The following is a 121896-nucleotide window of genomic DNA, read 5'->3' as shown; positions in this document are numbered from 1 at the left end:
CTCAATAATGAAAAAAAAAAAAAAGCCGTAAGTTTCTTTTTACCTTTATCTTTTTTTCCCAAAACAGTGAAAAGCCAAAGTGATGCAATTATTCAAAATAATTTCCTAACCATTATGCGTCACAACCGTTAAATGTGATCCATTCTATGCGTACAGAAACTTTTGAAGCATAGACAAATCCTAAACCAAGTCATCAAGACAAACCCCTCCACGTGGCGCAATAGGGCATTCATTCAAAGTTTTTTCTCCTTCAGATTATTGAAAATACAACTGGCCACATATAGATAAGCAGACATTATTGTCAAGAAAGTGTTCACTCTTAATAACCAATACTAGCACTTAACATTTCTCCAACACACGCACACACCACAAGGTGAACAGTCACTGAATGTCAGCAGCATGTTGTCAAGAGATAAAAAAAAAAAAAAAATTAAAATAAAAAAACGGGTGCAGATAATCTGTTACTCATTTTATGAAGGAACGTGGCGACGTTATGGGAACGTCTCCTGCCGTCTTCTCCAGAGTGAGACGAGACGATGAGATACCACTTTCCTCTCCATGCGTTCAGTTGGAAGCCATCCAGCTGCACCATAGCACAGCACGACGAATGGAAGTAGATAGTATGGGTAGTCTAGGCGTTGGCCAACTAACGCTCCTCCCGAAGTTTAAGCTAGGCTACCGGTACTGTCCTGTCTTACATGAACTATGAACACTGCTGGGTTTCCAGAACTGAGGACTCGGGACTGCCCGAGGGGGCGGAATTTGCCCCAAACACCACGTGCAGAGGCCAGGCCACCAGGATTTCTGGTGGATTTCTGGAGGATTTCGGGCCACTCCACCGCCCTCCCCTCCTCCTACCCCTCCCCCCTCTCCCTCTCCCCCTTCGACTCCCCCCTGGCCGTGGGCTCCTGCCCCTCCTCTGGGACCCAGACCCAGAGGAGCCCCCAGCTCCAGCCTCTCTCCACCGCCCTCCCCTCCTCCTCCCCCTCCCCCCTGGCCGTGGGCTCCTGCCCCTCCTCTGGGACCCAGACCCAGAGGAGCCCCCAGCTCCAGCCTCTCTCCACCGCCATCCCCTCCTCCTCCCCCCTCTCCCCCTTCGACTAACCCTAACTAACCGTACTGTCATGCACTTGTCCTAATAAACTAACCTACACTGTAGCACTCAACACTTTGATGTACATTGTTACTCAGCTGATAGAGTTGTGCCCTTCCTGATGGCTTGTCGTACAGAACTTGTAAGTCGCTTTGGATAAAAGCGTCAGCTAAATGACTAAATGTAAAATGTAAATGTCCGCTTCTATTCATTTGTGCTAAGCTAGGAGCAGCCGGATAGCTTTCAACTGAACGCAGAGAGGAAATTGGTATCCATCTTCTTGTCAGACTCTGGCATTTCCCATAATGTTGGCGTGTTCCTTTAAATAATGTGAGTTTGGGGAAAGCAAATAAAAGGTCGAAAAAGTTGTTTTTTTTTTCAAAAAAAAAAATACAGAAGAAAGAAAATTAAAACAATGAAGCAATTTGATTGGTGGAACTGGCTTCATCCCTGCACGCACATCTTGTAGACTGGGAACCAGGAGAGCAAGTGGCTTAAAGTTTGACATGGGCCAAAGTCACCAAAATTAAATAGAAAAAAATATTAGTTTCCAATTTATTTATGTCCTCTTATCTTCTTTTTTTCCTCAAATCTAAATTTCATTATGTCCATCCAAGCACAACCGTTGATAGAGCTTTATTAAGAAGCAGTCTCCTATTGTTTACTCCGATTCTGGCGATCCTGAAAAAGGAACAGAATATAGACAAATTAGAAACATTGCTGATCGACAATATCACATCATCAACGTACACTAGAATTGCATGTCATTAGGGGGGAGTATCCATCTATCCACATCTGGATATATCTATCCACATCTGTCTGTACATACCTGCATATAATCCTTTTTATATGTAGATACTAGATCTATATCTGTACATATCCTACCTACTATTACAAGTTACGTAGCTGGCCAGTATGACCTACTGCCAGTGTCTTTATACCAGTATCACTGTACATATTAATACTACAACTCTGTACATCTGATTAGGACCATTACTCAGTAGTACTAATTTATATAGCTTATACCCAGCTTAATCACCTGTACATTGTATATTACTATTGCACTTTACTGTTACATTTGCACTTTGGTTGGATGCCAAACTTCTTTTCATCGTACTGTACTTGTGCTGTATAATGACAACACATTTGAATTTAATCTAATCTAATAGTTGAGGCTGTACCAGTCTTAATACACAGCTCAAACTTAACTCGAGTATGGGTTCTTTACCTGATCAAGTCGGGACCGGTTCTGTATTGGAGCGGGCTCATAGCTCTGTCATGAAGAAACATTCATAACCCCATTAGAATATCACAAAGCGAAAAACACATCTAACAAATCAACTCTCAAAAATACAAGAAAATATCCAAATCTTCCACCAGTAAAACCAGACATTTCAGTAATTTCAAAGATGAATAAAGACGCACCAAAAAAAAAATATACAAAAACATCGTCATCCTTTATTCTTTAAGAAAATGGGGACATGTTATGGAAAATGGGTTTTAGTATAAAACTTAGTATCTGAAATGTTATTTATGCGCTGGGGAAAAGATGAGATAGGTACTTGTTGCCGTTTGACCAGGGTCTAAAGTAGGGATGCACCGATCTGACATTTTCAGTCCCGATACCGATACCTGGGCTTTGGGTATCGGCTGATACCGAGTACCGATCAGACACCCATTGTTCCATTAATAAACTGTATGCCTCACTGTGTGGAAGAGACTGGGCTCATTCTTTTGTGCAAGGCAACATCAGGCTTGACTTAAAACATTACTTTCCTAACTTAGTGAAACAAAATGTAACAAATGAACACAGATATAAATGTACTGAATTGTTATTTATTATAAAGAAATATATATATAATATATATATTTAAAATAGTCCCCGATACCCGATCTAGCTATTTTAGTCATATCGGGCAGATATCTGATATCAATAGTCTTCAGATTAATCAGCCGAAACAAGCTGTTCAGAATTATTGTCCTTTGTGTGATGTCACAGGGAGACACGTGCAATTAATTGATTTTAACGTATCAATTAACAATGCTTTTTGGAGCCAGGAACACTGCCTACCTAATAACTGCCTAGTTTGTAAACTATTTTTAACTCTTGGGTGTGAGGTAGCCAGACAGGGAAGGAAATAATTATCGCTAAGATTTTTTTTTTATACAGCCATCAAAAACATAATCAAGAAAAGAAAACTGTTGGAATATAAACCTATATAACTCTGTAATGACAGCATGTACAATAATGCTGTATACTATATATATACGTTTCTTCTTACCATATATATATATATATATATATATATAACATACATATCTGTAGATACTATATCTATATCTGTACATATACCTTCCCTACTCTTACTAGTTACGCTGCTGGCCAATATATAGTGTCTTTATACCTGTATCACTAGTGTACATAGTGTCTTTAAACCTGCATCACTCACTACTACATATTAATACTACAACTCTGTACATACATCTGATTAGCACTATACTCCTAATTTACACATTTTATACCCAGTTTAATCACCGGTACATTGGATATTACTGTTGCACTTTACTGATACATTTGCACTCTGGTTGGACGCCAACATTCTTTTTCTTGTACTGTACTTTCGCTGTATAACGGAAATACATTTGAATCTAAATCAACTATTCAAAATTCGATTTAAATTCATTTCTCTGGGGAAAAAAAAATCACGTTAAGGAAAGTAGTATACAATACAATTTGTTCAAAAGATAAATAATATGTCTGTTCTATGCGTTTCGGGTCAAAGTAAATAATCACCTTTCTCACCACCTCCTCCTCCTCCTGCCTCTTCTCGTAGTGAGTGAAGTCGTCGAAGATGGAGGTGGTGTGTTTGTAGGTGGCGATGATCTTGAGCACCTGCTTGGCCTTCTCCAGCGGGACCTCCTGGGTGTCGCGCGAGTTGGTGACCGGCTTGTTGTCGTTGTTCTCCAAGCGGATGTGCCGCAGTTGGCTGTTGGGCACGTCCTTGACGAACAGCCAGTCCACGTCGAACTTGCCCTTCCACTTGTCCTGCGCCCAAACGCCGGCGCTGGTGCCGTAGTCCACGGGCGAGCGCATCTCCGCCACGCCGCAGAAGTGCCCGCTGCCGTTGACGCTGTACAGCAGGTACACGGGCCCTTTGGAGTTCATGGCCCGGAAGGCCGAGTCCAGCCGCTTGTTGCCGTGCTCCGTGCTGCACCAGATGGAGTACTTGATGGAGCGGTGGATGTCGTCCTCAGAGTAGCTCTTGATGATGAACACGCGGCCGTTCTTCAGGCTCCAGTCGAACTCCTTGGGGTTGTAGCTGTGGGCGGCGCGCAGCTTCTCCAGCACGGGGTGAGACTCCAGCCCGACGCCTGACCCAGGAGGCGCGCCCGCGCCGCCGCCGCCTCCGACGCCCCCCCCCCCGCAGGAGGAGCCGCCGCCGTCCATGCCGCCGCCGCCGTAGCCCGGGTTCCGGTTGCGCGGCGCGACCCAGCGGGTCTGGGGTGGCGGGACAGAGTTGTGGTTCTGGTACGACTGGGGAGGAGGGCCCTGCATGGTCATCTGCTGCACCAGGGACTGGGCCGACTGAAGGGACTGCTGGGGGGGAGGGGGGAGGCCGTGGGGGAGGTGAGCGTGAGAGTGGAGCTGCTGGTGCTGCTGCTGGTGCTGCTGCTGGTGGTGGTGCTGCTGCTGCTGGTGGTGGTGGGGGGGCAGAGGAGGGGCCACCTTGGTAATGGGGCCCTTGTTGTCCCACGTACCAATGTCCATGTTGTGTTTGATGGGCGGTGGAGGCAGGGCTCCCCCAGCCATGGGCATCCCGGGCTTCGCCTTGGTCTTAAGCTGCTGCAGCTTGGCGGGTTTGCTGGCGATGGCAGCCCAGGATGTGGGCTTGGGAGGGGGCATTCCGATCGGCGTCCCGCCGTTGCCCGTAGCGACGGTCGTGGCCACGTTGCCACCGCCGATCACGGAGCCCACGCTCTTCACGGCCGAGCCGCTGCCCGCCACGTCCCCGCCTAGCTTTAGGCCCAGCATGCCCTGGTCCAGGCTGTTCATGCCGGGAGCCTTGCTCAGGGTGTCGCTGTGGAAGCCCGTCTGGCCGTCGGGGACCAGCGTGCCTCCCAGAGAGCTGGGCGGGTAGCTGTAGCTTCCCCCATAGGCGGAGCTCTGAGTCTGCTGGCCCTGAGACCCGCTGGTTCCCCAGGCAGAGAAGGCGGGGTTCTCGGGGAAAAAGTTAAACCTGTGCGGGTAGATGCTGCTGCCGAGCCCGCCGGGCTGACCGAACACCGTGTCGTGCATGAAGTGGTGGTCGCCATTGCTGAGGGGGGCGTAGGGCGTAAGGTAGGGGATGGGCGGGTCACCTCCTGTGGACCACGGGGCCTCACTGAGAGGGTAGGGGAATCCAATCGAGGGGGCATAGTAGCTGGACAGGTATGGGTCAGTCATGGATTGATAGCTGTTATTCTGAAAATGTTTATGAAAAAAGGAGGTTGTATAAGAACACTGTGCGTAATTAACTCATTGGGCGCCATACCCGAGATAAGTCGGGTTATCTCGCCAACCGTTGAGTGCCAAAACCCGAGAATTCTCGGGTGTTGATCCTTTGATCTTTTTTCTTTGATCCCCGTGCTATACACTCTGCCGGAGATCTCTGGGCCTCCCTGGCTCATCTGCCTACGTTACAATTGTAATGACGATTGAATCCTGCCAGGTGGCAGTATCGCCTACATTTTTAACTGGAATAGCTTGGTGTGGAGACAGATTTTTTTTGCAAGGACTCCTCCTCAGAGACAGAGCGATCGCTCTGAGATTTTATCGCCTGAAGCCTATTTCCTGTATACACGAGTATAGACATAACATGAGTAATCACAATGGGATCCCTGGGGATTATTCTTTTAGGAGTACCTTCTGGCTCCAATAAAATGTATTATTAAGGTAAGGTATATTATATGTCTATTTTACCGATCAGTGTCATATTTTACCGGACCTAAAACTTGCGACGATCACAGTTTTGAGTTAAAACGAACCCCCCTCCCCCCTTGATGATTTTGTGAAGACACAATTATGTACATGGTATATACCTTTGATTTGGAGAACGATTTGGGCATATTGCATATTGTGTTGCATGCATGCATGCATTTATTATTTATTTTGAGTTCATGGACCTTATGGTATTCTTGTCTTAGTGTTTTTTTCTTCTTGACTTGTTTAAAGAAGACGTCTCTGTTAAGCACTTTTGAGTTGCACTCCGTGTATGAAAGGTGCTATATAAATGAAGATTATTATTATATAACGCACCATATCTCGCAATCTATGAAAAAAGACTGGATTATTTTGGAAAGGGGCAATGTTTAGGGTGTAATAGTGCACAAACTACAGTATGTCGAAATTTACTTTTTAGTGATGTCAGTGATGGACTATGAACTTACTTACTTTACTTATCCTCTTCGTCCCGGTTGGGGCATAAGGCCGCAATCATACACTGCCACTGAATCCTGTCTCGTGCTTTGGACTATGAACAATGCCTGTCAAATGAGCCATACTATGGTCTCCATAGCTATAATACAGAACACACGATGGGTCTGTAAACATCGCTTGTCAATAACGCTGGCGCCAGGTAGTACAGATGGGGCAAGAGGGTGGCGCCCAATGAGTTAACAGAGCTACAAATCAAGTTCCAACATTATATTCAACATCAATGTGGAGTTCCTTTTTTAATTGTAAACACAGCATAGGAGTGGAATGAACAGGCCGTTTCCTACCTGATTGGACTGGCCAGTGAGATATGGCTCAAAGTCACTGTCATGGACTGTATCCTTCTGATGGAGGGAGCCATTCTGCACCGACACCGGAAAGGCTGTAACAGTACGGTTACCGTAAATCACTATCAAATAAACACAAAAAAGTTCACATAAATCATGCATGAAGAAAACAAGTTTATCTCCAGTCCAACAGCATTCATTAGTATTTATATGTAATGTATATTTGTGGTGGTGGCGTGGCTGGGGCGGGTTGAGATGCACGCGGAGGAAATAGCGTTATGCGCGCAACGCATGAAACGCTGATGAGGCGCACTGGGTTTATGGAATCCATTTACGGTGGGCGTGACACAGAGAACCATGTATATACACATGATGGGGGGAAACCCAGATCTGCATTCCAAAAAGGCCTAACAAAATTAATATTTGGTTTCAGGTTGGTTGTCAGTTTGGCCATGGGTAGGTAGGGAATTTATTTTATTTTATTTTTTTATTTTATTCTTTCCCACGGCGACTATGGATAGGGAATTTCTTTATTTAATTAAAATGTTCACAACAACATGGATGCATGTACTCTGCCAGCATGTTTAATATCCATAATACTAAATGTTTGACTAAGATTTCTATGAAACTTTATAAAAAAAAAAAAAAAAAAAAAAAACGTTTTTTTTTTTTATAATTTTTTCTAAAAACTCATAAAATATATTGGGTCGCACCTAAATCGGCAGGGTCGGTCGGCAACCTGAAACCAACTATTAATTTTGTTAGGCCAAAGGCTGGTTCACACTGGCAGAGAGCAGATTTTTTTTTCTCTCTTAACCTTCTGTATTGTCGCAGTGAAAGGGTTAACCCTTTGGTAGAGTGGTAGTGAACGGGTTAAGTGCAACAGCACACACTGCCTTAGTGCTCAATTCTGATTTATTGCTCAGATCAGATTTCGTTTGGCCAAGATCTGATTCCAGTGTGAACTGGTTACGCTCCTGAACTGACCCGCATGCACAAATTAACCCATTCACTGCAGCACTACCAAACGGTTAACCCTTTCACTGCCACACAACAGCCGGTTAAACCCTTTCACTGCCAACCGTCGGTAGTGTGATAGTAAAGGCAGGGTTAACCTTCTGTAGTGTGGCAGTGAAAGGGATAATGTGACTCAGATGTGATTCTTTCATGACAGTGTGAACAGCTCAGATCACATGGAGGAATCTGATCTTTTCAATTCTGATTTGAGATGTGTGGTCCTAAATCAGATACAGGTCTGATCTTTTGCGTTTGCGACCTCAGTCTGAACAAGTCATACAACGTTTACGTCATTCTAGATTGACATTTGTTACAATTATTTTTTTATGTCCCATCTTCTTTATTGTTAATGTGTGCATGCGGGTCAGTTCAGGAGCGTAACAAGTTCACACTGGAATCTGATCTTGGCCAAACAAAATCTGATCTGAGCAATAAATCAGAATTGAGCACTAAGGCTTGCAGTGTGTGCTGTTGCACTTAACCCGTTCACTACCACTCTACCAAAGGGTTAACCCTTTCACTGCGACAATACAGAAGGTTAACCCTTTCACTGCCACATGACAAAGGGTTAACCATTTCACAACCACAGGCAGGTTTTTGCAACAAAAAAAAAACGGTTACTATTTGCAACCATTTTATACAATAAAAGAGAATGTAACTTAAGTAGCCTACATTTTATTGATTCAGTGAAACACTTGTGTTGTTAGAGATATTATGCAGTGAATTGATGAAAAAAAGAACTAAGAAATCACAATGTATATAAAGAATAGTCATGCTTCATCTGTTAATTTTATCGTAGCCCTAATGATCATGAGGTAATCACGAGGTCCCTGCTGATAGACATTTTGGCAGATAACCAATAACACATTCTCTGCTATGACCAATATCAATATAATGTGGTCTGTATATATATATATATATATATATATATATTTTTTTTTAAAGACATGAAAACAGTCAAATGGAAAATAATATAGCCCATGTATATTTCTGTTTCTGTAGTCTATTTCAATGCTGTTGTGCACGGCATCGTGCAAGTACCAAAACAAAAACACACAACCTCCACGGCTAGATACGGGGAATCATCATTGATTGTTCACATCTGCAGAGTTCTGAGTGATCATCGAACCAATGCAGATAACTTCAAAAAATTACTATCATCAGTCAATACAATGTTCACTGATATACATCTGTTTTGCTCATCGGACAATGTCAATTAAAAATAAATAAATACATATATATATCATTATGTATGTACTGGTTGATGAGATACTGATTGTTATAAGACTTTTAGTCCAATGCAGGTACAACACTTTAAAACCACATGCCCATCTTCAGATTATAAGACAGGTGGTATCTTGAGTGTAGGAGTTTACAGACATAAAGTATACAACCACGAAAATGTTAAAAACGGGAAATTAACTGAAATGTATTTGCTCTTTAAAACACAAAAGTGTTGTTATTGGCAATTATATTGAGCAACAGACGGCCAGTCAAAAGAACAAATTGTAAAACAATTACAGCCAAGACATACAGCAAATACAACTGAACACGGATATTTAACCTACTTGTTGTCTAGTGGTAAACCTCGCATTGAGAGCTCAGTAAATCGACGAGAACAAAAAACATGTCTCCATTCCCATTTTATTTGTTTACATTTCTATCACTGATTAGACCTTTATTAATGTTGAATTTGAACAGAATCACATGGTTTGGGGGGATAGTGCAAACTGGTGCGGGGCCAGTAGATCGCTGACCCATACTGGGGGTCAGTGAGGAAAAAGGTTGATGTTAGACCCTGCACATGCAAAGAAGAAAACACTAAATATTTAACACCAACACATGTATGCTAGTCTGTCAAGTAGGCTGTAGATGAGTTTATTATGCAGGGAAAACTCCAGAGGAGCCCCCCTCCCCCTCCTATGAGTAAGCAAACATGAATTCCCTACTTTGGGCTGTAAACATCTATTCCAATCTTGGACTCTATGAATGCTGGTGGTATAATAAAAAACCTTAACTGTTGCATTTCCAGACCACATCTGCATGAAATGCAAATATCACTTCATCGCTGGTGGACTGGAGTAATAATGTAGATGACTAAGACCATGCATATGTCCACTCCACAGGTGTGATGTTGAGTATAGTTGTTTTTTTGTGTGCATTTTCTTACTACTAAAATTCTGGATTCAGACATTGGTCTGAAACGTTGATCTGCTAAATAAAAGGACTAGAAATAAACAGTCAGTGGTCAATGATAAGGGCCTTGAAGAGTCAGCGTATGCTTTTAAAGTGCCTATGGTGGCGGCTTTTTTTAAATGGTGTAACACTGCACAAAACAGTTCACTTATTCATTTGTAGTCATGTCGCCCTAGAACCACACTAGTGGTGTCACAGCCCAAACTCCTTTATCTGAACCTCTTGACTTATGGAATTTACCAAACAGGCATATACATCAAATGATCAAAATAGTCCTATGACTATGTCGTGATGTGAAATATTTATATAGGCCAGTCTTTGTCTATTAAATGTACACAATGGTTGTACTTCACTGGCTGTTGATGCATAACAGTGACCACCTGACAGTGACTGAAACTAAATAAAAGGATCCTGGTATTATAGACTTGGGTTTGCTGCTATGCAATCTGCACTTTGATGAGACGATATTGTGTAAACTACATGATCTCTCCATGTTGTCTGGAATTATTGACGATAATGCATGCGTGATAACCAAACAGGCAAACTCATTTTCTTACCTTTACTAGCGTCTTGTCCTTTCGATGTCTTGATGCAGATATCCGGGTAAACATGTGAAAGACGGAGAAGAGACCTTTAATTAACAATCTTTGGTTATGCTTACGTGTTTCACTGCAGAATGCAGGTGGCGTGAGTCAAATAACCATCTCGCAAGGAACACATGATCGGCCCTACCTCATTTAGGCATTTAAAAAAAGCAGCATTTTGTACTTTTTGTGCTAGACTAGTTTGTCTATTGTATATTTTGTATAGTGTTTAGTCTTTATTCTTTTTACAGTATGAAGCACAATCTCAGGGGGCTCATACAGAACCCAGCATGTCACTGTAATGTACATGTACCTTATATGTGAAATAAAACTAAAACGTGACATGATCAGATCAGGTAACTCGTCTAACAGACAGAGCAACGATACTCGTTTAACGTTACACTCAAACTGTTGGCTTAACTTTCTAGATAAACTAACGTCACATAAAAAAAGAAAACAAGCATCTCTGCGAGACGTGTCTTGTCAACGACTGTCAAGTTAAACAACCAAAACAATAACACGCCCCCCCCCCCCCGTGGTGAATGTGAGCCAGGCCTGGGATCTCTAAGCGAGGGTTTACCAATTGATTGATTGAAAACTTTATTAACAGATTGCAGAATGGGTACAGTACAGCTCAATACACACAATTGTTAAGGGGATGCAGACCAGAGAAATACTTTCGTCTTGTTTACATCAGGGTCCCCCATTTTCAATTCACCATAAGACATATGACATACAGATAGACAGTACTGCTACATCTAGACATTTATGACATACCAGATTCAGAATCAGGTTGTGCATCCCATAATGAGAAGGATGCGATGCCATCGATGCCAGGCTAATAGCTCGCTATAGCTGCATAATAAAGCTGCTCGTTAGCCTGGCATCGATGGCATCGCATCCTTCTCATTCTGGGATGCACAACCCCCCCCCCCCCTTTCCCTGGCCTCCCGCCCGTCTAACCTCCCCTCTCTAGACTATCCATCTCAACTGCTTACTTACCTGAGGGTCAATGCTTGTGGCAGACATCATTCATCAAGCAAAACGCGTTAAATTGGGACTGAAGCCTCGATAAAGACGTGTTCGCACCGAACCCGCGGTCTTCTTGAGGTTTCTCCGGAGGTGCCTGGCCGGCTAGCTGCTCGCTGGAGCCCGTTCCTCGCTGCGCCGTGTTTAACTAGGTAACGTTAGCTGTGCAGTTAGCACCACTAGTTAGCTCGCTGGCTAGCTCCCGTTTCACTGTTCGATTCTTCCGACAGTACCCTCGCCGTTGCACGGATCCAATTAAGGTGTTGTCGTCGCCCTAATGTCGCTGAAGGCGCCACTGTCGGCATTTAATCCAATGGGATTACTATCGTTGTTTCCCCCACACCATTAAATTCCAGCTTTGGTGGCCCTTTTCACTTCCCCCAATGGCAGCCTCACATCCGGGGTCTGGGAGAAGGAATTTTACGTCAGTGACGCAGGAGGCGCGGCGGCGCGTCAACGGCCTTCTAGCGTCGGAAGTTATTTATTGAGGGGGTATCTGCAGAGCCGCAGAGCCAGGCTGGACGGGTTGGAGGCGGTCTGGACAAGTATTAGTGGTCTGGACAAGTATTTGCACTACTGCGCACCATTTTCAACTTCACTTTCGTCTCGTTTACATAGGTACATAGACAGTAATGTTACCTAGACATTTATGACATGTAATAATAGAGTAAACTTGTAAATAGACAGTAATGTTACATCTAGACATACCAGATCTAGTAATAATAATAATAATAGTCCCTCAAACTGCAGGACATGTAAACAGTCAAGTTGCAGAACAACTGTTTGCACAAATGAGAAAGAACAATTACTTTTTAACACAGCAACTACCATCGACCCATCTGTTCCTGATGAGAAACATCCTAGAACACTTCAACAACAACAAAAACAAGAAGACTCACTACTTCAACCATTAAAAATAAAAAAAATCGAACCCTAACTAACCTTACTGTCATGCACTTGTCCTAATAAACTAACCTACACTGTAGCACTCAACACTTTATGAACATTGTTACTGAGACGAAAGTTACGTTTACTCTATTATTACTAGATCTGGTATGTCATAAATGTCTAGATGTACACTTTATGAACATTGTTACTGAGACGAAAGTTAAGTTTACTCTATTATTACTAGATCTGGTATGTCTAGAGATGTAACATTACTGTCTATGTACACATCATGTCTAGATGTACACTTTATGAACATTGTTACTGAGACGAAAGTTAAGTTTACTCTATTATTACTAGATCTGGTATGTCTAGATGTAACATTACTGTCTATTTACAAGTTTACTCTATTATTACATGTCATAAATGTCTAGATGTAACATTACTGTCTATGTACCTATGTAAACGAGACGAAAGTGAAGTTGAAAATGGTGCGCAGTAGTGCAAATACTTGTCCAGACCACTAATACTTGTCCAGACCGCCTCCAACCCGTCCAGCCTGGCTCTGCGGCTCTGCAGATACCCCCTATTTCAATGGGAGGCGCGCGGCGAAAAGAAAATGTGCAAAGAGGCCGCGCGTTTCGCGCCGCCTTCACGACGTGTCGACATGTAGCACGAGTTTGATTGAAAATTGTATTAACAGATTGCAGAATGGGTACAATACAGTACGGCTCAATACACACAATTGTTAAGGGGATGCAGACCAGAGAAATACTTTTGTCTTGTTTACATCAGGGTCCCCCATTTTCAATTCACCATAACATAAATGACATACAGGTAGACATGTTGCATAGACATTTATGACATACCAGATCTACAAATATACAGAACGGTGTTCAGCAAGGTAATATTGTTTCCATGGTAGGATAAGGAGGGACAACAAAAATTATTTTTTTGGAGTGAAAAATAAATAATATTTCCTTCAAATGAATAGCCTATAAAATAACAAATGGCACTTATCCATGGAGTATTTTATTTATATTTATTTCACAAAATCACAGACAAATCACAGTTTATTTTAATGTTGACTTTTTCCAACTCAAACCACTAGACGGGACACTCCCAGTAACATTTGACCAGATAATGGAAACAAACATTTAATTATTTACATTTACATTTGCTTCCAAATGCCAACTGGTGTATTTAGAATTTAGGCTTAAAATGTTTCTCCAGTGATCTCTCTCTCTCGTATGTGCATGTGCACACACAAACACACACACATTCACGCACACACGCACGCACGCACACACACACACACACACACACACACACACACACACACACACACACACACACACACACACACACACACACACACACACACACACACACACACACACACACACACACACACAGAGGTAGATGTGTTTCCCCCAAAATAATCTACCACATAGATATATAGAAATAAAATGCATAATGGTGCTTGAAAATCCAATGACTTGTCTTAGAGTATATATATTATATACAGCATAATTAGTTTCAGTTTATGGAAGATACTGGAACATTGACTATAATTTGTCCTCAGTGGAGAAGCAGCGAGATCTTCCAAGGTGTTTCACCTGCTTCCTCCGTCTCATTCATCTCTCCGTTTTTCCTCATCCGTTGCTTACCTTCCGTTGGTTACTTGTAATCTGGGGGGAATATACGTATAAATATATATTTTTATTTAAACATTTTAATATACCTATATATATCTCAAATGTTTGTCATAACACTGCAGTGTACCATACTAGGGATGCACAAATATCAAGCTTTAAAGCCCCAATCTGTGATTTCTGGATCAAATCAATATTCACATTTTATGTTTGAAGAATTTGATCTGAAGATGGGGGGAAATACAATTTGGATCTTGTTTTAAAACAATTGTAAATAAAAATAAAAATAAATCCAGTGTTTACAAACATTATCAATGTAAACAAACTGTTTACAGCCACAAAATATAATGAACATAATTGAAAAAATCATATACCTGTGGTCTACTATTAGTCTTGTGTGTATCAAGAGCTCATTCAATTGAAATAGAGAATGAAAACTTTCATTCTTATTTTTGGTGGTGTTTGTTTACATTTGAATCACAGATTGGGCCTTTACAGTGTCTGTCACTGCTTACTACCAGTCTCATACACTGAACTGTATAGACTTAAGACCATTTGTTTAGGGACACTTGGAAAAAAGAAAAAAAAGATTGAGATATAATGAACAGACTACATTAGAGAGTAATCCTTCTATGTATTAATAAGTCTCTCTGCTCTGATGTTTGAAGATGAGTCATATTACAGAAAATATCATATGTTTCATCCTATTACAATTCTTTGTACAAAATGAGTGTACTATATATCCCTCTACTGCTTGTACGTACGATAAACCAGCTTACTGGGCCTAAATTCTCTAGCGTACAGACAGCATGTTTTGTCTGAAACCCTTTTAACGACCAATTATCTCACAACAAAATGTCTTAGATTCTGCCTAGGCCCAGATGCAGCATATCTTCCCATACTGCACAGGAGAACTTGTTGTGTTTTTGTCTTTTTCCCTATGCCAACCTTGTGTATAAACCAATTTCTATAAGCTCACTGGACTTGATAATAGGAATTCTCCACAACACGCACCACATGTGAAAATGGTGACTGGCTGGACAGGTCCATTTATATTTCAATATGTACTGTATAGCTAGCTACTGTAGTTTCATACATATACAGAGCAATAATCTAAAACAACTACAAAATGGTTCACTTCCCTCCTAATTTAAATTGTAGATAAAGCCACCAAATTTGACATGGTACTTCTTTTTTCTTTCATGTACTATCGTTAGGTTATGACTATAACCAAGTTCTGTTAACACTAGTGGACGCTCTGCGTCTCTATGCATATATCTCGCTTCAGCATATATACACTGAATAAATTTCAAAATGTACCTTTAAATGCCAGCATTCATCTGGCCACACCCCCATCCGCTTACCTATATAAGCAGGGGTGGTGCCACACACTCATCTCCTTCCCAACAAATTTCACCACAATGAAAAATCAAGGGCCGCAGTGGCGTCTAGACGCAGAGCGTCCACTAGTGTTAACAGAACTTGGTTATAGTCATAATCTAACATTCTGTATCACTCTAGCTCCCGCTCTGCGTCTCTATGCATAATAGGAGCTGAGCGGGAGCTAGAAGCTCGACAAATACACCCCGCTGAAGGCCCCCCACAACCATCAGAACAGGGAGGGCCGAGCCCCCCCGACCCCCCCTAATGGAGGGCACCCCCCCTATTGGTGGCTTCACGGGAGGGCGACGGACCCGACCGTGCGAAGAGGCACTTAAGCAACTCAACCGTGGCTTGACCCCACGACTACACACACGCACAACCCGCATGCCACCCGGGAACGAACGGAGGAAACAACCTCGTTACTGCCCCCAGAATCACGGGGTCAAGGGCAAACCCAACCCCGTGGCAAGGCCGTAGCAGCGGAGCGCGAAGGAAGACCCAGACCCACCAAAGGGACTGGACCCCCTGGAACGGGGGCCCGGAGAAGTCCATGATGCCAGCATCAAGACCCCACCAGGTGGGCACTTAGTGACCCCGCCCCCCACATCGCCAGCGTATTCGGACAAAGGCCCCTCAGCCGAGCGGGCCCTGTCCCCCCAATAGTACACCGCCTGGCACACTGACCCTGCAGAACAGGCAGTCAGCATGGCCGTAAGCACACAAAAAAGGTTAACCAACGGAAGCAGGCAGCGCACCGGGGAAAAACCAGGCAACAGGCTATTAACCCTAGCCTGGAGACTGCGGACGAGACAGGCGCCAGAGGGGACAGCTGAACACAGCCGCACCGGCGGAAGGGGCGTAAGCTGGCGGTGTTGCATGACCAAGCCTCCATTTAAAAAAAAACCCACCCAGAGGGGTTGAGGCAGAGAAGGCTGACACGATTGGCAGACGTCATGAACGTGCAGGGGCACCCTCAAACGGTGAACCCGGGAGTTGACACTGCTCCAACACACCAGGGAATCAACCACCTTGGTGTTACCCAATGCGGTGGTTGTTCCTATAACCCCTCAAGAAAAAACTCCAAAACACACCTGCGGGTATACACCGGCTATACTGCAGTACAAGTGTTTCAGTTTTTCAAAAAAGGGTTAACCCAGGCCTACGGGTCGACGAAACATTACTTCGGACCGGGCCCGGCGATACGGGAAGCACAGGGTCACCAGAGGAGGTCAAAGACCACCCCAACAGGCCCCTCTTCGCCATGCGTGAGAGAGGAGCGAAAAAGAATGGAGAACCAGCCCCTAAGCACACCGTACTTGGTATTCCCAGGCGGTCTCCCAACCAAGTACTAACCAGGACCAACCTGTGTAGCGGCCGAGATCTGCCGAGATCGAGCGTGTACAGGTTGGCATGGCCGTAAGCCATTACGACAGTGCTGAGTAAAAAACGTACCCAACCAGGGTCTCCATAGTGCTTAACCCTGTGACACCCGGACCAACCTGGCATTTTTCCCCCTGAAAAAAGCCCAAGTCCCTCAGGGCACCAGAACAGCAGATCTGCATCCCCGGCGGACAACGGGTTCAACTGATCCGGACCAGCGTGACCAGAACCAGTCCCGTGCCCTAACCACGCCGACATGCCTACTCCAGGAGAAGGGGCAGATATGCGTGTTGATCTTAAACATGAAAAGAAGGCGCCACCCAGACGTTCGGGCGAACCGCGCCTGGTGGCCCACCCCCAGGGCGTGAGACCCCTCTACATATGTTCAGATCCATTCCGTCATCATCCCCCAGACATGAACGAGAATCCGTCAATGACAAAAACCAGGTCGTTGGATTTGGTCGTCGGAAGAGGAAAAACCTCCATCCCAGTTGCTTTATAAAAACGCCGTTTTAACCTCAAGCAACCAAGGCGTGCCAGTCAGTCGCCTGTTTACAGAACACCCCGAGCTAGCACTATACGTGCGTCGGGACACACCCACATCAATGAACAGGCTATTTAGACCTGTCATTGAATCCCCAAGGCGCCATGGGGAACGACAAGAGGGGCGTGACACTTCCTAACTCCAACTCTTTTTAGTAGAAAAGAAGGAAGCACCAACAGTATGTATCCCAGTCTACACAGCCAGGGGTAAAAAAATTTCACATTTTTACATCCCACCACCCTCCCATAGGAAGGAGACGGGAATCCCCAGAGAGACTTCCCACGCGAGCTGTACAGATTGAAAAGAATATATTGCACCTTGAGCCATGTAAAAAATTGGATTTAGGGCTCTCCGGGGAGGAGGCACTGAACCCATACACACTCAATAATCAAATTGAATCGAATACATACACAATAGAGTAGGACTCCTTCTTGAGGGTCCACTCACCTTGACAATCTGAGGAGGAGGCTCTGTACTCTGAAGGAGGCTCCCTCACATGGAAGGAGGAGTCCCAACTCACAGAAGGCCCGAATAGGAGCTTGGTGAGGGATACCGGAGTCTCAAGGCGAGCACAGAAAGACTCAGAAGAAGCTTCTATCCCCAGGCCATCAGGCTGCTTAACGAACAATGAACACTACACAACAACAACCATCAAACGCACATAGCACACACATCCACACGCACACACTCACTTTAAACAAACACACTGTAGCACCCACTCCCCACACTTTATAGCACACACTCACTTTAAACAAACACACTGTAGCACCCACTCCCCACACTTTATATTTATTGATGAAGGATTGCACTACAACTCGTACACCTTACTGTAAATTGTACCTAAATTGTACCTCATCCCATTTCTGCATTTCTGCTTTGCACTATATAATATTGTACATTAGTACACTGCATAGTATTGTATATTATATGGTAACTCAGTTACGTCTATTCTGCATCGAACATTGTACATATGTCTATACTGAACACTGTGACCTCATTTTCGACTTCTAATTTACATGCTATACTATGTTATTTGATACTATCTTGTCTAGCACAGTCTCTGGAGCGTAACAGTAAGAAGCATTTTGTATGAAAGTATTCTGTACTTCTGTATGACAACTATTAAAGAAACTTGAAACTAATACGGCCAGTTAAAACAGGAAAACCTGTTAATATGTGAACACACTGTTCATTGTCATTACAGGCTGAGAAAAGAACATTCTTTACTCATTTGTCACTAAGCATAGTAGGGCTGCAACGATTAGTCGACATAATCGACGACGTCGATTATAAAAAATCGTCGACGAGAAATTGTTGCGTCGATTAGTAATTTTTTTTTTTTTTTTTTTTGTGCACTACCTATCTTTGTGAGAGTGGCTTCTCAGGGTTCCAGACAACATCATAACATGATGATCCCATAGCAAATTTTGGACATTGAAAACATTGTTCCCCTGCAGGAGATGATGATCAGACTAGACACACAATACATTACTCACTCACACACAGCGATCAGAGTAAGACACACACATACACACTCCTCTCACTCACACACAGCGATCAGAGTAAGACACACACACATACACACTCCTCTCACTCACACACAGCGATCAGAGTAAGACACACACACATTCACACTCCTCTCTCTCACACACAGCGATCAGAGTAAGACACACACACATTCACACTCCTCTCACTCACACACAGCGATCAGAGTAAGACACACACACATACACAAATTACACAGTACACACCTCTCACTCACACAGCGATCAGAGTAAGACACACACAAATTACACAGTACACACACTCCTCTCACTCACACAGCGATCAGAGTAAGACACACACACATACACACACACGGACTCCTCTCACACACAGCAAACAAAAGTTATTTAAAGTACACTTCCACTTTAATTTGTATTATTTAATTTATTTATCTTGTTATGAGTGATTGCTGTATTGTTCTTCAAATACATTTTCATTTAAAGTGGCTTAAAGATCCAAATTCAAATGTTTCATGAGTCATTATTTTAATTTGCTATGGGATCATCATGTTATGATGTTGTTGTTTGGGCCTGACAAGAGTCTCAAAGTCTGGGGTGATGGTAGACAAGCAACTCTGAGGTCATGCTCAATGTCCAATCTGTTCCTCTGCTCTGTCTTCAGCTGGACCAGAGCTGAGAAGCCACTTTCACAAAGATAGGTCATTAAAAAAAATCCTTTTTTTTTTTTTTTTTTTTTTTTACATTGGTTTTCGATTAGTCGACTAATCGAAAAAATAATCGGCAGATTAGTCGACTACCAAATTAGTCATTAGTTGCAGCCCTAAAGCATAGCTTTATAGGTTAGTTAACCCCCTTAATTGTGAGTACACGGTACATATAAACACACATGATGTTTCTCAACACAACAAACCAGATCATTTTCACATCTGAAACAACAACCCGATTTGCACGGAGAAGCTAAATACCTAGTGACAAGACAATTCACACACAACTCGCGTCGTATCCTAAATGTAGTGCAGTAACACTCGTTTTGGAAAACATCGTTATTTACAAAACATTTAGAAGGGAAAGCCAGAAGAAGTGTACAAGGTCTGGTCAGACCTGGCCTACCCGGAGCGTAGATCAACGAAGTGCAGTCTCAAGACACCGTAGAAAACACAGCCGTCCTGTGTTGTTCGATCTGGGCAGCGTCGCCGCTCCAACCCGTCGCTACGGTCCCCTTTGTTGACGCAGGCTTTGCCGTCCTGGCCCAGGGCAGGTTCGACGAACATCCTCTGTCAAAGATGACGTCGTAGTCAAGAGTGTTTAAAACATGTTATAATCAAAGCACGTTCAACAGAGTAGCATTAAGCTAACGGCCGCTCCAACCGTCGGTCGCTACTGCCCCTGCCCGCGAGACGGCGAGCGAACGCCGCACGCGACCAGAGGGGAGCTTGCGGCGGCGCGCGAGGAGCCGGAACCACCCCGCGCTGGCCTTGGCCGATAGCAGCAAGCTAACGTTTCCTAGTGATCACAGCAGGCTAGCGCCGCAGCTAATAGCTGACTGGCTAACAGTAGGCCCAACCTAGTAGGCCACGCAGTGATCACAGCAGGCTAACGCCACAGCTAACAGCTGACTGGCTAACCGTAAGCTAAGCAGCTATCACCTGAACTTGTACACAATGATATAACACTCACCCAGACAGGCCGCCGTTCTGAAACCCTCCTCACTTTTTAAGAGAAAAGAGAAACAAGATGTTAACACAGTTTTACAACGGTGATTTTATCAACACCCGACGGAGCCAGCACAATACCCAACTGGCCTGTGTAGCTGACTTTGAACACAGATCTTCCGCTAAAGAACATCTATGCCCATATCTCCTCGTGAGGGAATACTCTCATTTGGCTATGAAAGATGGGGCCTTAACACGGTGACAGAGAGATATCCACTCGTCCAGAAAACACAGGGATCACCAGTGTTAATGGTCATGGCCCACTAGTCAAACTATAATGGGCTTCAGATCAAGGTCTTCCGCTGCTGCCCAAGAGGCTGAACCAAAAAACCTTAAACTGGGGCCGGTGTTCGTAAACATTGTCAGTTAGCCCCCATAGCACTAACAGACAAGTGGAGCCGCAAGCAAACAGTACTCACCCAACCTGAAACCCACCGCTTCTCACAACAGCGGCGCGTCCAACAGTTCAGCTGTGTCCTGAAAGGTTTCACCCCAACCAACACAGCAAGGAACTGCAGTTGAGAGGCATGCAGCGGCGTGCTCCCAATACGAAAACCGGTGGAGGATTTTTAGAATGATCACCATCTTCCAGACACTCCAGTACGAAGACAATATCGCCGTATTTTCTCGAAAATAGTGAGAGAGAAAATAAAGATATGATGTCAACGTATCTCCTTGTTCTTCCTTTCCCCGTAAACATTGCTTTTCCAGCCAATATTTTTCTCTACGTCAAGTGGGCATATAGCAACACGTTGCTTGTGATGAAATTTGAGAAGGAGATGAGTGTGTGGCACCACCCCTGCTTATATAGGTAAGCGGATGGGGGTGTGGCCAGATGAATGCTGGCATTTAAAGGTACATTTTGAAATGTATTCAGTGTATATATGCTGAAGCGAGATATATGCATAGAGACGCAGAGCGGGAGCTAGAGTGATACAGAACTTACCTTATCTTAAAAAAAGATTTAATTCCACAAATAAACTGGGTTTTGACAAACCCCTTTGTAAATGACTAACTATTGAAATGACCAACACACTGAAATCCATGTTAGTTATTCATCACATTGAAATAGAAAAATAAATTCTGACTCTGAAAATCTGATTTAATGAAGATTATTATGCTAATGATTTAATGTGTGCTTCTTTAATTAAATATTAGCTAATTTGAACAACAAAATATAGAGCAATCACAATACCAACAAAAAAAACACTTGTGTCCATATTCAACATGGAAAATGTTACTACTGTGACTGGATGAAAGTGATTGTTCCCCCCTATTCAGCTGTGGTACCTTCTCTTAAAGAGGCTTTTGGTATCAGATGTGTATCATCACCAGTATTATTGGTACATCTCTAATACATACTGTAAAGAACCAACAATTGTATGTGCATACATCTTTTTGTCTGACTCTGGAAATTAGCTAATTTCCCAAGAAGTTGGCGTGTTTCTTTAAGCCGAATACCAAAGAGACAAGGCCCTAGCGATGACACCCAGAGACAAATCTTGGAGCTGCTTCATAGATGGTGAACAGAACAACTCCTAGGACACTATGGCAGTAGTAGTACCCACTACCCATGGTGACTTTACTGGGATATGACTGAGGACACTGACCGTACCCATGGTGACTTTACTGGGATATGACTGAGGACACTGACAGTACCCATGGTGACTTTACTGGGATATGAGGACACTATGACAGTAACCATGGTGACTTTACTGGGATATGAGGACACTGACAGCACCCATGGTGACTTTACTGGGATATGAGGACACTATGACAGTAACCATGGTGACTTTACAGGGATATGAGGAGACTATGACAGTACCCATGGTGACTTTACTGGGATATGAGGAGACTATGACAGTACCCATGGTGACAGGGTATCAGGAATCAGGAACATTGTCTGATTCAGAGCTGGAAGCCTTACATATAAATGAAAGTAATTTAGATGTATTAGCTCAAACATAAATTATATGAGCCAACAAAGTCAGTCACTAATTCATTGTCAGTGGGCAAAACAGTTACTGGATCACATCACAAACTCTTGATGATCCGGTTTCTAGTTTAGGGAGATTCATTGGAATATCACAATGTAGATGCACTTGTATTAGATTAAAAATTAAATAGTGTGGATTGTTTGTTAATGGTTGAGTTTTAAAACACAGTTTTATGATCTCGGAGACCCAAAAACTCTCTATGTTCCACAGTAAGATTACTATTGCTAGTATTCATTTTCACCAGAGGCTAGTATCGACATAAGCGAAACCTACCAGAACCAGAATGGAGGCAGACACTGCAAAGCTCTATTACTGTATGATACTTACCCACCAAATCTGTGAACCTACACTAGAAGAGCAACTGAGATGGTTTGGAGGGATGATGAAATTCACCAATGAAATCAACTGCAAAAAGAAAAGATGGCAAAAACATAAAAACCAGATGCAGCACAACAGCATGTCACCACAACTTAAATGAAGAAGAACTGATTGGAAAGACTCAGCATGTCATGCTGCTGATGTGGGGTCATCCTTGATCAAAATGGAACAGAAGTAACATATAGGCACATACGCCTAACCCTTTCACTACCACACTACAGAAGGTTAACCCTTTCACTACCACACTACAGAAGGCTAACCCTTTCACTACCACACTATAGGTTAACCCTTTCCCTACCACACTACAGAAGGTTAACCTTTCACTACCACACTATAGAAGGTTGACCCTTTCACTACCACACTACAGAAGGTTAACCTTTCACTACCACACTACAGTTAACCATCTGTAGTGTGGTAGTGAAAGGGTTAACCTTCTATAGTGTGGCAGTGGAAGGGCTAAAAGCAGATCTCGATCATGATCGTGATAAACGAAGGGTGCTCGACGCATTAACGCCAAAGAAAGCATAAACATCTATATTCTGACTATGACTGTTGTTTTTCCTGTCTTTTAAAGTGATACGCTGTGCGTTTATAGTCGTTCGGGGATGCACAGTACTTACAGCTGTCTTCCTCGTCGTTGAAAGTGCTGACTACGTAACAAGCGTAGACAAATCCCAGGAGCTGCAGGAAACAACACAGAGGCCATGAATACAAAACATCTTTCTTTCTTTCTACAATCCATAGTTTCCATCCATCATATTTAACGGACCTTCTTCTATCAACGTATACTGTATGAACTCTGAACTCAACTGTTGCCTATACTCAATGTATACCTGCCTACTGCCTTCACTGTCTACAACTGCCCTACACTGTAATCATAACTACCAACCTCAAACTAGTCTACCCATATACTGTAACTGTATGTTAGCATGTACAATAATGCTGTATACACCATATTTATATATTTATATTTACTGTATATATATTTATCCCCATCTGTCTGAATATACCTGCATATAATCCTTTTTATATACCTGCATATAATAACCCATATAACTCTGTATGATAGTATGTACAATAATGCTGTATATACCGTGTAACTGAGGGGTACAATTCCCTGACTGTATTACTAGATATGATACTTACTACCACTACCTTTGTACTTAATATTCGGCCACCCAGTACACGGCATAAATATATTATCATGAACACTCTCACGTAGATGAAACGGATCCAACACAAATGTACGAATTTAGAAACAGGTCTTTATTGCCTACACAGCGATGGTGTGTAGACTAAACACTTAATCACTTAATTACATTTATGAATTGAAATAGTATGCACTTTTATGGCAAGGAGTATTCGTCGGTATATCAATAGATAATGTCCAATCTCTGAAGGCGCAGGTGGTAAATATACGACCTGGAATAGTTAAGGAATAACAGCAATGATACTTTAATGATTATAGGCTGGATACACTAGAGGGGGTTAATCCGGTCGCTTGTAAGCCGACAGGAGTAGGAGGGGGGGGGGGTAGAATCCAGCTGCCTCGTCCGGCCAAGGGTATCCCAGGAGAACCCACTGTAGTGCCGTTCAATGCGCCGGCGATCCTTGGACCACAGATGAAAGCAGGTGGACTCTTTGTGGGCCGGCTCTCTCCGGTCCACGGGGGAGAGATGTGGAGAGACCTCGTCTTGCAGAGCGTCTCCTCACCTTGCGACCTCTCCAGGGGGGGGGGTTCCAACACACGGTAGTGTCGGGGGTCTTTATCCATAGAATAATCAAAGTATCCAAAGCATAATCCGTGCCTGGGAAGGCGGGCTGTCGTCGGTAGAATAATCCGGTATACAGGTCCACTCGCTCGTCGGCTCTGGGGCTCCTCGGGTGCAGCTTCACATAGGGTCAACCACCCTGGGTAAGCAGCCAGTTCTCTGCCCGAAACGATGGGGTACTGACTACGGTAGTATTCTCACCGCACGAAGCACTATATATTAACAGACTATTATTAGCTTAATAGACTACGTCCAACTCGACGATATAGTGCCAAATATGACTATTCAAATATTAATATACACGATGTCTCAATACCGATGGTAGGCGAACTTGGCCTTACTCCCACACGTGGCATCGCGGGGAGGCTTTACGTCTGTGACTCTATTGGAGGGTAAGAAACTGGACTGAAAAGAAAGTCCTACTTTAGTAGCGCAGTATATATACGCACTATGAACAAATAGTCCCATTAGTGGTGCGGTAGCCAGATTCCTACGCGGAACTAGGACTTGTTCGTACATGTCGAGCGGTACGTTTGAACTGGGTCTGAGGGGTATGGCAGCCTGGCACCAAGGTCTCGACCAATAGTAGAATGGAGACTATTATGGGATGTTCAGTAGGCTAGAATGGATATTCAATGCATATTGTACAAGGAATATACAAGGGATATCAGGGAATATTAGAGAATATACAAATACAATTAAATATATATATATAGATAAATATATATATTCGGTTTAATCTGGCCCTTCACAACAGCCACCCCCTGAATAGGTCCCGGACCTAATCAGTTAAACAGAGACAGATTAATCGCGTTGTCTATTTACACATAAGGGTTTGCTGTAGGGGTCAGTCAACTTCACACAGTCATAGGGTTGTAGGGTCATGGTCATCATCGATTGTGTCTGGGAGTCGAGGCAGTTCTATGAGCCTTGCCACGGGACGGGTGTAAGTGCGACCCTGGACGAGCACTTCAGCTGCTCGGACCTTGCCGTCGGCACCGGTGATCACTTTGCTTACGCGGCCGGCCGGCCACATAGCTCTGGGCAGTGATTGATCAATAATCATGACGACTGTTCCTTCTGTCAAATTGTCTCTCTCCTTTACCCACTTCTGGCGGGTCTGTAGAGACAGTAGGTAGTGTTTAATGTCATCCGGTAGATTGGGGGCTCTGCGTAGGCGACCACCCACTCTGATGAGGGTGTGAGCGTCGCTCTCGGGGGCCAGGTGAATTAATCTGCTGTCGGATGGGACGGGCTTTCCTCCCTGTAGACAGGCCAATTCATCGGGGAACGAGTCTCTCTGGGCTCGCTGCAGTAGAAGCAATTCTGCTTCCTCGTAGTTAGCCGCTGACATATCAGCGGGGGACTTGCACTCCGGGTGGTACCGCCGGAATGTTCTTTGTTGTGCACTCTCTATGGACGTGCAATCGTTTATGTTAGGGTCGGTGGAGGCTACGGTGCTCAATCCACAGAACACAGACTTCTTAATTTCCACCTCCTCTGGACTTGCTTCCCTCGGGATCGGCATGGGCCACTGTCCTTCCGGGAGTCTTAGGAATGCGGGGCCGTCACTGTAGACATTGCGACGGGTGAGGTCATCCAGGGGCATCCCCCGGGTGATGACGTCAGCTGGGTTCTGTTTTGTATCAACGTAGCGCCACTCTGTTTCTCCGGTTAACTCTTCGGTTAAGTCTTGAATCTCGGTGACTCTGACTCCCACGAAGACTTTGTACTTGCATGAGTCCGATTTGATCCAGGCGAGTACCGTCGTGGAATCTGACCACAGGATTGTTCTAGACACCGGTATGGTGAGCTCACGTTGGATGAGCGTGGCTAGGTGCGCTCCGGCTAGGGCTGCGCAGAGCTCTAGACGTGGGATAGATTGTTGCTTGCGTGGGGCTACTCTCGAGCGGGCGAGGACAAATGCTGTGTAGATCTCTCCCCCTTGGTCTTGGGCCCGCAAGTAGGCTACTGATCCGTATGCGACCTCTGAGGCGTCACTGAAGACGTGCAAGTCCATTTTACATGTCTCTGGCCTCACCGTGGGTGGGAAGTAGCTTCGGCGCATATTAACGCCTGGGAGTGAGTGGAGCTCCATCTCCCACTCTCTCCAGGTGGATGCAAGGTGTGCGGGAATGGGGTCGTCCCAGCCCTGGTCCTTGTCCCACAATGCTCGTACAATCATTTTTGCCCTGGTGGTGTACGGTAGAATACATCCTAGCGGGTCATATTGTCGGGCGAGTGTTGTGTACACACTCCGTCTGGTGGTCGGCGCCGCCGCCGGCCTTCCCTGCTCCGTAGTCAGGGGCTTGTGTCTGTAGTGAAGCGAATCTGTTTTGAATCGCCACACCAATCCCAGGGTCATCTCCTGGGCTTCTCCCGGGATTGTAGCCATCCAGGTCTCGCTGCTGGCTGCCTTGTCCTCGGAGGAGAGGCTGCGCAGTACTTGCGGATCGCTGCTGGCCCACTGCCTGAGATCAAAGCCGCCTTTGATCAATGAGGCGCGGAGTTTAATCAGGAGAGCCTCGGCTTCTTCCTGGGTTGAAAGGCTTTGTAGACAGTTGTCTACGTAGAAGCTGTTCTTTACGCTGTGTCGGACCTCTTCGTCCGCTGCTGGGTCCTCTGCTACATGTTTCTGTAGTGCAAATGTCGCACAGCAGGGGCTGCACGTCGTTCCGAAGGGGAGGACTTCCCATTGGTAGATGGCTGGGTGCTCATCTCCTGGCTTCTCTCTCCATAGGAACCGTAACAGGGGCTTGTCCGCCTCTACTAATCTCACCTGCAGGAACATTCCTTTAATGTCCCCGCTGATGGCCACCTTTTCCTGGCGGAAGCGGAGTAGAACGCCGAGTAGGGAGGGGCCGAGTGTGGGACCGGGCAGTAACTCTTTATTCAGATTTTGGGATCCGATCTGGTAGCTGCAGTTAAATACTATGCGGTCTTTACCGTTGTGATGGACCTTGTGGTGGGGCACGTACCACGATTCAGTGGTCTGGTCAGCCTCTTTAATGTCCATCTTTGTGACGTGTCCCGCTGTGATGAGCTTCTCAATCTCAGCGCGGTATACACTCTCTTGGGCGGGGTTCTTGGCTAAGCGCCGCTCCGTGTTCAGCAGGTACCGTTCTATGGCGTCTGTCTTGGCGTGGAAAGTAGGCATTCCTTCTCGCCGCAGGAGTGGCGTGGCGTATCTCAACACGCCGTTGACCGGGACTCTCTTGGTCCCTGTCTCGAGGAGGTGAATGGCGTAAATGTCATCTTTAGAGCGAATGTCTTTCTTTCCATTCTTAAAGGGCATTTGTTCCAAGCTCCATAGCCGCTCTACGTGTTGCAGGAGTGCGGTTTCTCCCTCTGTGACTCGGGAGTGGAGACATCTAGTGGCTGTACTTCGGTTGAGAGATTTGGCGAGCGGGCCTTGGAGAGTCCATCCCAAACGGGTCTCGACTGCTGCAGGACAGCCTCGGGGTCCGGTATGAACCCGGTCTATCGGGACAATGAGGTCTGCATGGTCGGAGCCTATCAACAGGGTCGGCATAGCATTGTCTATGAGCGGGATCGGTAACTTGCGCAGATGTGCATATTTCTCCATCAGCTTGGCGACGGGGTATGTGTACCGCAACAGTCCTATTTCTTGGCTGGTGAAAGCGTCTGCAATCTGGTACCGTCGCTCAGGCTGGCCGCTTGCTGCGATAGAGAATGAGACATTCTCGCCCTTTATCGTCTTCAAATCTCGTCTTATTGTCCGAATTGTCATTTGGGTTTCGCTTCCCCGCAGCCCTAACTGGGCCGCAGCGGAGGCGAGCAGCAGGGTCTTCTCTGACCCGTCATCGAGGACGGCGTAAGTGTCCAGGACTTTATTCTGGTAGCTTAGTGTCACACGCACTACTTTTAGGAGTACTCGGGCTCCACTGCTGCTGGCGGGATCGATGTACATGACGCTCGCTTTGCGGCTGGATGGTGCAGGTGAAGGGCGCCGTCTGTTACTGTCGTGAAGTATGTCCAGATGGGCTCCATCGCACTTGGTGCACCTTTTCTTTAAGCGGCATTCGGCTGCCATGTGTGAGCGCGCACAGCGAAAACAGCGCTTGTTGGACTTTATCCATTGACCTGCTTCCTCCGCGTTCAGCTTGGGGAAGGAGTCACATTGCGCTAGCCAGTGTTCTTTCTCACAGTAGGGGCACACCATCTTCCACTTCTCCGTTCTGGAGGGGGCACTGTGGCTCCTGCTGCTCGGCACTGACTCCGATTGGTGCATCACAGTCACCGATCTTCTTCCATCATTTAGTCGTCTGGTTCCTTCTCTGGAGCCAGGGGTGCTCCGTCCGAATGTATCTAGCCGTAGGCTGCTGACTTCTCTCGCCAGGAAGTCTGCTAGATCGAGGAGGTTCGGTTCGGGGCCATTCGGGTCTCTGTGGTCCCTCTGCCGCCTAAAGCGCTCCTGACGAGCGGGCGGCAGCTTCTCCAGGATCCTTTCCACATTTGAGTTGGCGTAAAGTTCATACTTCCCCTTCTCTCTTTGCGCTCCCAACATCCCTACCAGGGACTGCACTCTGATGGACAGGTCGTCCAGTGCTCGATTGTCTATTGCTGGGGGTAAGCGGTCGATGTGTCGGATCTCCTGGATCACGTAATCCCATATGCGCCCATACCTCTGGTCCAATGCTACCAGCGCTGCTGTGTATGGGGTGGTGGAAGTCGCGTAGGCGAGCGCTATATTATGTGCGCGGGGCACCTTTAAGTGCTGCAGTAGGATGGCGTATTTGTGGCGTTCATCCAATACATCCACCAACATGGTCTCCAGACACATGCGGAGTTCTGTATACTGGGCCCGGTTCTCTTGGGTGAAGTCGGGTACCATAGGCGTGCCAATGTATGACGCTGACTGTGGATACATCGGCGAGCGTTGGGGGAGAGGCCTCCTAGGCGAGTCTCCTCCCGCTCCTTGGTATGGGCTGGTACCGGCAGTGTACCATGGCCCGCTTGTCCAGGTGCTGTTCCTCGGTGCGGGTCGTGCGTCTTGCTCACCCGTGTATAGAGTCGGGGGTCTGTAGCGCAGCTCCGCGGGAGTATAGCCTGGGCTGTACCGGACCTCCTGGTCCGGTAGAGTACTGTGCTGTCTTCGGGCGCGGTTCTCCTCCTCTTCCTCTTCGTCTTCAGTTAGGTCATCCAGTGCTTGTAGTCTCTGGTTTAGCCTCTCCACAGGATATGCTGCTCCTTCCCGGTTGCTAGGTCTCGCTTGGACCGGTGGGGGGAGGTGGTCTGTGGGGGGTATAGACCTCGTCTGTTGGTCAAGTTCAGGGTTGTTTACTCGGCTAGGGGATGCCGCCCTGGAGGTGTGTCTAGACGAGTTCCTGGAGCCTCTGGCGGAGGGAGAGGGTGTTGTCCGTCTGATCAGCTGTTCTATTAGTTGCGCTTGCTGTCTGTCGCGCTCTGCGTCCCGTAGAGCACCAGCAGCTGCTCGCTGGCTGTCTGCTCGGTCTCGGGCCACATTCTCTTCCATCTGAATGCGTCTTATTTCCAGGCGTATGTGCTCTTCTTCGCTCCGTTGCTGTATCTGCAATCGATCGCGTTCACCCTGGAGTCTATCGCGTTCAGTAGAGGCTTTCAGGCTGACGAGGAATGCCTGCTGTAGGGTCCTCTCTGCCTCGCTGGGAGAAGGCGGTTGTATAGGGGAGCCTTCCCTCGGGGTACTCCTTGCGGAGCCTTGGAGTTCTATCTCCACGGTGCTCTCCCCGTCTTCTTCCGTGCCGAGTTCTCTCTCGGTAGCGTTGTATTCCTCCCGGGACTCATCGGGGACTACTTCTTCAGTACTGGCGGGGTGTGAAGTCATGTCTGGTTCCCACTGGTCCCCACCGTGAACTTGGTCAGTTACATTAGAGCCCGTAGGGGCCTCTATGGTCGGGGTAGTCTGGGCGTTGGGGTTAGACATACTTTTACTTTCTAGTTTTACCGCGTTTACTGTTAGTAGAAGACTAGGTTGTTGACTGACAGCGTAAGCCTCTAAGTACTGAGGGAGCCGTCGTTCGCGCTGCGGGCGTTGGTTAGGAGGATCGTTTCGTGGAGTGTTCATCATAGGCCATTTCAATATTAATAACACTATATTAATATTACACTAATTACCATCCGGCTCGAAGGACCAATTGTAACTGAGGGGTACAATTCCCTGACTGTATTACTAGATATGATACTTACTACCACTACCTTTGTACTTAATATTCGGCCACTCAGTACACGGCATAAATATATTATCATGAACACTCTCACGTAGATGAAACGGATCCAACACAAATGTACGAATTTAGAAACAGGTCTTTATTGCCTACACAGCGATGGTGTGTAGACTAAACACTTAATCACTTAATTACATTTATGAATTGAAATAGTATGCACTTTTATGGCAAGGAGTATTCGTCGGTATATCAATAGATAATGTCCAATCTCTGAAGGCGCAGGTGGTAAATATACGACCTGGAATAGTTAAGGAATAACAGCAATGATACTTTAATGATTATAGGCTGGATACACTAGAGGGGGTTAATCCGGTCGCTTGTAAGCCGACAGGAGTAGGAGGGGGGGGGGGGTAGAATCCAGCTGCCTCGTCCGGCCAAGGGTATCCCAGGAGAACCCACTGTAGTGCCGTTCAATGCGCCGGCGATCCTTGGACCACAGATGAAAGCAGGTGGACTCTTTGTGGGCCGGCTCTCTCCGGTCCACGGGGGAGAGATGTGGAGAGACCTCGTCTTGCAAAGCGTCTCCTCACCTTGCGACCTCTCCAGGGGGGGGGGTTCCAACACACGGTAGTGTCGGGGGTCTTTATCCATAGAATAATCAAAGTATCCAAAGCATAATCCGTGCCTGGGAAGGCGGGCTGTCGTCAGTAGAATAATCCGGTATACAGGTCCACTCGCTCGTCGGCTCTGGGGCTCCTCGGGTGCAGCTTCACATAGGGTCAACCACCCTGGGTAAGCAGCCAGTTCTCTGCCCGAAACGATGGGGTACTGACTACGGTAGTATTCTCACCGCACAAAGCACTATATATTAACAGACTATTATTAGCTTAATAGACTACGTCCAACTCGACGATATAGTGCCAAATATGACTATTCAAATATTAATATACACAATGTCTCAATACCGATGGTAGGCGAACTTGGCCTTACTCCCACACGTGGCATCGCGGGGAGGCTTTACGTCTGTGACTCTATTGGAGGGTAAGAAACTGGACTGAAAAGAAAGTCCTACTTTAGTAGCGCAGTATATATACGCACTATGAACAAATAGTCCCATTAGTGGTGCGGTAGCCAGATTCCTACGCGGAACTAGGACTTGTTCGTACATGTCGAGCGGTACGTTTGAACTGGGTCTGAGGGGTATGGCAGCCTGGCACCAAGGTCTCGACCAATAGTAGAATGGAGACTATTATGGGATGTTCAGTAGGCTAGAATGGATATTCAATGCATATTGTACAAGGAATATACAAGGGATATCAGGGAATATTAGAGAATATACAAATACAATTAAATATATATATAGATAAATATATATATTCGGTTTAATCTGGCCCTTCACAACATACCGTATATATATTAATATTTATCCACATCTGTCTGTATATACCTCCATATAATCCTTTTAACTGTAGATACTATATCTATATCTGTACATATTCCTTACCTACTCTTACTAGTTATACCGCTGGCCAGTATGGCTTACCATAGGGTCTTTATACCTGTATCACTGTGTACATACATCTGAATCGCATTATTACTCAGAAGTACTGTTACATTTGCACTCTGGTTAGACTTATTTTAAAATAAGTTAACTTATTTTCATTGTACTCCATAATAACAATACCATTAGATAAAAAGAAAATGGTTCTTTCTTTCTTTAGAAAGTTATTAATAAAAGACACTGGAAAACAACACGTATTCCTACTTGAAAGTGACAGCCTGAAAGTAATATTTAATGATTGATTATATTCTCTTTAATATATCAAAGAGATACATGAAAGAGGGTAGCTAAAGAGAGAACACAGGCAGGAAGAGGCGATGACCTCAACGCCACGCCATTAGCGAAACTGACACGTGCGATAGCAACCAACCGCTTAAATACCAGGGAATGTCAATTTCAATATTGTAAATAAAATCTTTTCTAATTTTCATGTCAAAACAACACAAATTGTTTAACCTAACCTAAAAAGATCTGCTGAATGGCATTCCGAGTTTAAAATGTCAATATAATTTACATTTACATTTAGTCATCTAGTATATTGCTGTTGCACTTTACTGTTACATTTACATTTATTACCTGTATTATGTCTTCTACTATTACCATGTACCTGTACCCCCCCCCCCTTACCCCATGCTGCTATGATGCCTGAATTTCCCCAAGGGGATCAATAAAGGAATATCTTAACTATATATATATATATATTTTTTTTAAATCCTCTTTTTCTCCGCCTGATTTTCCGTGCTTTTCCTCGCGTCCCAATTTAGTCGTCATTGTCAATTACCCCCTCCCCTACCTGGTCGTTGTGCGCATGTGCCCTCTACTGGTCGGTCAAGGGAGCCCTGAGGTCTACCACATGCTTCCTCCGACACATGCGGAGACAGCCAGCGGCTCTCTTTTCACCTGACAGCGCGGACTCTCATTGGTGAAGTGTAACGCGTGGGAGGTCACGCTGCCTTCACCATTTCCTGTCTTTTGCTGTGCAGGCGCCCTGACCTGACCTGTAGGAGTCGCTGTCCACAACGCCAGATTACCACCCCATCGACTTCCCTCCCGCTAACTCAGCCAAACGAGTTAGTATGACGGCTGGCCCAAGCCGGAGGCAATGCGGACACCCGGATTCGAGACCGGAGTCTCTCGTGTTGGTGACGAGCGCAATCTCCGCTGTGCCACCCAGCCGCTCTAGGAATATCTTATCTTAAACTTATTTTCGTTGTACTGTACTTGTACTGTATAATGACAATACATTTTAATCTAATCTAATCTAATCAAATTTTACGTCTCACCCCATTAATTTGGTGTAAATCCCAGGTCTGCTAATTTCTCCCAGAGCTGGTGACGGAATTAACCAGCGAGAATGGCGTCTCGGTTCCTCAATGTCTCTGCTTATATATGGAGAGTGCACTCACCGATATGAGGACCTGGACAATGCAGTGCAGGACTTCTATGTATTGGTATTCCAGCCGGCACACCAGAGCGGTGATGAGTTCTCTGTGTTCCAGACTCTCCCACCCAGTGGATGGGAGGCCCTTGCTCTCACACCCTGGACCGTTGTCTTTCCACCAGGAGTGATGGGAAGACATTCCCAGGGACAGCACATCACTGTCCTACAGTTACAAAATATAGGGAAGGATATGGTGATTTTTTTTGGATAAACATATAAAAAAAAATGTACCATGCTGCTATGATGCAGGGGCGTTTTTAGGGTTAGAAAACATTGGGGGCTTCAGCCCAGGGGGGTGGAGGGGGGGGGGGGGTATTTATTTATTTAGCCAGATTAAACATTGATCTGGTCCAAGAAGCCCCTACATGATTACAAATATACATACATACACATATACACCAATAACAAAATAAAAACACAGTTAAGAATCATACACATAAGCAAATAAACAAACAAACAAACATATGCACAGCCTATGTACAAAATAAATAAACAGTTCATCTCTAGTCTTTACAGTTTTCTTCAATTGCATAAACACTCAAATCAAAAGTATTACACAATTATCAAAACCTTACACTCAAGGAGCAAAATATAGGCCCAGATTTGCACCCCTACAATGTCAGCCTCACTTTTTGCAAAACAATACACACAGTGATTTGCAAAACACTAAACACACTTGCATTACATTAGACACAGAATGTCAAATTACCACACATATGAGCCAATTGGTTAACACAGCCATCAGATGCACAAACACACCATTGCTTAATTGTAGATACACAATCAGGTTTAAGCACTATAAAAATGCAGCAGGTGAGTTCACCTGTCTTCAACCAAAATGGAAGGAGAGTGAAGTACTGTACACAGAGAACGTGAAAATATACAATACATTCACCAAACACTACACAAGACAACCAATGATGCAGACTGATGAAAATATAAATGTTCTCCCATTTTCCCAAATCAGTCAACATGTCAACATGGAGAATCACAACAAAAAATTATCTTGCCAGATCCAGCTAGGCAAAGAGATAATGTCTAGTATTTTCTGTTTAGATTTTTTCAAAAAGAAATTGTATTACTGTAATTTTAACCTGTACTGGATACAGTATTTTATGTTTGTCTGATATTTGCTGAGCTTACAGTGTTATGCACATAGTAGCATGAAAACTGGGACATGTATTGTTGTGATTCTCCATGTTGAAATGTTGACTGATTTGGTTATATGGAGAGAACATTTATATTTTCATCAGTCTGCATCATTGATTTGGGTATATGGAGAGAAAATGTTATTTTTTTCATCAGTCTGCATCATTGATTTGGGTATATGTAGATAAATAAATTATATTTTCATCAGTCTACAGCATTGGTCTTGTGTAGTGTTTGGTGAATTTATTGTATATTTGCACATTCTCTGCGTACTTCACTTACAGTACTCTAATCACTGAGAAGTAGAATTGCTAAATGTGTTTTAGGTTAAGCACAGCAGTGTGTGTAACTGGTTCAAACAGAATTAAGTCATTATGAAATGTGTGTTTCATATGGTAACAAAATTAGTGTATGGTTTTGACAAGTGTTTAATTTAGCAAAGGATCTGAGGTGTTCTGATAATTGTGTGTGTGGTTGTGCTAATTGTGTGTTTTGAAACACCGGGCCCCGTTTTCAAAATCATGCTTAGGCAATCGAAAAAAACTATTGTGTGTTTCATTATATACATATGTTTCAGTCTTCTCATAAAAAAAAGATTCGATTTTTGGGTCTTTTCCTGCCTTTGGTCCGCTTTGCATTCACATCTCAAATGAACCGCAGCAGGGTTCACTTGCAAGAGTGAATGAGCTTTCACACCACCCCAAACCAACCGGACTATCCGAGGTTCGATTAAAGCTTATTATAGGACACTGGACATGGGTATGGATGGCTCCAGGTGCTGCTGCGTTAAAGTGCACATCTTCAATATCTGTACTATTTAAAAGCACAGTGCAGGACACACTCAAAGGTTATCGCACCTCAGAGATGGCAGTGGACATGTATGACAGGACAAAGGCCATATGTAATGGCCTTTGGATTGAGGAACATACTACCAGCCAAAGGAGGAAGCAGAAAAGGATGGGCGAGTATGTAGTTGAGTCATCTTGTGGCACAAGCTCAGACCTCAGCTCAGGAGATCAGCTGAGACAGAGACTGTTCTATCCAGTCGTCGACAGAATACTGCAAGAGCTTGAGAGCAGGTTCTCATGAGTTGGATAACAACTTATGAGAGGCATACAGGCATGTTATCCAGCCTCAAACCAGTTTCTCTCAGTGGAATTGCTGCAACCCCTCGCCACACATTACAATATCCAACTATTTGCCAGAGGAGATCACAGTTGCAAAGTGTTTCCTGGTCAGGACAGGCAGAGATGCAGTCCCTACTATCCAAAGTGTCTTTTCCCTCCTGGATGATAATAATAATAATAATAATGCATTTGATTTATAAGGCGCCTTTCAGGACACTAAAAAAAAAGTCCACAAATCGGTGAATGAAAGAATTATAGGATCAAATGAAAACTACTTACTAAAAATGTTTAAAAGTACTAAAAACAAAACAAAAATACCAAACACTAACAAACATTCAGCACAGACAATGGGGATGCTGACAAAAAAAAAAAAAGTAAAAAAAAAAAATGTAAACAATTTTTTTTTTTTTTTTTTTTTTTTAGATCCGGGGCTAGGAGAAAAACATCCGGGGCTAAAGCCCCGGAAGCCCAGGGCTAACGACGCCACTGCTATGATGCCCGAATTTCCCCAAGGGGATCACTAAAGGAATTTCTTATCTTAAATCATTATCATAATAACCATCTGGGCAAGAAGGAAAGTTGAATGCAGTCATTATAATGTTTAAGCCATTCGAGTGAACTAATATCACATCTTAACATTCTAACTAGAACAACGCAATCAGTAGAACACAGAACTCCACCACGGCCTGACAATCTCCCCACTTTGCCGTTACTTTCACACTCAATATTTTACCGGGTAGATGACAGAAACAAGTCAAGTCAAGTCAAGTCAAGAGTTTTAATTGTCACGGCATACAAGTATACAATGAAATGCGGGTGGTCTTGCCCGCAACGATGTGCAATACAGTTTCAAGTTCAAGTTTCAAGTTTCTTTAATAGTTGTCATACAGGTACAGAATACTTTTATACAAAATGCTTCTTACTGTTGCGCTCCAGAGACTGTGCAAGACAAGATAAGTATGAAATAAAATAACATAGTAAAATTAGAAGTAAAAAAAATTAGGTCACAGTGTTCAGTTTAGACATATGTACAATGTTCGATGCAGAATAGACGTAGTTACCATACAATATACAATACTGTGCAGTGTACTAATATACAATACTATATAGTGCAAGGCAGAAATGGAGAAATGGGACGAGGTGCAATTTAGGTACAATTCACAGTAGGTGTACGAGTTGTAGTGCAAATCCTTTATCAATAAATATAAAGTGTAAGTGTGTTTGTGTGATCTAAAGTGTGGAGAGTGGGTGCTGCAGTGTGTTGTTTGTTTGAGTGAGTGTGTGCGTGTGGGTGTGTGTGCTGTGTGCATTTGATGGTTGTTGCATAGTGATTATTGTTCGTTTAGCAGCCTGATGGCCTGGGGATAGAAGCTTCTTCTGAGTCTTTCTGTGCTCGCCTTAAGACTCCGGTATCGCTTGCCTGACCGCAGCAGTTCAAAGAGGCAGTTGTTCGGGTGGCTCGAGTCCTTAATAATTCTCTTAGCCTTCCCCTTGCACCGCTTGTTGTAAATGTTCTGGAGGGTGGGAAGCCCCCCTCCAATTGTGCGTTCGGCTGAACGTGTCACTCTTTGTAGTCTGCTACGGTCTTGTGCAGTGCTATTCCCAAACCAGGAGGTGATGTTGCCGGTCAGGATGCTCTCTATTGTACATGAGTAGAAGTTCCTAAGGATCTTCTGACTGACTTGGAACTTCCTTAGGCGCCTGAGGAAGTAGAGGCGTTGTCGTGCCTTCTTCACAACACTGTCAATGTGTGTGGTCCATGTCAAGTCCTCGGATATGTGGTACAACATATAATAGAATCCAATAAAAAAAAAACATTGTGCAATAAACAGGTAACAGGTAACATGGTGTGACATCTCGGTATCTGTACATAGTTATTTACAGAGCATATAGGACATGCTAGGTAGCTTTGGTAGTGCAATACACTGTTCCTGTTATTCTAATTTAAAGTGGCCTTTCCTTTTGGCCATAAGTGTGCGGCATGAGTGTGTGCCCGCTCATGTTAAAGTGTTAAGTGGCTGCTAGTGTGTGAGCGTGCACAGCGTGTGTGTCGTGTGTGTGTTCATGTGTGCTTGTGTGTGGATAGTTCAGTGTTCTGTGGCACTCAATGTTCATTGTTCAGGGCTCTGATGGCCTGGGGGAAGAAGCTGAGCCTAAGCTGCTCTGTCCTAGTAGCTGGGGTTCGCAGGCGTCTGCCTGACCTAAGCAGCTGGAACAGGCTGTTATTGGGGTGGTGAGGGTTTTTCATTATCCTGCAGGCTCTGGATTTGCACCTCTTGTTGTATAGAACCTGCAGGGGAGGTAGTGCAATACCCGTGGTACGCTCGGCTGAGCGCACCACTCTCTGTAGGGCCTTCTTGTCTTGTGCCGTGCTGTTTCCATACCAGGCAGTGATGTTTCCGGTCAAGATGCTCTCTACAGCTCCTGAGTAGAAGGACTGGAGTATCTTCCCCGATACTCTGAACTTCCTTAACTGTCTCAGGTGGTAGAGGCGCTGTTTCGCCTTCTTTACTACTGTGTCTATGTGTGTTGACCATGTCAGATCCTCTGAGATGTGGACCCCCAGGTACTTAAAGCTGCTCACCCTGTCCACGGTAGCCCTGTTAATCATCAGTGGTGTGTGTGTCTCCTGCTGTCCTCTCCTATAATCCACGATCAGCTCCTTGGTTTTACCAATGTTCAGGAGCAGGCTGTTGTCCTGGCACCAGCGTTCCAGTACCTCAACCTCCTCCCGGTAGGCCTTCTCGTCGTTGTCCGAGATCAGCCCCACCACCACTGTGTCGTCTGCGAACTTCACTATGGAGTTGGAGCTGAACTTGGCCACACAGTCGTGTGTGTAGAGTGAGTACAGCAGGGGGCTTAGAACACAGCCCTGGGGTGACCCGATGCTCAGGGTGATGGTGTTGGAGGTCTGACCCCCCACCCTGACCGCCTGGGGTCTTTCACTCAGAAAGTCCAGTACCCAGGCGCTCAGGGCGGAGCTCAGACCCAGCTCGATCAGCTTGTCCACCAGTCTGGTGGGGACTATGGTGTTGAACGCTGAGCTGTAGTCAATGAACAACAGTCTCACATAGCCCCCCTTCTGACGGTCAAGGTGGGAGAGGGTGCTGTGCAGTACCTGGGAGACCGCGTCGTCAGTGGACCTGTTTGTCCTGTATGCAAATTGCATAGGGTCCATATCACTGGGGAGGGAGGCACAAATGTGGTCCTTGACCAGCCTCTCAAAACATTTCATGACCACAGAGGTGAGTGCCACCGGTCTGTAGTCATTTGGACATGTTGGGGAGGGTTTCTTCGGTACAGGGATGATGGTAGACATCTTGAAGCAGGCAGGGACCACTGACTCCGCCAGGGATTGATTAAATATGGCGGTGAACACCGGGGCAAGCTGGTTGGCACAGGACTTAAGTATGCGTCCTGTTATACCATCTGGGCCAGCAGCCTTCCTGGTGTTCACCTGCATAAATGCTCTTCTCACACTGTGTACCGTCAATGAGAGAGCGTCCCCGCCCCCCCGCGGATGCCCCCCCCCCCTCCACAACAGCCGGCGCACCAGTGACGTCACTAGCCGTTGGGCTAGCAGTGCCACTGTTTGCACCAAACCGCGCGTAGAAGGTGTTGAGCTGGTCCGCAAGGGAGGCGTCGTCGCTCCCCATTGAGGGGGCGCTGACTTTGTAGTCAGTTATAGCCCTCAGTCCCTGCCATAAGCCTCTTGTGTCATTCTGTGCCATTTGTGCCTCCATCTTGTCGGCATACGTCCTCTTAGCAAGTTTGACAGCCTTGCGCAGAGTGTAGACTGTTGTCTTGTACTCTTCCATGTTTCCTGACTCTCTGCCCCGGTTATAAGCAGTGGTGCGAGAGTTCAGGGCTGCTCTGATGGTACTGTCCACCCATGGTTTCTGGTTTGGGAACACCCTCGCCTTCTTGCCTATATTGCTAGTGTCAACAGACCTAGGCTGTGAATTCATATTTTATGTATCAACAATGGTGATACTACCACACATCAAACTGTTGTACAACTATCTGTGACTGTATGACTAACGGGCAGGCACATGCAGAGGGGGGGGGCTTTGGGTGCCCAAGCACTTGCCCATGTGCCCCTTGATGACCAAAGTGACTTTTTTGGCAAGACTTTTTTGAATAAAAAATAAAATCTGGAAAGAGCAATGCCCATGGTCCTCATCAAGAATAATTTTAATAATATTATAAATAAAAATAAATATTTGAATGCCTGTCTGTCTGAGGTGCATGGTTTTCTGTTATGTTGCGTGACGCGTCGCCCTCCCTCTTGGAATGACGGGCCCATTAGCCAATATAAATCTATAATACATTTTGATAAATCCCAAACTATTCGAAGGCATAATTATATAGTATGATGCAGTTTGTTGTAAGATTCCGTGTTACATTCTCTGAATATTGGTTGCTAATGCCATAGTTTGTCTGGTTACGTTGTCTGTAGTTGGTGTTCTAAGTACATTTTGATACATGTGCCCTTTTTTTTATTTGAGCACCTGCCCCTCTAAAGGTCTCTGCACGGGTCATGAGATGCACTCATTTGAAAATGTTACGTTTGGCCCGATGGTGGCACTACTAGAGGAAAGGTCACAAATCATGGTGTCATCCATGGGGTCATGAATGTTCACACAGCAAATTCTTATAAACGAAAATATACTCAGACCCCTGGCAGCCAGCAGCTTGATGTCTGACTCTTAACCACCAAAACCTGCACGGACTACAACATATGACGCACGTCATAATAAATCATGAATCATGCCAGTTAGGGCACCTTGTGTATAGTGCACCTTGTGTATACTGTTTACCTTTACTCTTACTCATAGTATATATTCAGATTCAAATTATTTATTGCCTATATTCATTGTAATGTATAATATAACCAATAGGGCATACAGACCCTCATATGCACCTTTGTTTACACTGTTTATTTATCTCATATCTTGATATTCAGAGTTAATTATATTATTTACACTGTACATTTTTTCTCATATTTCTATATCCTTATTGCCTATATTTATGTCTTTCTGCTATTACCCTGCCCATACCTGTATCTCCCCTCCCCCATGTTGCTATGATGCCCCGAATTCCTCCAAGGGGATCAATAAAGGAATATCTTATCTTATCTCATGGTGGCACTAAAGGAAAGTTCATGGGGTCACCAGAATCAATAGGTGTCGTTAACCTCCTCAGTGGGGGTAATAATGGTGTCGTATGCTAATAGTTACTGGCATTGAAAGCTGCAGAGTTCTAGAATTCTACGATGGAATTCTGTAAAGACATTCCCAAAAAAGCCTACACCTGAAATGGTTAACAAATGCGGTAAGTGACAGGACTTGGACAGTGACAGGAGTTGGTTTAGACCAGGGGTAATCAATCTTTTTGATACAAAGTGCCATTTTAAAATGCTCTTGTTAACCAGTGTGCCATCAACATTAAGGTTAACATTAAGTTTAATTATGACACCACATCAAAATGTAAATCTCCAACAGATCTGTAATTCTATTCCATCCATATAGGCAACATGCATAGCAATAGTTTTAATAATAATTTTCCTCTCATAATTATATAAGAGCGCTATACAAGAATGCCTGCCTCATCCTTTAAAGTTTTCTCATGTTTGGTCTCAAAATGGTGTTTAACACTCAATGTTCGGCAAACAACAGACTAACCCTTCTTGGATTGAAATATCCCTGATATATCAGTCAAACTACCATAAATAACAGGCCTTTCACTGCCAATGGCTGTGAAAGGGGTAACTCTGCATGGGGATGAGAGGACGCTTCAACATTTCCAAAAAGGTTCCTCTCTTACACACTTGCTTGTGTGCCATTGGTTAGATACCGTGTGCCAATGTTGGCACTCGTGCCTAAGGCTACTGACCCCTGGTTTAGACTATGATATGACTGATCTGCGAGCCAAACCAAGAACTAACTTCCTGAAAAGAACAGTGCTTTATTTATAGAGCCAGTATCATTTGGAATCATTTACCTCTTGATATACGCAAAGAAAAAAACTAAATATTGTTCAAAAAGAGACTGAAGATGCACTTAAGTGTTTGATGACAGGTTGTTTTCATTTTCTTTGTTTGTTTCGTTGGGTTGATTGGATGCTTATAGAGATGTTTGCTTTTGGTTCATGTTTGTATAGGATGACAATGACTCTTTGGGTTAAACTGGATTTGTTTTTATATTTTTACTGTATCAATAGTTGTATGTTCTTCTGTTCATTTGACTTATTTCTTAATTTTTTTTGTTAAATATATATATATATTTTTACTGTATTAATGTATTATTTGTTGTAATGTTGATAGTGGACCCCATGGAAGATTAGCAAACTGCTACGGCATAAGCTAATGGGGATCCTTTAAATAAACAAATAAACACAAAATATTGTCTCCCAATGAATATATTTCAAACAGAAACAAAAAGGAGTTTTAGCCTACTATATATCAGTAATTCAAGGCAAAGACTTGAGAACAGGAGCTTGGAGCATACAGTTGAACATAGTAGTTAGCTACTGTAGTTGAGTCTCTAATTACTGGACACAGACAACATGACCATTAAGCCTACCTTTGAAAGGCCTCCCAGATCCAGGTAGAGACAGCTAACAAAGACATTCCAGCCAACCCACAACATTGTCCAGCACAGGTACTGAAGAACAAATAAAAAATACAAGATGACATAAGGCACCATTAATGGCTTAAAATACAAACCAGTGATCCAAATGTAAACAACAGGGCAGCCCCAGCCACCAGAAATAAGAATGAAGACATGTTTACATTCTTTAGTTCATTGACTGAGCTCTCTCTTACAACCGGTGAATATGATATTAGAATTGTATTCACTGTATTTTATGTCTGTAAAGGTTTTGTTTATATAGATAATGTATATGAACACTGGAAAACTGATATTCCTATTTATGAGAGAGGAAAGTAAAAAAATATGTACTATAAGTAAGGGATAATGTATAGCTACGAGGTCATTGTCGCAAAATAATTGACCGACACAGCGTTCTGGAACACCGAGGCGCAGCCGAGGTGTTCTAAACGCAGTGAAGGTCAATTATTTTGCGACAATGACCGAGTATAGCTATACATTATCCCGCTTATTACAGGGCTAACTTACTAACAATATGCGTAATTCATTTTACACCATCGACAAGACGAGATCAAATGCAGACGCAGTTGTTCTGTTGCTCCTCTGTCATCGCCGGCAGGTGTGTGGACTTGATTGCACCTGATGTAGTGCAGCTGTGCATAATGGTAAAGCTTAGCTTTCGTGACTGCGATCAAAATGCTTGATTGTGATTGGTCAATAGCGCTCTGTTGCCCCTAACAGCGGTCATTATTGCGCGTTGCCCGTAGCAGCTGTGAATTATCGAGAAATAATTTACCGCTGTTAGGGGCAACCAAGCGCTATTGACCAATCACAATCAAGCATTTTGGCGAATGTTAAAACGCCATGTAATAATACAAAATAACTAAATGTACTATGAGAATACCTCAGATTCATATATGATTGAAAAAAAACACAGATGTGGGGCTTTAATAACTCTGATCAAACGAGAAACAGTGGTTTCACAAAATCCACAATACATTGTTGTTTTTTAGAAGAAAAATAAAAACATAATTCCATGTGACCATAATGTAACATTGTTGTTTTTCTATCGACTACAATATATTTAATCAAATCTGCAGGTTGAGTTAAAATTTCACACAGTCTTCACACAAAAGATTGCTGCGTCTATCAAGCTGCAGCTGAGTCAAACGCTGTTCCTCACCAAGACAACATAACGTGGCCTGTACTGGACGGCACCGAAGAGACCGAGGATGACCGTGATGATCTGCAGGAAGTTGACCATGATAGGCGCCCACTGGTAGCCAAGGAAGTCAAAGACCTGCCTCTCCAGTGCAGTCATCTGGGAATGACAACATGGGAAAAGGTAGAGAATGAGAGGTAGGGGTGCACAATATATCTGGATATGATATAGAGTGGGAGGTAGGGATGCACAATATATCTGGAAAAGGTATTGTGAGAGGTAGAGGTAGGGATGCACAATATATCTAGAAAGGGTATATGGTGAGAAGTAGCGATGCACAATATATCTGCAAAGGGTATAGTGAGAGGTAGGAAAGCACAATATATCTAGAAAAGGTATGTGGTGAGAAGTAGGGATGCACAATATATCTGGAAAAGGTATAGTGAGAGGTAGAGATACACAATATATCTGGAACAGGTATAGAGTGAGAGGTAGGGAAGCACAATATATCTAGAAAGGGTATAGAGTGAGAGGTAGGGATGCACAATATATCTGGAAAGGGTATAGTGAGAGGTAGGGATGCACAATATATCTGAAAAAGGCATAGAGTGAGAGGTAGGGATGCACAATATAACGTGGACCATATCAACCATACAATCTTTTTTTTCTTTATCAGCATTTTGTTCCATGAGCAAAACATGGCAGATATATTAGCAAACATGTTGATATTAGTCAATGATTGTGTTTTATTTAATTTAATTGTATTAGCACCGGGCCAACGAGCAGAACTGGGCAGATGTTAACAGGTGTTTTGTTTGTGTGGGTGCTTACTGCTTACACATGCACACCAGCATCGGAATAGACAACAGAAATATATTGACAGATTATTTTCCATTTCACAGTGTTTATCATGTTCAGTGTGTACAAAATTGGATTACCGTATAGGAACTTGTTCTTCATACAGACAAAATCACACCAATGGTCCTCATTCGCGAACATGTTCGTAAGTACATTTGTAAATATCTTGGTAAAAATGTTGTACTAACAAATTTACTAAAATCCTCCTCCGGATTCCTGTATGTGTAAAACGGTCTCCGTAAGTGGCTACAATCTTTGCAGCTGGGTTCCCATGAATGAAGAAACGTCACTCATTCTTAAACTGCAAAGCACGTTCTCATACACCTGAATTTGCATACAGTCACGCCCACCAGCTCCTTATAAGGCGAAGGAGGCGTGTGCAAAACGGCGGGGGCCGCTTCCTGACGCATTTATTTTGTTCTAGCAATAGCAATAGATCAAACCAACAATAAATAATATCATAGAGAAGAAGACAGTACTGTATATGGCATATTAATACAGTATATTCCACTATACAGTAGCTATATCCATGGCAATCGGTTTAGTTCTTATTTCTTTCGTTTGCAGTGTGTGTCTAATGCTCACGATGCCTCATTGAGTCAGGACTATAAATGCAAAACGTAATTGTTAATGATAAATATTGTCATATTTATTATTATAATTATTTAATTCCACGGATGTCTGTAGTATCGGCAATCCCCAATGACTTGTCCCAGAGGAAGCTGTTGAAAACACGGGCGCACACCGGTCTGTCCAACTTACGACTGCCTTTTTAAAAATCCTAACGAATTTACAATACGAAGCCATCTGAGAATGCCGAATAAGTACGTAAATCGAGTTACGAAGGAATTCCTTGGTAACTTTCACGTATGTCAGTTCGAGAATGAGGACCAATGTCTGTAAATATTGGTTATCGGCCATAACAGCAAATGTATTATAGTTTATCAGACAACTTTTTCCAAATGGGTGCATCCTTAGTGGGAGGGGTTCGAGCAGGGACCCGTCCAACAGGCGCAGGAGCCACAGATTCAGATGGACAAACAGTAGAGTCCAGTGGCGGCCGGTGTGAACTACATTTGGGTGGTCGCAATCAGTTGCTATTGCATGCACTCATCTGTGTTTCACTACACACTTGAGTGCATGCTTACCAACTGTTAGTCTGCAACACTACTATCACCGACATCTAAGAAGGGAGATCCCCCCTTGAATGGCCCTTCTAAGGTTTCTCTCCTCCACACTGCCTGTGGAGCATTTTTCCCTATTGTTAGGTTTTAGTGAGTTTTTCCTTACCTTCGCGTGGGGTATGTCTGGGAGTGCTTGCATTCTTTCATTTATTTGCATTTATTTTAAATTTGTTGGACCTTATGGTGTTCTTGTTCTGTTCTTGACTTATTGTTATGTTTTCTTCTTGACTTGTTTAAAGAAGACTTGTACGGCCCATGGGGACATTAACGTGTGTTGTCGGGCCTTATAAATAAATTTGATTTGATTTGATCTGACCAAGCTGGCCAAGCGAATACTGACTCATAACGTTACCAACATTAAGTCGAGTTAATTGATTCATACTACACTAGTACACGTATGATCATCAAATCAATAATGAACACATTATATAGGCCTATCTTGTCATTTTAAACAAGTTACCATTCATTCATTCAGCCATTATGAATGAAGAAACGTCACTCATTCTTAAACTGCAAAGCACGTTCTCATACACCTGAATTTGCATACAGTCACGCCCACCAGCTCCATATAAGGCCCACAGCGAAATTAACACGCTGTGTTGAGAGAGCGAGAGAGCGAGAGAGAGAGAGAGAGAGAGAGAGAGCGAGAGAGAGACAGACCGCATTAACTCATTAACTCACTGTAGTTAGTTGAAACGTGGTCCGGAGGGCTTGATAAAGTGTATAATGTCCACTGTCCCACAGTCCCAGACTGTTGTTGTCGATGTATATCCACTGTCCAGAGTGACTGCATCACAACACAACAGCATCGAGTAACTAACTACTATCTTCCTAACCAGAAACTGGCGTCTGCCAATCGGAGAGAGCGTCTCCGAGAAATGCGGCTACGGAAATACTGGCGTCGGCCAATCAGAGAGCGTCTCCGAGAAATGCGGCTACGGAAAGTCTCTGCGCTGCTTGCTTAGATGATAATAGATCGCTTGGAGAAGCGCCCGGCTTCCATCATAATACATCATATTTCAACACACAGCGCGTTACGCACTGATTGGCTGCGACGGATACAGTGATGAAACCAGTGCACGGCGTGCACGCCCACTGTAAGCGCTATTGCGTCTAGCCCGAGAGAAATGCGGCTACGGCTAGCCCGAGAGAAATGCGGCTACGGAACGTATTCTCTATCAGACAGTCACTTCCTGTTCATGAAAAAATTATTTATAGTAGGCGGCTACGTGGCGTAGTGGGCAAGGCGCTCGCCACGAAATGTGTAGACGCTGGGCTTGCCTGTTCGAGCCCAGCGCTCCACATTTGCTTTCAGTTTAGCTGGTCGTCCGTACTAATACACATTGGCCGTATTAGGGGGTGGGAAACTGATGGGTGGGGATCGGGCGTTGTGGACAGCGACTCCTACAGGTCGGTTGGTGCGCCTGCGCAGTAGAATCAGGAAGTGTCGGGGGCAGCGTGAGCCTCCCACGCGTTACTCCTCGCCACTGAGAGATCGAGCTGCGCAGGTGAAAAGATGCGACTGCTGTTACCTCAAGTACCGGAGGGGACTTGTGCTATGTATGACTTAGTCCACATTGCAGCCGGCTTGTGGGAGGCAAGAAACAGCATTCGTGACAGGGGAGGGTTGAATTGGATGATACAAAATTGGGATGGGAGAAAATATAGAAAATGGGAGAAAAAGTGGATAAAAAAAAAAGAAAACAATTATTTATATTTGATATATTAACGTTATATTGTGCATTGGAAACACAAACATACTTAAAATGAGTAAATATTATTCATTTTAAACATGTTTATATTATTTATAGGGCTATAAAAAAATAAAAATAAAAATCTTCTTCTTCTCTCTTTTAACCAGGGAGGGCGGTGCTCTAGCGCCCCCATTGACCAGCCGCCACTGGTAGAGTCCGCACACTTCTTGAACTCTCCCAGAGGGTGAATATCTTCCCCACACGTTTCCATCAAAACATTGATCTGGGGTTTAAAAAAAAAGCTATTTTTTTGTGAGTTTAAAAAAAAGGTGTTCTGTCTCTAGTCTACTATAAAGAGCAGAGGGTGGGTTCCCAATCAGAATCAGAAGAGTCCTCTTACCCAGGCATTTAAAACACATTGTTTTTTAAGGCAGGTTTTCATTTTCACATCAGATCTTATCAAGACATGGCCTGGTGGTGCGCCCACTCATATCATATGCCATAGCCTGCTAAAATAATATGTCAGTTTGACACAAATGGAATGTCGTCAAACTCTCGCGTAGGACTAAACACGTTTCGCAATTATGCCACAACAATGTGGAACGCCCTAGTATGTATACAATAAAGACCAAGCATGGCTTTGTCAGTATTCCAATGTACAGCCCCACCCAACCCCACCACACCTACCCAACCTCCTCCAATGTACAGTTTCCATGTCAAATGTATGTCAGTATTCCAATGTACAGTGCCCCCCCCCCCCCTACCAACCCCCCCCCCCCCCCCCCCCCCCCCACCTCCAATGTACAGCCCCACCCCACCTACCCAACCTCCCCCAATGCACAGTTTCTATGTCAAATGTATATACTCTTCTTCTGGATTTTTTTAGTATCACAAACAGTACTGTATTTGCAAATCTGGTATGTCATAAATGTATAGATGTAGCAGTACTGTCTATCTGTATGTCATGTGTGTCATATGATGAATTGAAAATGGGGGACCCTGATGGAAACAAGACGAAAGTCTTTCTCAGGTCTGTATCCTCTTAACAATTGTATGTATTGAGCTGTACTGTACTGTACCCATTCTGCAATATGTTAATAAACTTTTCAATCAAATCAATCAATCAATAAAGGAATGTGAATCCCTGCCCACATTCAAAACCGCTCTTAAAGAGCACCTACGGGAGGCTGCAATTCGAAACTGGCCACCGTAAATGCCCAAAACCCCCACCGCCTCCTAATAGACAGTCTCCTCCCCACCGCATGTATATATTCCCTCCCCGCCGTATGTATATTTCTCTCCCACCCACCCACCCCCTCCTAATGTACAGTCCCCTCCCCATCATATGTATATACTCTGTCCGGATCTAGGGGTAACAGTACTGTATATATGAATACCGTTTATGTCACAAATGTATCAGTACTAAATACCTATATGTCCCTATGCCATAAATGTCATGTATGTTGTGTATGTCATAAATGTCTATATGAATTGAAAATGGGGGACCCTGATGGAAACAAGACAAACGTCTTTCTCAGGTCTGCATCCCCTTAACAATTGTGTGTATTGAGCCGTACTGTATTGTACCCATTCTGCAATCTGTTAAATAAAGTTTTCATTCATTCATTCATTCATATGAGAGTTGAGCCCGGTGTATGGGGGTAGATTTCTACTTTTGCCTTTGTTTATTTTTGATAGAAATCTACCCCCATACGGTGTGTTGCCAATTTGATGGGCTGTGATCTGGCGATCTCCTCCCAGTGTATTCAAAGCATTGATCAAATATTGTTTCCACACGAGTTGTCAGGGTAACTAAGCCTGGGGGGGGGGGCTCAAAGCATGTCGCAGAGAGAGAGAGAGAGAGAGAGAGAGAGAGAGAGAGAGAGAGAGAGAGAGACGCTCGTGGATATGAGTGTTGTCCTCTGAGGTCACACACTTCAATCAGTCAAAAGGGGGGTAGGGTGGGAAAGACAGGGGAACAAAGTGGGTGCATGCCTTCATTGTAGGGGGTTCACTCAATTTCATGAGCACCTCACACTGTGGAAAGCTCAGTGTAAACACAGAGTTTGACTAGTTCTATGGGTAACTAAGGGGGAAAGGTGTTCTTTTGTTTTGTTTCTTGGTGGGAGAGATCTTAAAAAAGAACGATAAGAATGACATGATACATCAAAGGAACAATTGCCTCTATTGTTTTGATGATAAGACGTTTTAAGATTTGTTCAGAAATCAAAGGTCTAACATAAACATGAAAATAATCATCTAATATTTAAAATAAACATATTTTGTAACTTTATAGGGCGAATGAAAAAGTAGGCTAATAACGTACGAGAACCTCCATATATAAAGTTGCCTATCTTTATGCATGTATTCAAGGTGTGCTAATTTCATAGGCACTACAGTATAAAAAAAAAAAAAAAAAAGTAGAAATTTGTACATTTGAGCATTTAGCCTAAATCATTATGTCGAGAAATAATGAAAGGTGCGTGAGGCGCAAATATGATTCAGAATGTCAGAGCATCACGAGAAAATAAAAATAATAAAACACCTCACCAACTGCAGAGTACAGAGGAAAATCAGCATGCAGCGTCCCGAACAGCACCCCATCTTCTCCCTGTGTCCGCTGCGTCCAGGGGTGTCGGAATTAAGAACCGCGTCAAAGTGACTCAAATCAAAACGATGTAAAGAGGCGAAGCCTGGGAAACCTGGTTCCATGGTCTGGGGACGTGCCGTGCACTTCGCAACATCAATAGAGGGGGAGAAAAAAGACGTATGTAATAACCACTGGGGAGGGGGAGGGGAGGCCATAGTAGGCTGTAGTCTCCTACGCCCTGATAGGTGGACGTCTCACTACAATGCTCTAAAGACGCCGGTAGGTGGTAGTAGTGCTGACGGAGGTCTCAGCATGTTGGTGGAAAGTAACTGTTTTCACTCGAGTACTGTACTTGATTGATTGATTGATTGAAAACTTTATTAACAGATTGCAGAATGGGTACAATACAGTACAGCTCAATACACACAATTGTTCTTCACAAACGCTTCTTCCCCCAGGCCATCAGAGCCATGAACAATGTACATTGAGTGCTCAGAACATTGAACTGTCCACACACAAGCACACATGAACACACACACGACACGCACACTGTGCACGCTCACACACAAGCAGCCACTTAACACTTTAACATGAGCGGGCACACACTCATGTCGCACACACGCACACTTATGGCCAAAGGAAAGGACACTTTAAATTAGAATAACAGGAACAGTGTATTGCACTACCAAAGCTAACTAGCATGTCACACATGCGCTGTAAATAACTATGTACAGATACCGAGATGTCACTCCATGTTACCTGCTACCTGTTACTGCACAATGTTGTTTCTTCTTTTGATTCTATTATATGTACCACTGTATTGCACATTGTTGCGGGCAAGACCACCCGCATTTCATTGTATACCTGTATGCCGTGACAATTAAAACTCTTGACTTGACTTGACTTGATTGTTAAGGGGATGCAGACCAGAGAAAGACTTTCGTCTTGTTTACATCAGGGTCCCCCATTTTCAATTCATCAGGATATTATACTATATTATTACAGGATATTATACAGGCATGCGTTGTTCATGGGACGGGGTAGCACGGTGTGCTACCTCACTGAGTATTAAAGATTTGAGCAGAAGCGCGTGCACGCACATGCACGCGCTCGCGAGAACGCGCTGCTCGACTCGGCTCGTTGTGTTTACCTGCCTCCCGGGCCCCGGCGCTACCTCGCATTATCATAACAATAGCCACTATAGGCTGGTGTCTTCAACCACGCAGGACTCTTTGTGATGTAAATATGGAACATCCCAAGTTGCCGCTGCCCACAGAGTGCACCGCCGTCCAAAGGTGAACGACGGCGAACGAAGGGCCAAATCAAAACAGCCGTCAATTCCGAATTGACAACTGTTTTGATTCAACCCCCCACCCACCACCACTCACCCCCGGACAACAACACACTCTGCAAACAGCAGCAACCCGGGACATTCCATATCTACATCACAAACTTTGGGACTGAGTAGATAATTAATTAATCTTCTCTTTATTTTTATTATTTATATTAAAACTGAATCAAACCATAAACAAGGTTGCCTGTTGGGATGTTAGATCCTAATGTGAAAAACTGATTTTATATGTCTGCACTTTATGTGCTCATTTTATGCCTGTCTTAATTCTGTTGTGAAGCACTTTGAGCTGCAGTTTCTGTATGAAAGGCTATACAAACAAAGTGTATTATTGTGCGCGAGGGAACATATGCGCGTGCGCGCAGCGTCATTATCCTGCGTGCCGGCTCAGTCCATAATAACAACGCAACACTGATTATACTATACTATACTATACTTAATAAGTACGATCTTGAGTGTTTTCCCTTTAGGGAACTTTGTACCTTTACTCCACTACATTTAAAAGGAAATGTTGTCGTTTTTACTCCACTACATTTTATCTGAACCATTACTTTGAAGAACAAGATTTTGCAAAGAAAACATTTACTTTACATGTACGTTGTACTAAAATGTTATGCCTGCCCCAACTTCAAGAGGATGTAATCAGAGGCAGTGTAACTGGACCACACATACCACTTTAATTAACATGACATTTTGAGGCTTGAACACTCCCACGCTGTGGAATACACAAGCATTATGTAGAATATGTACTTTTACTTTTGATATAATACATTCAATATCAAATACTTTTGACTGTACTTTTTCCATCACAAGCCTAGATTACTGCAGCCTATTCCCACCAAAAAAAGTCCAGTTTACCTTAATAACAGAACATGGTTTTATAGCCCACCTTAATAACCACAGAACATGTTTTTAATGTTACGGTTGTGACAACGTCACCTCAAACTTTGATGCCCTGAGTGGGAGTTGAACCCCGGTCTCCCACACCGCAGGCAACAACACAGACCGCTATACCAAGAGGTGAATTCACTTCTAAGTAATGGGTTTATGCGTCTTTTGAGGATGTGAGAGTGAGTTTAACCCATAGCACCGCTACTCACCCCAGCCCTTCTTGACTGCGCTTCACGATACCATCCGTTACATATAGCCTACCTTAATAACCACAGAACATAGTTTTATATAGCCCACCTTAATAACCACATAACATGGTTTTATATAGCCTACTTTAATAACCACAGAACATGGTTTTATATATAGCCCACCTTAATAACCACAGAACATGGTTTTATATAAATAACCTACCTAATAATCACATAACATGGTTTTATATAGCCTACTTTATTAACCAGAGAACATGGTTTTATATAGCCTACTTTAATAACCACAGAACATGGTTTTATATATAGCCCACCTTAATAACCACAGAACATGGTTTTATATAAATAACCTACCTAATAATCACATAACATGGTTTTATATAGCCTACTTTATTAACCAGAGAACATGGTTTTATAGCCTACTTTAATAACCACAGAACATGGTTTTATATATAGCCCACCTTAATAACAACAGAACATGGTTTTATATAAATAACCTACCTTAATAATCACAGAACATGGTTTTATATAGCCTACTTTATTAACCACAGAGCATTTATATAGCCCCACCTTAATAACCACAGAGAGAGATTATCCCATTAGCAGACCTGTTATGGTTTGACACCGACCCCAAACGCAACGACACAAGAGAGTAGATTCAGAGTTGCCAAAAACAAGGGCTTGTTTATTTACACTAAATAAACAGCATAGACTTGGTAGAGAACAGACAAAGACTGGGATACAAGCATAGATGAATGTTGCTGCTCTGCAGCTTCTCCCGGGATGGTTAGTCTGGGGAAGCAGACAATGACGTCAGAGCCGCTCTGCAGACTTCTCTCGGCAGATCTCCGAGGTGGTAACGGGACCGAGAGGGAGAGAGGGAGCGGGTTAGCTCAGAGTACAGTTGGGAACAGAGCAGGTGACAGGGGAGGTGACTTGTACCAAAAAACAGAGTAATCCAAGTGACTGAATCTTCGGTGTATATACACACTGTGAGTAACGTCCCAAACACAAATCCACGTGATAGAAATCTTCGGTGCAAATAAACACTGTGAGCGAAGTCCCAAATACAAATCCAAGTGATTATATCTTCGGTGTGTGAACACACAGTGAGCGATGTTAAGGCCAAATATTATCCCAATGAACAATCCAAAAAAGCTGAACGCTGGGTGAGTGACTGTCTGACAAAAAGCAGGATATCTTCAGTGTCATTTAAACACACAAAAACGAATAGGATCAAAGACAGTCATAAAAACTCACCCAGGCGCTGTGCGTAAAGAGAGTAGGATCAAAACGGGGCGAGCGCGTCGCCACGGGAAACGGGTGTCCAAGCGGAATACTTCTTGAATATCCTGGAGGCAAAGCACAGGGAAAAACAGCAGGCAAGGCAGGAACGGCGAATGCTACTGAAATATCAAAACGATCCAACAAAACTTGAATGGGGAAACGGGGTATAAATAATCAGGGAATGCTTAATTGACAAGCAGTGACAGCTGAGGGATGTGATAGACAAGCGTGTGGTTGGGGGAGCACCAATCAACGACGTCTATGGGAAGAAGCGTGTGAATAGGGGAATGCAATGATTAACAGAAAACTAATTGTTATGGTTTGTAACCGACCCCAATCGCACAACACAAGACAGGTATGATGGTTTGCCAAGAAACAGATATTTATTGAACAACAGGGAAATACAGGGAAAAGGGCACTGTCCCTTTAAGGGAGAATCACAAATACAGGAATATAATATGAGGGGAAGGAAAGGTGCCTTTAAGAGGCGGGCAGGAAGAGGGAACACTAAGGGAAAGTAAGGGAACGCCTAAGGGAAGGTTAAGGGAACGCCTTGGGACAGAGGAACTAGAGACTAGGTAAACCAGGGACAAGGAGAAACTAGGGAGAGAGGACTAGGGACTAGGAGAGCTAGGGAACAGGAGAAACGGGGACTAGGGGAACTAGGGACAAGGAACTAGGTGGAACTAGAAGGGGAGAACTTGGGACCAGGAACTAGGTGGAACTAGAAAGGGGAGAACTAGGGAACAGGAACTAGGTGGAACTAGAAAGGGGAGAACTAGGGAACTGAGGGGACTGAGGCCCGCGGAGGCGGGCTGGGAAACAGGGAGGAACTGGGAGGACTGGTGGAAATCATCTGGGCCGCCCTGCAGGACAGAGGAGATAGTTAATGCACAAAAGGGGAAAAAACAGAGCAGGTGCAGAACAGTCCAAATAACAAAGTGAACAAAGTAATAATATCTTCGTGTGACAAACACACAGGGGGAGATGTAAAGTCCAAAAATACTATTCTAAGTGAGAACCAAAAACAGAGGCATTACGCTGGGAGATGAAATGTCCAAACTAACTAACAGAGGCAATACGCTGGGAGATGAAATGTCCAAACTAACTAACAGAGGCAATACGCTGGGAGAGTGACATCACAATCAAAACTCACCCAGTCATATGCGTAAAGGTACAGGGGCAGCAGCGGGAACGGGGGGCAAGGGCACTACGCTGAGTGAGTGACATCACAATCAAAACTCACCCAGGACGTATGCGTAAAGGTACGGGGACAGCAGCGGGAACGGGGGCAAGGGCACTACGCTGAGTGAGTGACATCACAATCAAAACTCACCCAGGACGTATGCGTAAAGGTACGGGGACAGCAGCGGGAACGGGGGCAAGGGCACTACGCTGGGTGAGTGACATCACAATCAAAACTCACCCAGGCGCATGCGTAATGGTACAGGGACAGCAACGGGAACGAAGGCATCGCCACCGGGGCGGCTGGCTGTCCGAGCCGAGGGAGAGAGTGCTGGAACAGTGGCGGTGACGAGGGCATCGTCCACCGGGTAGCCGCTGTCGGAGCCGAGGAACAGAGTGCTGGAACAGTGGCGGTGACGAGGGCATCGTCCACCGGGTAGCCGCTGTCGGAGCCGAGGAACAGAGTGCGCGCCACACCTTGGTGTGCGCGTCGGAACAGGGAGCTGGAACAGTGGCGGTGGCGAGGATGTCGTCCACCGGGTAGCCACTGTCGGAGCCGAGGAACAGAGTGCGCGCCACACCTTGGTGTGCGCGTCGGAACAGGGAGCTGGAACAGTGGCGGTGGCGAGGATGTCGTCCACCGGGTAGCCACTGTCGGAGCCGAGGAACAGAGTGCGCGCCACACCTTGGTGTGCGCGTCGGAACAGTGGCGGTGGCGAGGATGTCGTCCACCGGGTAGCCGCTGTCGGAGCCGAGGAACAGAGTGCGCGCCACACCTTGGTGTGCGCGTCGGAACAGAGAGACGCCTCGGGGTGCGTCTGCGAGGAGGAGTGCGCCAAGCACGAAGGTCTGGAAGATGCGCTCCAGCGCGCTGGTCTGGGGAGCGTGCCAAGCTCGAAGGTCTAGGAGATGCGCGTTGCGCGCCGGTCTGGAGAGCGTGCCAAGCTCGAGGGTTCTTGGAAGATGCGCGTTGCGCGCTGGTCTGGAGAGCGTGCCAAGCTCGAGCGTCCTTGGAAGATGCGCGTTGCGCGCTGAGGACTGGAGAGCGTCCAAGCTCGAGGGTTCTTGGAAGATGCGCGTTGCGCGCTGGTCTGGAGAGCGTGCCAAGCTCGAGCGTCCTTGGAAGATGCGCGTAGCGCGCTGAGGACTGGAGAGCGTCCAAGCTCGAGGGTTCTTGGAAGATGCGCGTTGCGCGCTGGTCTGGAGAGCGTGCCAAGCTCGAGCGTCCTTGGAAGATGCGCGTAGCGCGCTGAGGACTGGAGAGCGTCCAAGCTCGAGGGTTCTTGGAAGATGCGCGTTGCGCGCTGGTCTGGAGAGCGTGCCAAGCTCGAGCGTCCTTGGAAGATGCGCATAGCGCGCTGAGGACTGGAGAGCGTCTGCGCTGGTCTGGATGTGCGTCAGGACGACAGCTGCGCGGGGGGTCTGAAGTGGATGACTGGGATGCCTCCCGTGGAAGTCTAGGGAGCGCAGACCAGTCCCACTCTCAGGCAACGGCGACAGCAGGCGAAGGCTGGAGCAAAACATCTCGACGCAGGAGAATGGAACAGCATAGGCAGACGGAGGATCTCCCGAAAGAGTCTAGATGTTTAGAGAATATGACTCGGCAAGTATACAACACGACCCCACGCCAAAACGAGGGGAAGCGCCCTGGTATTTAAAGCCCACAGGGGGACTAATTAGCCTGCCACCACAGGTGCGAGAGATAATAGAATATCAAACAGGTGTGGCCACTAAGGGTAAAGAACGAGAGGGTGGGGGCTAGAGAGAGTGAGTAGGGAATTCCTAACAGTAGGCTTAAAGAAGACAGAGAATAGGGAATTCCTAACAGTAGGCTTAAAGAAGACAGAGAAAAGGTAGTGAGCAGCGGGCAAAACCTCACAGTATCCCCCCCTCCAACGGGAGCCACCCGGCGACCCAAAACAAATACAGACAGAGTGGCAGGGGCAAAACAAGACGGTACTGGCCAAGCCAGCAGGGGAAGCCACCACAAGAGTGGGGCTAGCAAAAGAAACAGGGTCGCCGAGGGGTAACTAGGGTAGCAGAGGGGCAACTGGGGGAACTGGTCTAGAGGAACTGGGTCTAGAGAACTGGTCTAGAGAACTGGTCTAGAGAACTGGGCTAGAGAACCGGGCTAGAGAACTGGTCTAGAGAACTGGTTTAGAGAACTGGTCTAGAGAACTGGTCTAGAGGAACTGGGTCTAGAGAACTGAGGGGCAAGCAGGGTAGCAAAAGGGGTAACCATGGTAGCACCGGGAAAAGGGCTAGCAGAGGGAAGGTTAGCTGCCAGGGCACTGACAGCTACAGGGCCTATGCTAGCTGTACTGCTACATCAACATAGAGGCTGCGCAAGCTGCCGGAGCTAGGCTAGCAGAGGGAAAGGGTAGCTGCCAGGGCACTGATAGCTACAGGGCCTATGCTAGCTGTAATGCTACATCAACATAGAGGCTGCGCTAGCTGCCGGAGCTAGGCTGGCAGACAGGGCTGGACCAGCATGAGAGAACAAGCTAGCTGGAAGGACAGTCCTAGCTGTGTGAGATAAACTACACAAAAAAGTGGAGGCCATGCAGAGGGACCAGGTTAGCTGCTTGGGCCTGGCTAGCTACAGGGCCCATGCCAGCTGCAAGGCTGCATTAACATAGAGGCTGTGCTAACAGCCGGGGCCAAGCTAGCAGGCCGGGGCCATGCAGAGGGAAACTGGGTTAGCCGCCAGGGCATGGCTAGCTACAGGGCCTATGCCAGCAGCAAGGGCTGCATAAACATAGAGGCTGTGCTAGCAGCCGGGGCTAAGCTAGCAGACAGGGGCTCTGCTGAGGGACTGGGTTAGCTGCCAGGGCATGGCTAGCTACAGGGGGGTCAAACAGGGCAAAACGGGAAGCAAACAGGGGAGCTAACCGGGGAGACTAACAAGCTAAACAGGGGAGTAACAGGCTAACAAGGGAGCTAAACAGGACTAACAAGGAAGCTAAACTGGGCTAACAGGGAAGCTAACAGGGCTAACAGGGGAGCTAGAGGGAACAAGAAAAAAAAAGGCAAACTCAACATACACAGTCTGTGCTGGCTGGGGTCGTAGACTTGGTGGGGTCGTACTGTTATGGTTTGTAACCGACCCCAATCGCACAACACAAGACAGGTATGATGGTTTGCCAAGAAACAGATATTTATTGAACAACAGGGAAATACAGGGAAAAGGGCACTGTCCCTTTAAGGGAGAATCACAAATACAGGAATATAATATGAGGGGAAGGAAAGGTGCCTTTAAGAGGCGGGCAGGAAGAGGGAACACTAAGGGAAAGTAAGGGAACGCCTAAGGGAAGGTTAAGGGAACGCCTTGGGACAGAGGAACTAGAGACTAGGTAAACCAGGGACAAGGAGAAACTAGGGAGAGAGGACTAGGGACTAGGAGAGCTAGGGAACAGGAGAAACGGGGACTAGGGGAACTAGGGACAAGGAACTAGGTGGAACTAGAAGGGGAGAACTTGGGACCAGGAACTAGGTGGAACTAGAAAGGGGAGAACTAGGGAACAGGAACTAGGTGGAACTAGAAAGGGGAGAACTAGGGAACTGAGGGGACTGAGGCCCGCGGAGGCGGGCTGGGAAACAGGGAGGAACTGGGAGGACTGGTGGAAATCATCTGGGCCGCTCTGCAGGACAGAGGAGATAGTTAATGCACAAAAGGGGAAAAAACAGAGCAGGTGCAGAACAGTCCAAATAACAAAGTGAACAAAGTAATAATATCTTCGTGTGACAAACACACAGGGGGAGATGTAAAGTCCAAAAATACTATTCTAAGTGAGAACCAAAAACAGAGGCATTACGCTGGGAGATGAAATGTCCAAACTAACTAACAGAGGCAATACGCTGGGAGATGAAATGTCCAAACTAACTAACAGAGGCAATACGCTGGGAGAGTGACATCACAATCAAAACTCACCCAGTCGTATGCGTAAAGGTACAGGGGCAGCAGCGGGAACGGGGGGCAAGGGCACTACGCTGAGTGAGTGACATCACAATCAAAACTCACCCAGGACGTATGCGTAAAGGTACGGGGACAGCAGCGGGAACGGGGGCAAGGGCACTACGCTGAGTGAGTGACATCACAATCAAAACTCACCCAGGACGTATGCGTAAAGGTACGGGGACAGCAGCGGGAACGGGGGCAAGGGCACTACGCTGGGTGAGTGACATCACAATCAAAACTCACCCAGGCGCATGCGTAATGGTACAGGGACAGCAACGGGAACGAAGGCATCGCCACCGGGGCGGCTGGCTGTCCGAGCCGAGGGAGAGAGTGCTGGAACAGTGGCGGTGACGAGGGCATCGTCCACCGGGTAGCCGCTGTCGGAGCCGAGGAACAGAGTGCTGGAACAGTGGCGGTGACGAGGGCATCGTCCACCGGGTAGCCGCTGTCGGAGCCGAGGAACAGAGTGCGCGCCACACCTTGGTGTGCGCGTCGGAACAGGGAGCTGGAACAGTGGCGGTGGCGAGGATGTCGTCCACCGGGTAGCCACTGTCGGAGCCGAGGAACAGAGTGCGCGCCACACCTTGGTGTGCGCGTCGGAACAGGGAGCTGGAACAGTGGCGGTGGCGAGGATGTCGTCCACCGGGTAGCCACTGTCGGAGCCGAGGAACAGAGTGCGCGCCACACCTTGGTGTGCGCGTCGGAACAGTGGCGGTGGCGAGGATGTCGTCCACCGGGTAGCCGCTGTCGGAGCCGAGGAACAGAGTGCGCGCCACACCTTGGTGTGCGCGTCGGAACAGAGAGACGCCTCGGGGTGCGTCTGCGAGGAGGAGTGCGCCAAGCACGAAGGTCTGGAAGATGCGCTCCAGCGCGCTGGTCTGGGGAGCGTGCCAAGCTCGAAGGTCTAGGAGATGCGCGTTGCGCGCCGGTCTGGAGAGCGTGCCAAGCTCGAGGGTTCTTGGAAGATGCGCGTTGCGCGCTGGTCTGGAGAGCGTGCCAAGCTCGAGCGTCCTTGGAAGATGCGCGTTGCGCGCTGAGGACTGGAGAGCGTCCAAGCTCGAGGGTTCTTGGAAGATGCGCGTTGCGCGCTGGTCTGGAGAGCGTGCCAAGCTCGAGCGTCCTTGGAAGATGCGCGTAGCGCGCTGAGGACTGGAGAGCATCCAAGCTCGAGGGTTCTTGGAAGATGCGCGTTGCGCGCTGGTCTGGAGAGCGTGCCAAGCTCGAGCGTCCTTGGAAGATGCGCGTAGCGCGCTGAGGACTGGAGAGCGTCCAAGCTCGAGGGTTCTTGGAAGATGCGCGTTGCGCGCTGGTCTGGAGAGCGTGCCAAGCTCGAGCGTCCTTGGAAGATGCGCGTAGCGCGCTGAGGACTGGAGAGCGTCTGCGCTGGTCTGGATGTGCGTCAGGACGACAGCTGCGCGGGGGGTCTGAAGTGGATGACTGGGATGCCTCCCGTGGAAGTCTAGGGAGCGCAGACCAGTCCCACTCTCAGGCAACGGCGACAGCAGGCGAAGGCTGGAGCAAAACATCTCGACGCAGGAGAATGGAACAGCATAGGCAGACGGAGGATCTCCCGAAAGAGTCTAGATGTTTAGAGAATATGACTCGGCAAGTATACAACACGACCCCACGCCAAAACGAGGGGAAGCGCCCTGGTATTTAAAGCCCACAGGGGGACTAATTAGCCTGCCACCACAGGTGCGAGAGATAATAGAATATCAAACAGGTGTGGCCACTAAGGGTAAAGAACGAGAGGGTGGGGGCTAGAGAGAGTGAGTAGGGAATTCCTAACAGTAGGCTTAAAGAAGACAGAGAATAGGGAATTCCTAACAGTAGGCTTAAAGAAGACAGAGAAAAGGTAGTGAGCAGCGGGCAAAACCTCACACTAATGGAAACAGAGCGAGTAGGCTTAAAGGAACAGAGCGAGTAAGTGAGCAATGGACAAAAACCTCACAAGACCAGGTTGTCCTATAATGCTACAGTAGCTAAATCCTGTCCTAATCTGATTGTTTGATTGAAAACTTTATTAACAGATTGCAGAATGGGTACAATACAGTACAGCTCAATACACACAATTTTCAATTCATAATGACATTAATGACATACGCAAGGTTTCTACTTTTAAATGTACTAAAAAGTTAAAATAAAAACTTTTTCTGATAGCAGGTGTTTAATCAAAGATCCCCGCTTTCTAGTCTTGCACAAGGACCAATCAGCATGGGTATGGGCGGGTTCATTTTCCATTGATGGGGATTTGATTGGCTGTTTTTAAATAAAGTGCGGCCGCAGGATTAATAACGTTAACGTTGGTTCGGCCAGAGAAACAAATATACTAATTAAAATGGTTGGACCTGCGAGATTTGTATACTTTGTAGGTCTGCATTTTAAATCTAAGGAGTAAAAAGTATGTTTTTTTCTCTGAAATGTAATTGAGTAAAAGTACAAGTATACAAACCTAATAATACTAGAGTAAAGTACAAATCCCACAAAACAGTAGTTAAGTATTGTAACAAAGTACAATTACTCAAGTACTTTACACCCCTGTATACCATAAGTCAGGCCTGTGCTATACCATTGGTCTGTATTTTATCCTCCCTTCTCCCTGCTGTACAATGACGACTGCACTTCCAGTGACCTCTCCAATAAACTGCATAATAAAGTATGCAGATAATTCTACTGTGGTCCGCCTCGTTCTTAGCAATGATAGGTCCGTTTACAGGAGAAAGTGTGACCTGTCTGGCCTCATGGTGTGCTAATGATTTGGAGTTCAACAGGGCAACCTGCCCTCCTCATCTCCCCCTGAATGGTTGAGTTATTCAAATTGGAGGGGCCACGCCCCAACACCCTTAATCCTCTCAGGTGCACGTTTTTTTTGGGGGGGGTTTGGAATTCCATATTGTAATTCTAGAACTCCAGATTTAACCCTTTCACTACCACACTACAAAATTATTAACCCTTTCACTGTGACAATACAGAAGGTTAACCCTTTCACAACCACAATACAGAAGGTTAACTCTGGGGGTGGCTGGGTGGCGCAGCGGACATTGCGCTCGTCACCAACGCAAGAGACACCGGGATCAAATCCGGCTGTCGGCGTTGCCTCCGGCTTGGGCCGGCCGTCATACTGGCTCAATTGGCAGAGTCAGCGGGTGGAAGTTGATGGGTGGTAATCTGGACGTTGTGGACAGCGACTCCTACAGGTCCTACAGCAGAGACAGGAAATAGCGGGGGTAGTGTGAGCCTCCCACACGTTACACGTCGCCAATGAGAGTCCGCGCTGGCAGGTGAAAAGATGTGACAGGCTGCCTCCTTGTGTATCGGAGGGGACACGTGATGCAAGGCTTCTATCCTCCCTACGACCGGCCTGTGGGGGGCATATGCGAGCAACGTTCAAGACAGGGGAGGGGAGAATTGGAATCAGCGAAATTGGGATGGGAGAAAAAATAGAAAAATAAGGAGAAAAAGTGGATAAAAAAAAAAGAAGGTTAACTCTGTAGTGTGGTAGTGAAAGGTTAACCTTCTGTAGTGTGGTAGTGAAAGGTTAACCTTCTGTAGTGTGGTAGTGAAAGGGTTAAATGACCAGTGGCCATTATTATGTGAAATTATTCAGTTCCGAAATATTCAGTTCTCAAAATTCAACCTCACACGGTGAGACGGTACACCTTGAAAGAGTTCAATAGGATGAGAGCACTGGAGCTCAACAACCCTGACAACACACCCAGGTCTAATTCTGTTGCTTGTGGGTTCTTTCAGAAATGTTCAACCAAGGACCCAAATTTTTTTTTAATCGTTGTGGCACAGTGGTGCAGTGCTCAGCACTGTTGCCTCAAAGCAAGAAGGTCCTGGGTTCGAACCCCGGTGAAAGGCCTTTGCTGTGATATTCAAGCAGATAGGGATAGGGAACAACGGGGTGAGCGCAGGGGCCCCTCTGCCTGTCCCCCTTGAGTTCTCCCTGTGTTTGTGTTTGTGTTTCCTTCGGGTACTCTGGTTTCCTCCCACGCCATAGAGACGCGCTACCCCGGGGGCAGGCCTGTGGCTGCCCACTGCTCCTAAATTGGGATGGGTTAAATGCAGAGGATGAATTTCAGATATATGTAAAAATGTGCTTGAAAGAAACCTCAAGGAAACTATAAAAGAAGGGTCATGACGTCAGAATACCAGCGTTCTATGCTCTGCTTGGTGCCAGTTCTATTGAAGCCATGTATTAAAATTCTAAATATATGCTATCTGAGGAAATATACATTAACCAATATATTAAACGCTAGTTAATATATTTGCTAGTTAACAATGCAACAAATTGCAGATGATTCTGACATCCAAGGTAATATAACCTGTTTGGTCATAAACAAGGAGATGGCTGATCCCATTCAACTCAACGTCGGGGACGAACTGAACGTTTCCACACGTGCTACACAGTGACGTGATGACCCTTCCTTCTTTTAAAGTTTCCTTGAAAAACCTCAGGGTGTTGTCTGCACCTTTACAAGGGTCACTTGTAACCACAGACCATCACGGATCTGCAAAATGATTACCACAGCCGTACAAAAAGGCATCACGGTTCGTTTGATGGCAATTCAGTTTGACCACAGTACAGGCCACACACCGATGGTAATATCATGGAATTTCCATGAGGGAAATAAGATTATACTTCTTTGGAAAAACCATGATTTTAAGCCCTGCCCACCCAGGCAACCTCCTGCTCCAGAAACAGTCCTAAGGAAAACAACACCACCCACCATCTCAACAGTCTTCCTTCCCAGTGTTGTCTTTCTGCTCAACCAACTCCCCCATCACTATATTCTATTTGTCCCATTTTACCTACTCACATGCACCCTACAACTAATCACTCCAGTAGCCACACTGGAAAGTAGGATACAAGGAGACTCTGTGGACCTAACTCTCCACTTTTAAGCTTAATGTTACTTACCGTTGCCAGTTGTGAGAATGGGTTTAGGCAGAGCCCAATAGCTGAAAACAGGAGAAGAGAGAATGGAGCGTTTTAGGGTGTTTTAATAGTATTCCCCAAGCAGACAGTTGAACAGGCAGGAATGTGCAACAGACAGGAATTGGGAATGTTTCTTGGGGGGATGAGGGCAGGTGCACTCCCTGTGCAGCTGTGGGCAGAAGACACAGGTCTGTGTCGAGGAAGAGAGAGAGAGCACTCCTTGTGCAGCACGAGATGTCCAGGCAGGGGGGTGCACTGGAGCGAAGGTCCTGGGCACAAAAGAAACAAGGTTAGAGCGAGGAATAATCACACGAGCAGGTTAGCAAGGCTTTAGTTTAGGTTGAGTCGTTGTACCTAGGTAGCTAGTTTAACGCCACGACGAGGTCTGGTCAGAATCTGCCGGTAGATGTAGTGTCTGGGCATTATGCATTCGTCACTACTCTCTCTATATTGACGCATAGCCACCAGCTAATATACGTTCCACAAACGCTCCACACCTCCACAAACATCCCGCAGCACAGACGCACACATCCGCACACAGCAGCACAAACATTCCCCACATTTAACATTCACAAACACACAATATTGAAACATAAACGCTGCATAACGTTAAACACTATACTACGATACCCAGAGCTCATCGCGCAAACCGGAAGCGGACATACGTAATCTTTCCTCGCTGCGTCACTCTAACGTTACCTCACCGGCAACTTATCTAATTTAACAGAAAATTAAAACATCTTTTCAAAATCTTTCTTCACATCTATATTTATAAATTCCACATAACCTTAGATCTTGTTCTTTAAACATTACGTAGGCCCCTTACCCGCTCGCGAATTGAACTCCACCCTATACTTTAAGCTAAAACCAAAGATTTTCGCCCATCACCCCGTTTTAAACAGCGTAAATACGACATTTCTCTCCGTTTTTAAAGCAATCAACTTATATACGCCAACTCCCCCACACCTTAGCTAGTATCCCTCCGTTTTTAACAACAATCCGACGGTCGCAACATATTTAAAACACATAATATTCATCGCTAGTCATTACACGCCAAACCCTGCAGCTCTCGCAAGACGCTCGTATTTTCAAACCTCTTTGTCTAGTTTAGCGACACGACATGACAATTAAACATTACTTTTACAGTTATACTGTTTATTAAAACACAACGTATTTAACAACGACCTCAAGTACTTCCTATTTAGCTCCTGTATCATAACACAAGCGTATTTGTACGCTCTGTAAACGAGCACCTGGGGGGAGCCTCATGCGCGGCGTAGGGGGTAAACGAGCGTAGAGCGCTGGTATTCACGCAGGAGAGCGCTGGCCAACGCTGGCCAATCAGAGCAACGCGGAAGGGCATGGTTGCCGAAAGTATTCACGCGAACAGGAGGGGAGGTGGGGAAGACATGCGACAAATAACGACGGGAGCTGGGAATCGACGCAACCCGGGTCGGCCGCGTAGGTGCGCGAGGCACTATGGTATGCGCCACGAGGGCGCCCCCCAGAAATGGGTCTTTGAGAGACATTTTAGTAAAACCGACGCCCCAAAAAAAAGCGTTCCTAAATCCATTTCCTCATCCACCGCTGTGCGTTCTGAAGTCTGATTCACTTCTCGTTTTCGCTCGTCAACTTTCACCTAGTTCCTATATTCGCACCCCCCACATGGGGTATCGTTGGAAGCGTACACTCGTTGGCTACAACACTGACCAATCATTTTCGCCATCAGTGGTGATTGGTCAGTTCTGGAGCGTATAAAGTCTGCTGAGTCTGGGGTGGTCATCATGAAGCGCAGGGCGTAAAAAGCTCGCCTGACATATCGTCATGTTGGTCGAGTGAGGTGGCGTTCGATATATATAATAATAAACACTGTTAGGACTATCTGACTCTTAATAATAAACACTGTTAGGACTATCTGACTCACAGACTCTGGTGCAGTGTGTTACTATGGTTTGGACCATGTATACCATCATCACTATTACTACTGTCTGATGAAATCCTGCCACTCACTACTGTTCAGTGTTCACTAATGTCACTAGTATCATTACTACTTGCACTTTGTTCTATATTCTATTATTATTACTACCTATTTTACCTGTACCCCCTGCTGCTATGACACTTGATTTCTCCCAAGGGGATTAATAAAGGAACACTTGGCTTGACAACCTGCTGTCACCTTACAGACATACTGTCAAACTGACATTTAAAAGACCTATAGAGAGGCTTGAACTACAGTGATTTTTTATATTGGATGTACATAGTGTGTACATACATTATACATAATCTACAGGTTAAATCTAGGCCCACTGTCTTTGTGAGGTCATAACAGTGTTTGTGTCAAATTATTATTATTCATTGAAGTTATTTGTTGACAGATTCATCTCAACAACAACCATAGCCTACTACCTGCTGAATGGTGCTCGGTTTGTGACACTCAAAGCTATGCCAGACATATCTATGGCAGATATACAGGTATCTACTGCAGATACCTCTATGGCAGCCATCTCTACGGCAGATATACAGGTATCTACTGCAGATACCTCTATGGCAGCCATCTCTACGGCAGATATACAGGTATCTACTGCAGATACCTCTATGGCAGATATCTCTACGGCAGACATCTCTACAGCAGATATCTCTACGGCAGACATCTCTACAGCAGATATCTCTATGGCAGATATCTCTATGGCAGATATACAGGTATCTACTGCAGACATCTCTACTGCAGATATCTCTATGGCAGATATCTCTATGGCAGATATACAGGTATCTACTGCAGACATCTCTACGGCACACATCTCTACTGCAGACATCTCTACGGCACACATCTCTACGGCAGACATCTCTACTGCAGATACCTCTATGGCAGATATCTCTACGGCAGATATACAGGTATCTACTGCAGATACCTCTATGGCAGATATCTCTACGGCAGATATACAGGTATCTACAGATATCTCTACGGCAGATATCTCTACGGCAGATATCTCTACGGCAGATATCTCTATGGCAGACATCTCTACGGCAGATATACAGGTATCTACTGCAGATACCTCTATGGCAGATATACCTACTGCAGATACCTCTATGGCAGACATCTGGCAGATATACAGGTATCTACAGCAGATATCTCTATGGCAGACATCTCTACTGCAGATATCTCTATGACATCTCTGCGGCAGACATGTCGTCAGCTTGTGACTGCAACTTGTTCCTGTTTGCGGACGACTCAGCCCTGCTGGTCTCTGACAAGAACAAGTTACAGGTTGAAAAAACCCTCAGCTCGGAACTAGGCAGAATCTGCATATGGCTCGCTGATAACAAACTATCATTACACATGGGCAAAACAGAGTCCATTCTCTTCGGTTCAAATAACAAACTCAGCAAGACCGACGGCTTCTCAGTTACAGTGGGTGACAATATTGTCACAAGGAAAGATGAAATTACCTACCTGGGTTCCATCCTAGAGGCTAATCTCTCCTGTGACAAAATGGCATCCAATGTAATAAAAAAAAGTCAACCAACGAACTCGATTCTTGTACCGGATCTCCTCTCTGGTAAACAAGAATACCCTGAAGACTCTGGCAGGAGCACTCATTCAGGGGTACTACGACTATGCTTGCACCTCATGGTACCAAAGCACCTCAAAGGCGCTAAAAACAAAATTACAAACATCTCAAAACAAACTGGTCAGACTACTGCTTGACCTTACTCCTAGAACCCACCTCACCCCTGCCCACTTTGACAACCTAGGATGGCTTAGAGTAGACGACAGAGTACAGCAACTTGCAATGGGCCTGGTCTACAAGATACACTACACGACCAAGGTACCCATGTACATGGCAAAATACTTCCCAAAGGTCAGTGAATACCACGATCACAACACCAGAGGGAGCTCCACAAATCATGTTAAACCCAGATTCGGCTCAAATAAGGGACTAAACACGTTTCGCAATTATGCCACATCAATGTGGAACGCCCTACCCAAAGCTGTAAAGGAATGTGGATCACTACCCACTTTCAAAACCTCTCTCAAGGGACACCACGGGAGACTGCAATTCAACACTGGCCCCTGTAAATATCCTAACCCAACCCCCTCCAATGTACAGTCATTTACCTAGTATGGTTTTGTCAATAGTCCAATGTACAATTTTGTTTGTTTGTACAGTGTCTCCTCCCCCCCCTCAATGTACAGTTTTGCTTGTTTATACAGTGTGCCCCCCCCCCCCCAACCACCTCCAATGTAAATTACCCAGTGGACTTGGCGCTGCTGTGATGGCTGCCTTTCTGATCGCTCCGACGAGACTGTGCTTTATTTTGTTAATTTTTATAGTATTAGGAGTTTTATTTGCACCAACTGTTGGTGCATTATATGTGTATGACCGTCAGTCAATCATTGACATTGGATTACGGGAAACTTACCAACTGGATTACTCGCTGGATCAACTTTCCGAACCACATCAATGGCCGGAAGAAATCCTCCGGAGACTAGGACCGGATCCTTTGTTCCTAGACCCCAGGAAAAGACGTCGAGGAAAAAGGTCTGGGATCCGAAACAGGCTGAGATCCAGACGACACCGTACACCACTTCCCAGTATATTGCTAGCCAATGTACAATCAATAGACAATAAACTGGATGACATCCGAGCAAGGATTCAATATCAAAGAGACGTTAGGGACTGCAATGTCCTTTGCTTCACCGAAACTTGGCTAACACCGGAGGTTCCAGATCACGCGATTCAACCAACGGATCATTTCTTTATCCATAGGAAGGATCGGACACAATCAGAGTCCGGTAAACAACGTGGTGGAGGTATTGCCTTCATGTTTAACAAAAATTGGAGTGATCCAACGAATGTGAAGGAATTATCCAACTACTGCTCCCCAGAACTGGAATATATAACCATCAAGTGTCGTCCTTTCTTCCTCCCGAGGGAGTTAACGGCGATCGTCCTGGTCGGAGTGTATATTCCACCGCAAGCCAACAACAACGCCGCGCTCTCCAGACTACACGACGAGGTAAATAATATACAAGCGACGAACGTTAACGCCGCCATTTTAGTACTGGGAGATTTCAATAGCGCCAATCTGAGAAAGGTATTGCCTGATTTCTACCAGCATGTGACTTGCAACACCAGAGGCGGTAACATCCTAGATCACTGTTACACGCAATTTAAAGGTGGCTACAAGGCTCATTCTGATAGTGGCTTTGGCAAGTCAGATCACGCATCCATTTTCCTTACACCAAAGTACAGACAAAGAATTAAAAGTACTCCCGTAGTCTCGCGAGAGGTGCAGAAATGGGATGTGACGTCAGAGGATACGATCCGGTCAGTGTTCCACAACACAGACTGGATTGTATTCCGCGACACAGATAACATTAATGCCTACACGGAGACAGTGCTGGACTATGTCTGTACTAGGGTGAAAGAAACAATCCCCACTACCAAAATGAAAGTTTACCCAAATCAAAAACCCTGGGTAGACAAATCCGTCCGTGAAGCTCTGAGAGAGCGCACCAAAGCATACAATGACGGCCTAGTGGCAGGCAACATGAATGACCACAAGGTGGCGCAACACAACGTAAGGAGGACAGTGTCAGAGGCCAAACGGCGCTACAGGGATAAAATTGAACTCCAGTTTGAACAAGCTGACTCTAGAGCTATGTGGCAGGGGCTCAAAACGATGACAGACTACAAAGGCGCCTCCCTCAAACTGAACAATGACATCTCCTTAGCAAACGACCTCAATACCTTCTATGCGAGGTTTGATGCTGGTAATAACAACACCAGCTCACAAGCCTCGGCAATGGGGGGGGGGGGGTCGGCTGCTGATGGAGGCGCAGTGTTCAGGGTAACAGAGCATGAGGTGAGGCGGACCTTTAAAAAAGTGAATATCAGGAAGGCAGCAGGTCCGGACGGCATCCCCGGCCGCGTCCTAAAAGTCTGTGCCGACCAACTGGCCCCAGTATTCACTGACATATTTAACCTGTCCTTAGAACAGGCTGTCATCCCCACCTGCCTGAAGAAGTCCACTATTATCCCTGTACCCAAAAAATCCAAGCCTGCTTGCCTCAACGACTACCGCCCTGTAGCTCTCACCTCCATAGCCATGAAGTGCTTTGAGAAGCTAGTAAAGGGCTACATCTGCTCCTCCCTCCCCATCAACATGGACCCCCTGCAATTTGCATACCGCCCCAACAGGTCCACGGAGGACGCCATATCCCATGTGCTGCACACAGCAGCATCACACCTGGACAAGAGGCAGGGGAACTACGTGAGAATGCTATTCATCGACTACAGCTCGGCATTCAATACCATAGTCCCCTCCATACTCATAGCCAAGCTCAGGGACCTGGGCTTGGGCTATGACCTCTGCCAGTGGGTCTTGGACTTCCTGACTGGCAGACCCCAGGTGGTGAGAGCAGGCAACTGCACCTCCTCATCCATCACCCTCAACATAGGGGCCCCCCAGGGCTGTGTTCTGAGTCCCCTCCTCTACTCCCTGTACACACACGACTGTGTGGCTCAGCGGAGTAGCAATACAATCGTCAAATTTGCTGACGACACAGTGGTGGTGGGCCTGATCTCTGCCAACGACGAGAGGGCCTACCTGGAAGAGGTCAAGGTCCTGGCGGGATGGTGCCAGGAAAACAGCCTCTCCCTGAACGTCAGCAAAACAAAAGAGATGATTGTGGACTTCAGGAGGTCGGGGGTCAAGGACTACAGCCCCCTCAGCATCGACGGGGCACCGGTTGAGAGAGTCAACAGCTTCAAGTACCTCGGAGCCCACATATCCGAGGACTTGAAATGGACCATACACATTAACAGTGTGGTGAAGAAGGCACGACAACGCCTCTACTTCCTCAGGCGCCTAAGGAAGTTCCAAGTCAGCCAGAAGATCCTTAAGAACTTCTACTCATGTACAATAGAGAGCATCTTGACCGGCAACATCACCTCCTGGTTTGGGAATAGCACTGCAAAAGACCAAAGCAGACTACAAAGAGTGACACGTTCAGCCGAACGCACAATTGGAGGGGGGCTCCCCACTCTCCAGAACATTTACAACAAGCGTTGCAAGGGGAAGGCTAAGAGAATTATTAAGGACTCGAGCCACCCGAACAACTGCCTCTTTGAACTGCTGCCGTCAGGCAAGCGACACAGGAGTCTCAAGGCGAGCACAGAAAGACTCAGAAGTAGCTTCTATCCCCAGGCCATCAGGCTGCTAAACGAACAATGAATGAACACTACACAACAACAACCACCAAACACACATAGCACACACATCCACACGCACACACTCACTTTAAACAAACACACTGTAGCACCCACTACACACACTTTATAGCACACACCCACTTTAAACAAACACACTGTAGCACCCACTCCCCACACTTTATATTTATGGATGAAGGATTGCACTACAACTCGTACACCTTACTGTAAATTGTACCTAAAATTGTACCTCATCCCACTTCTGCTTTGCACTAGATAGTACTGTACATTAGTACACTGCATAGTATTGTGTATTGTATATTATATGGTAACTCAGAACATTGTACATATGTCTATACCGAACAACTGTGACCTCATTCTTCTTCTAAATTCATGCTATATTATGTTATTATGTTATTTGATACTATCTTGTCTAGCACAGTCTCTGGAGCGTAACAGTAAGAAGCATTTTGTATGAAAGTATTCTGTACTTCTGTATGACAACTATTAAAGAACTTGGAACTTGAACTTGGTATGGTTGTCAATATCCCAATGTACCCAACCCCCCCCACCCAACCTCCTCCAATGTACAGTTTCTACGTCAAATGTATATACTCCCTTTTCTTGACTCCTTCTGTATCACAAACAGTACTGTATTTGCAAATCTGGTATGTCATAAATGTATAGATGTAGCAGTACTGACTATCTGTATGTCATGTATGTCATATATGTCCTGATGAATTGAAAATGGGGGACCCTGATGTAAACAAGACGAAAGTCTTTCTCTGGTCTGCATCCCCTTAACAATTGTGTGTATTGAGCTGTACTGTATTGTACCCATTCTGCAATCTGTTAATAAAGTTTTCAATCAATCAATCAAGATATAAAAACAAAAAAAACTAGGCTAATGTTTATTTTTATTTTTGGTGAACTGTTGGCTGCTCCATAAATTAGAGACACATCATGACTGATGTGAACTATTTGAATATTTGAACTATGTGAATTGTTGCGAAATTGCAGGCTTTCCAATGAAGAAAGGTTGCCTATTTGGTAGATATGTTGTGCAGTAAAATCTGAAATAAATAAATAAATACCGTATATGTATTACTATTATTATTATTATATTATTATTATTATTATTATTATTATTATTATTATTATTATTATTATTATTATTATTATTATTATTAATATAACAATAATAATAATAATAATAATAATAATAATAATTATATGTCAATTGAAATTGTCTGCTATCATCCTATACATATCAATTTAGACTGAAATGTCAAATATTAGATTATTCCAGTCACTTCAGCCACCATACTATAAGCCTATATGGTAGCACTGCTCAATCCTTCCGACGGATGGCGCTAGAAGCAAAAGACAAATTCGTAATTGGGGGGTCTCCAGCTACTGCCTCCGTCACATGGAACTGTCTATCACTGAGCCGAGGAGATGAGTGTCTATACTGTATAGTATAGGGATGGAGGGGGCTTGAGGAACCGTGGAGGAAAACCTGCCCATTCGAGATAACGCCGGACATACAGTAGGAAAAGAGTTGCCACTTTCTAATCTAATATCGAACCCCTCCTTTGGCTTCGGAGTGGAGACCCGCGGTCCGCGGATAGGGGCGCGCTGGGGCTCGTCGGAGAGAATATGCCAAATGCAATATGCTGCATTCCTGTTCTCTCAAACGCACGGGACCCAAGTTATCGCCTTTGATTGATTATGCTTTGATTGATTATGCTTGCGGAGACTGAGTGCGCGGTCCGAGTGGAAGCAGGAATTCAAGGAACCGACCAAAGTAGACGCACCTCCCGAGTCTCTGAGCTGAGTGAGTAACGGGGCTTATAGCGCAATGATCTGCCCATGTCTGTCTGACAAGCTGGGGAAATGTCCATCTATCTGTGCCGATGACTGGATAGTCGATTTAGCCTGATAAGCTCCGGATAGGAGGCTGTTATTATTATAATTGTTTGCATATGCATAATATATCCCCGTGACATCTATAGTGAGATGTTGCTTGCTCGTATCTCTTTGTGTTCCCAGACCCTGCTCTGTATTTTCCAGTGGTCCTACATTAACACACACAGACACGTGTGCACCCACCTCGGTGTTACTGCATTGCCTTTATGATGTGATTTGATGTCCAATTAACCGATTCATCTGAGAACTCCATCACAATTTCGGGAGAGGAATGCATAGGAAGCATCCGATCGTGTGTTTTATGATTCGTATTCGAGAGGACTGATGAAGATGATTAACGTTAGAGACCGATAACCTGCCATTAATGTGTTCTGCCCCCTCCCTCCCTCCCTCACTCCCGCCTTCAGAGATATAGGGGGTGTGGGGGAAAAGCTTTTGTCGTGTACGTTGCCAGCTGACCTCAGGGACTCACCACGGCTTACATTCCGACTTTGATCTGGAAATGAAAAGGAAATGCTTTGACGATCAGGGGCACCATGAGAGACGCGAAAAATCCGCTTGCTGCTAGGTTATATTTAAATATATATATATATATATTTTACAAGCTTGATAACAACTGCGATAACACATTGCCTAATACTGCATCAACCTGAATATATTTGTCTGTCGTCTTGAGATTCCGTGTAGTCGCTATACCTACAGGGCCACCAGGGCCAAATTCCACATGCGTTTTCTCCGCGTTCGTTCACACCCAGGTCCGCCTGTCTGTCAGTCAGCCGATACCACTGACACTGACCCCCCCCCCCCCCATGTCTTTGTTTCTAACCTGTTGTTGTCGTCGGAACTCGGAACCACTGCAGTTTGAGCTGTCAGGGCTCTGGGTTCGCGATGAGGCGTGAAAGCCCAAAGGCGCGGCGAGCCAGGCAGCCAGTGGCCGAATCATTAACCACTGTATGATTGATGCGTAATGAGGGGGTTCCATACCACACCATGCACGCTGCCATTCCCCGGCTGGACGCGCAGGAGGTGTGCGCAGGCCTTGTTGATGGGCAAGAAACAAGGAATATAATTTGGGTCAGATATATAGAATAGACCTCAAAAGAGGATGTGGTTATTACCTGTTTAATAACACCCCCCCCCCCCCCCATCAAGAATCAATGTCGCCTACCACCACATGCAACCTCATATATTTATTTTTTATTTTTTTGCTTTAAGTGTATGGGCAATGGAGATTTAGGATAGACCATCAGTTTGCTTCCTCTGTTTGCTATAGGCTCTAGTGTTTATTTCAGAGACCCTATTGTATGAATAAAGGCGGGCTCTCTGCAGCTCCCAGCCTACAATATCCCTCCTCACAGGGGCATGGTTAATCGTTGTTGCAAGCAAACATTTGACCTAATTCACATTCTCACACAATAACAGTCAGCCCCCCCCCCCCCTCTCTCTCTCTCTCTCTCTCTCTCTCTCTCTCTCTCTCTCTCTCTCTCTCTCTCTCTCTCTCTCTCTCTCTCTCTCTCTCTCTCTCTCTCTCTCTCTCTCTCTCTCTCTCTCTCACACACACACACACACACACACACACACACACACACACACACACACACACACACACACACACACACAGAGAGACAGAGAAAGCACATGGCTTCTTAGGTTTGGCTCCACACGGACTGTCGAGTGGCTTATCAGGACCCGAGCAGATTGGCAGCTACAGGCTGAGCTGGTTTGCGAGGAGCTACAGTATTAATAATGGATACACATGTAAGTGCACAGTGGATATTCTTAGAAGGATATATTGATTTGACGAGCGGTGTAGACCTAAATGACTGTGTTTTGCTTAGCCGTTTGTGTATTCATTACGGCACTGTGAGTGGTAGGCCCCTCGTGCACAATTTGGCGGTTGCTTGTGTGCTGTGAGCTCAGTTATAGGAGAAAAGAGATGGAGAAAAAAAGCTATTGGAAGGTTTGATAGGCCTTGACAAGGGACACCATTGGTGAGCACATGGACACCAACGTGGTGAATGAATGAATGAATGAATGAATGAATGAATGAATGAATGAATGAATGAATGAATGAATGAATGAATGAATGAAAACTGTATTTAACAGATTGCAGAATGGGTACAATACAGTACGGCTCAATACACACAATTGTTAAGGGGATGCAGACCAGAGAAAGACTTTCGTCTTGTTTACATCAGGGTCCCCCATTTTCAATTCATAGTGACATTTTGGCTGCTTTTTTTTTTATATAGCGCTTTTATCCAAAGCGCTTTACAATTTGTTACTTACATATTACCCATTCACACACCGACGGCGGAGGCAACCATGCAAGGTGCCAACCTGCTCATCGGGAGCAATTAGGGGTTAAGTGTCTTGCTCAAGGACACATCGACACGCTGCCCAGGAGGAGCAGGAATCGAACCGGGAACCTCCGGATTGCCAGATGACTGCTCTACCTCCTGAGCCACTGTCGCCCCCACATTTATGACATACACAACAAACATACATGACATCATGACATTTATGGCATAGGGACATACATGATATACAGTATATAGTACTGTTACATTTGTATACAGTATATAGTACTGTTACATTTGTGACATATACGATATGCAAATATACAGTACTGTTACCCATAGATCCTAACAGAGAATATATACATACGGTGGGGAGGAGACTGTACATTAGGAGGGGGTGGGTGGGAGAAAATATATACATACGGTGGGGAGGAGACTGTACATTAGGAGGGGGTGGGTGGGAGAAAATATATACATACGGTGGGGAGAAAATATATACATACGGTGGGGAGGAGACTGTACATTAGGAGGGGGTGGGTGGGTGGGAGAAAATATATACATACGGTGGGGAGGAGACTGTACATTAGGAGGGGGTGGGTGGGAGAAAATATATACATACAGTGGGGAGAAAATATATACATACGGTGGGGAGGAGACTGTACATTTGGAGGGGGTGGGTGGGTGGGAGAGAAATATACATACAGTGGGGAGAGAATATATACATGCGGTGGGGAGGAGACTGTCTAATAGGAGGGTGCGGGGGGGCGGGGTTTGGACATTTACGGTGGCCAGTTTCGAATGTGGGTAGGGATTCACATGTTTTCACGTCTGTGGGCAGGGAGAAGGTGGGCATCCCGGTGAGAGATGAGGGAAGAGGGCGTGCTGTGGTCCCAACATTCCACGCGTTTCAGTGCTCGCTAGGCAGACAGGTAGATGTATACTCTAGATTAGATTAGATTAGATTAGATTACTGTGTTTTTACTTTTTTTTATCCACTTTTTCTCCTTATTTTTTTTATTTTTCTCCCATCCCAATTTCGCCTCGCCAATTCTCCCCTTCAATTCTCCCCTCCCCTGTCTTGAACGTTGCTAGACTATGCCTCCCACTGGTCGGCTGTAGTGAGGATAGAAGCCTTGCATCACGTGTCCCCTCCAGTACACAAGGAGGCAGCCTGTCGCATCTTTTCACCAGACAGCACGGACTCTCAGTGGCGAGGAGCAACGCGTGGGAGGCTCACGCTGCCCCCGATACTTCCTGTCTCTGCTGTACAGGCGTCACCCAACCGACCTGTAGGAGTCGCTGTCCACAACGTCCAATCCCCACCCATCGACTTCCACCCGCTACCTCTGCCAATTGAGATAGTATGACGACTGGCCCAAGCCGCAGGCAATGGTGACTCGGGGAGTCGAGACAGGAGTCTCTTGCATTGGTGACGAGCGCAATCTCCGCTACGCCACCCAGCCGCAGATTACTGTGTTTTGATTGTGGATTTGACTTGCTATTAGAGGTCACTATCTCTCAGGGTCACAACACAACAACAGCAATAGGCCTAGAGATACAGTATGTCAAGAGAACAAATGACACCCGTGTTAGTCTTGCTCAGTCATACGTGACTAAATCCAGTTTAGATTAGATTAGATTAGATTAGATTAAAATGTATTGTTATCATACAGCACAAGTACAGTACAACAAAAATAAGTTTGGCATCCAACCAGAGTGCCAATGTAACAGTAAAGTCCAATAGTAACATACAATGTACAGGTGATTAAACTGTGTATAAGATATATAAATGAGTACTACTGAGTACTGAGTGCTAATCAGATGTATGCACAGAGTTGTAGTATTAATATGTAGTAAGTCATACTGACCAGCAGCGTAACTAGTAAGAGTAGTACATAATGGATGTGTACAGAGTTGTAGAATGAATATGTACAGTGATATATAGGTATAAAGACACTATGGTAGTAAGTCATACTGGCCAGCAGCATAACTAGTAAGAGTAGATAAGGGATGTGTACAGAGTTGTAGTATTAATGTGTATAGTGATACAGGTATAACTACGTAGAAAAAGGGGTGGGTGTTGAGGGATTTGGGGTGCTTTTTCAATGTATGTGATGTATAGATTGGGGGAAGATGGTAGCATCTAACGGTGCCAGGTCAGAGAGGGCAGAAATGTGTTTGGCTTAGCAGAGGTTGGTTCAGAGCGAGTGAGCACCACAGCCAGCCGAATGTTTGTTGACATTCCTTGTAGGAACATCTGAGATAAGAGCGAGTGTCTCCCAGAGCAGGAGGGAGAGAGGTTCATCTTAATGAAACGTAATGTGTGTAAAGGTTATTAACGCAGTTGTCATGACAACACGTCGCATGACAACCAGAAGGCGGGGCCGTCGTTGCGACGACGAACATCTATAAGTCGAACGGTGTTTCCGGGTGTAGGGCAGACTAGAATCTGACCAAGAGCGAGTAGGACTGAGATCACACAGAGGACACTCTCTCCTCTCATCACAGAGAGGAGGGGGGGGGGGGAGAATGCCACATCATCATTAGCTCCGGCTAACGCGAGGAGGGTTAGGCTAAAGACCAGGCCTGAACACTATTGGACTGAATAACAAAAGGACGATAGACGAACACACCGAAAGATCATTAGAATAGACTCTTCAAGGACGATACAATTTGATAACATCTGATAACATCTGATTATGAGGTTCTGTTTATAGCAATAAAACAACGCTTTTCCTCATAAGGTATTTCACGGTGTCGAAGTGTCGAATTCTTACGGAGGTGGAGAATTAGTATGGTTTATGGATTGCACTAACGGGGGAGATAAGGATCTTATCTGCCGGTATCGGAGACGTCAGGACCATTAAAAGTACACAACGCAGAGGAATTGGATGGAGAGCCAAACAGACGAAGACGTGATACTGGCCAGTTTGATCAGGATCTTACAGTTGATGCCGTTTGGACCCGGATTATTGCTTGCTTTGAAGTTGCTTGAAAGGAAGAGACTGTGTGCAGTGCCGAGGCGTGAAGGGGTAGCCATGGACGCGAGCCAAGCCAGCGAGCGAGCAAGGCCAGCGCCATGGACCCAGCGAGCGAGCCGAGCAAGGCCGGAGAGATAAACAGCGCCATGGACCAGAATAACTGACGGTGAAAAGATAAAGTGAGTCTCAACAACTTCACAAGCCAATAAGAAAACGAACAATAGTGTATCCGTAAACGTAATTAGTTTGAAACAGAGAGAATGCCAGCTGTAATAGTGTGTTTGAATAACAGCAGAGCGGCACAGTTTTGTTTTGAAAATCGAAGGTGTTATCTGAAAGGGAACCAAAACAGTCATAGATGACGAAAGAAAGCAAAATAGGGCAGAAGGAGCCATAATGAGAGAGATGAGGAGAGGGGGGGGTACTGAACCAGACTGAAATCTGTTATGGCGGGATTGTTATGACAAGACTGTCGCCTGAGACGGCCCACCTTAAACTGGTCGCTGTGGTCTCAAGACGGCCGGAATTTTGTTTTGACGGGAGGAAAGTCGGTCGGGAATTTACCTTAAACTGTGTATTATGTCCGATAAGCAAGAGTTTAGTCCGGGAGAAGCGTCCCCTGATAGGAAAGAGAGGAAAAACAGCGGTGTTTTTAGGCCTTGGAAGGAAGGGCAGCGTTTGTTTGTTTGAGAGAGTAGCCATTTGCACCGAGACAAAATGGCCGTGAGCACCACGAGGAGATAACAACAGATAAGAACCCAGGAAGTGACACGTCTCACTAAACCACCATAGAGGAGGAGTAGGTCGCCACCTAGTGCGGAGAGGGGGTAGTGCTGGGGAGTTTTCATTACCCATAGGGAATATTTAGATATAGGCCTGTACTACCATCTAGTGGCGGAGTGGGGGAGTGATTCAATAGTGAATCTAATGAGCACAGAGAGTGGATTATTATTATAATAATAATATTAGATATAGAGTTTAATTATACAATGGATTAAATAAGAATTGCACAGAAAGATGGTGCAGTTATTTGAATGGGTTAATTATGGAATAAGGAGGGAGTTTGAATTCCAGTTGGGCCTTCTCACACCTAATAGATAGGCAGGGTCTTCAGAAGACACGTCACCAGAAGAACTGGCGCGCGCTGGGGTCAAACTGGGATGAAGAGTTGCGCGGAGTGGGTATCGGAAACTGCAAGTGTCACGCCGGAAGACAACAAACAGGGAACCGCCCTGTAAGATAGATAATAGGTGTGGAGAAGGTGGTAGACTAATAGCAAAACAAGGGAAGTCGAATGTACAGATGACTGCCGGTGTTGTGTTTCTGCTTTCAAGGGGGAATGACACCGACAGCGATGGAGATGACCAGGAGACAGACTGGAGGAGGAGGAAGCCGCAGGGGCCAGGCACCGCAGCCTGGTACACAGATCCACGACGAGAGAGAGGAGACGGCGGCGGTGGAGGAGCAGATGTGGAGAGGACAGCCAGAGACACTGAGCAGTAGCAGACCAGGGAGACATTTTTGCCTAGGGGACCGCGCCCTGGAGAGGGGACCAGCTCAGGAAAGGAGCCGTCACTGAAAGGGGGCCCTTGCCCTAGAAGAACGGGACCGGCCCAAGATGGGAGGTGTACTGTAAGAGGGAAGGGAGCGCTCTGATTTGGACGTGGGGTACCTAATAGGGGGGCCGAAGGGTTTAGGTGTGTCGTCTGAGAAGTTGCAATCTGTGTTTTTCTCTGTCTCTTCTCTCTCTCTCTCCTCCCTGACCGTTGTTTATCCTTTCTGGTTTGGGTGTGATGCGGGTAATGAAACAGCAGACGGCGGGGCCCTAATTGTTATGAGTCTATTTTGTGTATAATTAATTGAAAAACCAAATAATGATTTATGATTCTGAAGGTTGATTAAGAATCAAAGGGGGGAATGAGGGATTTGGGGTGCTTTTTCAATGTATGTGATGTATAGATTGGGGAAGATGGTAGCATCTAACGGTGCCAGGTCAGAGAGGGCAGAAATGTGTTTGGCTTAGCAGAGGTTGTTCAGAGCGAGTGAGCACCACAGCCCAGCCGAATGTTTGTTGACATTCCTTGTAGGAACATCTGAGATAAGAGCGAGTGTCTCCCAGAGCAGGAGGGAGAGAGGTTCATCTTAATGAAACGAATGTGTGTAAAGGTTATTAACGCAGTTGTCATGACAACACGTCGCATGACAACCAGAAGGCGGGGCCGTCGTTGCGACGACGAACATCTATAAGTCGAACGGTGTTTCCGGGTGTAGGGCAGACTAGAATCTGACCAAGAGCGAGTAGGACTGAAATCACACAGAGGACACTCTCTCCTCTCATCACAGAGAGGAGGGGGGGGGGGGGAGAATGCCACATCATCATTAGCTCCGGCTAACGCGAGGAGGGTTAGGCTAAAGACAGGCCTGAACACTATTGGACTGAATAACAAAAGGACGATAGACGAACACACGAAGGATCATTAGAATAGACTCTTCAAGGACGATACAATTTGATAACATCTGATAACATCTGATTATGAGGTTCTGTTTATAGCAATAAAACAACGCTTTTCCTCATAAGGTATTTCACGGTGTCGAAGTGTCGAATTCTTACGGAGGTGGAGAATTAGTATGGTTTTATGGATTGCACTAACGGGGGAGATAAGGATCTTATCTGCCGGTATCGGAGACGTCAGGACCATTAAAAGTACACAACGCAGAGGAATTGGATGGAGAGCCAAACAGACGAAGACGTGATACTGGCCAGTTTGATCAGGATCTTACAGTGTGTACTCTGTAAACCTGTGTTGGACCCTCAACTACGCTAAACGACATTAGCGGAATGTACCGCTCAGTGTCTTTTCATTCCCTTTAGACAATCCTTTTAAAGAGATTGGCCTGGATGAAGTGCAAGTGAACAGGTGATAAATCAGTGTGTTTTCCAGTTCCGTTAGACGATCCTACACTCTTAAAGGAATTGGGTTGGATAAAGTGCAAGTGAACAGGTGATATATCTGTAATCCGTTCATTCCTTCCTTCCTCCTGTCGGTTCATCGCGTTATCGATCATCCGCTCGTCCGTCCATCCCTTGCTCATCTGCGCTCTACGTTGCGTGTCCAGTGTGTTCCCTTCTCACATTGGCGCAGGAATAGAAAACAAGTGCACATTTGTGATAGCTGCAACCTTTTTGCGATAAGCCACCCCCTTTTAGCCAACTGGCATGAACACGCACACACACACACACATACACGCACGCACATACACACGCCACGCGCACGCACACACCGCACGCACGCACACACGCACACACACACACACACTTGACCTCCATGCCCAATTACAGCCTCCTGGAACAAAACCTGTGGCCGCTAAAGGGGGTGGGAGATTTTTGTGGACGGACCTGGACCAACCAATGGACAGAGTGACCTATAGACAGAGTGAACTATGAGCGTCAGTAGGAGAGACAACTCTGCTATGTCTTCATCGCTGAAGCTCTGACATTTGAAGTGGCGTCAGGAGAAACACAGTTCAGAGTAGATAGGACTGACGGACGAGAACCGGGACCTTCTGATTACCAACCGGCTGCTCTACCTCCTGAGCCACTGTCGCCCCCACGTGGTGACGTAGACCGGACATTTGGTAATCGGAAGGTTCGTCGGTTCGATTCCCGCTCCTCCCGGGCAGGCGTGTCAAGTGTCCTTGAGCAAGACACTCAAACCCTAATTGCTCAAGATGAGCAGGTCGGCACCTTGCATGGTCGCCTCTGCCGTCGGAGTGAATGGTGAATGTGAGGAACAAAATTGTAAAGCGCTTTGGATAAAAGCGATATATAAAAATTCACCATTTACCAAAAATGCACCATTTCTATTAGGTATTCTATTGACCCCCACAACGCCTTTATGGCTACAGCCCCCTGGTGCCTGATCCACCCACTCGGACAGGGCGATGCTCGTCAGCTCTGGTCCGGCAGGTGTGACAGAGGGAACAGGATCTCGCTAGCATTCTAACAAGCGTCTTAAATGCCACAGATGAAGGGATGTTCTCGGTGGCTTGGGAGAAGGGTTTTGATTGGCAGGGATGTTCTCTGTGGCTTGGGAGAAGGGTTTTGATTGGCAGGGATGTTCTCGGTGGCTTGGGAGAAGAGTTTGATTGGCAGGGATGTTCTCGTGGCTTGGGAGAAGAGTTTTGATTGGCAGGGATGTTCTCGGTGGCTTGGGAGAAGGTTTTGATGGGCAGAGTAGCTGCTGGAGGAGGGACCTCTCAGTTTCAAGTTTCTTTAATAGTTGTCATACAGATGTACAGAATACTTTTATACAAAATGCTTCTTACTGTTACGCTCCAGAGACTGTGCTAGACAAGATAGTATGAAATAAAATAGTATAGCATGTAAAATAGAAGTAAAAATAGAGGTCACAGTGTTCAGTATAGACATATGTACAATGTTCGATGCAGAATAGAAGTAACTGAGTTACCAATACAATATACAATATACTATGCAATGTACTAATATACAATACTATATAGTGCAAAGCAGAAATGGGATGAGGTACAATTTAGGTACAATTTACAGTACCTATTTACCGCGCTGTGGTTCCTCACAGCGCGGATAGAAAGGGGCATCGGGGCAGCAGTGTATCACAGGAGCCTCCTTCCGTAAATCGACAATGGGCTCCGTTGCATTTTGATAATCAAATTGTCATTGCTTGTTTCATGTCTGACCCTAAAAGTCTGAATGTTCACCACACACAGCTGGGAGGTTCGGGCTAAGTGACATCATCTTTGCCATGGTAACGCGTCAGCTTTTCTCTCACGCTCACGTCGTGCTGATTTCCATGACAGCATTGTCAAACACTCAGTGGCAGCCATTTTACGGCGCGCGCCGCCAGCCAAATGACCATCAAGAATGCAGATTTGAATGAGAATGGTCCGTCGTTCTATCAATTCAAGTTCCACCACGGCCCTCGTCCGATTGGTTGGGCTGGGAGAGAAGGCAGCTCTAGGGCCAGAGATTACACTGCAGTGCTGCTGAGGCGTCACTGTGGCTGAGCACCGCAGGGGCAGGGGGGAGGGGGGGGGGGGGGGGCGGGACACGGAGGGAAGGAAGGCCAGGAAACCTGGCTGGGGATTGTGACAGCCTCTTCTCATCAACAGCTTTCAGCTTCTTCAAACACCTGCCACAGCACTACCCCCCCCCCACACACCAACACTGGTGTGCTCTCTCTCTCTCTCTCTCTCTCTCTTTTTCTTCTTTCTTTCTTTTTCTGTACACCTACACTTCTCCCCCCCTTCTTTTCTCTCTCATTAGCCTACCGCCCCCCCTCTCTCTTTTATTCTTTTTCTGTACACTACACGTCTCCCCCTTCTTTTCTCTGTCATTAGCCTCTCTCTCTCTCTCTCTCTCTCTCTCTTCATCTCTCTCTTCTCTCTCTCTCTCTCTCTCTCTCTCTCTCTCTCTCTCTCTCTCTCTCTCTCTCTCTCTCTCTCTCTCTCTCTCTCTCACTCCAGCTCCAATCCACCTATCTGTTCTCTGTTGTCAAATCAATGCAGATATAATGATACTGACACACGGTCCCAGTTGTGAACGAGGAGGAAATATCTCCTCACTGAGGTTTCTCTCCGCGATCCAGAATATTCACAGGGCCGTTCGGGATGAGCTCCTCCTGGCTGAAGTGATGCAGTAAGTGGGGGTTAAGAGCAGGGTCACTATGTGACGAGTGCGTAACACGTAGACTTGTTGTTCCTACTAAACAGACGTGCTCAGCGAACATGTACCCCCCCCCCCCCCCTTCCCTTCCCCCGTCACAACCGCTTCCTTGCGGTGGGCGACACAAGGGTTTATACGAAGACAGCACAAGTCGGATACCCGCCGTTCCAAAATATTATTTATTAATTTTGTAGTATTAATATGAATCAATCCGGGGGTTAATTTGAATCGTGAAAGAACACTGTTTATGTTTGTTCTCTCGGGTTGTACTTGCGAAGAGAGTGAAAGGTGGCTTGGCACTGTGTTTTCTTTTAATGAAGAGGAACATCTTTTTCCCATCAGATTCCCAAGGAGAAGAGAAAAAGCCCCCATGGCACTAGAGATCACCACACTGCAACACTGAAGCTGGTTTATTTGAGCTGCTTCAGCCATTTTGGATCACCACACTATATGCTAATGAGACACACAATGCCATCCATGTTAGCAAATTGGCATTGTGGTCCCAGGCATTCATCTGGCGGTCACTCCTTGGCACAAAGCGGTTTCACCGGCGGTGTAGTGGAGTGGCACGCGTGGGGATACTGAGTATAGAGGGTTTCAAAGTGACGATAACGTTCTAAAAGGACCCCACATTTATTTCCTGTTGCAATGTTTGCTAATGCAATAGTTGACAGGAAATACATTTGGGTCCAAACTGTTCCCTTGCAACAGAATCCCAGTGAAACCTGGTCTATACCTAGTCTATACAGACCTTTCTATACATTTATACCTCATCATCAACCTAACTACCTACCATTGGCATGTATAGGATGTTGGGATTATAGTATATCACCTCAGTAGTATAACCACCTCTTCCCTGAGTATTACCACTAGATCACTGAGTAGTACCACTACATCACTGAGTATTACCACTACACCACTGAGTATTACTAGTACAATAACACTGAGTATTACCACTACCAGGGGAGGAAACTAACTTTTTGGCTTACCAGCCAACTGGCGAGTATCTGATTTTTTTTACCAGCCAAACAGATTTTTTACCAGACAAAAAAAATCGCTAATTGTGATAATTACTTCTTTGTACGTCTTCGTCTAAATTGATTTTCAATCATAGTAAATTAATCACACTGTCTCTACTCTTCAAAATATTACATCATTAAATCACATATTAACATGAAAGAGGGAACTATTCTGGACTGGGTTGGGCTGAACTGGGCAGTGAAAGATGCTGGGTTGGGCTGGTCTAGGTTATACTGAATGATGAATTGAAAATGAATTGAAAATGGGGGACCCTGGTGTAAACAAGACGAAAGTCTTTCTCTGGTCTGCATCCCCTTAACAATTGCATGCATTGAGCCGTACTGTACTGTACCCATTCTGCAATCTGTTAAATAAAGTTTTCATTCATTCATTCATCACAGCTCAACTACTAGGAATGTGTGTCTGACTCTTAAGTGCAGGAAATATTCATCAGAAAGGGGGGACATGATGGAGGGAATGGAAAGAGCAGGTTTGACAGGGGCAGGGTTGAAGGGCATTGGAGTGTGGAGGAAGTGGACAAGGCATTAAGCAAACAGGACTGAAATGGGGGACCCTGATGTAAACAAGACGAAAGTCCTTCTCTGGTCTGCATCCCCTTAACAATTGTGTGTATTGAGCTGTACTGTATTGTACCCAATCTGTTAATAAAGTTTTCAATCAATCAATACTGGGTTGGGCTGGTTTAGGTTGGACTGAGTTGGGCAGTGAAAGAACCAAGCATTTCACTGTAATGTAATAGCTAAATAAAACAACTTGAACTTGACTTGTTACATTTGCACTCTGGTTGTATGCCAAATGTATTCTGGTTGTACTGTACTTGTGCTGTAAGATGACAATACATTGGAACCGAATCGACAACGCTAGGGGTTCAGCAGGTGTATTCTGAATGCCAAGTATGACAACATCACCGTTGTGAAGGGCATATGGGCGAGTCACAGTGGTGATATGGGGGGAAACCCGGTAATAATAAAATGTCACTCGGCTGCATTTAAGCAAAGCCGCTCAGTATAGTCGTCCACTATGTTGAATGCGCGTTATGGTAGCTTGTTACATGCTAGGTAGCTAGCCGGCTAATGTTGTTGACTTGTCATTCTCATCCGACTCGAAGGAGACGCGTCGCATGCTGTTGTTCGCCCCCATGTCAGACCGCACTGATATCCGAAAGCGACGACTCTACATGCAATTATTTTCATCCACTGGTGTGTTTTTGTCTAAATTTGTCTACGTTGTCAAGCCGGCTGCCGGTGGCAGGAGTCTGTAGGTCCGCGCGGCGCGCGCAGTGATCTGTCCACTTCCCCTAGATGGGCGGCATCTTCTAGAAAATGAGTGTTCATTGGAGGAGCTTAGAGCGCATCTGTACAACGATGATGTTCATTGGTTATGGTCGGATTATTATGAGGCGCAAATGGGAGGAATCAAGGGGGGAGTCAGAGTTCGGCTTGTGCCAGTGAGCGAATCAGCAGATTGCAGAATGATTTTTTTGTTTTGTTTTGTAATTACTAGTACTCGCCAGACTGGCGAGTGCTCTTCATGAATTACTCGCCAAACGTAAAAAATACTCGCAATTGGCGAGTAAAGTGGCCTAATTTCCTCCCCTGACCACTACATCACTGAGTATTACCACTACACCACTGAGTATTACCACTACATCACTGAGTATTACCACTACGCCACTGAGTATTACCACTACATCACTGAGTATATTACCACTGTACCACTGAGTATTACCACTACATTACTGAGTATTACCACTACATCACTGAGTATTACCACTACACCACTGAGTATTACTATAATAACACTGAGTATTACCACTACACCACTGAGTATTACTATAATAACACTGAGTATTACCACTGTACCACTGAGTATTACCACTACATCACTGAGTATTACTATAATAACACTGAGTATTACCACTGTACCACTGAGTATTACCACTACATCACTGAGTATTACTATAATAACACTGAGTATTAAAGGACCCCAGTAGTTTGGTTAACGTCTAAGACATGACACCTAGTACCAAAGCAAACATCATTTGCCAAAAGCACTGTTACTTGGTGTAGGAGGAAATCCTATATATGGAACCCTATATTTCCATAGAGCGTTGTTGAGAGAATCATGTGTTTATGAGACGGGGTGTTTTCTCCAGTTATTTTTAAATGTCTTTGGTAACTTGTAGAAGATGACAGAAAGGCAGCCTTTGGTTGAGAAGAAAGGTAAAACAAACAGTTGTCATGTGGTGTTCTCAAATCAATGAGTGTTTAATAATCGTGATTTCAATATCAATCAAAATAATCATCTCAATAGACTCCCAATAGAACAGATTCAGCGCAAAGCTTGTTGTTTGGAAAAAAATCTGTGATGATGACAAATTGGATACATTGCTAATATGGATTTTAAAACATTTAAACCTAAAACGGCTGCTAATAATGTATATACACATAAATGTGTTTCCCGGTTTCAATGGGTTAAAAGTGGCATCATAAGAAATTAAATCCTTATTTGACCACCAACATGTTCACTTTAGTAGATGAGGCCTTATATCGTTTGTTTTGCCAATCCATCACATTTTGCTATTTGAAAAGACACACTTTAATCAATAGCCGGTAGCCAAATCTATTGCTACAGTAGTGGGAATTGACAGTAGGAAAATATCTGGTAACGGTCTGGAAATATTATGGACATTTTCCATGGGAAGTTAAACTCGGGAACATGGGACATTTTGCCCAATTTCAAATGAAAATCTTAACTTATAATAGTGAACTTAATTTGGAGGGAAAGACAAGGCTATAGTTTTACTTGTGGCATGTTTTGGTTAAAATATCCACATTTAATGGGAATTGCAACCCTGCATTGTGCATTCAATGTGCAGTGCACTCCTCCATCACATGTAGATATAATTGCCAGCATCCCAATTCTACTGAATTCTCCCTTCCATCACATGTGCAGTGCGATCTTCCATCACATGTGCAGTGCGATCTTCCATCACATGTGCAGAGCGATCTTCCATCACATGTGCAGTGCGATCTTCCATCACATGTGCAGTGCGATCTTCCATCACATGTGCAGTGCGATCTTCCATCACATGTGCAGTGCGATCTTCCATCACATGTGCAGTGCGATCTTCCATCACATGTGCAGTGCGATCTTCCATCACATGTGCAGTGCGATCTGTCTTGCATCACATGTGCAGAGCGATCTGTCTTGCATCACATGTGCAGAGCGATCTTGCATCACATGTGCAGAGCGATCTTGCATCACATGTGCAGAGCGATCTTCCATCACATGTGCAGTGCGATCTTCCATCACATGTGCAGAGCGATCTTGCATCACATGTGCAGAGCGATCTTCCATCACATGTGCAGAGCGATCTTGCATCACATGTGCAGAGCGATCTTCCATCACATGTGCAGAGCGATCTTGCATCACATGTGCAGAGCGATCTTCCATCACATGTGCAGAGCGATCTTCCATCACATGTGCAGAGCGATCTTCCATCACATGTGCAGAGCGATCTTCCATCACATGTGCAGGTGATTCTCAGCATCTTGCACATTAATGCAGTGCTACATGTCAGAGGCTGTAGAGGGCTCAGTTTTAAGGTTAGTGCAAACATAGTGATATATGAAACTAGAGACCTTGAGGAATCCATAGATACCAATGATATGATATGATATCTAGTTTATCTGTAAAGGGGCTAAATATTGATTCAGAGAGAAATTGGCAATGTCATGACATGGGGGTCCCTTGACCTTTCACCTCAAGGTTTCTGAATGAAAGTCAACTAATCTAATTTAAGTTTAGCTCATAACTAAATGGTTTATTTTCTTTAAAGAATTCTATTGAAAGGGTTTACAATTATGGCTACTTTTGATATCTGCATTCTATCTGCATATGACATGATTCATTTGCAAATAACCCCATATATTTCCTATTTATTCCTGTTAATCCCCATATATTCCTGTTAATTCCAATGGAAAGTTTCCACCATTGAATATTTCCAAAATTCCCGACCCTAATTGATGGGGATTACAGTGCAGGCTGTTTGTCCCAGTCGTCAGGGTTCTGGCTTTACGTTCTCTGGCAAGAGGTGGACAGAAAATCAAAGGAGGATGTTTCTCTGTGTTCTCTCCAGATTTACAGAGATGTTTTCCTCCTGTGTCTCAGCTCACTCTGTCTGCCAGACAGCATGCTCTCTGCCTCGCCACGACTCACTCAACCCCCTTAATATTTAGTAGTAATAGAAACGGTAGCTATCATATCAGCACTTTCCTATTAATTCAGTGTCTCTCCGGAATGTGTGTGTCTGTCTGTGAGAGAGGGCTCAGACGTGGAACACAGTACGGTCAATCTTAAAAGCCCCAATGTTCTATAATTGCTTGATTTCTTTTGCTATATGGACACGGGTTAGGAATACTACTGCCTTCCTTTCACTACCACACTACAGAAGGTTAACCCTTTCACTACCACACTACGGAAGGTTGCAGTGTGGTAGTGAAAGGGTTAACCTTCTGTAGTGTGGTTATGAAAGGTTAACCCTTTGTCACGTGGCAGTGAAAGGGTTAATCTGTATTGTCGCCATGCAACGGTTAACCCTTTGGTAGAGTGGTAGTGCAAGGATTACTGGACTCGTAGAGACGGTTTCGGTGGAATTGTGTTGCTAGGGAACAGGTTGGACCCACGTTTATTTCCCATCAGTTATTGATATCAGCTATAATAATTATGAGAGGACGGGTTCAGTGTCGTCATGGAAACGTTTGAAAAATGTCTTCCCTTGTTACCGCTGGGAGATGCATCGTGTTGTAAGAAGTAGGGATGGGCACGAGTAATGACTTTCCAGATGGAGTACTCGTGTGAATTAGTAGTAGGCCTAGTTACTCCAGTAGTGCTCAAGTAATTGCTTAGGGAAATCTATTTTTAGAACACATCTTAAAGAGTGTTCCAGCAGCAATAACCAGATATCACACGGAGTCTCTCTCACACACACACACACACACACACACACACGCACGCACGCACACACACATGCGCGCACCCACACACACACGCACACACTCACACGCTACTGATTTTATTATGTTATTGTTATGTTGAATTTTAGCCAAAACACTCAGTTACCATTTGTAATAATTACATTACCTCCACTCTATCTGCAGCAGGACAATTTGGAAATGCACAAACACGAACCGCTGTTTTTATGTTTTGGATAACACTAAGCTAACTATGCAACACACTTTTCATGGTAACGCTAGCAAAGAGGCTCAGACACATAGCGAACGACCTTATCCTCCGTGGCAAGGAGCGATAAGGCTTACACAGGTAGGTATTACTCACGGACAGTTTAATGATCGACTGATAGGGTTTGTGTGACACAGGGGAGAATATGAAGAGACATTTAACGAGCCACACCAGGTACCAATGAGTGTAATTAGGACAGGTAGACATGGCAATTACCCATCAGGTAACCTCATTCCCAGTTTTATCTCTGTGAGATAAAGCCTGGTAAAGAACTACAGCCGAAAGTGTCTGTGGGGTAGAATTTCTGGTGTATGTACTTTCCCTGGAAGCTGCCTCCGAACAGACCAAATGTTTCCCAAATCCTGTCGGCAAACAATCTAGAATGTCGCGGTCATGTAGTAAATTCTTCAGGCAAGGCCGTTGCAGTGGCTTAAACGAGGAAATATTGTGCACACGTTTCTATAATTGTTTTGTCGAAACCGTTAAGCCTGTAGCCTGTACTTCCTGTACTTCCGTTTAGACATTTTAGGATCCAGGTGCAGGACTCTCCTCACGACTAGATCAGAACAGACCCAGGTGCAGGATTGGTGTAGTGGTTAACACTGTTGCCTCACAGCAAGAAGGTCCAGGGTTTGATTCCCGCTTGGGGACCAGGTTTCCGCATTGCCAGGTACCCAGGTAGGGTATCTCCCAGGCCTTTCTGTGTGGAGTTTGCGTGTTCTCCCCGTGCTCGCAAGGGTTCCCCCCCGATAAGAGAAACCCAATGGAAAAACATGCACAACCAACAGATCGCTGATGCGTCCTTGACAAAGACGGGCAGGAGCACTTGGATTGGTCCCCGGGCACGGGCCCTCGTCGACGCCCTGTCTGCTCCCGGCTGCCCTTGGGGGGAAGGACGACGGGATGGGTCAAGTGCAGAGACTCAATCGCATCGGCGACTGAGAAAAAGACAATGCATGTGTGTGTGTGTGTGCCGCTCCCATTGCATGTCCAGTTCGTTGCATGTCGAATAAAGACCCCTAAAGAGGTCCTGCATTATTATTATTCTCCTCATGACTAGATCAGAACAGACCCAGGTGCAGGACTCTCCTCACGACTAGATCAGAACAGACCCAGGTGCAGGACTCTCCTCACGACTAGATCAGAACAGACCCAGGTGCAGGACTCTCCTCACGACTAGATCAGAACAGACCCAGGTGCAGGACTCTCCTCACGACTACATCAGAACAGACCCAGGTGCAGGACTCTCCTCACGACTACATCAGAACAGACCCAGGTGCAGGACTCTCCTCACGACTAGATCAGAACAGACCCAGGTGCAGGACTCTCCTCATGACTAGATCAGAACAGACCCAGGTGCAGGACTCTCCTCACGACTAGATCAGAACAGACCCAGGTGCAGGACTCTCCTCACGACTAGATCAGAACAGACCCAGGTGCAGGACTCTCCTCACAACTAGACCAGAACAGACCCAGGTGCAGGACTCTCCTCACGACTACATCAGAACAGACCCAGGTGCAGGACTCTCCTCACGACTAGATCAGAACAGACCCAGGTGCAGGACTCTCCTCACGACTAGATCAGAACAGACCCAGGTGCAGGACTCTCCTCACAACTAGACCAGAACAGACCCAGGTGCAGGACTCTCCTCACAACTAGACCAGAACAGACCCAGGTGCAGGACTCTCCTCACAACTAGACCAGAACAGACCCAGGTGAAGGACTCTCCTCACGACTAGATCAGAACAGACCCAGGTGCAGGACTCTCCTCACGACTACATCAGAACAGACCCAGGTGCAGGACTCTCCTCACGACTAGATCAGAACAGACCCAGGTGCAGGACTCTCCTCACGACTAGATCAGAACAGACCCAGGTGCAGGACTCTCCTCACGACTAGATCAGAACAGACCCAGGTGCAGGACTCTCCTCACAAGGCCCCCTCTGTATGACTTACAGGTGCTAATGCTAATGTTGTCGGTGGCGACAGTGGCTCGGGAGGTAGAGCAGTCGCCTGGTAATCCGGAGGTTCCCGGTTCGATTCCCGCTCCTCCCGGGCAGTGTGTCGATGTGTCCTTGAGGAAGACACTTAACCCCTATAATTGCTCTTTGCACGGTTGCCTCCGCCGTCGGTGAGTGAATGGGTAAAATGTGAGGAACAAATTGTAAAGCGTTTTGGATTGCTATATAAATGCACCATTTACCATTTAATGAAGTGTACAGGTGCTATTTAACTCTTGGGAGAGGCCTCCCCTTGCCCCCCCCCCCAAATACTAATGGGCTGCATGCCTCCTACACCCCCTATCTATATTTTTCACGTGTTAAGTTATACTTTACCGTATCTATTTAACTTTAGGTGGAAATCCCTACTTTCGTCCCACGTCCCACAGTGTCCTGACCCTGTCCTCACCCTGTGTCCTGACCCTGTGTCCTCTCCCTGTGTCCTCACCCTGTGTCCTCGCCCTGTGTCCTCACCCTGTGTCCTCGCCCTGTGTCCTGACCCTGTGTCCTCGCCCTGTGTCCTGACCCTGTGTCCTCCTCACCCTGTGTCCTGACCCTGTGTCCTCACCCTGTGTCCTCACCCTGTGTCCTCACCCTGTGTCCTGACCCTGTGTCCTCGCCCTGTGTCCTCACCCTGTGTCCTCGCCCTGTGTCCTCACCCTGTGTCCTCGCCCTGTGTCCTGACCCTGTGTCCTCCTCACCCTGTGTCCTGACCCTGTGTCCTCACCCTGTGTCCTCACCCTGTGTCCTCACCCTGTGTCCTGACCCTGTGTCCTCGCCCTGTGTCCTCACCCTGTGTCCTCGCCCTGTGTCCTCGCCCTGTGTCCTCTCCCTGTGTCCTCACCCTGTGTCCTCGCCCTGTGTCCTCACCCTGTGTCCTCGCCCTGTGTCCTGACCCTGTGTCCTCCTCACCCTGTGTCCTGACCCTGTGTCCTCGCCCTGTGTCCTCGCCCTGTGTCCTCCTCACCCTGTGTCCTCACCCTGTGTCCTGACCCTGTGTCCTCGCCCTGTGTCCTCCTCACCCTGTGTCCTCACCCTGTGTCCTGACCCTGTGTCCTCGCCCTGTGTCCTCCTCACCCTGTGTCCTCACCCTGTGTCCTCACCCTGTGTCCTCCTCGCCCTGTTTCCTCACCCTGTGTCTTCAACCTGTGTCCTCACCCTGTGTCCTCACCCTGTGTCATCACCCTGTGTCCTCCTCACCCTGTGTCCTCACCCTGTGTCCTCCTCACCCTGTGTCCTCCTCACCCTGTGTCCTCCTCACCCTGTGTCCTCCTCACCCTGTGTCCTCACCCTGTGTCCTCACCCTGTGTCCTCGCCCTGTGTCCTCACCCTGTGTCCTCACCCTGTGTCCTCGCCCTGTGTCCTCACCCTGTGTCCTCCTCACCCTGTGTCCTCACCCTGTGTCCTGACCCTGTGTCCTCGCCCTGTGTCCTCCTCGCCCTGTGTCCTAACCCTGTGTCCTCACCCTGTGTCCTCGCCCTGTGTCCTCCTCGCCCTGTGTCCTCGCCCTGTGTCCTCACCCTGTGTCCTCGCCCTGTGTCCTCGCCCTGTGTCCTCCTCACCCTGTGTCCTCACCCTGTGTCCTCCTCACCCTGTGTCCTCCTCACCCTGTGTCCTCCTCACCCTGTGTCCTCACCCTGTGTCCTCACCCTGTGTCCTCACCCTGTGTCCTCGCCCTGTGTCCTCACCCTGTGTCCTCACCCTGTGTCCTCCTCACCCTGTGTCCTCACCCTGTGTCCTCACCCTGTGTCCTCACCCTGTGTCCTCGCCCTGTGTCCTCCTCACCCTGTGTCCTCGCCCTGTGTCCTCCTCACCCTGTGTCCTCACCCTGTGTCCTCACCCTGTGTCCTCACCCTGTGTCCTCGCCCTGTGTCCTCACCCTGTGTCCTCACCCTGTGTCTTCACCCTGTGTCCTCACCCTGTGTCCTCACCCTGTGTCCTCGCCCTGTGTCCTCCTCACCCTGTGTCCTCACCCTGTGTCCTCACCCTGTGTCCTCACCCTGTGTCCTCACCCTGTGTCCTCGCCCTGTGTCCTCACCCTGTGTCCTCACCCTGTGTCTTCACCCTGTGTCCTCACCCTGTGTCCTCACCCTGTGTCCTCACCCTGTGTCCTCACCCTGTGTCCTCACCCTGTGTCCTCCTCACCCTGTGTCCTCGCCCTGTGTCCTCACCCTGTGTCCTCGCCCTGTGTCCTCCTCACCCTGTGTCCTCCTCACCCTGTGTCTTCACCCTGTGTCCTGACCCTGTGTCCTCCTCACCCTGTGTCCCGACCCTGTGTCCTCACCCTGTGTCCTCACCCTGTGTCCTCACCCTGTGTCCTCCTCACCCTGTGTCCTGACCCTGTGTCCTCACCCTGTGTCCTCGCTCTGTGTCCTCGCCCTGTGTCCTGACCCTGTGTCCTCACCCTGTGTCCTCACCCTGTGTCCTCCTCACCCTGTGTCCTCACCCTGTGTCCTGACCCTGTGTCCTCCTCACCCTGTGTCCTCGCTCTGTGTCCTCACCCTGTGTCCTCACCCTGTGTCCTCACCCTGTGTCCTCGCCCTGTGTCCTCACCCTGTGTCCTCACCCTGTGTCCTGACCCTGTGTCCTCACCCTGTGTCCTGACCCTGTGTCCTGACCCTGTGTCCTCCTCGCCCTGTGTCCTCGCCCTGTGTCCTCACCCTGTGTCCTCACCCTGTGTCCTCCTCACCCTGTGTCCTCACCCTGTGTCCTCACCCTGTGTCCTCGCCCTGTGTCCTCACCCTGTGTCCTCACCCTGTGTCTTCACCCTGTGTCCTGACCCTGTGTCCTGACCCTGTGTCCTCCTCACCCTGTGTCCTCGCTCTGTGTCCTCGCTCTGTGTCCTCGCTATGTGTCCTCACCCTGTGTCCTCCTCACCCTGTGTCCTCACCCTGTGTCCTCCTCACCCTGTGTCCTCGCCCTGTGTCCTCACCCTGTGTCCTCACCCTGTGTCCTGACCCTGTGTCCTCACCCTGTGTCCTCGCTCTGTGTCCTCACCCTGTGTCCTCACCCTGTGTCCTCGCCCTGTGTCCTGACCCTGTGTCCTCGCCCTGTGTCCTCGCCCTGTGTCCTCGCCCTGTGTCCTCATCCTGTGTCCTCGCCCTGTGTCCTGACCCTGTGTCCTCGCCCTGTGTCCTGACCCTGTGTCCTCACCCTGTGTCCTCGCTCTGTGTCCTCGCCCTGTGTCCTCACCCTGTGTCCTCCTCACCCTGTGTCCTCCTCACCCTGTGTCCTCGCCCTGTGTCTTCACCCTGTGTCCTCACCCTGTGTCCTCGCCCTGTGTCCTCCTCACCCTGTGTCCTCACCCTGTGTCCTCGCCCTGTGTCCTCACCCTGTGTCCTCCTCACCCTGTGTCCTGACCCTGTGTCCTCACCCTGTGTCCTCACCCTGTGTCTTCACCCTGTGTCCTCGCCCTGTGTCCTCACCCTGTGTCCTCCTCACCCTGTGTCCTCCTCACCCTGTGTCCTCCTCACCCTGTGTCCTGACCCTGTGTCAAGTCAAGTCAAGTCAAGTCAGTTTTATTTGTATAGCACGTTTACAAATGACTAACAGCCAAACCAAAGTGCTTCACAACATGATAAAAAACACATACAATGCAATAAAAATACACTAGAAAAGAGGTAGAGTACAGTACATATAGGAAAGCAAGGGCAAAGTGCAATAAAAGAGACAAGAACATTTGATAAAAAATGCAGAGTGACAGCTGACGTCATGTATAGATGCTGGGCTAGCTCTGGTCAAAGGCCAGGGAGAAGAGATGTGTTTTGAGCAAGGATTTAAAAACCTCCAGGCTCTGGGCAGATCTTATGTGGAGGGGGAGGCTGTTCCAGAGTCTGGGGGCAGCAGCAGCAAAGGCTCTATCTCCCCTGGTTTTTAGCCTGGTCCTAGGCACCTCCAGCAGCAGCTGGTCAGCAGACCTTAAGGCTCTGGATGGGGTGGGGTGATGTAGGAGCTCAGCTAGGTACGGTGGAGCCAGCCCGTGTAGTGCTTTAAAAACAGTCAGTAAAAGTTTAAAATCAATACGGAAACGGACGGGGAGCCAGTGGAGAGAAGCCAGAACTGGTGTAATGTGGTCACGTTTCCTGGTACCGGAAAGCAGGCGGGCAGCCGCATTTTGTACCAGTTGCAGGCGACGAAGCAGCAACTGGTCAATGCCGATATACAACGCATTGCAGTAATCCAGCCGGGTCGAGATAAAGGCATGGATCACCCTCTCCAGATCCTTCTGGGAGAGGTATGGTTTGGTCTTGGCTAGGAGTCTGAGGTGGAAAAAGCTAGTTTTGACCACCGAACTAACCTGCTTATCAAATTAAAAATTTCTGTCGAAGATTACTCCGAGGTTTCTGACAGAGGAGCGGATATTTGAGCCCAGGGGGCCTAGGGCAATGGCTGTAGGGTCAGGTGAATCATTACTAAATAAAATTATCTCTGTTTTGCGCTCATTTAAGTTGAGAAAGTTTGAACTCATCCATAATTTAATATCCTACCATAATTGTCTGTCCGTCAATGTCGCACCAAAAACAACCATATAAAATTCCTTGTGTGTGAAAACTACTTGGCAACAAAGACCTTTCTGATTCTAGTTCTGGTTCTGGTCTGATTCTGAGAGATAACCTCGGGGCCCGAACTGTTCCTCGAGCGACGGAAATCCTCTGAAATGTCATGTGAAAGACCGCCAGGCTTTAAAACAGTAGGTTAAGAATATAACCGTGTTCTATGAGTATAGTGACGCTCAGCGTCTACTGCACATATCTCACTTTGTGCATATGCACTGAATAAAAACTCACAAAATGTACCTTTACATACCAACATCCGTCTGGCCACACCCCCCGCCACCTATATAAGCAGGGGTGTGGCCACACACTCACCTCCTTCTCAATCTTTCACCACAAGGCAAGATCAAGGGCCGCAGTGGCGTCTAGACGCTGAGCGTCACTATACTCATAGAACACGGTTATATTCATAACCTACTGTTCTATGTCGTATAAGCTCTCGCTCAGCGTCTACTGCACAACGGGAGCTGAGCGGGAGCTGATGCTCGACAAATGTACCCCACTGAGGCCCCCCACAACCATCAGAACTGGAAAGGACCGAGCCCCCCGACCCTCCCTAATGGAGGGATACCCTCCCTATTGGAGGACGGGAGGGAGACGGATCCGACCGTGCGAAGAGGAACTCGAGCAACTCAACGCACAGGGTGAGCAGACCGTGGCTTGACCCCACGACTGCACACGCATGCCACCAGGGAACGAACGAAAGGAACAAACCTCGTTACCGCCCCCAAAATCACGGGGTCAAGAGCAAAGCTCAACCCTGTGGCAAGGCCGTAGCAGCGGAGCGCGAAGGAAGACCCAGACTCAGAAGGGACTGGATCCCCCCGGAAAAAGGGGGCCCGGAGAGGCCAATGACGCCACAGCATCAAGACCTCACCAGGCGGTCACTAGTGACACCGCCCCCCACATCGCCAGCGTATTCGGACAGGGCCCATCCAAGAGCAGGCCCTTCCCCCCACTAGCACGCCGCCTGGCTCACCGACCCTGGCATACCCAGGCAGTCAGCATGGCTGTAACTCGAAGCACTCAAGAGGCTACACTACAGCGGGAGCAGGCAGCGCAACGGGGAGACGACCTCCAGAAGAGGCCGATCCCTCAATCCAGGCAGCAGGCACTTGACCCGAGCCTGGAGCACTGCGGACGAGACAGGCGCCAAAGGGGTCAACTGAAAACAGCACCCCGGCGGAAGGGGCGGAAGCTGGCATTGTTGAGCACCATGTCAAAGCCTCCACCAAAAAATCCCAGACGCTCTAGAGGGGCCGAGGCAGAGAAGGCTGACACGATTGGCAGACGTCATGAACGTGCAGGGGCACACTCAACGGGTAACCCGGGAGTTGACTCCGCTCCAACACACCAGGGAATCAACCACCCTCTTGATTCAACATGCGGCGGTCGTTCCTATAACCCCTCAGGAAAAAACTCCAAAACACACCTGCGGGTATACACTGGCTATACCGCAGTACAAGCGTTTCAGTTTTCAAAAAGGGGTTATCCCAGGCCTACGGGTTGACGAAAACAACTTCGGACCGGGCCCGGCGGACCGGGACGTACACAGGGATGCCAGAGGAGTTCCATAAAAAACAGCCCCCTCTCAGCCATGCGTAAGTGGGAGAAGAGAGGGGCGAAAAGAATGGAGAAAAAGACCAGGCCCCTTTAGCACAGCGCAAGGTACAACACAACATGTACCAAGCAACAGTGAGGGGTAAACGTAGTACAATAATCTCCATAACGACTAACCCTGTGACACCCGGGCAGACCCGGCATTTTCCCCCCTGAAAAAAGCACAAGTCCCTCAGGGTACCAGAACAGAAGATCTGCATCCCCGGCGGACAACGGGTTAACTGACCTGGACCAGCGTGACCAGAACCAGTCCCGTGCCCTAATCACGCCGACATCCCCAACTCTAGGAGAGGGGGGTAGGTACGCGTGTCGATCTAAAACATTATAGAGGGCGCCACCCAGACGGTCCCATACGTACCGCGCTCAGTGGCCCACCCCAAGGGCGTGAGACCCCTCTACCTATGCTTTGATCTATTCCGTTAACATCCCCCAGATATGAACGAGAATTCATCGAGACAAACCTAGTAAACTGGCGCTCGGAAGAGACAAACTCCATCCCAGTTGCCCCATAAAAACGCTGTTTTAATAATGAGCAACCAAGGCGTGCAAGCCTCATGCATGATTCCTATCAGAAACACCCCGGGCCAGCACTATGTACACGTCGAGACCCAAACACATCAATGGATAATCTACAAGACACCAGACATTGTTCCTCCAAGCCGCCTGGGAGAACGACAAGAAGCCACCGTGCTTCATTTCCTCTGCTCTTTATTTAAAAAAGAGAGAGAAAACACAGACTGACATGGATCCCATGTGACGCGGCTGAGGAAAAAAATCTTTTAATTTTTACACCCCGCCAACCTCTCCACAAGAGGGAGACGGGAATCCTCAGAGAGTCTTCCCACGTGAGCCATAAATTGAAAAGTCAAGGTAACATTGAGCCATGTGACCAACAGACTCAAGTTACACATATATCGAGCGTAGCAGAACACCAAGTTCCTACGCTCTGCCCCGACAACTTGACAATAACAGAGAACCACACATGGGTCTGTAAAAAACTCACGGAAGCCATCGTCTAATAGAAGCGTGCCCAGTGACGTATTCTATGACGGGGGGAATCCCATGACTCAACTGCCCGTGCTAGGTGCGGAGTCAGAGAACCCCCCCCTGTGCCGAGCTGACCTAACAGCTTGGCCGGACCGAATGAAAAGAGGGTAAAAAAAAAAACGACCAATCAGAAGAGGGAAGGAGGGGTTTATGCGGTTACCCCCTCGCAAGCCCAACCCTCAAATACGACAACAACAATAGCCATATGATACCTTAAGTAGCCAGCATGCTAACGAACAGCGAATATCCAAGGATAAGCTAGCCCAACGCACGCTAGCCACAGACAAGTCTGTGAACAGGGTTTATAACAAGGCCAAGGTTTATATGTGAACACGACACCCGTGTTTTATGTTGCAAGAACACAGAAGATTTGATAGAGAGAGAGAGCGGTCTAAAAGACCGTGGTACCTTTACACACACGAGCACTACTGCAGACCAACACAACAGTGTTGTGGCTCAATATCACAGTTTAAAGGGGAACTATCTTATAAATGGCCTTTTTCAGTGTTTAGCATTGTTTCCTAGCTATGTGGACTTATATTAATATGATCTATGTCTCTAATTCTCATATTGGCGCATTCTTCCAATTCTCCTCTCATAATATTCACCGTCACTGAACTGAGTCATCTGAAAATGTGCTGATTTGTGATGTCAGAGAGACACAGCTGCATGATAATGTGGCCCCATGTGCTGAGACTCGTACCCACTCCACACAGTCAGCTCAAAACGGCTTAAGATCTTGAGGTAGAAAAATGCTGTTTTTGAGGACTTGATTAGAAATACAAAACAATGAATAAAAAAAAATAAAAAATTACAGAGGTGTTCCATAAACTCTCAGGAATTGTGTAAAAGTGCCCAAACAGTGAAATAAATAGTAAAATAGTTCCCCTTTAAGCAACAGAACACACAACTAACCTCTACCTTTATATGAAGAACATAAGTCTTCAGGTCGAGGAAGAAAAAAAACCTTTCGACCGAGTGTCAGCCACAGGCCTTGCTAAGCACACATGTAATGTAGCGACCAACAAAGACTAAAAGTCTAGCCCTCCTATCAAACCCACACTAGCGAAGGTTCACACATCGTATCCCCATCATATGTAGTGAATAAACACACAGTTTGTAACAAAATACAGTCCCTCCTAGGAGGGACTTTTTATTTGGACAAAATCATATGCGGGCCGGGGAAGGGAAGAGGGAAAACAATAGGGGGAAAAGTCACTTTCTAGCGACACCTGCCACGAGCCGCTCAGGGTTTGCCACCCCGGGGAGCCCCGGAGGGACGGTAAAGGATTGGTGCCTGGTCTCGACGATCCCTACCGTCACCTCCGAGCGTGGATGGGCCGGCTGCAGTGGTCGAGGCGCCCTCTCTCCTCCTGGCCTTCTTCGCCGAAGGGCCAGCAGTGGCGGTAATAGCGGCGGCGGCTTCGGCCGCGGATCCCCGACGACGAGCCTTCCGCCTGACTCCACCGGCAACATCGGGTGGCGGGAAATGAGGCTGGAGCACGGACCGCTCCTCCTGCATTTCCCTGCAGGTTGTAGTCATGAGCTGCAACGCCGACCCGAAGAGCCCAGCATCGGAGAGGGGTGCAGTCAGTAGTAGAAACCTCTTCTTCTCCGGCACACGCGCCTGCTCCAGCCAAAGGTGGCGCTGAGCTAGAGTGGCCAGGGCGCGTACTTTCCCAGCGGCGGCGGCCTGCAGCTGGACCAGATGCAGGATGGCTCCGGCCGCCTGGGCGAGCTGATCATATTGTAACTCGGTCAGCTCCGTACCGCCCGTCATTATCCCGGACATAAACCTCGCTAGCTGCGCGATGTTAGACGTGGCAGCTAGGGATTGAGTCGCGGCGATGAACGACTGGTCGCTCCAGTTGGCCAACCGCCTCGCCCATTTCCCGTGGGGAACCGGCTTCCGCAAGGGCTCCCACACCACCTCAGGACAAAGGAGAGCCGCCATCGGCCTATCAAGCCGAGGCACCCCCTCCTTCATACCCTCTACCAGACCCACCACCCTCGTGACTCGCACGTAGGCGGGAGTGAGGCCCGTGATGTGGGAGACCACCTGTCCCTGACGGACGTAGGCCTCCATTGAGGGGAAAAATGGGTAGACAACGCCCGTCTCCCTCACAAGACGACATTGCCATAAATGACCTATGAGATCATCAGGGACAGGAGCAGGCAGTGGCTGCGGCAGCGGTACGCCGTTTGCGACGGCCGCCGCCGCCATGAGCTCGGGGAACAAAGCATGCAGTTCCCCCTGCATACTTTCCCCCACCGAGCCCGCGTCCCTCACATGCGACAGACTACTGACCATTGCAGAGCCACATTCCGATGTGGCTGATAGTAGGGCATCTCGTCGCTGAGTCGGAGGTTCTAACCCAACACCAGAATACGAGGGACCCCAAGGAGACATATCACCCCCTGCCAGTTCAACCTGAACGGGAGGCGGACATGACTCCACCGGGGCGTCGAACAACAACCCATCTGCCTCTACCATGTAATCCTCTGTTTCCATCGGCCACGGAGAAACAGACGCATCATTATCCGGCTCCAGCAACTCCCCGAAACCAGGCCGTTCACGTCTGCAAGCTGCCATCCTACGACGAGAGCGAGCAGACGAAAAAAGCTTGCGTCTCAAATCCTCCGCCACGAGAGGAGCCGGCCGCCCAACGGCAGACGACTCTCCGGCGGCAAAGGAACCAGAGCCGGAACCAGGCCATCTCACAGGAGACGACATTGGTGTACCAGCTCCTTGGAGAGGCAAGCTACCCACCGTACGCCTACCGGGCGCGGACGCCGTCCACGACAGCGGCGTCAAACCCGCCCCAAGACGTACGGCAGAGGAGGCAACGAAGAATCGCTGGTGAAGGGCGACGTTGCTAGCGTGACCCCCCGAGGTAAACATTATAACTTAGCTTTTTTCTTTTGAATTGTATGAGAGAAAGAAAAAAGCAAGAAATAATGTGAACGCTTTACTCAACTTTCTTCAGCTAATAACCTCATCAAGTGATTCGTATACAGGCACTCTCTTGTGGTGAAAGTGAAGAAGGGGGTGAGTGTGTGGCCACACCCCTGCTTATATAGGTGGCGGGGGGTGTGGCCAGACGGATGTTGGTATGTATAGGTACATTTTGTGAGTTTTTATTCAGTGCATATGCACAAAGTGAGATATGTGCAGTAGACGCTGAGCGAGAGCTTATACGACATAGAACTGACCCAGGCCTAGAACTGTGCCCTGAGAGGGAGGTTTGCCCTGAGTGGGCGGTTCGAAGGGTCAAAGTGGGTATCAAACAGAGAAGGTAAAGACGACTTTGAACTGTTAAACAGTAATCCAGAATATTTTTATTGCACTGTAAATTTTATTTTATTTTATAGTATGTCTGCACTTTATGTGCTCATTTCATCATTCATGTCTTTTCTATTCTACTAAAACTGAATCAAACCATAAACAAGGTGGCCTGTTGGGATGTTAGATCCTAATGTGAAAAACTGTGATTTTACATGTCTGCTCATTTGACCCTTGCTATTATTTAACTTATTTTAACTTTTATCTCTACGCCCCACTATCCACTGGGTGCATACTCTGACCTTTATCATGTTTTGTACAGAAATTCAAGAAGCCTATTGGAACGTGAGGTTCTGATATGATTTGATTAATATATAATATATGCATTATTTTATCCCACTTTATGCTTTGTTCTTGCTGCTTGTTTTACACAGATTTGATGTCTTATTTCTTACTGATGTAAAGCACTTTGAACTGCAATCCCCTGTATGAAAGGTGCTATACAAATAAAGTTATTATTATTATTATTATTATTATTATTATTATTATTATTATTATTATTATTATTATTATTATTATTATTATTATTATTATTATTATTATTAATAATATTATTATTATTATTATTATTATTATTATTATTATTATTATTATTATTATTATTATTATTATTATTATTATTATTATTATTATTATTATTATTATGTGATCTGGTAACAAAGCAGCTCTTTCTGTCCCCCCCCCCCCCCGTCTCACTCGCAGATCCCAGAGAGATAGTGGCGCTTCCCCGTGTGCATGTGTGTGTTACGGGTGTGAGCGTGTGTGCGTGTGCGCGTGCGTGTTGCGCGTGCGTGTGTGTGCGTGTGTGTGTGTGAGAGCAAGTGAGCGCCAGCGCCCCCACATGGCCTCCATGCAGGACGGGCTGAACTTCACTGCTCCTCCGTACAGCAAGGTCCTCCTGCTGGGCGCTATTGCCGCCGCCTCGGCCTTCGTCGTCACCATCCTCATCGTGGTGCTCTGTGTGGGCTGCCAGAGGTGAGATCACACACACACACACACACACACACACACACACACACACACACACACACACACACACACACACACACACACACACACACACACACACACACACACACAGCAACACAATGACTCAAATGCACGTGTGTGCAGCGAGACAATGACTCAGATCCAAATGCTGCACACACACACACATCACTACAACAAACATTTCCATACAAACGCTGCAGGTGCACACACACACACACACACACACACACACACACACACACACACACACACACACACACACACACACATCACTGAAACATGTCTATAGAAGCGCCGCAGGTGCACACACACACACACACACACACACACACACACACACCACTATGACATTTCCGTACAAACGTTGCAGGTGCACGCACACACACATGGCTGCTACCTAACCCCTGTGCTGTAACAGTCACTGTGTTCACTATAGGAAGGGGAAGACTCATAATGTCTCCAGCGAGGGGAGCAAACAACGCCTCATGGACATGGTAAGCCTTCTACTCTGCCCTGTGTTGCGCTTGTATTATTCTCAGAGACATGTTAAATAGAGCTCTCTACTCTGCCCTGTGTTGCGCTTGTATTATTCTCAGAGACATGGTAAATAGAGCTCTCTACTCTGCCCTGTGTTGCGCTTGTATTATTCTCAGGGACATGGTAAGCCCTCTACTCTGCCCTGTGTTGTCTTGTATTATTGACACAGTGGCAGCTCAAGCTAATTTAATTCAGTGGGGAATTGTTTTATTCAGAGGACACCTCCTCAGTGTTAATTAGTGTTTAACTTGGCACATGTGTGTGTGTGCGTGTGTATGTGTGGCCTCTATGTGCCCTTTGTGTGCGTGTGTGTGTGTGTGTGTGTGCGTGTGTGTATGTGTGTGTGTGTGCATTTGTCTTTTATCTGCCGTGTGTGTGTGTGTGTGTGTGTGTGTGTGTGTGTGTGTGTGTGTGTGTGTGTGTGTGTGTGTGGTCTCTATGTGCCCTGTCTGTGTGCTTGCATGTATATATGTGTTGTCAGGGTATACTCAGGCAGTCCAAGCTGCGGTCCATCAGCAAATCGGACACTGAGATGAACAAGATGAACTGCAATGGCAAAAGTGAGTCACTCGTGCCACTCTAGAACCTCACGCTAAAGTGTGTAGAGGGCTGTCATTGGCTAAAGACGTTCTTAGTAGACTAATAGCCATAGAACCTTGTTGACTAATTGATTAGTTGATTTAATTGACAAATCTGTAGACATTTTGTTTTTCCCACATGCAATCATCCAGAAGGAATGCATCCCTTTTCAAGCCTGTGCACAGCACAAGCTCCCCACAGACTCCTATAGAGGCTCCGGTAGTGCTGAGTAATTAAATATTATATATTATAATATTTCCCTGCCTCTGATCGGCATGTATTTTATACATTGTGTACTTTTTGACGGAAGAACGCGACGGTGAGTTTTCGGATACGCTAACTAACATAAAAACTGCTATCATGAGTTGATACATCGAGTGATCTGTGCACAAAAACTATCTATTTCTTCTGTGAAACTCTTAGTAATAACAATATCGTGTGAGATAAGAAGCGTTGTGTTTTGGGTGAAAGTAATCGCTGGTGAACCATTTAGGTGGAAAAAGAGAGAGTTAACCAGCTTGGGGGAAGACGTGAGGGAGGGGGGAAGACGTGAGGGAGGGGGGAAGGTGGTGTTCATAGATCTGGGGCTTCATAGATCCGCACATTCTCAATGAGGGCCACGGTGGCGATGCTGCTAAGCCATGTTCAGTAGTTTATTGAACGTTTTTGGTGGAAAAACCAAACCAAGCAAATAGTTATTCAATATACAACATATTTAAAGTGTAAACACGCGTGGAGTTTTTTTTTTAAAGATGCCGGCGCCTCTGGGAGTCTCTGGACAACCTTTGCTGCGTGTGCACGGGCTTGAGAAGGGATGCAGCGCTTGCTCTATTTCTGCTGGGCAGGTAAACTCACTCTTGCTAATTTCCCTGAAGTTGCCTACTGCAGTTTTAAAAGATTCAAAAGTAAGTCTATACCACAACCGGTAAATCTGTAGATTGGGCAGATTTTCCATATCTACATTCATGTAAGTAATTTTTATAATTTTTGTCAATCCAGTATATTCTCTATAACTAAAGGTTCAGCATTATGCTTAGTTTTTGTTTAGTTTTTATACCCATCTTCATTATTTTATATTCACACTCTATTTCATTATATATAGGTGTAATACAGGGGTGTAAAAAGTACCCAGAAACTATACTTAAGTGAAAGTATGGGTACCGTCTCAAAATCTTACTCAAGTAAAAGTCAGAGTATCTCGCTAAAAACACACTTGAGTAAAAGTTAAAAAGTTTCAACTTTTAAATGTACTTAATCAAAGATCCCCGCTTTCTAGTCTTGCACAAGGACCAATGAGCATGGGTATGGGCGGGTTAATTTTCCATTGATGGGGATTTGATTGGCTGTTTTTAAATAAAGTGTGGGCGCAGGATTAATAACGTTAATAACGCTAACTATAGTTCGGCCAGAGAAACAAATATACAAATTCGAATAGTTGGACCTGCGAGATTTGTACTTTGTACTTTGTAGGTCTGCATTTTAAATGTAAGGATTAAAAAGTATGTTTTTTTTCTCTGAAATGTAATTGAGTAAAAGTACAAGTATACAAACCTAATAATACTCGAGTAAAGTACAAATCCCCCAAAACAGTACTTAAGTATTGTAACAAAGTACAATTACTCAAGTACTTTACACCTGTCCCCTGGTGTAACAGGGCTGAGGTGAAAAAAAATCCACCCTAAAACAGAATTTGGCCGCAGCGGCATCATCTCACATCAGCACGTGTGTCTGGTCCTGTGATGGTGTTGCGTCATCTCACATCAGCACTGTGTCTGGTCCTGTGATGGTGTTGCGTCATCTCACATCAGCACATGTGTCTGGTCCTGTGATGGTGTTGCGTCATCTCACATCAGCACATGTGTCTGGTCCTGTGATGGTGTTGCGTCATCTCACATCAGCACATGTGTCTGGTCCTGTGATGGTGTTGCATCATCTCACATCAGCACGTGTGTCTGGTCCTGTGATGGTGTTGCGTCATCTCACATCAGCACATGTGTCTGGTCCTGTGATGGTGTTGCGTCATCTCACATCAGCACATGTGTCTGGTCCTGTGATGGTGTTGCGTCATCTCACATCAGCACGTGTGTCTGGTCCTGTGATGGTGTTGCATCATCTCACATCAGCATGTGTGTCTGGTCCTGTGATGGTGTTGCGTCATCTCACATCAGCACGTGTGTCTGGTCCTGTGATGGTGTTGCGTCATCTCACATCAGCACAATGTGTCTGGTCCTGTGATGGTGTTGCATCATCTCACATCAGCACGTGTGTCTGGTCCTGTGATGGTGTTGCATCATCTCACATCAGCACATGTGTCTGGTCCTGTGATGGTGTTGCGTCATCTCACATCAGCACGTGTGTCTGGTCCTGTGATGGTGTTGCGTCATCTCACATCAGCACATGTGTCTGGTCCTGTGATGGTGTTGCGTCATCTCACATCAGCACTGTGTCTGGTCCTGTGATGGTGTTGCGTCATCTCACATCAGCACTGTGTCTGGTCCTGTGATGGTGTTGCGTCATCTCACATCAGCACTGTGTCTGGTCCTGTGATGGTGTTGCGTCATCTCACATCAGCACTGTGTCTGGTCCTGTGATGGTGTTGCGTCATCTCACATCAGCACGTGTGTCTGGTCCTGTGATGGTGTTGCGTCATCTCACATCAGCACGTGTGTCTGGTCCTGTGATGGTGTTGATGGTTCATCCTTGGTTTGTGAAAATGAACAACTCTTTCAAAGCTGCTCTAAAAGGAATCTTATGATGTCATCCAGAGACAGAATCTCTGTGCGCTGTGTGACAGAACCTGTCAGTACCTGTGAGTTTTTACAGGAGCATCAATCGCTTTTTATTTTTTATACCTTGTAACGCTGGATAATGTAAAAACTTTTCAAAATGTAATCACTTTTCCCTTTAGAAGGACTTTAAAATGTAATAAAAACTGGGTAATGTAATAACTTGCTGGATAAAGTAATTATATCTGGAACGGATAATGTAATAATAGCCTTTTCCTGATAATGTAATAACGTATTACATTATTTGGTGGTTGTTACATTATCAAGTGGGTAAAATCTTTTGGATGTATATTGTAATAACTTTACAGAATAATGTAATATTATGTATTATGTTTATTTTAAACAAGAATAGTTGAGGAAAAAATGTCTCTCTCTCTCTCTCTCTCTCTCTCGTTCAGTTCAGTTCAATTCAATAATGCCTAATTGGCATGACTGCATTTATGCAACAATTATTATTAAAACATTATTGTCAATAAGAATCAAGTTAACCCTTGAACTGGACAAATCTGTAGATTGGGCAGATTTTTCATATCTACATTCATGTAAGTAATTTTTATAATTTTTGTCAATCCAGTATATTCTCTATAACTAAAGGTTCAGCATTATGCTTAGTTTTTGTTTAGTTTTTATACCCATCTTCATTATTTTATATTCACACTCTATTTCATTATATATAGGTGTAATACAGGGGTGTAAAAAGTACCCAGAAACTATACTTAAGTGAAAGTATGGGTACCGTCTCAAAATCTTACTCAAGTAAAAGTCAGAGTATCTCGCTAAAAACACACTTGAGTAAAAGTAAAAAAGTTTCAACTTTTAAATGTACTTAATCAAAGATCCCCGCTTTCTAGTCTTGCACAAGGACCAATGAGCATGGGTATGGGCGGGTTAATTTTCCATTGATGGGGATTTGATTGGCTGTTTTTAAATAAAGTGTGGGCGCAGGATTAATAACGTTAATAACGCTAACTATAGTTCGGCCAGAGAAACAAATATACAAATTCGAATAGTTGGACCTGCGAGATTTGTACTTTGTACTTTGTAGGTCTGCATTTTAAATGTAAGGATTAAAAAGTATGTTTTTTTTCTCTGAAATGTAATTGAGTAAAAGTACAAGTATACAAACCTAATAATACTCGAGTAAAGTACAAATCCCCCAAAACAGTACTTAAGTATTGTAACAAAGTACAATTACTCAAGTACTTTACACCTGTCCCCTGGTGTAACAGGGCTGAGGTGAAAACAAATCCACCCTAAAACAGAATTTGGCCGCAGCGGCATCATCTCACATCAGCACATGTGTCTGGTCCTGTGATGGTGTTGCGTCATCTCACATCAGCACATGTGTCTGGTCCTGTGATGGTGTTGCGTCATCTCACATCAGCACATGTGTCTGGTCCTGTGATGGTGTTGCGTCATCTCACATCAGCACATGTGTCTGGTCCTGTGATGGTGTTGCGTCATCTCACATCAGCACATGTGTCTGGTCCTGTGATGGTGTTGCGTCATCTCACATCAGCACATGTGTCTGGTCCTGTGATGGTGTTGCGTCATCTCACATCAGCACATGTGTCTGGTCCTGTGATGGTGTTGCGTCATCTCACATCAGCACATGTGTCTGGTCCTGTGATGGTGTTGCGTCATCTCACATCAGCACATGTGTCTGGTCCTGTGATGGTGTTGCGTCATCTCACATCAGCACGTGTGTCTGGTCCTGTGATGGTGTTGCGTCATCTCACATCAGCACATGTGTCTGGTCCTGTGATGGTGTTGCGTCATCTCACATCAGCACTGTGTCTGGTCCTGTGATGGTGTTGCGTCATCTCACATCAGCACGTGTGTCTGGTCCTGTGATGGTGTTGCGTCATCTCACATCAGCACGTGTGTCTGGTCCTGTGATGGTGTTGCGTCATCTCACATCAGCATGTGTGTCTGGTCCTGTGATGGTGTTGCGTCATCTCACATCAGCACTGTGTCTGGTCCTGTGATGGTGTTGCGTCATCTCACATCAGCACGTGTGTCTGGTCCTGTGATGGTGTTGATGGTTCATCCTTGGTTTGTGAAAATGAACAACTCTTTCAAAGCTGCTCTAAAAAGAATCTTATGATGTCATCCAGAGACAGAATCTCTGTGCGCTGTGTGACAGAACCTGTCAGTACCTGTGAGTTTTTACAGGAGCATCAATCGCTTTTTATTTTTTATACCTTGTAACGCTGGATAATGTAAAAACTTTTCAAAATGTAATCACTTTTCCCTTTAGAAGGACTTTAAAATGTAATAAAAACTGGGTAATGTAATAACTTGCTGGATAAAGTAATTATATCTGGAACGGATAATGTAATAATAGCCTTTTCCTGATAATGTAATAACGTATTACATTATTTGGTGGTTGTTACATTATCAAGTGGGTAAAATCTTTTGGATGTATATTGTAATAACTTTACAGAATAATGTATTATTATGTATTATGTTTATTTTAAACAAGAATAGTTGAGGAAAAAATGTCTCTCTCTCTCTCTTCAGTTCAATTCAATAATGCCTAATTGGCATGACTGCATTTATGCAACAATTATTATTAAAACATTATTGTCAATAAGAATCAAGTTAACCCTTGAACTGGACATGTCTATGATTGGAACATTTAATAGACTAATAACTACCCTGGATCTGTGAGAGATTCTTTGGCTGAACGTCTTGGACTTGATAATGTCAGTGACAGTTTAGTTAGTATTATGAAGCTGTACAAAGCTGCTGGGTGTGGCAGTTGTCTTGCAAAACGAATCAGGGAACTCTTTTCTAAAGGTAATTGGTGGATAAAGGTATGCTTAGACACATAGGCCATGGGTGCTATAAGATCAAACACATCTTAGACACATATACAGGTGATAAAAGGTCAAATATATCTTGGACACATAGGATACAGGTGATATAAGGTCAAAGACATCTTATACACATAGGATACGGGTGATATAAGATCAAAGACATCTTCAGACACATATGATACAGGTGATATAAGGTCAAAGATGTCTTTTTGGAAATAGAATATTGTATTTTGTTTTTTTACATGAAAATGGGCAGCAACAGTTCACCTTTCAGTATGTTTGGTGGTTACAGACAATATAAGGCCAAATATAAGCTTTGAAAATAAACTACAGTGTGGGTGTGTGGTAGTCCAGTGAGCTAAGGCATTCTGGGAAGTACTACTTTATATTGCTATAGTGAGAGCAGGATCTTTGATAACAAGTTCATGCCCTCTACAATCTGTGGTCTGGAGAGAGAGAGAGAGAGAGAGAGAGAGAGAGAGAGACAATAAACGTTATTTGTTTCAAAGAAAGAATTTGTTCAATCTTTCAAAAACACAATTATTCAATAATATAAAGTTACACAGTCTGTTTATGGAGCTGAGGCATTTAAGAATAGAACATTATTCGTATCCCTGCATGTGGCAAAGTGAGACAGTTGATATGTAGGCCACAAAACAGAATGCTCTTTTGATTTATTACATTACATACAGTACCTGTTTGCCTAAAACGAATCAAAGCTCATTTGGATATTAACCCTTTCAATTACCACCCTTCTGTAGTGTGCTGGTGAAAGGGTTAAAGCTCAAGATGATCAGTATGAATCATCCATGAAGTTAGACTTCAACACAACACATTGCCAGTGGAGGTCCAGGGGTTTTGTCCCTCGATGACGTCACAGATCGGTCACAGATCCAGACCCATGGGTTCTTTCTTGAACCTTTCATTGAAGATTATTTTTCTTCTTCTCACAAACACATTCACACCTGGGTGCTGCCCAGATGTCGAGGTCTGCTGTAGGCCAGTGAGAAGCCCCACTGTGGGGCAAGACTTCCCTACTGGTCTGGAGAATGGAACCAGAGAACAATCCGGTCACAATGCCGGAGCCCGATTTAGCTCAAAATACGTAAATAAAGCACTTATCAACCAGAGGAAAAAGGTGCCCATGGCTATAACATAACGTACATTATGTACCTTTTTTCCTGTGGTCGGGATTAGTACTTTATTCACTTACAAAAAAAATTAAGATTTATTATTTAGCGTTTATCGCTTTATTCTACTGGGCAGTCCAGTAGAGAGAGAGAGAGAGAGGAGGAATGGGAGACAGAGTGGGGGGAAGACATTCGGCAAATAGCGACGGGTTCGGGAATCGAACCCGGGTCGGCCGTGCCGCGGCTGAGGGCGCTATGTGGTTCGCCACTGGGGCGCCCCCCTTATTTACATTTTCTAATGAGACCGTGTTGCAATGCCGGCTTCTTTACCCTTTAGGCCACCACTACCTGCTGGTTCTCTGGTGTTCAGAGTTGTTCGTGTTCGCAAACATTGATTCAAGCTCTCTTAAAGGAACACGGCAACATTATGGGAAATGTTATCTCCAGAGTCAGATAGATACCAATCTCCTCTTTGTGCGTCTGGGAAATGAAGGAAAGCTGATATGGACCACTAGCCTAGCGTAAAACTCCGGGAGAGGTATTTTTGACCAACAGTTAGGCTAGCTGGTCCGTATCCGCATCCATTCATTTGTTTAATTTCCCATAATGTCGGCATGTTCCTTTAAGATCATAGCGTAGCACCGTATCACTGCTGTCTGGTGAAAACCTCCTATCTCCAATTTTGGTGATTTTGAAATCAGTGTCAATATGAAAACGAGGTTGTGTTTTTTCTGAATTCCCGAAGAATTTACCTTTTTGGAGATACTAGGTTTCCTCTCGACAGCAGCGATGTCCTGTTTTATGGTGGATTTCCCCTTAAAGGTCACATATTAGTCTCTGATGGGTCTACTAACACACAAACTATGAAATAAGACAATCCAGTCTGGGCTGCCTAGGTCTGAAAACATGCGATTCATCAAGCCATTCAGATTTAAGATAAGATAAGGTATTCCTTTATTGATCCACTTGAGAAAATGGCCTCTCAGTCACATGTCAAGCGGGGGCTCATGGACACTGCGACGTGCGTGTGCATGTGAAAACAAAATGGCGGCTTGCTAGTAAACATTCTCGTTTCCCACCAAACGGACAAACCACGGTTATCTACAATATGTTTTTCCGACAACATTTTAGGCGTGAAACAGGACACACAATCGCTGGATCTTACCTCGTATTTGACATGCAATGCATACTTTGACAGTTTGATCTGAATTTGAGTAAGCCAGGCGCACCATGAGCACCATGAGCACAGAGTGCGGGAGCTGCAGCTCATTTGTATCTAAAGTTACAGGCACAAAAACAGCTTAGTCGAGAACAGCACTATTATTCATACAATTAAAACCAACAAAGAAAGAACAATGTATCTTAAATACTCCACAGCTAAATAAAACTTCAAAGACATGTTTTTGGGGGGGGGGACCTCAGAGACCTATATTAACTTAAATCAAAAAGGATTATAATATGTGACCTTTAAACGACCTCTAAAACACCCTCTACACTGGTAATAGCAGCCTCTCCGTGCGCTGCAGAGGCGTCTTTAAAAGCGCGGCTCTCCCAGCTGCCTGCCGCCCCGCCGCGCCGGTCTAACTCTGGCCCTTCCTTCTCAAAGGCAGACAGCTCCCTCAGATCCCCTCTGGCACCGGGGAGGCCGGGGAGCACACTTATTCTGAAGTGGGCCGGCGGGCCTCCCCGACGCGCACTGACGACTCCACTCTCTACGCCATGGTAGGCAGGGCCGGGCAGACGGACACGCCGGCCCCCCCGGCCGTCCCGGCCAACACGCCGGCGCCCCCGGACCCGGATGGCGACGGGGCGGAAGGAGGAGGCCTCCCCGAGCCCGAGGTCATGACCCCGCCGCAGCAGCACCACCACCACCCCCAGGAGACGGCGGAGTACGCCTGCGTGCGGAAGCTGCGGAAGGCCGACAAGGCGCTCCCCCAGAAGAGGGACAGCGGGACGGACATGGGCGAGCCGCCGGCGCCGCCCCCACGCCACGCCCCGCCCACGCACCCTGCGCCCCCTCCCCCGCACCACCCCCACAGCACCAAGCTGCCCCGCAGGAACGCGGAAGCGTTTGGCCACCCCTCCTTCCCCAAGGTAGGCGGAGCTTATGGGTGCTGATGATGCGGTTTGATGATGCAGTGTTTCAGGAAGTGAAGGAAGTCAGCATCAGAAATCCTTTTAGTCATTGAAGTCATACAATTCTAATGGCTAGCAAATATAAGTGCGTGTGTGTGCGTGCGTGTGTGTGTGTGTGTGTGTGTGTGTGTGTGTGTGTGTGTGTGTGTGTGTGTGTGTGTGTGTGTGTGTGTGTGTGTGTGTGTGTGTGTGTGTGTGTGTGTGTGTGTGTGTGTGTGTGTGTGTGTGTGTGTGTGTGTGTGTGTGTGTGTGTGTGTGTGTGTGTGTGTGTGTGTGTGTGTGTGTGTGTGTGTGTGTGTGTGTGTGTGTGTGTGTGTGTGTGTGTGTAGGAGCTCATTGAGATACTGAAACGTAGGATCTCCGGTTTGCAGTATAGACTTGAACATCACCATGGGTTCATTGATCACAATGCAGTGACGAACACTGGCCGTATTATTCCAGTGATTCCAATGAGCCAATGTTCAGCGCTTTGATGTGTGACTGAGAATGAGAACTAAAGACACACGACATACTGAGGCCGTTTGAGGGTGAGAAGGATCAACATAATTAGCATAAATACCACTACACAATAAAACATTTGAAATTTTATTGGAAGGATAAACCCCTTGAGATATGCTATCTCGTTTTCGAGGGGGTCCTTAACATAGGATACAAACATGAATAGATGAACATCAGATATACTCAATAAATACACATTAATACAGCTGAAATAAATACTAGCAATCTGCTCAATGGTAGAATCAAGAATCAAGAGGCTTATTTGTCACATACATACTAGGGCATACAGTGAAATGCGGGTGGTCATGCCCGCATTGATTGTGCAAAATACAATAATAAAAATAGGCATAGAAAAAAAGAAACATAGAAAGATAAAATAGGTAAGACACAAGTTATGCATGGTAAAAAAAGACATGCTAAGTTCCTGAGAAACTGGTTCCTATACACTACTATTCAATATACAATTTACAATTTTTAACTCTTAATGTATCTAAACTATACTAGGCGTCCTAATGATGGTGTTAATGATCTGGAGCAGAAAGATCATTAAAATAAGGCCATGCAAGAATGACTTACTTACTTAGTCCACTTCTTCCCGATTGGGAAATAAGGCTTTGACCATTCAACGCCATTTAGCCAGGTCTTTAACTACTCTCTGTGCCATTCAGCCAGGTTTTTGGCTACTCTCTGTGCCATTCAGCCAGGTCTTTAGCTACTCTCTGTGCCATTCAGCCAGGTCTTTAGCTACTCTCTGTGCCATTCAGCCAGTTCTTTAGCTACTCTCTGTGCCATTTAGCCAGGTCTTTAGCTACTCTCTGTGCCATTCAGCCATGTCTTTAGCTACTCTCTCTGTCTTCTTGCCCCATGGAGGATTAATTTATCGTAGCTCGCCTTCAACTGGTCTACACAAGGTGTTCTTTGGCCATCCAGGTGGTGTCCATCTTAGTGTTACCTTTGGTATCCTGTTCCAACACGGTCTCATCAGAAAAAGTACTAATCGACCACAGGAAAAAAGGTACATACTGTATGTTATGTTATAGCCATAACATATTGTATGAGTAATATATTTACATTTCGTATCGGCGAAAGTCCAAAACAAACAGCACGACCGGGAGTTGAACTAACGATGATTGTGATCGTGGGCGTGTGCGCTCACCACTAGACTAAACCAACCACCCACCTTGATACAAACACAGCAATACTATGTTGATGGTTCGTTTTAATGTTTAACGGTTATGGTTAAGATAGAAAATGAGGGTTAGGGTTAGGGTTATGGTTAATTTAAGGTAACAGTGCGGTTATGGTTAGGGTTAGGGTTAAGGTTATGGTTAGTTTAAGGCAACAGTGTGGTTATGGTTGGGGTTAGGGTTATGGTTATGGTTAATTTAAGGTAACAGTGCGGTTATGGTTAGGGTAAGGGTTAAGGTTATGGTTAGTTTAAGGCAACAGTGCGGTTATGGTTAGGGTTAGGGTTAAGGTTATGGTTAGTTTAAGGCAACAGTGTGGTTATGGTTGGGGTTAGGGTTAGGGTTAATGTTATGGTTAGTTTAAGGCAACAGTGTCATTATGGTTAGGGTTAGAGAGTTAAGGTTATGGTTAGTTTAAGGCAACAGTGTGGTTATGGTTAGGGTTAGGGTTAAGGTTATGGTTAGTTTAAGGCAACAGTGTGGTTATGGTTGGGGTTAGGGTTAAGGTTATGGTTAGTTTAACGCAACAGTGTGGTTATGGTTGGGGTTAGGGTTAAGGTTATGGTTAGTTTAAGGCAACAGTGTGGTTATGGTTGGGGTTAGGGTTAAGGTTATGGTTAGTTTAACGCAACAGTGTGGTTATGGTTGGGGTTAGGGTTAAGGTTATGGTTAGTTTAACGCAACAGTGTGGTTATGGTTGGGGTTAGGGTTAAGGTTATGGTTAGTTTAACGCAACAGTGTGGTTATGGTTGGGGTTAGGGTTTGAAACTATCAGAAAGGTGTGTCTCAATAGTCTTGAGGTAAAGGCACTAGCCTCTCATGTGAGCATCCTGGGTTTGTTCCCTAGCAGAGGAGCTCAAATGTTTTCTGAAAATGTTAAAAGTAAAATCATTTGAATATGTAATATAATGTATTTATGTAAATATATATATATATATATATTACATATAATATTACTTATTTATAATACGTATATATTGTACATTTTCATAAATACGTTGATATATTACTTTATGGCTATAACATAACATACAATGTGTACCCTTTTCCCTGTGGTCGATAAGTACTTTGTTTACATTGAGCGGGATTGGGCTGTCTGTCCTGGTCAATTCTGAGTGCCGCCGGCGTTTCATTTCAAGGACCAGACTACTGCAGCCGGTTTTACAGTACAGCTCCTTATTTGATATTCTGTTGTGCCAGAAGATGCAGCAGATTCTCCTCTGGCACCTGTTGAGGAACGCATCGATCTGGTCCGTGTCTCCTTTTACCACTCGGCAGCACTCTGAGCCATACATCAGGATTTGACATCGATGTTATGGAGTCTAATCTTAGGCCTATAACTGTATTGCCTACAATATTGCCTCGGCTGAAGTCTTTTGCGAATGCCCGACAGGCTTTGGTAAGCCTTTCTTGAATTAACAAAGAAACAGTTAATAGAGTGATATATATACAGCATCTAAAAATCTTCATGACTGCACAATTACCAAATGTAAGTATCAAATCAAAATTCTTCCTGGCAATATTACCAGATACAGAGAGGTGACACTGGTAAATCTTCTTTTTAAATACATCCATAAATATGCGTTATCTGAATTGAATACGAACAAATCTCAATACAGGAAATAAATGCTTCAGTTACACTATTATGAGGTTATCTGTGTCCAAGAGTTAAACCCTTCATCAGACATGCAGTATTTGGTGTGGCAAGCTTCTGTTTGCTTGCTCTCCGGAATAAAGGGCTTAGGGCTTGGACCACATCAGTTCTGTGGGCAGAGGGGAGGTGGGGAGCATTGAGATGTGGAGGATAGGAAATCAATATCACTTGCTGGGCCCTGACGTGTCCAGGCCAAGGCAGGCATTCACTGCTGCTGCTGGGGATCCGAAGGAAACTAATCTGACAGGAACCGTAGGTGAGATCAGATGGATGTGAGTGGACGAGGAGGGGCGCGCGGACGAGGAGGGGCGACATATTTAGGCTAAATATGCCTTGTTTTATAAATGTGTATATAGTGCTGTAATTACATTTTCGAATAAATATGCACGATCAAGTTCAACAATGTGTGCTTTTATTTTGATATTCCTTAATTCCACGTTGAAATTACGCAACATTAAGTGTGGGGTCGCCAAAAGAAATCCTAAATTAAAATGGGGTTGTGGTATAAAAAAGTTTGAGAACCCCTGCACTAGAGGAAAGGCCATGGTGTCCTCCTGTAGGGGTCATGAATGTGCATTATCTTTTTAGATATATCTTCCCAGTTTGTCCTGATGGTGGTGCTAAAGTCATCGATAGGTGTCTTCGGGGGTTGAGTGAGTTTGCAGCAAATCTTCGGGTCAGGGGATCCGCTATAGAGGAGAGATCCTGGGGTCATGATCGTGCACAGCAAAATCCATGGCAATCCCGCCATTACTTTTCAAGATATGGTGAGAACAGATCGTCACCTCACACGCACCCGCACACAGAAGCGAAAACAGTACACTTTGGAATGCAACAGTTGTGATTGGAGGATCAAGAAAATAGGGCAGAGCTTGAGATACACTTTCACAGCCACACGACACAACGGGTTAACCCTTTCACTACCACACTACATACGGTTAATCCTTTCACTACTGAAAGGGTCAACCGTATGTAGTGTGGTAGTGAAAGGGTTAATGCGTATCGTCAATCAAAACAGTCAGTTACCGTTTGTAATAATTATATTACCTCCACTCTGTTTGCAGCAGCTGGTCTTCTCCGTGCTTGTGTGGTATGTAAAGTCACTTAAGGTGCCTTTGTGTGTGTATATATGCTCATGTGATCATTCAGAGTCTATCCGTCAGCAGTCTGTTTGCCCGGTGGAAGTAGCTGTTCAGTGTTCTCTTGGATGTGGACCTGAGACTGCGGTAGTACCGTCTGCCAGAAGGCATGAGCTCAAACAGTTGCTTGCTGACGCATCGCCTGGTGAATATACTGCATATGGTGGGGTAGCTTGAACATTTCAGTACATTTCAGTATAATTAAATTCGCTCGACATTAGCCCAGTAAGAGAACGCATGACTGTCTGCTGCAATGTGTTCTAGAGATAGATTTCCCTAAACAATTACTCCAGCACTATTTCAGTAATTCATTCATACCCAACCACCTGACCCAGGAACTCCAGCTTAAAAAATTATCTCAAGCTCTGCTCTAACTGTGCTCATCATAGGTATTACCCCCCCCCCCCCCCCCCCCCCCCACGTGGAAATCCAGTTCTCTTCTCAGATGGGACAAAACCTCATTCATCTTAACCCTTTCACTACCACACTACCAAAGGGTTAACCCTTTCACTGTGACGATACAGAAGGTTAACCCTTTCACAGACGGTTAACCGTCTGTAGTGTGGTCAGTGGCGGCCGGTGGGTACTTCGCCACTAGGGGCGCTATACCAAAAAAAAAAAAGCCCAACACAAACACGCACAGCTCTCTCTCTCTCTCTCGCTCTCTCTCTCTCTCGCTCTCAGATGATGTCAGATCCATTCAATAATAAACACATTTGTAAAGCTCGTTATTTTAAACAAGTTACCATTCATTGTCTGAGTGGTTATGTCCCACATGCGGCGAAATTAGAGAGAGAGAGAGAGAGAGAGCGAGAGAGAGAGAGAGAGAGAGAGAGAGTGAGAGAGAGAGAGCGAGAGAGAGAGAGAGAGCATTTTAGTAAAGTTACATTTTCAACAAGATTGCTGCTATTTAAACACTTCATGGAAACGGGGTAACGTTAACCTTATGTCGACTGTAGTATTGTATGACCTCGACATAGCGTTTAAACGTTAACGTTACTCTGTTTCCATGAAGTAATTATAAAAGTGGCCAGCTAAGATAACGGAGCTAACAGCTAGCAGTAGATGTAACGTTACAACGTTATGCGGCATCAGTAGACAACGTATCATGTATTAAACTAGAGTTAAGATCGCTAATCTACCTTGTTGTTGGCTTGTTGATAAAGTATATCCACTCCATGGCATTGTCCATCCAGCCTGTGTTGATGTCCATCCATTGTTGTCCCTCCGCATCCATATAGCTTGTTGTTAGCCAACAAGCTGTGTGAGTGAAGAGCTGTGTCTTTGTCCATTTCCGCCTCGAACAGCCTGCAAACTACCTGGCGTTCTATCGCCATGCTCTAAGACAAACTCTAACCTTAACCAACTTTGAAAGAGTGCCTAAGCTTAACAGTCTAAAGAACTTGCAGTCACGGTACGCTCGTCTAAGACAAACAGCTGCCTGCATCATTCTCACAACAACACAACTATCTCCACCGACCAACCTAGGAATAACCTAGAAATTGGATTCGGCCAATCAAAGATTGTCTCTGTGAAATTCTGCTACGGAAAAAAATACTGGCGTCGGCCAATCAGAGAGCGTCTCCGCGAAATGCGGCTACAGATATTCTTGACGCTACTGGCTAGACCGCTTCAAATCGCGCCCGGATTCCAACATAATAGTCATATTTCAACGCACAACGCGTTATGCACTGATTGGCTGTGACGGATACAGCGATCAAACTGTGACGCGCACTCAGAGCGCGTATAGCCCGGGCCGAGAAATACGAAAAAATAAAAAAAAATAAAAAAAACGTGATGTCACTTCCTGCTTTGGAAAACGAGTGTTTTTTAATTGCGATAATAACGTTATATTGTGCATTGGAAACACAAACATACTTAAAATGAGTAAATATTATTAATTTTAAACATGTTTATATTATTTATAGGGCTATAAAACTAAAAACTAAAAACTTATTTTTCTTGTTCTGTCATATAACCAGGGTAGGGCCTGAGGGGGGGCGGCGCCCGAGCGCCCCTAGTGGCGAGCCGCCACTGAGTGTGGTAGTGAAAGGTTAACCTTCTGTAGTGTGGTAGTGAAAGGGTTAAAATCAGGGTCCACGGTCTAGTCATGTAAACATGTAAATCAACGTAGGGGTCTGAGATGTAGGTTTGAGAAGCATTCTGTTGTCTTTCATTGCCTTTCAAATAGTTACCACTTACCCACAGTGTTTGTTCAAACGCGCCACTGGCGTCGCTTAACCTCTGATAACGCTCTCACGTTTATCTATTACATTATTATGATATATTAGTCACGAGGCTGTCCTCCGCTCTCGCCGGTGTCCTCGGCTCCATATGGCAGCGCGGGCGGTGCGGCCGACAGCCTGTGTGTGTTCGGGGAGGTGCATTGATCCCCTCCAGGTGACCAGCGGGATTCCATTTGCCGCGCCGCGAGAGGCCTGGCGGGGTCACAGCGGTCGCCGTTGACCCGGGTTCAGTTCTCACACTGAACACGCAGTTCAGGCTCCGCATATGTGTGCAGTCTGCTCACATACCCCCCCCTCCCCTCGAACTCATATGGATGATGCAACTCACTGAAACTGAGACTCGTGGTCCTACAGACTCAAGCTCCAACTTCCAGGGAAAATCTATGCAATTTGGTTCAAATGTATCATTATTATTATTATTTTTTTAATACATTTATTTAATTTAGAAAATAATTGACTACAGTTTTATTCCAAACCTCTGAAATGCATTAGTGCAATATCATATTTTTGCGCCTCGAAATGGGTTAATTTGTGCTCTTGAATCTAATAAGGTTCTAAATTGCAGTTTTCATTCACACACATGTATCTTTTACCAGTCCAGTGTCTGTGAATGCATTGTCCTGCAAGAGTAGGCATGGCTCAGATATCAGACCGCAGGGAAGATGCGGTCTTCGATAGTTTTTTATAGAGCAAGCGTAATTTGGTCAATACACACTTAAACTGCTAAGTATGACATATTGAATATAATGTGCACATACAAATGGTGTGTGTGTGTATCTATGTGTGTGTATGTACATGCATGTTTCTTTGTGTGTGTGTGTGTGTGTGTGTGTGTGTGTGTGTGTGTGTGTGTGTGTGTGTGTGTGTGTGTGTGTGTGTGTGTGTGTGTGTGTGTGTGTGTGTGTGTGTGTGTGTGTGTGTGTGTGTGTGTGTGTGTGTTGGATATGGTGTGCCATGCATATTA

The 121896-nt window shown here is 45.9% G+C and overlaps 3 protein-coding genes across 5 annotated transcripts in view; 1 reads left to right on the top strand and 2 right to left on the bottom strand.

Annotated features, from left to right (window-relative positions):
* Positions 1 to 1111: 1111 nt before the first annotated feature.
* On the bottom strand, positions 1112 to 12053 carry ythdf1 (YTH N6-methyladenosine RNA binding protein F1). 3 transcript variants are annotated; one of them, XM_084333881.1, is made up of 6 exons: positions 11653 to 12053; positions 10624 to 10651; positions 6854 to 6975; positions 3888 to 5555; positions 2322 to 2366; positions 1112 to 1774 (listed from the first exon to the last, which is right to left on the bottom strand). In XM_084333881.1, the coding sequence occupies exons 1-6, from the start codon at positions 11680 to 11682 to the stop codon at positions 1748 to 1750; spliced, it is 1920 nt and encodes a 639-aa protein (XP_084190007.1). In that variant the 5' UTR covers positions 11683 to 12053; the 3' UTR covers positions 1112 to 1747. The 3 variants fall into 3 exon arrangements, with proteins under 3 accessions (XP_084190007.1, XP_084190008.1, XP_084190009.1); XM_084333882.1 differs by having other exon boundaries at positions 3897 to 5555; XM_084333883.1 differs by having other exon boundaries at positions 6854 to 6948.
* A 1547-nt stretch (positions 12054 to 13600) lies between these two features.
* On the bottom strand, positions 13601 to 50593 carry nkain5 (sodium/potassium transporting ATPase interacting 5). The gene is made up of 7 exons (XM_084333083.1): positions 50395 to 50593; positions 44130 to 44267; positions 42920 to 43000; positions 34025 to 34222; positions 23739 to 23799; positions 23068 to 23145; positions 13601 to 14255 (listed from the first exon to the last, which is right to left on the bottom strand). Exons 1-6 carry the CDS (start codon positions 50554 to 50556, stop codon positions 23090 to 23092), a joined length of 696 nt encoding a protein of 231 aa, XP_084189209.1. The 5' UTR covers positions 50557 to 50593; the 3' UTR covers positions 13601 to 14255; positions 23068 to 23089.
* A 53476-nt stretch (positions 50594 to 104069) lies between these two features.
* The window catches only part of LOC311243872 (uncharacterized protein), a gene marked incomplete at both ends in the record, with an annotated part of 25804 nt that continues 7977 nt past the window's right edge, over positions 104070 to 121896 (top strand). The window contains 4 exons of the mRNA XM_084333245.1: positions 104070 to 104203; positions 104655 to 104712; positions 105237 to 105315; positions 113799 to 114166. Of these exons, the coding sequence (XP_084189371.1) occupies positions 104070 to 104203; positions 104655 to 104712; positions 105237 to 105315; positions 113799 to 114166 (639 nt within the window). The remainder of the gene's footprint in view (positions 104204 to 104654; positions 104713 to 105236; positions 105316 to 113798; positions 114167 to 121896) is intronic.

This window comes from Notolepis coatsorum (genome assembly GCF_963971535.1).
Source record: "Notolepis coatsorum genome assembly, chromosome: 17".
Classification (NCBI taxonomy): Eukaryota; Metazoa; Chordata; class Actinopteri; order Aulopiformes; family Paralepididae; genus Notolepis; species Notolepis coatsorum.
Note: the sequence above shows the minus strand (reverse complement) of the source record. Positions and strands in the feature narration are given on the sequence as shown.

Coding starts and splice junctions, on each gene's coding strand:
- ythdf1 (XM_084333881.1), bottom strand. CDS start 11,682: ATGATGTCTGCCACAAGCATTGACCCTCAG. Junction 6,976..10,623: donor AGGACAAGACGCTAGTAAAG/GTAAGAAAATGA, acceptor TTTATTTGATAG/TGATTTACGGTAACCGTACT. Junction 5,556..6,853: donor TCACTGGCCAGTCCAATCAG/GTAGGAAACGGC, acceptor AAACATTTTCAG/AATAACAGCTATCAATCCAT.
- nkain5 (XM_084333083.1), bottom strand. CDS start 50,556: ATGGAACCAGGTTTCCCAGGCTTCGCCTCTTTACATCGTTTTGATTTG. Junction 43,001..44,129: donor GGCCACGTTATGTTGTCTTG/GTGAGGAACAGC, acceptor TTTGTTCTTCAG/TACCTGTGCTGGACAATGTT. Junction 34,223..42,919: donor ATCTGGGAGGCCTTTCAAAG/GTAGGCTTAATG, acceptor TTGTAACTGTAG/GACAGTGATGTGCTGTCCCT.